This window comes from Delphinus delphis, chromosome 15 (genome assembly GCF_949987515.2).
Source record: "Delphinus delphis chromosome 15, mDelDel1.2, whole genome shotgun sequence".
NCBI classification, from domain to species: domain Eukaryota; kingdom Metazoa; phylum Chordata; class Mammalia; order Artiodactyla; family Delphinidae; genus Delphinus; species Delphinus delphis.
Genome location: NC_082697.1, coordinates 43,113,458 through 43,256,415, shown reverse-complemented (window position 1 = coordinate 43,256,415; position 142,958 = coordinate 43,113,458). Strand labels below are relative to the sequence as shown.

At 47.6% G+C, this 142,958-nt stretch overlaps 3 protein-coding genes and 1 non-coding gene across 6 annotated transcripts in view; 2 read left to right on the top strand and 2 right to left on the bottom strand.

Annotated features, from left to right (window-relative positions):
- PYGB (glycogen phosphorylase B) overlaps positions 1-44,272 on the top strand; it is a 52,728-nt gene extending 8,456 nt beyond the window's left edge. Inside the window, exons 2-20 of the mRNA XM_060031267.1 lie at positions 9,838-9,939; positions 19,446-19,524; positions 21,698-21,801; positions 24,184-24,315; positions 25,962-26,073; positions 26,366-26,448; positions 27,280-27,423; positions 27,945-28,037; positions 28,994-29,140; positions 29,820-29,983; positions 30,678-30,792; positions 31,709-31,810; positions 32,400-32,547; positions 36,024-36,082; positions 37,815-37,956; positions 39,498-39,705; positions 40,254-40,388; positions 41,697-41,763; positions 42,858-44,272. Coding sequence (XP_059887250.1) covers positions 9,838-9,939; positions 19,446-19,524; positions 21,698-21,801; positions 24,184-24,315; positions 25,962-26,073; positions 26,366-26,448; positions 27,280-27,423; positions 27,945-28,037; positions 28,994-29,140; positions 29,820-29,983; positions 30,678-30,792; positions 31,709-31,810; positions 32,400-32,547; positions 36,024-36,082; positions 37,815-37,956; positions 39,498-39,705; positions 40,254-40,388; positions 41,697-41,763; positions 42,858-43,010 — 2,289 coding nt within the window. The 3' untranslated portion in view covers positions 43,011-44,272. The remainder of the gene's footprint in view (positions 1-9,837; positions 9,940-19,445; positions 19,525-21,697; positions 21,802-24,183; positions 24,316-25,961; positions 26,074-26,365; positions 26,449-27,279; positions 27,424-27,944; positions 28,038-28,993; positions 29,141-29,819; positions 29,984-30,677; positions 30,793-31,708; positions 31,811-32,399; positions 32,548-36,023; positions 36,083-37,814; positions 37,957-39,497; positions 39,706-40,253; positions 40,389-41,696; positions 41,764-42,857) is intronic.
- On the bottom strand, positions 23,200-23,272 carry TRNAG-GCC (transfer RNA glycine (anticodon GCC)). Its single transcript has one exon. It is a non-coding gene; the product is annotated as a tRNA-Gly (tRNA).
- An 828-nt stretch (positions 44,273-45,100) lies between the features above and the next one.
- ABHD12 (abhydrolase domain containing 12, lysophospholipase) lies at positions 45,101-115,207 on the bottom strand. 2 transcript variants are annotated; one of them, XM_060031266.1, is made up of 13 exons: positions 114,871-115,207; positions 67,433-67,557; positions 60,870-60,975; positions 58,581-58,700; positions 56,018-56,048; positions 55,536-55,581; positions 53,342-53,471; positions 52,168-52,205; positions 51,752-51,831; positions 50,726-50,808; positions 49,022-49,100; positions 47,927-48,054; positions 45,101-46,972 (listed from the first exon to the last, which is right to left on the bottom strand). In XM_060031266.1, exons 1-13 carry the CDS (start codon positions 115,059-115,061, stop codon positions 46,654-46,656), a joined length of 1,476 nt encoding a protein of 491 aa, XP_059887249.1. In that variant the 5' UTR covers positions 115,062-115,207; the 3' UTR covers positions 45,101-46,653. The 2 variants fall into 2 exon arrangements, with proteins under 2 accessions (XP_059887249.1, XP_059887248.1); XM_060031265.2 differs by having other exon boundaries at positions 46,763-46,953.
- Positions 115,208-119,153: 3,946 nt separating this feature from the next.
- On the top strand, positions 119,154-140,750 carry GINS1 (GINS complex subunit 1). Of its 2 annotated transcripts, none has more exons than XM_060032915.1 (7): positions 119,154-119,331; positions 123,975-124,039; positions 127,584-127,682; positions 128,295-128,385; positions 130,777-130,893; positions 135,553-135,627; positions 138,716-140,750. In XM_060032915.1, exons 1-7 carry the CDS (start codon positions 119,257-119,259, stop codon positions 138,782-138,784), a joined length of 591 nt encoding a protein of 196 aa, XP_059888898.1. In that variant the 5' UTR covers positions 119,154-119,256; the 3' UTR covers positions 138,785-140,750. The 2 variants fall into 2 exon arrangements, with proteins under 2 accessions (XP_059888898.1, XP_059888897.1); XM_060032914.1 differs by lacking the exon at positions 119,154-119,331 and adding an exon at positions 119,374-119,536.
- Positions 140,751-142,958: the final 2,208 nt, after the last annotated feature.

Below are 142,958 nucleotides of genomic sequence, written 5' to 3'. Positions count from 1 at the left end.
CTGTGATGTTACTTGTTGGTGTGGGCTTTGCATGTAATAAATAAACTCAATTTATAAAAAACTTAAGGCTGCTTCTAGGCCATTTAACACTTGTTACAGCCATATTGCAAAGAAGGGACTCTGCAAGAAAGATCAGTGACCGAGTTCAGGCCTGCAGACGGCCCCCCAGAGCTGTGTGGCAAGGTTAAGGGGTCCCTGCTGTTCTCAGGCTCAAGCAGGTGAACATCTGGTTCTCTATTGGCACCCCTGAGCCGGGAGGCCCTGTCCAAGGTTGCACAGATGGCGCCGGGGCGGCTGGAGGGGCTGGAGAGGTAGGAAGGGGCTGGGCCGGGCCTGCGATGGCCTTGGCCATCAAGCGGCAGAGTTTGCGCCTGGCAAGGAGCTGGCCCTTTGAAGGTGGTTTTTTCCCAGAATTGTCACCCTGTTCTTTAGGTTCCACACCCCTCCCTGAAAATCTGGCCAGGTGAGGGGACCAGCATTGCCGAGTCCCAGGTAGGCATGGTGCTATCAGAGACATAAAGTGACCAGGTCGCCCCACCGGCCGCTGGTGGGATGGGGACCCAGTCCGTGTGGTTCAAAATCTGTGCATGTCATTGGCCGGCTTCTCAAGCGCCTTCTTCAGTTTGATGGTTTCACGCTGAACCATCTTAAGGAAACTGGGGAAAACAAAATCAACATACGTGAGGAAACAATAAAAGTTCTCAAGTCACACAGACAAAAACAGCAACAGAAAACAAGGCACAAACCCTGAGTCCAGAGCTCCAGCCAGGCACAGTCTGCAGCAGTGCCTGGCGCAGAGCTGACCGTGGTCGGCCCTTTCTGAGTGGGCAGTGCTGGGGGGACCCTGGATGCCATGCTGCTCCTGCTGCCCTCTTGTTCAGGATGCCGCAGGAGGCTGCCCAGGCAGGTTTACAGAACTAAATACACAGCTGAACCCTGGACACCCATGTTGAACTTGGGAGGAAAATGAAAGAGATCCAGAGGCTTTAAGACTGGGCCCAACATTTTATCCCTCAGCACCCATCTCTTAGAAAAAGAGATAATCAAGCTATTTTCATAGTGCTAGTTAAAAGTTGGAAACTGTAGCAGAAAGATCGAACTACAACTTTTAAAATACATATTTATAGTTAAAGGCAAAATAAAAACATCTTGATCATATCCCTGACCTGCCAACTTTTTTTTTTTTAATATTATTTATTTATTTTTGGCAGTGTTGGGTCTTAGTTGCGGCACTCGGGATCTCTCAGTGTGGCGCGCAGACTTCTCTCTAGTTGTGGTGCGCAGGTTCCAGAGTGCGTGGGTTCAGTAGTTGCCGTGCACGGGCTTAGTTGCCCCATAGCATGTGGGATCTTAGTTCCCTGACCAGGGATCAAACCTGCGTCTCCTGCATTGGAAGGAGGATTCTTTTTTTTTTTTAATAAATTAATTTATTTTTGGCTGCTTTGGGTCTTCGTTGCTGCTCATGGGCTTTCTCTAGTTGCAATGAGCAGGCTTCTCATTGCAGTGGCTTCTCTTGTTGCGGAGCACAGGCTCTAGGTATGCGGGCTTCAGTAGTTGTGGCTCTCAGGCTCTAGAGCGCAGCCTCCGTAGTTGTGGCATACGGGCTTAGTTGCTCCGCGGCATGTGGGATCTTCCTGGACCAGGGCTGGAACCTGTGTTTCCTGCATTGGCAGGTGGATTCTTTTTTTTTAAATTATTTTTAAAGGTTTTTAAAAAAAGTTTATTTATTTATTAATTTATTTATTTTTGGCTGCGTTGGGTCTTCGTTGCTACACACGGGCTTTCTCTAGCTGTGGCAAACGGGGGCTACTCTTCATTGCGATACATGGGCTTCTCATTGCGGTAGCTTCTCTTATTGCAGAGCATGGGCTCTAGGCGTGCGGGCTTCAGTAGTTATGGCATAAGGGCTCAGTAGTTGTGGCTCACAGGCTCTAGAGCGCAGGCTCCGTAGTTGTGGCACACGGGCTTAGTTGCTCTGTGGCATGTGGGGTCTTCCTGGACCAGGGCTCGAACCCTTGTCCCTGCATTGGCAGGTGGATTCCTAACCACTGCGCCACCAGGGAAGTCCTGGAAGGTGGATTCTTAACCTCTGGACCACCAGGGAAGTCCCCTGCCAACTTTTTTTTTTTTTTTAAATATAAATCTGATCCATTCATTCTTTCTTTCATTCTTTCTTTATTCATTTTTGGCTGTGTTGGGTCCTTGTTTCTGCTCGCGGGCTTCCTCTAGTTGCGGCGAGTGGGGGCCACTCCTCATCGCGGTGCACGGGCATCTCACTGTCGCGGCCTCTCTTGTTGTGGAGCACAGGCTGCAGATGCGCAGGCTCAGTAGTTGTGGCTCACGGGCTTTGTTGCTCCATGCCCTGCCAACTTTTTATAAAACCTGTTGGGAGAACCCCATAAATAGGCATGGCCTTCATGTGTGCCTAGAAGAAGGGAATGGCTGCTCAAAACATTCACTCACTCTCTGGGACAGCTGGGTGTTGTCATCTCAGTGTGTTTTCACGTTGATTACTAAGCCCCATCTAGAGGGAGGTGTGGTACCGTGCTTTGGGAACCCCATATAATAATAAATCAGTTCAAGTATAGAGTAAATAGTGTCCAGGACAGTGAAAAGTCAGGAGGAAGCAATGGGCCGTGAGCAGCAGTGACAGCGGTGGTGGAGCAGAGGGCAGCTCTGCAGAATCACTCGTTACACTGCGACGTGTTTGTGATTTAAAGGACACTGGAATTTTTTTTGTACGTAAGCATGTTCTTTCAATTTGTAGATTTAATATATATGTAAAGTTTTCTTAAATTACATGTTGAAAAGTTTTTTTAACATTTTATTCATTTTCTTTCTTCAGGAACACTGATTATGCAGATGTTAAGTATTCTTTGTCTTCCGTATGGGTATTTTTCTCTCCAGTCCTCTTCATGCTTTTCCCCCACTTTGCTCACTTTTCCAGCCAGCTTTTTGTTTTCAGCTGTGCCGCTGTTTTGCATTCAGTGCTGCCTCCATTTCTGTGGTGGTTTTATCTCTTATTTATTTTACTTCTTTCCCGTGCTTGGTTGAGTCCCTTTGTTACCTTATCAGTGTTTCTTGATATCTTAGATGGGTCTGTGTTTATGGATTTCATGTGGCCCTTGGTAAATGTTGGGTGTCCTTTGTCTGTTGTATTTCCTGTCTGTTCTGTTTTTCTTCTCAGGGTGTAGACCCTGAGCTCCATCTCTGAGTGGAGGGGATTCTTCCTGAGCCAGTTGCTTGCAGCTGGATGATGGGGCAGGGCCTGCTGTGTGCAGCATGGAGGGAGCAGCCCCTCCTGGTTCCCAGTTTTGTGGTGTGTGTGTGTGTGTGTGTGTGTGTGTGTGTGTGTGCATGCGCACACAGGTGTGAGCGAGTGTGTGCCGTGGGTGTGAATGCATGTACACATGTGGGTGTAGACATGTGTGCACGCATGTGAGTGTAAAGTGCTTTGTCCCTTCATTGGCCTCAGAAGGCAGAGACCAGCAGTGGACAGTCACCCTCATCCTTCTCCTGCAGCTTGGTGGTGAAGTGTTACAAGGGGCAGTTTCTGGCTGAGTTCTGCCTCCCTCAGTTTCCACCTCTGTTTTCCTAGGGTCAGTGAGTTTTAGGGAGAAGTGGGTAGAGACATTTTTATTCTACCACCTTTATAAGTGGAAGTATTCTATCTTACATACAATATTTATTGAGATAAAATTCAGATACCATACAATTTACCCATTTAAAGTATGCAGTTTATTCAGTGGTTTTGATATATTCAGAGTTTTGTGCAACCATCACCACCGTCAGTTTTATAACATTTTCGTTACCCCAGAAAGAAACCCCACGCTTTTTAGCTGCTACCCACCCTAAACTCCCTGTCCGCCTGTCTTAGGCAACTACTAATCTACTTTTTGTTCCTGTAGATTTACCTATATTCCATATAAATGGAATCATACAATATGTGGTCTTTTGTGACTGGCTTCTTTCATTTAGCAATAATGTTTTCTAGGTTCATTCTCATTGTAGCTTTATCAGTACTTGATTCCTTTTTATGGCCGAATAATATTCCACTGTATGGATCTATCACATTTTATTTATCCATTCATAAGTTGGTGGACATTTGAGTTGTTTTCACCTTTTGACTATTAAATACAAGTCTTTTAGTGGACACAGGATTTCATTTCTTTTGGATATATGTCTAGGAGTGGAATTGCTGGGCCAAATGGTAAACTGTTTATCTTTTGAGGACCTGCCAGACTGGTCTCCAGAGTAGCTGTACCGTCTTACATTCTTATCAGCTAGTTTTCAGATCCTTGCTAACCATTTGTTATTATCTGATGGCTTATTAATCATAGTTGTACTAGTGGATGTGAAGTGGCATCTCATTGTGCTTTTGATTTGCATTTCCCTTATGATTCATGATGTTAGTCATCTTTTCATGTGCTTATTGGCAATTTGTATTTTCTTTGTAGAAATGTCTGTGCAGATCCTTTGCCCAACCTACCACTGGGCTGTCATTTTATTATTGAATTGTATATATATATTCCAGATACAGATCTCTTACCAGCTATGTGATTTGCAAATATTTTCTCCAAGAAGAACAGAGCTGGAGGTATCATGCTGTGACTACAGTCACAAAGCTACAAAGCTACAGTCATCAAAACAGTATGATACTGCAACCTAAATGTCCACTGACTAATGAACAGGTAAAGAAGATGTGGTACATATATACAATGGAATATTACTCAGCCATAAAAAAGAATGAAATAATACCATTTGCAGCAACATGGGTGGACATAGAGATTATCATACTAAGTAAAGTAGGTCAGACAGAGAAAGACAAATATCATACGATATCACTTATATGTGGAATCTAAAAAAAATGATACAAATGAACTTATTTACAAAAAGGAAACAGACTCATAAACATAGAAAACACACTTATGGTTAACAAAGGAGTAAGGGGGGTGGGGGAGGGATAAGTTAGGAGTTTGAGATTAACATATACACACTACTACATATAAAATAGATAACAGAGACCTACTGTATAGCACAGGAAACTCTACTGAATATTCTGTAATAACCTATAAGGGAAAAGAGTCTGAAAAAGAATATATATATGTATAACTGAATCACCCTGAAACTAACACAACATTGTAAATCAAGTATACTCCAATAAAAAAACAAACAAACTAACAAAAACCAGTATGGTACTGGCGCAAAAACAGACACATTGATCAGTGGAACAGAATAGAGAACCTAGAAATAAACACACCCACTTACCGGGCAGTTAATCTAGGACATAGGAGGCAACAATATGCAATGGGGAAAAGACAGGTGGTGCTGGGAAAACTGGGCAGCTACATGTAGAAGAATGAAATTAGATCATTCCCTCACACCATATACAAAAATAAACTCAAAATGGATTAATGACCTAACTGTAAGACCAGATACTATAAAACTCCTAGAAGAAAACATAGGCAGAACACTCTTTGACATAAATTTTAGCAGTTTTTTTTTATCTTAAGGCGAAGGAAACAAAATAAAAAATAAACAAATGGGACCTAATTTAAACTTAAAAGTTTTTTTTGCACAGCAAAGGAAACCATTGACAAAACGAAAGACAAGACCTACTGAATGGGAGAAAATATTTGCAAATGATACGACCAATAAGGGGTTAATATCCAAAATATATAAACAGCTCATACAACTCAATATCAAAAAAAAAAAACTGATTGGAAAATGGGCAGAAGACCTGAATAATCATTTTTCTAAAGAAGACATACAAATGGCCAACAGGCACATGAAAAAATGCTCAAAATCACTAATCATCAGAGAAATGCAAATCAAAACCACAATGAGATGTCACCTCATACCTGTCAGAATGGCTATCATCAAAAAGACCATAAATAACAAATGTTGGCAGGAATATGGAAAAGAGGGAACCCTCCTACACTGGGAACGTAAATTGGTGCAACCACTATGGAAAACAGTATGGAGGTTTGTTAAAAAACTCAAAGTGTTAAAAAACTCAAAGCCTTATGACCCAGCAATTCCACTCCTGGGTATATATTCGAAGAAAATGAAAAAACTAATTTGAAAAGATATTTTCACTGTTTACAATAGCCAAGATATGGAAGCAACCTAAGTGACCATCAAAAGATGAATGGATAAAGAAGATGTGATATGTGTATCACAGTGGCATATTACTCAGCCATAACAAGAAGAATGGATAGACTTGGAGGTATTATATGCTAAGTGAAACAAGTCAGACAGAGAAAGACAGATACTGTATGTTATCACTTATATGTGGAATTTAAAAAATAAAATGAATGAATATAACCAAACAGAAATAGGCTTGAATATACAGAGAACAAACGTGGTTACCAATGGGGAGAGGGAAGAGGGGAGGGGCAAGGTAGGGGTAGGGGATTAAGAGGTACGAACCCCTATGTATAAAATAAATAAGCTACAAGGATATATTGTACAGCACAGGGAAATTTTTTTTTTTTTTTTTTTTTTTTTTGCGGTACGCGGGCCTCTCACTGTTGTGGCCTCTCCTGTTGCGGAACATAGGCTCTGGACGCGCAGGCTCAACGGCCATGGCTCACGGGCCTTAGCCGCTCCGCGGCATGTGGGATCTTCCCAGACCGGAGCACGTGTCCCCTGCATCGGCAGGCGGACTCTCAACCACTGCGCCACCAGGGAAGCCCAGGGAAATATTTTATAATAACTTTAAATGGAGTATAATCTATCAAAATTGTGAATCATTATGTTGTACACCTAAAACTAATATAATATTGTAAATCAACTATACTTCAATTAAAAAACATTTCCCCCTTTTTGTGGGTTGTCTTTTTTACTTTCTTAATTGTATCAAATGTTTTAAATGTTGATGAAGTCCAGTTTATCTGTTTTTTCACTTGTGCTTTTGATGTCATGTCAGAAGAAACCATTGCCTAATCCAGGGTCACAAAGAGTTGCCCCTGTGTTTTCTCCTAAGAGTTTTATCGTTTTGCCCTTACATTTATGTTCTTGATCCATTTTGAATTAATTTTTTGCATATGGTATGAAAGAGGAGTCCAACTTTATTCGTTTGCTTCTGGATATCCAGTTGTCCTAGCACCATTTGTTGAAAAGACTGTTCTTCCCCACAGAATTATCTGGGCACTCCTGTTGGAAATCAGTTGGCCATAAATGTGAGGGTTTATTCTGGACTCTCTGCGCTATTCCATTGCTCTGTGTGTCCTTCTTTATGCCAGTGTAGTCTCACTGACAGTAGTTTTGTAGTAAGGTTTGAGACTTGTGTGAGTCCTCCACTTCTGTTTCCTTTTTCAAGATTGTTTTGACTATTCCAGACCCCTTGCATTTCCATCTGAATGCTAGCATCAGCTTGTCACTCTGCAAGGAAGCCAGCTGGAATGTTGACAGGGATTGTGTTGAATTTGTAGATCATTTTGGGATCATTGCCATCTTCACGGCATTAGGCCTTCCAATCCATTGACATGGGATGTCTCTCCGTGTACATAGGTCCCCTGTCTGTGTGTTTTGCAAGTTGGGAGCCTCTTTCTACCTGGCCCATCCTTTCAGGCTGCTTCTTGGTTCTGAGGAGAGTAGGTTAAGAACAACTACAGTGAAGTGTGAAGTGATGGTGTGAATGCTGCTGGAAAAACCCAAAGGGCAGCACCACTAAAACGGCTGTTGGCTGGCAGATGGTCACCAGGTTTGCTCAGATGTTTCTGGTCAGCTGCTGGTCAGAATTCTAAACAAGGTATAAGAAAGCGCCTTCAGCGTGTCTCTGCCCACATGGTAGGTTCCGAAGCTGCTGGTGCGGGGCTCAGCAGGTCGCCCTCTGCAGGTGTCTCCGTGAAGTGCACAGGCCCCAGCAGCCCTCTCGCCACCTGAGGAGAAGGAATCCAGGCCTTTCTTCTCCCTGCATTCTGCAGCCCATAGGGAAATAGATTTTTTAGATTGCATATTTTGGAAATTTTATAGGAAAGGTAAAACCGTAGCGCAGCCAGCGCTCTCCCCGGATTCACACCTGAGACCGAGACGTGCTCTCTCATCATCGTGCACGTGCACAGCTCACAGACACACACCTTTTCAAGGCCTGGTTTTGCTCTTTTATGTTTTACTTAGAGGCAATATTAGGTTGACAGAGGGTTGCAAATAGAGTGTAGCATGCCCACGTGCCCTTCACGGCTGCCCCCAATGGTAACATCCTGAGTGACCACAGCACAGGTATCAAAACTAAGAAGTTAGCGCTGGCTCAGCACTTCCTGTCAGTGCTTCCTCTGATGGCCTTTCTCTGTCCCGGACCTAATCCAGGGTCCTCAGGGCATTTAGTCGTCCTGTTTCCTTAGTCTTCTATCTGCAGTGGTTGTTGGTCTTTCCTTGTCCTCTGTGATCTTGACAGATCTGATGGATGCTGGTCAGGCAGTTCCACAGATGTCCCTAACTTTGGGTCTGACCAATGCTTCTCACCGTCAGTCTGGGGTTGGGAGTTTTGGAAAGAAGACCGTGGAGGCGAGGTCCCCTTCTCATGACAGCATATCACCCGACCTGTTACTGGGGAAGTTAACCTTGATCATGTGGGGAAGGTATCGTCACAATCCAAAATTGTGAATTTGCAGTTTTCCCTTTCCAGACTATTTGTCGGAAGGGAGTTGCCATGACCAGCCCACCCTCAGCGGGAGGGGGTTGAGTACCACACCACCTCCTGGAGTGAAGGCTATCAGAGAATTGGGGGGCATCTGCTAAAACCACCACGGCGATTAAGATTATTTGTGGGGAGACACTTGGAGGGCTGTGTAGAATATCCAGTCAGTCCCTAGAGCCACGGTGGTCACCTGCGCAGCTGTTCCTGTGCTGTTCTCATGGTGGTTTTCCATTCCTCCCCTTCCTTCTGCGTTTATTAATCAGAATTCTTCTGTAGGGAAGCGTTTTTCCCTTCTCTCATCAAGGCCTTACTCTTTTTTTTTTTTTTTGAGCGTTCTAGTTTTATTTTATTTTATTCTTTTAGCCGTGCTGTGCAGCATGAGGGATCCCAACCAGGGATCGAATCCGTGCCCCCTGCATTGGGAGCGTGGAGCCTTAACCACTGGACCTCCAGGGAAGTCCCAAGGCCTTACCCTTGACAGCTGGAGGCAGCATGGAGCCCTGTATGAGAGCGGGACTCTGCGGGCCAGATCTCAGCTCTGCCACCGCCTCCCGTGGCCCATTGGGTGGTCGTGTGGGCAGGTGGCACCAGGCGCAGGAAGTGTTGAACCCTGTGTGGCCCCCAGCGAGTGTTGGTGGTCGTCACCTCATTTACATGGAGGTTTACCTCTCAGTCCCCCAAAGCCAGCAAACAGTCAGCAGGTGGAAGTAGACGTGTCCATCCGTCTATCCCGTTGTGTTGACCGTGCCGTTTGCACTGAGTACTTAGTGCAGGTATCAGAAGCTGTTCATTCTGCAGGGCTGCTTCACCCCGTGTGAGCGATGCGGTCTCCTCCTCGAGGGCGTGGCTGGGAAGAGGCCCCGCCAAGCTCAGACCTGGCTCTGTCTGTCCTGGGAGTCTGTTCCCCACTACTGCCCCTCCCTGCCTCCCTACCTCAGGCAGTGGTTCGTTTCCATCCCCTTGGGGACTCCAGAAGGGCAGTGAACAGACTACTTTCGAAGGGCCCCCACTACGGGGCTGCCCCTGGAAAGCTGAGGTTGGCCAAGGCTGAAGGGAGTGAGCCCATTTTAGGGATGTGCAGGTAAGTGCAGGGTTGACTGAGCGAAGCCCCTAAGAAGGTCTTCTCGGCACCGGACTCTTCTCGTGTGTGGGGTGGAATGCACAGTCTAAGATGCTACCTTTTGCTTCCTCAGCGCATCTACTATCTTTCCCTGGAATTCTACATGGGCCGCACACTACAGAACACGATGGTGAACCTGGGCCTTCAGAACGCCTGTGACGAAGCCATCTATCAGGTATGGGTCCTTGGGGACAGGATGCTAGGTGGCCTCTCATGGGCACTGAGTCTTAATCCAGGCCCTGCAGAGGTGAGCACTGCCATCTGGGACGGGGGAAATGGCTCGGGCGTCGGGGAGAATGGGTTGGTGGGCGACACTCCTGCTCAAGGGGAGAAAGCACAAGTGGATGGGAGCTAATGCATTGGAGGGCAAGGACTGGGTGCGTCGTGATGCCAAGGCTTGACGCTTCTAGATGTTTGCACTCCGTACCCCAACCCCAGGCGGGTTTACCACATGGCAGAAATGGCTGGTATATCCCATTTCTCTCCATTTTATTGAGCCAGTGACCCACCGCCAGCTCCCCTCCCCCCCCCCCAAGCCACTGGTCCTGCCGTCTAGTTATAAAATTGCCCTTTCTCCCCTACTCAGAGTAAACACTGCCTGTGCCTGAGCTTCGTCTTTGACAGCTGTTCACTCAGAGGCCTCCCCCTTTCACGGTTGATTTGCAGTTTTAGGGCAGAGCTGGAATAGGCCGTGTCTGTTTACTGTGTGTGTACCCCCTCTGTGGACACTGTCTCCCTCCCGCACCGGACGCTCAGTGTAGGATTTCTAGAGTGTGAATGGGCAGCACCCCTGCCCTTTGCACGTATGTGGAAGGGTCCTCACCAGAATCGTTCCTTCCCCCAGCACCTGCCCCTGCCTTTGCTTTTGTTTGGTTTTGGTGTTGGGGTGGGAGGTGCTCTGGGGGCTTTGTTGGAAGCAGGGTGGTGTGAGCCTCCTGTGGCTGTCAGGCCCTGACATCACAGGGGCTCCTGTCTCCCCTCCAGGACTTAGGGGAGCCAAGCATCTGGGACAAGTAGTTTCAGTTGGCACAATAAAAACTTGGAAAAAAAATTGACTCTCCCAAATAGGAACCTTAGGCTCACAGTTATCTAAAAAGATGGAGGTTATCCTCCCAGGTGATTTGTCATTTGAGTTTCATTTACTGACTGTGAATGTTAGAACATGTCTGTAAGGACCACGGAACAGTGGAGTTTACAGTCGTATAAAGCATTTCAGTTTTTGAAACATTTTCTCTGTATATTTCTTACAGGTAGTAAATATTTTAGGGAATGTTTATCCATAAATATGCATTATCTGTTTATAATGTTTTTAAAATATTTAAGCCAATTTTTTTTTTTTTTTTTTTGGCCTCACTGCAGGCTTGTGGGATCTTAGTTCCCCGACCAAGGATTGAACCCTGGCTCTTGGCGAGGAGATCACAGAGTCTTAACCACTGGACCACCAGGGAATTCCCTGTTTATAATTTTCACTACACAAATAAGATGTTAATTATAGAAACTTAGAAAATACAAGGAGGCATATATCTTTCTAAACATTGTACATTTTTTTCCCTAAAAATGGTATTTCACTTGCCATTTAGCTTTTAATTAAGCTTGTGTTTGAAAAGTTTCCATGATGACAGAACCTGAGCATCTTCAGGCACACGTTTGCCTGGCCTTCCTTCCAGGCACAAGGCGGGTGCCAGACGCTGTGGGTGGGACTGTCAGTGATGCAGGGCTGGAGGCCTCCTCCCTCCAGGCTCCCCAGTTACAGTGCAGTGTCAAAAATAAAACATGCTGCCGCTGCATCACCCAGGGCTAGTTCTGGGAGCGGGTTGCACCAAAAACTAGAAATTCAGAAGAAGCCAGTGTCTCCTAATTGAGCTATCAAGGACACGTTTAAAATTTTTTTATTGTAGAAAACTTTATATATGGAAATTGAGTGACTGTTACGATGAACTTCTTCCACATACCATCACCTGGCTTCACCAGTCCGCAAGCCCAAGTCCTGGCCGGTCTTGTTTCCCTTATGCCCCCACCACTCCCAGATTGTTTAAGCCAATGTCAAATATAATATTTCACTTGTAAATATTTCAATGGATATTTTTAAAGATAGGGTCATACCATTATGACCTCTAAAATATTAACAATTCTGTAATATCAGTTTTTCAGGCAGTGTACAAATTTCTCTGATCGCCTTAAAAATTTTTTAAATAGTATGTTCAGAAACTTAGTTGCATCTGTGCAACTATGAGTATAATCTATGAGCGTTTCCTCTTTTTTAATTTGTCTGCCTTGCAGTGTATTTGTTGAAACTGGGTTTGTTCTGTAGAGTGTCCCCAGCTTGTGTTTAACCTGCTGCTTTGTCCAAAGGATGTCTCAGCACTTCTACTCAACACTGTACTGATGGAGCCGGGACATTTAGCCAAGAAAATGAAATAAGAGGTATCCAGATTGGAAAGGAAGAAGGGAGGCTATCTCTACTTATAGATGACATGACCTAGAAAATCCTAAGGATTCTAGTAAAAATGTATTAGTACAAATGAATGGGTTCGGCAGAGTTGCAGGATAAAGATCAATATACAGAAATCAGTTGTATTTTTATATATCTGCAATGAACAATCCTAAAATGAAATTAAGAAAACAATTCCATTTAAAATAGCATCAAAAATAATAAAATACCTAGGAACAAATTTCCAAAAGAGACACAGACTTATGTTCTGAAAACTATAAAACATTGTTGAGAGAAAGAAAACCTAAAAATGGAAAGACATCCCCTGTTAATGGCTTGGAAGACTTAATGTTAAGATTGCAGGGACTTCCCTGGTGGCTCAGTGGTTAAGAATCCACCTGCCAGTGCAGGGGACATGGGTTTGATCCCTGGTGTGGGAAGATCCCACATGCCATGGAGCAACTAAGCTCGCGAGCCACAGCTCCTGAGCCTGTGTGTCACAACTACTGAAGCCCATGTGCCCTAGAACCCAGGCACTGCACCTACTGAGCCCATGCGCCGTAACTACTGAAGCCCACGCACTCTAGGGCCCACGTGCTGCAACTACTGAAGCCCGCGTGCCTAGAGCCCGTGCTCTGCAACAAGAGAAGCCACCGCACCACAACGAAGATTAGCCCCTGCTCACCGCAACTAGAGAAAGCCCACGTGCAGCAACAAAGACCCACGCTGCCAAAGAAATAAAGATTGCGAGACTCCCCAGACTGATCTACAGACTCATTGCCGTCCCCAGTAAAATTCCACTTGGCTTCTTTGCAGAGATTGACAAGCTGATTTTAAAATCCAGATGCAGATGCAGCAGATCAGGATTAATTAAAACATCTTGAGAAAGAAGAACAAAGTTGGAGGACTCACATTTCCAATTTCAAAACTCACTACAAAGCTACAGGTGTGGTCCTGGCATAAGGACAGACAGTTAGAGCAGTGGGATAGAATTGAGAATCAAGAAATAAACCCTCACATTTATAATTGATTTTTTTCCCAATTTAAAAAAATTGAGGTAAAATACACATAATGTAAATTTACCATCTTAATTGTTTTTAAGTGTACAGTTCAGTGGTATTAAGTACATTTATATCATTGTGACACCGTCACTACCGTCCATCTCCAGAACTCTTTCATCTTGTAAAATTGAGACTCTATATCCATTATATACTACCTCCCCACCCTCCCCTTCTCCCAGCCCTTGACCACCACCATTCTACTTTCTGTCTCTGAATTTGATACTCTGGGTACCTCACATAAGTGAAAACATACAATATTTGTCGTTCTGTGACTGGCTTAATATCTCCAGGGCTCATCTGTGTTGTAGCATATGTCAGAAGCTTTTTCAGGCTGGATGAATAATAGTCCACAATGCACAATCCACAATTAATGCACAAAAGGTTTTAATTTTCATGAAGTCCGGTTTTATTTTGTTGCCTGTGCTTTTTTTTTAATAAAAATTTTTTCATTATTATTATTTTTTATTTATTTTTTTTGGCCGCACCGTGCGGCATGTGGGATCTTAGTTCCCCGACTAGGGATTGAACCCACACACCCTGCATTGGAAGCGCGGAGTCTTAACCACTGGACGGCCAGGGAAGTCCCCGTTGCCTGTGGTTTTGGTGTCATATATGGTCAACTGATTTTTTTTTAAAGGAAAAGTGTACCAAAACAATTCAATAGAGAAAGAATAAATAAACGGTGCTAAGATGCTTAGACATCTACTTGCAAATGAATGAAGTTGGATCCCTACCTCACACTACATATAAAATTAACTCAAAGTGGATCAGAGACCTAAGTGTAAGAGCTAAAAATATAAAATTCTTAGAAAAATATATACAAGTACATCTTCATGATTAGGCAATGGATTCTTAGAAATGACACCAAAAGTACAAGCAGCAAAAGAAAAAAATAGGTAAATTGGACAAAGGACATCAAAGGGCATAATGAAGAAAGTTAAACGACAATCTACAGGGCTTCCCTGGTGGCGCAGTGGTTGAGAGTCCACCTGCCAATGCAGGGGACACGGGTTCGTGCCCCGGTCCGGGAAGATCCCACATGCCGCAGAGCGGCTGGGCCCGTGAGCCATGGCTGCTGAGCCTGCGCATCCGGAGCCTGTGCTCCGCAACAGGAGAGGCCACAACAGTGAGAGGCCGGCGTACCGCAAAAAAAAAAAAAAAAAAAAAAGATAATCTACAAAATGGGAGAAAATATTTGTAAATTATATATCTGATAAGGGTCTAGTATCCAGAATGTATTAAGAACTCTTACATCCAAATAACAGAATGACAGACAGAAAAGTTGCTCAGTGTCATTAATCATCAGGGACATGCAAATCAAAACCACAGTGAAATACTACTTCACACCAACTAGAATGGCTGTAATCATAAAGACAGAGAACAAGTGTTGGTGAGGATATGGAGAAACTGGAACCCTCATATGCTGCTATGTTGAGAAGCTAGTGTATTAAATTAAGAATATGCAAATTATGGCCAGCTGAAAGAGGAGGCACAAGCCACCCACGTGGGGTCGGCATCCATGCTCCCACTTTGGGGAAAGACACACCCTGGGATCACTTTGATTGAAGGTGCAGTTGCAATACACCCACATGCAGTAGGTAAAGTCACAAGACTTGTTGCTTACGGAAATGGGGGTTGGGGGGAAGAGCAGTCCTCTGTCACAGGTTGCCAGCAAGCAGGAGATAGAGAGCAGGGCAGTAAGCACTTAGTACTTACAAGGTGGTTTCAGGCCCAATTCTAAGTGGTTATTTTAAAAGGTTATTTTTTACTGGGAAAAGCAAAGTGGGAACGTGGGTTGGCAATCCTCAGCTTGAGTCCTTATCTAAATGTCCAGACTCTGAGTGTGAGCAGGGCTGTCATACTGTCAAATGCCGAGGCAGCAACTCATCGTCACATCTGGTAGGAAAGTAAAATGGTGGAGCCACTTTGGAAAATAGTCTGGCAACTACTCAAAAAGTTAAGCATAGCATTACCACGTAACCCAGCAATTCCACTCCAAGGTTTATATTGAGAAAAATGAAAACATACTTCTAGTAGTAGGGGGAGGGATAAATCAGGAGTTTGGGATGAACATACACACACTACTGTACATAAGATAGATAACCAACCACGACCTACTGTATAGCACAGGGAACTCTACTCAATATTCTGTGATAACCTATATGAGGAAAGAATCTAAAAAAAGAATGAATATATGTATAACTGAATCAGTTTGCTGTATAACTGAAACTAACACAACATTGTAAATCAACTATACACGAATAAATTAAAATTAAAAAAAAAGAGGGCTTCCCTGGTGGCGCAGTGGTTGAGAGTCCGTCTGCTGATGCAGGGGACGCAGATTCGTGCCCCGGTCTGGGAGGATCCCACGTGCCGCGGAGCGGCTGGGCCCGTGAGCCATGGCCGCTGAGCCTGCGTGTCCGGAGCCTGTGCTCTGCAACGGGAGAGGCCACAACAGTGAGAGGCCCGCGTACCGCAAAAAAAAAAAAAAAAAAGAAAGCATACATCTATACAAAAAATTGTACATGAATGTTCATAGCAGCATTATTCATAATAGCCAAAAGGTGAATACAACCAGGTGTCTTTCAATGTGGCATGGCCATACAGCGGACTACTACACTGTGATAAAAGTACTGACACAGGTTACAACATGGATAAACCCGGACAATAGTATTCTAATTGTAAGGAGCCAAATACAAAAGGCCGCATATTGTATGTCTCCATTTACAAGAAATGTCCAGAACAGGCAAATTTATACAAACAAAAAGTAGAAAAGTGAGGGAGGGGGAAATAGGGAGTGACTGCTACTGAGTAGGGGGTTTCTTTCTGGGGGGATGAAGTTCTAAAACTGGATAGTGGTGATAGTTGTACAGCTTTGTGAATATGCTAAAAACCATCAACTTGTTCGCTTTTGTGGTCTGTGGGTTATGACTCAATAAGAAAAAGTCAGGTTGTTAAGAGAGCTCTGTTGTGCTCAGTTTCCGTCTTTGTTTCCGAAGCCCACTTTAGGAAGGTTTTTTTTTTCCCCCCTTTATTATTATTTATTTATTTATTTGGTTGCGCCGGGTCTTAATTGTGGCTGGCAGGCTCCTTAGTTGTGGCATGCAAACTCTTAGTTGTGACATGCAAACCCTTAGTTACAGCATGCATGTGGGGTCTAGTTCCCTGACGAGGGATCTAACCCGGGACCCCTGCATTGGGAGTGCAGACTCTTCACCACTGCGCCACCAGGGAAGTCCCAGGAAGGTTTTAGACTTTGTGTCAATTAGCTGCTTCTGTGCCTCTTCTGAATGCTCTCAAAGTCAAGGCAAAATTTGCCTTCCTAGGCTGAGTTGTGCCTACAACATTCCAGGTAAAAACGTAAAGGAACAAAACATCTTGCCCACATGCACCCTGGGCCTGTCTTCCTTGAGTGTCTGGTCTCTGAGCTAAGAGACGTGTCAGGAGTAAGAGGTTCCAGCGTCAGGTTTGGAAAATGTGGCAGTTAAACATGTTTCTTAATGTTGAGCTGGTAACGTGTTATTAGGTACATCCTATAACCCCCACACACCCAACATATTTTGGTGGAGCACACTCTTTGAAACTGCTGTAGGAGTCAGTATTTTGAAATTTCAAATTGGAAATTTGGAAGTCAGTGTTTCGAAATCTTAATCAGATTGTTGTATGTGTTAATACCACTTGATTTAATAGATACTAAATCATTTCTTTATGACTAATGTTTTTAATTTTCTCACAACGTAGCTTCCACCCTTTGCAGTTTGTGAGATCCTCAAAGTGTGGTCTGGAGACCCCCGGGGTCCCTGAGACCTTTTCAAGGGGTCCTCTGAGTCAGAACTATTTATTCTTATTCACACGAGTCTATGTACGGTAGGCTTTCCAGGGGCTCTCTGTGTGTGATATCTTAACAGATTGAATGCCATTAAAGAGATTTATAAAAATGTAGAACACTGCCACCCTTTTCATTATTTTTTTTGGTTGTTTTTAAAAATGTAGTTATTTTCCATTAAACAGTGTTGTTTGTGTTAATATGTAATGGGTTTGTTGTTGTTTTAAGATGAATTCATATATACTTTAAAAAATTTCTCCATTTTAATTTCTAATTTGATAAATACTGATAGATATAATCTCAATAAACAGTAACTCTTTAGGTCTTCCTGAAATCAAAAAGTTTAGAAGCCACTGATCAAGGTAATTAATGAGGGAATTCCCTGGCGGTCCAGTTAGGACTCTGTGCTTTCATTGTGGAGGGTGAGGGTTCAGTCCCTGTTCGGGGAACTAAGATCCCACAAGCCATGTGGCATGGCCAAAAAAAAAAAAGTAATTAATAAGCAATTTGTCAAGTTTAATACACTAAAGCCAGATTAATGGCTTTATCTCAATTATCCTAATTGAGAGCCTTAAGATCTGCGTTCTTTTATTTATTTGTTTGTTTATTTATTTTTGGCTGCGGTGGGTCTTCGTTGCTGCGTGGGCGTTCTCGTGCTGAGCGGGGGCTACTCTTCATTGCGGTGCGTGGGCTACTCATTGCAGTGGCTTCTCTTGTTGCAGAACATGGGCTCTAGGCGTGCAGCTTCAGTAGTTGTGACACGCAGGCTCAGTAGTTGGGCTCACAGGCTTAGTTGCTCCGTAGCATGTGGGATCTTCCCAGACCAGGGCTCGAACCTGTGTCCCCTGTGTTGGCAGACGGATTCTTAATCACTGCGCCACCAGGGAAGCCCCAAAGTCTGCATTTTTGAATGGTTTTAAATCAGGTGCTTTCTCTCTGCTGTTTAACCTACCATATCTGTTTCACAAGATTGTTTGAATGCAGTTGGAATAGTTAGGAAAAGTGCTTTTAGGTTTTGGCTTTAAAAGATGTCATGTAGGGCCTCCCCAGTGGCGCAGTGGTTGAGAGTCTGCCTGCCGATGCAGGGGACATGGGTTCGTGCCCCGGTCCGGGAGGATCCCACATGCCACAGAGCAGCTGGGCCCGTGAGCCATGGCCGCTGAGCCTGTGCGTCCGGAGCCTGTGCTCCTCAACGGGAGAGGCCACAACAGTGAGACGCCCGCGTACTGCAAAAAAAAAAAAAAAAAAAAAAAAAAGATGTCATGTAAATATCATTAGACCGTGGGAAAGTAGAGAGTTACTAAAAGCATTGGCTTCTTTTTAGGATACGTGTTATAATCTGTCCACTGTAAGTGGGTTAATAACGTGGCAGTCAGTATCTCTGGCTATTAAACCACGTCTCATTTTGACTGTTAATTCTTAAGTCATTCAGCAGCTTTTGAAATACCTGGAAGCTTTCATTTTCATGCATTGATTAAACACCAGATTTATTTAAAAATTGAAGTATACTTGGTTTATAATGTTGTGTTAGTTTCAGGTGTACAGCAAAGTGACTCAGTTTTATTTTTTTTCAATTATTTTCCATTATAGGTTATTACAAGATATTGAATATAGTTTCCCTGTGCTACATAGTAAATCCTTGTTGTTTATTTTATATATGGTAGCGTGCATCTGCTAATCCCATACTCCTAATTTATCCCTCCCCACTTTCCCCTTTGATAACCATAAGTTTGTTTTCTATTTCTGTGAGTCTGTTCCTGTTTTATAAATATGTTCATTTGTACAGTTTTTTAGATTCCATGTATAAGTGATATCATATAATAGTTGTCTTTCTCTGTCTGGCTTACTTCACTTAGTATGATAATCTCTGGGTCCATCCATGTTGCTGCAAATGGCATTATTTCATTCTTTTTTATGGCTGAGTAATATTCCATAGTAGATTATATACCACATCTTCTTCATCTGTTGATGGACATTTAGGTTGCTTCCATGTCTTGACTGTTGTGAATAGTGTTGAAATGAACATTGGAATGCATGTGTCTTTTCCAATTAGAGTTTTTTTCAGATATATGCCCAGGAGTGGGATTGCTGGATCATATGGTGACTCTATATTTAGTTTTTTGAAGAACCTCCAGACTGTTTTCCACAGTGGCTGCACCAATTTACATTCCCACCAACAGTGGAGGAGGGTCCCCTTTCTCCGCATCCTAACACCAGATTTTAATGTTGGATTTGCAAGTCTAAAAGAAGGCAGACTCTAACCTTTGATTGATATAAGCTCATAAGATTTAAATATCTTTCTACCTATCACTGAGGGAAAATATTAAGTAATATTAAAATGTTACCTCTGTTTTTATTCACAGCTGGGGCTAGACTTGGAAGAACTGGAGGAAATAGAAGAGGATGCCGGCCTGGGGAACGGAGGCTTGGGGAGGCTGGCAGGTAACCCCAGGCTCCTGTCCAGGACAGACCTTTCCTGACACGGTGCCTTGGTCAGAGAGCAGCACGTGGCAAGGCCAAGATCAGCCGTGCTCCCAGCACTGGTCCGTGGGGATAGATTGGTCCCTCAGAGTGGATGGGACAGTGTGTCCTCTGGGTCAAAATCTTTGCCACCAGTAGGGGAAAAAAATGCAAATTATATATTCTCTTTCACACAAAGGGCGCTTCATAATTATGGTGACCAGGCTTGCCAGTATTGGGGAACTGGTGCCGGGAAGGGTTTGCAATATACCAACCACCTCCACAGCCAGTAACTGGGAGAAGGACAGAGGGCTAGAAACACACACGCACAATTTATGAATGTAGCCCAGCGTAAAGCAACTGTTCCTGCTTTACTACAGTAAACAGATTGCTCTAAAATAGCAGAGCTGTTTCTCTTGGAGCTACTGATCCTTTGGGCCACCCTATTTGAGAATATACCCAGTTTGAAGTTTGTGGGGGTTTTTTCTGTTTTAATTATTTTCGCCAGCCTTTATGAGGGGGAAGGAGCTGGGTTAAGAACTTGGAAGTGGAAACAGCAGTCACAGTGAGATTTGATGTCACTGTGTCCTTCAAGGCTTTTGGGCACAGTGCTTCTGGAGCAGAGATGATCAAGTTCTGTGCTGCCCTTGTGTGTACGGGGCCCTAAAGTGATACACTTTGCATTACTGCCCCTTTTGAGAGCTGTCATTTTGTAAAGGGAACAAATGCCCTAAAATTTATCTGGGTGAGTTGTGTGTATGTGTTTATGTTTTCAGAATTTAAGTTAAATTCTTCAGAAATTATAAGCGCAGCGTATGTTTCTGTCCAACACAGCAGCACCCGGCTCTAGGTTAACCCTCGGCCAGGCGTGCCCCGCCTCCAGGGGAAAGGCCGTGTGTGCCCCACTGGCGGGTGTGGGCTCTGTGTGGCCTGCGAAGGTGAGGTCACACGCACCACGCTAAGCCGTCGCTTCCCGCTGCAGACGGCGTTACAGCGTCCAGGCCGGCAGGCAGAGGGCAGCCCCTCGGGCTTCGGTCCCCTTCGCCCTGACGGCATTCCGTTCAGCGTGGTCATCTCCCCACTTAGTCCTTGCTCAGTCAGTAAAAACTGAAGTAAAAACCCAAGGTCTAGCGAAGCTCCAGGCCGCCCGCCCTGAGGCCGGCGTGTCAGCTCGTGTGCCGTTCCCGCCCCCACGGGTCCTCAGGCCGCATCAGGCTGCTTCGCGTCCACTCCAGGCACCTTTCCTGCCACGGGGCGGCGCCACCGGCCTTCCCCCTGGACTCATCTGGGCCCCTCTGCTTCCACGGCTCCCCTCGCCGTGCAGACCCGGGACACCCCCAGCCTGCGGTAGCTCGTGTGCGGCGTCCCTCCCGTGAGAATGATTTCCTCAGAGCGAGAGCCCAGGCCTTAGTTTGTGGGTCTTCTTGTTGCTCCTCAGCAGAGGGCCTGACACCCCCAGGTCTGTGCATGTTTGGTAAATTGGCATTGTCTTATGTGCTGGTGTTTCGTCGTTAAAATTTTGTGTTCTTTTTAATCCACAAGTTTAATGAGGCTGCCTTCTGAATCTTTAATCAAATCATGGTGGTTTGCTTTCAAGACGTTTTGATCGGAGCAAGGGCTCCATTTGGCGGCCCCTTCCGGGGGCCCTGGTGGCACTTTGGCACCTGGCTATTTGGTGCTGTGGGTGCTGAAATGTACATTTGCAGGCCCCACTTCTGTGCCCTCTTTACCAGTATGTGGGCAGATGTTTTGTGATGTTGCTTGGATTTCAAGTAGAACGTGTGAGGGTGGGGCCTGCAGCCTGAGTGAGGGTCCCTAGGAGAACGTTGGCAGGAGGGGACAGTGTGTTGAGATGAGCTGAGTTTGGCAGTGTCCTCCGTGGGATTCGTCCCTCTTCCCACACCCCGAGGTAGCCCCCGTGTTGATGTTGTCTTGTTCTGGCCCCGGGCTCTCAGGCCGAAGGGCATCAGAGTGGGGTTCCATTTTCCTTTTCATGAGACCTGAAGGTGACCGGTCACCACTGGGCCACTGCCTGATGCCCTGGGGGCCGGCCCTCCGGCGCCTACTTGACTTGGCGTCTGGGCCTTGGCTCCAGAGGCCTTGGGTCTACTGATCGTCTTCGGTCCCAAGAAGTTCTTTGTGTTTGGACTTTCAGCCTGCTTCCTTGACTCGATGGCCACCTTGGGCCTGGCGGCGTACGGCTATGGAATCCGCTATGAGTTTGGGATTTTCAACCAGAAGATCGTCAATGGCTGGCAGGTGGGTGCGATTTCCTTCCTTTGCTCACTTGCGGCTCTCGTGCGCATGAGAAAATAGCCAGGCACCGTCAGTTCTGTGTTTGGACTTTCTGCTCCTCCTGGAGAGGCTGCGTGCCGGTCCTCGGCAGGGCAGAGGGGGGCAGGTGGGCAGTGCTGGGAGTTCTGGGCACTCCGTGCTTTCCACATCGTCCCCACGGCCGGCAGTGCCCGTCGCCCACATGTGCTCATTGCACACGGCTTCTGTGTGGCGACAGGACGTCTGGTGGGCTGGGGCCAGAGCCCAGCTGGGCCTCACAGCAGACACTGTGGGTTGAGGACGCCACCAGCTGGTGGTGTTTTCTGTCGTCTCTCACAGAGCAAAGGCACCCCCCAGCCCAACCCCACCGCAGAGGAGGATTGGCCTGGAGTCGCTAGGAGAACAGCTATTGCAGGCTTTGCTCCCACCTGCCCTCGCTGACACCAGCGAGGTGGTGGCGTCCTGTGGGGTTAGGGGCTGGACTCTGCAAAGCAGTGTGGCTCTTAGGAAGAATGAGCCTCAATTCTAAAGCGTCAGGCAGAGAAGTAACACGGTCAAGACCCTGCTGGTAAACGGGGAGACTCAAAACGCAGTCCCACCTTCCTTCTCTTAGGTGAGGTGGGCGTTTCCCCTCACTTCGGCATTTCAGAAAGGAAGGCAGCACTCTTCCACTTGGGTGGAGAATAGTTTAAATAATTTGGGGTCTAAAAGTCACAGATAAAGCAGGGCTGGAGTTAGGATCAAAAAGCTGGTAACAGGAAAGTCGTACAGTCTGAACGAAGAAGCTAATGATCGGGGTGATGGAAGTGTCCTCTGTCTTGATGGGGTTTGGGTCACACAGGTGTGTGCAATTGTCGGAACTCACCAATGTTGGCCTTAAGATTTATGCATTTCACTGTGCGTCTGTTAACCTAAAAAATAAACACTGTGATGGACTGTCCTTAATGACATGCCTGCTGAAGTGTTCAGGGGAAGAGTGGACAGATGTCTGGGATGAACTGCTCACTTTGAAATGCATCAGAAAAGTAATGGATGGATGGAAGGAGACGTGGTTATCAAGTATAGCAAGATGGAAGCAGTGACAGAGCCTAGGTGGAGGGTGTGCAGTTCACTGTCAATTCCTTGGCATTTCTATGTGTTTGAAAACGCTCATAATAAAACGTTAGCCAAGGAAATTATGGCCAAAAGGAAAAGGAAACAAAACAGATTTGTAGCCACTGGCTAATTTATAGAAATACTCCCTGTGACCTTGAAAGGAGAAATGCACTTTTCCTCCTGCCACCTTCTGGGTGATTTTAGTCACAGTTCTTTTTGTTCTTTTTTTTTCTTTTTCTTTTTTTTTTTTTATTTTTTGGCCACACCTCGCTGTATATGGGATCTTAGTTCCCCAAGCAGGGATCGAACCTGCAACCCCTGCATTGGCAGTGCGGAGTCTTAACCACTGGACCTCCAGGGAATTTCCTAGTCACAGTTATTTATGTGAGTGTTTCTGTCAGATGTGAGCCAGCCTTTGTACATGTGTGGTCTGTGGCCCATTCTAGCTCTTTCGTAGTCGAGGCGATGTGTGTGTTTGTAAGACAGAGACTCTGAGGCTCCTCCCTGGCTGGTGGGTGTTACGGTCGTAAGGAGGAAGGTTTTGGTGGTGGTTTCTGTCTCTGTCTGTTTGACCACAGACACTTCTTCCTTCTGGTTCCCTGTTCCTGTGCCTCTTGCCATCATGCGTAACAATTTAAAGACAGTCCTAGGTTGATAGGCCGGTGGTAAACTTGCCAACTCCCACGCTTCTGTCAAGGGAGCTGCTCAGTCAGAATGCTTTTAGCGGAGTTTAGCTGTAGCACAAGTAAATGTGGGCAGTGGTCACAAAGCAGCATTGGTGGCCAACGGGGGCCACAGACCAGCCTTCCTATCAGAGAAGGGGCTCCAGAAGGGAGACCCCCTTGCCTCATGCACTTGGGAAGATGCTGCTTCTGCAGACAGCTCATTGAACTGCTCTGTGGAGACAGCCAGGCTCTGATGTTGGAATCTCACTAACGTACAGGAGGTCAGAGGCAGGACCCGTCCTGTGATGAGTATCTGCCTGCACCAGGCAGAACAGTCCTGCGGGGAGTTCTGTGGAGATGGGCACAGTGAAGCAGTAACCTCAGCCACGTCACTGTCCTAAAAGCATGACCCAGATGCCCCTTCTGGGGACTTGACTTGCTTCTGTCTGTGGTTTCCAGACATTGGAAACCTTTGCGCTGTAAATAGGCCGCAGTTTTGTTTCCGTGCCGGGCAGCATCGTCTGGATGGCGTGGTCAGTGCGGGCGGAGGGCAGGGTCTGCCAGTGCCCGGGACCGTCTCCCCCGCCCTCACCTGCCGCCCTTCCAGGTGGAGGAGGCGGATGACTGGCTGCGCTACGGGAACCCCTGGGAGAAGGCGCGGCCGGAGTACATGCTGCCCGTGCACTTCTACGGGCGAGTGGAGCACAGCCCCGAGGGCGTGTGCTGGCTGGACACACAGGTACCAGGGCGCTTCTTGGTGGGTGGTGGGCTGAGCACGGGGACCCTCGGCTCCCCTTGGGGCTTCCCTGTGGGACCCACCTCCGCACGCTCGGTCGGGACTGTCCAGGCACCAACTGTGAAGCCACACTCTGTAGTTTAGCGGGAGCCACGTCAGCTGAGACTGGCGGTGTCTCGTGGTGAGCGGGTCGGCGCAGGGAGGGGCAGGGCACTGACCACCCCCGCCGCGACCCCGTGGGGCAGGCCCTCACCCCTCGCTCCCGGTCCCGCGTGTGGCCCCGGCTCTCAGTGCAGCCCACTGGTTGTTCTGAGCTGTCGGAGCTCTGGGCATGCGGGGCGGCTGGGTGGATGCCCTGCAATGGAGCACGGCACCCCCGGCCCCCAGCTGGGCCCTGGGGGGCCAGGGCAGGAGCACCGAGTGCTTGGCGGAACGTGGTGCCGTACCGGCGGGTGCACACGTGGAGTCCAGCCCAGGCTCAGAGACCGCGGAGGCGGAGGAGAGCTTCTGGGGGTGGGGATGGGTGGTGGTCGCAATATGTAAGAAAGACGCCACCGCAGCAGTGTGGGCAGTAGAGCATAAACAGGGCAAGCCCGTGAGTCACAGGGGTCAAGTGAGTCACGCAGACTCAAGTCTTAACTGGGGCTCATGGAGCCAGGGCAGGCTGGCGGCCTACGATGCCAGAATAAGTTGTATTTAATTTGGAAAAGCAGAGAAGGGGGTCGGTTTTCTAGGTGCGTGTGCTTGTAGAAGATGAACGAAAGGCCTGGAGACCACTCGGCACCCCAGGCGCCGTGCAGTGAGGGCCTGCCCCTGGGGGACTGGCTGTGGAGAGGGAAGGAGCAGGTTGCAGATGCTTTGCAGGGCTTGTCAAGGCCAGGCAGGGTTGGGGAGCAGGGCTGCGGGGAGACGGGAAGGGAAGGGTGATACTGGGGCTTTAACCCGGGGCCCTGCCCCATAGTCCTTTGTGGCCATTGGAGCTGCCTTCAGCTCCTGAGGCCGCACACGAAGCACCCCCGGAAGCAGGCCTGAGTGTGAGAAGCCCGTGGGAGGGTCTGCGGGTGGAAGTGACCCGAGGCTTGTGCCCCAAGAGCAGAGCTGGTGCTTCTGGACAGATGGGGCTTGGGACAGGGGTGGAGGGCAGGTCCGGTGTTTTCTGTCGGGAGGGAGTGTGCAGGCTGCTTTGGTTTTGCTGAAGTTCGAGGTCAAGGCGACAGGAGGAGCCTCACCGCAGACGTGGGAGATGGTCTGAAATAGCAGCTGTCTGTGGGGAGAGGTTAGGTGAGTCCCGAAATCGCCCACGCAGAGTTGAGTGAGAAAAGGGCAGGTGTGGAGGGGGAGACCAAGGACACGGGAGGAGGGGCTACCGAGGAGCCAGGTGACAGTCGACGCCGGTGTCGAAGGTAAAGCTAGAGAGGGCCTGGCGTGTGGTCAGGGCCCACCGGAGGCAGCCTCGGGTGCTCCCGGCTCAGGACATGTGCAAGCTGGGGCTGCAGGTGCCAGGGACACGGGGCAGGTTGGGTGTGTTTGAGGAGGAAGGAGCGAAGCCAGAGGAGGGTGGGCCGGTGGGCCGCTTCCTGCGAGGCCGAGCTGCCCCAGCCCGTGGGGGGAGGTGGCCCAGGCCTGGGGACCGTGTCTTCCCTCGGCAGGTGGTGCTGGCCATGCCGTACGACACCCCGGTGCCGGGCTACAAGAACGACACCGTCAACACCATGAGACTGTGGTCCGCCAAGGCGCCCAATGACTTCAAGCTCCATGACTGTGCGTCCCCTCCTGTCCCCATCCAGTGGCTGATCCCAGACCGACCCCGTCTGTACCCACAGCCCACGAGGCTCCCCACTGCAGGAGGGCTGAGGGCAGTTTCCCTGTGAGCCCTGGACTTCCCAGGGACCCCGCGCCGTCCGGAAAGAGCCAGGGGTCTGGGGCGGGGTGTGGGCCGGTCGGCGTAGCAGCTGTGGGACGCCTTCTGCTCGGAAACGCTGTCCTCAGACCGATCAGGGCACATGAGGGCCTCGGCAGGCACGCGGGTCCTGACTCCGCTCTCTGCCCTCAGTCAACGTGGGCGGCTACATCGAGGCGGTCCTGGACCGGAACCTGGCCGAGAACATCTCCAGAGTCCTGTATCCCAACGACAACGTGAGTAGCTGCTGCGGGTGGTCCTCGTCCGCGCCGTTCCTCCAGTGTAGGAAGCACCCCTGCAGGGCTGGGCTCCAGAAGGGCCCCGTGCTGGTCTCAGGCTTGTCAGGTGAGGCCACGAGAGTGACCTCCTCAGAGTGAGGGCGGACACGGCATCCCTGACGGGGTCCAGGAGCACCTGTGTGCTGTTAGCCCCTCCTTTGCCCTCTGCCCGGGGGAGCTCTTAGGAGGTTCCTGGCCTCACACCTACGCTCCCCATAAGCACACGGCTGCCGAGTGCAGGGCCGCAGAGGCCTCAGACCTCACGTCCAGCCGTTTCTGCTCTTCAGCACCTGGTGCCAGCTCCCCAAGAGTTGGTTGGCGCGTTGGCGCGTGGGGCCAGCAGTCCCTATTCTGCAGGGACGCCTTGAGACGCCACGTGGTCATGGTTTGGAACGCTCTTAGCAGGTGTCCCCACTTGTGAGGCGGGGCCTCAGCCACGTGATCCACTGCCACCAAACGAGCCCCTAGGATTTGCCCATCTTTGTGGGTTGTGTGTTTTTCTTATTTTATCAGGGAAATACATGCACGTAGCAGCAAAGGGCCCTGTGCTGAAAGGCTCATAAGAAAATGCCCTCCCCCAGCACCCCCCAGAGATTCCGAACAGACTCATGCTTCAGGCATGAGGCCTCCTGGAACGTGAGGCACCTGGGAGGTTGCTTTCCTGGCCTCGGCCCCAGCACCGCGGATTGAGGCATTGCACCCCTGGGCCGCACCCCAGCCTGGGCCCTGTCCTGGGTTCGGGGGCCCCAAGGGCCCATGCAGCGGAGGCTGAGCCGGGCATGTCCTCAGTTCTTTGAGGGGAAGGAGCTGCGGTTGAAGCAGGAATACTTCGTGGTGGCCGCCACCCTCCAAGACATCATCCGGCGCTTCAAGTCATCCAAGTTCGGCTGCCGCGACCCCGTAAGGACCTCCTTCGAGACGTTCCCAGACAAGGTGCGTGTGTAGAGGGCTGAGCGCCGTGCCGGAGACGGGCTGTTCCCAGGCTGGGCCTCCTCCTTCCAGCTGCAGTGGGGGCTGGGCAGGAAGCCACCCCCCAACCTGGGCCTCCTTGTGCCCGGGGACCAGGCCGCCTTTCCTCCTTGACCAGGGCTGCCCTGGGCCTCAGGAGGCGTTGAGGCAGCAGGGAACGCTGTGAAAGGCTCCGTCGGGCAAAGCGGCCAGTTTGCAGGCTCAGTTCAGTAATCTGAACACAACCGGCCAGTGTCCGTCAGGCAGGAGCAGCGTTCCAAGGCGGGGAGGGCTCCGGACGCACGCTGTGGGGCTGGCCTGCGGGTCCTCCACCCTGACCTGCTCCCTGCACCTCTGCGGCTTTCCATGCTGGGCCTGGAGCCCGTGCAGTGCCGTCCGCTTCCTGCTGCCAGCCCTATGACCAGGCTCCTCGGGGCGGGCAGCCGAGGACCCCGGTTCCGCACACACAGGCAAGGGACTGAGGGGGTCACCCCGTGTAAACGCAGGTGGCCATCCAGCTGAATGACACCCACCCGGCCTTGGCCATCCCTGAGCTCATGCGGATCCTGGTGGACGTGGAGAAGGTGGACTGGGACAAGGTGAGCACCGGGGGCCCGAGCACAGTGTCCCCAAACACCTGGCACGGGGTGACCTCCCCGCCTCTCCCGACAGCAGGGGTGAGTACTGAGCTGGTCCACAGAGGGAGGCCTCTCTGGTGGCCTCGGGAGGACAGAAGGAAGTTGCCCTGGGAAGACGGGGCTCTGGGGAGAAGGACGTTCCAGGAGCGGGTCCGGGGTTTCTCCCAAGGGCAGGGCACAGTGAGTGGGCGCAGCAGTTTAAGGGCCAGAGAAGGGTGGTGTTCTGGAAGACAAGAAAAGGATTCTGACACTTCTGAGAGCTTCTCACCTATATTTTTTCATCTTAGAATCGTGGCGAAAAACCCAGACGGGTTCGGTTTAAAGAAATACGTCGTTCACACATTTATAGGCTCGTTCTCCCTGCTTCACGTATTTTGGTCCTAGGTTCTTTAGTGGGGTTTTGTTGATCTCATTTACTTAAATCAACATATAAAACCATTTTTACCCCATTTTTTAGCACCAGAGCCCCTTTCTGGTTTGGGGCTGCACTTCTGGGTGGGGCTGGGCAGACCCTGTTCTCCCCTGGCCAGCGGAGGGCAGGGCCAGACACTTGACCAGTTTCCTCTGGACTGTGGGTGTGAAGTCGGTTTGGTGGAAATAAAGCAAAGCTGCCTGGAGCTCTGTCTGGTTTACAGAGGAAAGTTGCAGTGGTTCCCAGGTAGCAGGTAAGGTGCTCATTCCTGCGTGTGCTCTGGGTTAGGATGTGAGGTGCACGTGGGGCGTGTCAGGACAGTGAAGGGCGCAGGGCTCACTGTGGGTTTAGGAAGTTCTGGGCCCCGGAGAGCAGAGACGTGCGGGGCCCTTCCTGGTGGCATCTGAACACCTGCCTCTGACCCTACACGTTCCCCTCACCTTGGCATCTGGCCACGAGCTGCTTTTTTCTGAATAAAACATTGGGGTGTTCTGGAATGTTGTAGGCCTGGGAAATCACAAGGAAGACCTGTGCATACACCAACCACACGGTGCTGCCCGAGGCCTTGGAGCGCTGGCCTGTGTCCATGTTTGAGAAGCTGCTGCCACGGCACCTGGAGATCGTCTACGCCATCAACCAGAGGCACCTGGATGTGAGCACGCCCTTCCTGTGGGGATGCGGGAGGGGAGAGGGCTGCCCTGCTCTGACGGGCCCTCCTCTGCCCTCCACATCAGATTGTCTGGCCCGGGACAGGTGCTTTACTTCTTGAAGGGAATAGCCGTTCGAGAAGAGGACTTTGGGGTCTGGGGCTGTCACTTGGCAGAGCTGTTGCCTGGTCCCCACACTTGGACCCCTGCTGCGTCGGGGGGAGTCTTCTTCTCATTTCTGAGCAGGTTCAGGTGTGAGTGTCTGTTCCTGGAATGCCAGAGGCCTTTGTCCCGCGACATCACTGCAGCATTTGGGTGATTTGGAAACAAATCACCTTTGTCTTTCCTCTGTCACCCACAGAAAGGATAGTGGTACACGCACAGGGGAACTTAGAATTCAGGTGTGATTATAGTTCATTTTTTTAATCTTTTGGTGAAAGAGTAGCCATTCCCACTGGTAGACTGCGGTTATACCCTGCCTGGGCCAGCGGGGACAGCATCCCCATCTCTTCCTGTACGTCACACGGCACCTCCTCAGCTCCTCCGAGCCCACGGGCCGGGCCGCCGCCCCCAGGCCGAGGCAGACCTTCGCCCGGGGCCCAGTCAGGCTGGGCTGCAGCCGCCCTGGGCCTTTCTTGGGGAAAGCAGCCCCCCGCCCTCCTGCTCACTGCTCTGTCTCGGCAGCACGTGGCCGCCCTGTTCCCCGGGGACGTGGACCGCCTGCGGAGGATGTCCGTGATCGAGGAAGGGGACTGCAAGCGCATCAACATGGCCCACCTATGTGTCATCGGGTCCCACGCTGTCAACGGCGTGGCGAGGATCCACTCGGAGATCGTGAAGCAGTCAGTGTGAGTGGGGCCTGCGCTGGCCTGCGCCAGGGCGAGTGAACTGCCCAGAGCGTGGCGGTGGGAGGGTGAGGCTCTGACTCAGTGGACGACGCTGGGGGACCGAGCCCTCTTGTCACCAGGAGCCCTTCCCGTTGTCTGCGTTCTCGGTCTAGCCAGGCAGAGGCTCTCCTTCTGGAGCACGTGCCACTGGCTGTGGGCCTCGGCGCCCTGCCTGGGGACAAGAGTCCTGGGCCCCGCCAGGGTGGAGGTTAGGGTGTGACGGGCTGGGGCTCATCCCCGAGAGGAAGGAGGAATTCTTAGATCAGATTCCCTGCTTCTGCCCCCTCTTTGTGGGATGTGGTCTTGGAATTCCTCCTTTCCATCCTCGCCGCAGACCTGTGGAGCGCCTCGTGTGGGCGCCCGGCAGCCCTGGACGGGTCTGTCCGTGTGGAGGCTTCCAGGTCCTTGGTGCTGGCCTGAGGCTTTGTGTGATGTACTGTTTAATCCCCACTGTCCGTCCACTCTCCACTGTCACAACCACTGGGAGGTGGCCAGGCTCCAGCCACATGCCGGCGTGGAGTTGGGCTCCGTGGGGGATGGAACAGAAAGGCTGGGCTCTGGATCGCCCAGGGGCTCCCTTCAGAGGGCCCTGTGCCTCTCGCTCACCTTGTTTGAAACAGTGCTTGTGACAGTTGCCCGTTGTCTGTGTTTTTAGCTTTAAGGACTTTTACAAGCTGGAGCCAGAGAAGTTCCAGAATAAGACGAATGGCATCACGCCCCGACGGTGGCTGCTGCTGTGTAACCCGGGGCTGGCGGACATCATCGTGGAGGTGAGGCCAGCGCCTCTGAGCCCACCCGGAGCTGTGGGCAGGCAGAGCGAGCGGCAGCTGCCTGGGGCTGTGTGGGCGGTGACCCGCTCCTCAGCGCGTGGACAGCGATGGCTTCTGGACGGGTGCGGGCGGTGGGGACCCACTGTCGCCCTGGGTGTGGGGGGCCGGGCGGTCGGCCAGCAGCCCTGGCGGCCTGTGCAGGAGTTCAGAGGGGAAGCGCTAGGCCCAGCTGCCCCCGAAGAGGTTTGTGAGCCGGGGACGCCGTCGTTGTTGACTTGTTCCCATGCTCACGCGCTCAGCGAGGAAGGAGACAAGTCACGCAGGGGCCAGGCTGCGTGCTGGACATGGGGGTGCAGCGGGGGTGCTGGGGGGCAGGCTGTGTGCCAAGGAGGCTTCTCTGGAAGGGACGGCAGAGCTGAGGTCTGCCTGCCCAGTTACCGGGAGGGCCCGGGAGCAGCGCTGCAGGGACGTGACCACCTGCAGGCTGGCTGGTGCGGCCTCGGTTCAGGGCAAGGCCACGGAGATGGCCCAGGTGTCTGGAGGCCAGTTTTCCTCTCGGTCCTAAATTAGAAACAGGGAGACTGAAGCTGGGGTTTGTTTGGAAACAGCGCTGTGCTGCAGTGTCGGGGGCAGGGTAGGGTGCCCAGGCCGGGCAGGAGCGGCCGGAAGGCCTCCGTCCATCTGCGGTTCTGGCGGGTGTGGGCCTTGGGGGTGGGCGGAGACGGGCCCCCAGGTTTCAGGCCTGTGGGGAGCCGGGGGAGGCGTGTGCATTTGAGGGCACGTTTCAGTGGTCGGGACTTGACCAGCGCCGGATGTGCGGTGTTTCCTGGGAGCGGGTGTCGTGGGAGAGGAGGGGGCCTGGGGCTGAGGGGGGCGGAAGAGGTGCAGAAACCACGTCTCCCTTATGACTCGGCAGAGAATCGGGGAGGGTTTCCTGACGGACTTGAGCCAACTGAAGAAACTGCTGCAGCTGCTCAGTGACGAGGCACTCATCAGGGACGTGGCCCAGGTCAAGCAGGTAGGCCCGGTGGGGGGCCCATCCCCCCGCTCAGCCTTGCAGAGGGGGCCCCGCTGAACCCTGAGCGCACCGCCGCCCCAGGTCCGGAGGAGAGCTCGTCTGGAGGGAAGCAGTGGGAATCGATGCAGGTCTCGCATCTGCACTTGACATGCTGTCCGCACACCTGGGCCTCCCTGTGGCCACCTCACCACCAGGCAGCCTGACCCACTGGGCGGCCTTTGAAGACCGAGACTGACCCTCCACTGTGCCAACAGCCTGGCCTCAGGGCCCCAGAAGTAGTCTTCATTTTGGAGTCTCGCCCCCCACCCCAGGTCTCCTTGTCTCCATTTTCTGCTTTTCTCATCCTTTGCTCCTCTCCCTGGGTTTGCACATCTACTTTCCTGTTTCTCTCCACGCTCTCGTGCGGATCCACTTTCAGGATCACGCTTCCCCCTTCTGCCCACCAGGCTCCGGTGACCACCTGTGTCCCTCTGTGTCTCCCCTGGGGTGGCAGCGTGTCCTGGGCATCCCCTCCCTGCTGCGTCTCGGACACCAGCCCTGGGGGCTCGGCCCTGTGCACATCCCACCATCTTTACCTCTGTTCTCCCAGGAAAACAAGGTGAAGTTCTCTGCCTTCCTGGAGAAGGAGTACGGGGTAAAGGTCAACCCCTCGTCCATGTTCGACGTGCACGTGAAGAGGATCCACGAGTACAAGCGGCAGCTGCTCAACTGCCTGCACGTGGTCACCCTGTACAACCGTGAGTGCTCCGCCCTGCACCCCACGCCCCTTCCACCGGGCCTGTTTCTCACGTGGCCACTGGGGCGGACGTGGCATATTCATTTTGAGTGGCACCTTCTGGTTTTCTGTGTTCAGAGCAGAGCAGCTACAAGGAGTGAGACGTGAGCTCAGAGGTTGGGGAGCTCGAGGCCCAGGGGCTGCACCTCCTCCAGAGGCTGGGTTTTAGGTCTGGTGTAGCATTTCTTTCATACTTAGTTATTATCGTTATTAGACTTCTCTTAAGTTATTTGGAGAGATTATACTTAGCAGGTGAGGCATTTGAAGTATACTCATAGAAGTTGAAATAGTATGTTACATCTATACACCTTAAACTATTTAAGTGGCATTTGATCTTGAAGCACGTGTGAATCAAAGGCCCACCTAAGGGCTTCCCTGGTGGCGCAGTGGTTGAGAGTCCGCCTGCCGGACTCGGGTTCAGGGGACACGGGTTCGCGCCCCGGTCTGGGAGGATCCCACATGCCGTGGAGCAGCTGGGCCCGTGAGCCATGGCCACTGAGCCTGCTCGTCTGGAGCCTGTGCTCCGCAACGGGAGAGGCCACAACAGTGAGAGGCCCGCATACCGGAAAAAAAAAAAAAAAAAGACCCACCTAAAAGTAACTATGAACATTTGCTACTTCTATAAATAAGATAATAAAGCCTCAAGGAAAAATCTGTTTTTTTTTTTTAAAGTTCTTTATTTAATTTATTTATTTTTGGCCGTGTTGGGTCTTCGTTGCTGTGCGCGGGCTTTCTCTAGTTGTGGCGAGCGGGGGCTACTCTTCGTTGTGGTGCGTGGGCTTCTCATTATGGTGGCTTCTCTTGTTGCGGAGCATGGGCTCTAGGTGTACCAGCTTCAGTTAGTTGTGGCACGTGAGCTCAGTAGTTGTGGTGCACGGGCTTAGTTGCTCCGCAGCATGTGGGATCTTCCCGGACCAGGGCTCGAACTGTGTCCCCTGCATTGGCAGGTGGATTCTTAACCACTGCGCCACAAGGGAAGCCCAAAAGGTGGTTCTTAAGATCTTGTAATGTAGTAAAGCAAATACTAATTTTGAAAATAAAGGAACCAAATACTTTCCAAGACGCAGAGCTCCCCTCGAGAACATCAGCTCTCCAGTTGCCAGTGAAGGAGACTCCGTCTTGAGGGATCCGCTCGCTCGTGAGACAGTGAAGTGACAGGACGGATGCTAGTTTGGGTTGAATGGTTCTGACCCGACCCTCAGAAACGGCCCAGGTGAGGGCCCTCCTGTGCGTTTGGCGGAAGGGCGCGCCTTCCGGGCCAGAAACAGCAGTTCACGGAGACTTTGTTTTGTGTTCTTTGCTGTGGTTTTCTTCTGCAGTTGTGATTTTTCTGCATTTTCTTTGTCGTTTCCCGGGCGGCGTCCCCGAATCCCCTGCCTGTGAGCGGCAGGGCCAGTCGCTGGGTGGCCTGCCCTTCCTCCTGTCACCTCTTGTGACCGGTGCCTTCCTGCTGCCCAGGGTGCTGCTTCTGCTCGGCTTGTCAGCGTCCGGGGCGCCTGCGGCCTTCCGATGGGGCCCTCAGGGCACGTGTCACCCGCCCCCGCCCGCTCGTCCACCCGCGTGTGTGCAGCGCACAACGTGGTGCCGCCCTGCCATCCTCGCCTCGACCTGACCTGGTTTCCGCCTGCGATGAGACGCCCAGTCCTCTTACAGGGCCGTCCGGTCGCCCTTCTGCCCAGCTCCTGTGCCCCGAGGTCTTCCATGTCCACAGTAGTCTGTGGCCACTTGCGGGAAGGGTGGTTCCGCTGAAGCGATGTTCTCAGTCTCCCGTTCTTTCCTTGAGCAGCGCCATCTGGAGGGTGGGTCTGGAGTGAGCTGCTCTCTTGTGCTCATTCCACTCGGCTGTGTCTTGGGTGCCGGCTGTTGTGGGTCAATTTTCCTGATGCTTAGGCACTCTGAGGATGGTGGTTGATATCTTATATCATTTCTAGGACGTTTCCTTGAAATACATTAAAACGTGTTTGGCTTTCTTCTCCTGGGGCTCCAGTGACGTGTGTGGTTGGTTTCTTCCACCACCTTCTTTTTGCCTGTTGATAGCTTTCCCTCCTTTTCTGTTCCATGTTGTCTGCTGGTCCCGCTTCCACACTCTGTGTGTCTACTGTGTTTTCTGCATGTCTCCCCGCCCTCCTGGCTTCTGTGATCGGGCTGCACTCTGTGGGGCAGTTCTGCCTTGTCGCCTGTGTTCTGCCTTCTCCCGGGGTCTTGGGTTTCGGCGCTATGGTCTCCCATCTGCGTCGACAGTCCTCACAGGTTGGAGACTCACAGGGAGGCTGCTTCCACTGCCCTTGTCTGTGGCAAAGCTGTGTGTTCGGGTTGGTCACTCGTGTCTGAGGAGCTGGCCGGGGCCTTGTGAGCTCAAGGCAGCCGCAGGCCTCCCCAGCTTGTGATGCCTCTCTGGGGCTCCAAGTCAAGGCTGGCTCAGGAGGCGCCATGGCCCTGTGGGCCTCTGTCCACAAGGATGTCCAGACCCCCTTTCCAAGGTTTCTCTGTAGGAGGGGTGCCGACAGGGTCTGCCCGCCCGGCCCCCTGGGGCTCTTTCCTGCCTCCGCTTCCCCTGCTCACAGCCCCCGGGAGGCTGGGGTTCCTGAGACCCTGAGTTCACAGCCCTGTCTCCCACCCATCCCATGACCCAGGAGGACTTGCTCAATGATCTGGAGTTAGCGTATTTTTCTTCTTTACTAGTTTTAGTAAAAATGTAGTTTGTGGGGTTTTGGCTTTATTTTTTTCCTGTTCTCTTTGTTACTCTGTCCACAATCTGGAAGCGGGAAGATTCAGAACTAAGGGACGGTCATGTTCCTACTAGAACCTGAAGACAGAGGTTACAGATCAGCCGCGACCCTTTAGTGGCTCCTGTAAACCTTGCGGCCGATTCCTGACTCTGGTGAAAGCCGTCTAGGGCAGCCTGTCACTTCTGTAGACACTCCCTGCCCCCACCCCCCAGCTGAAATCTGGAAACCAGTGGCCTGGTGAGGACATCTCATTCTGCTGGGGCTGGAGGTGAGCTGTCTGCTCCTGTACAGAAAAGGTCTGGGGGGCTTCTTAGCCTCTGTCCCAGTGACGGAGGGGGCTTGGGGTCTCACTGACACCTCCCGCAGGCTGACGGTGAATCATCACCATCCCAAGGTCACCCCATTTTTGAGTACCCATCACATGCAAGGGCCTTCAGTCCTGGTGACCAGACCCAGAGAAGCTCCTGTGTTGGGCTGTTCTGGACACAAAGGCACAGCTTTTCCACTGAACTTTCTGGAAGAGTCTGCTCCTGGCTGGCCTTCCAAGCCAACCTGGACCAAGTGTAGAATTCTGTAAGCGGGAGCTCCTGGCAGTGCAGCACCTGTGTCGGGCTGGCCTCTGAAGACGCTGTCACTGAGGCCTGTCCCAGGGCTCAGGCGTGTCTGGCTCCAGGGGCTTCACGTGGCTCTCTTTTTGTTTGTCCTGCAGGAATAAAGAAGGACCCAGCCCAGGCCTTTGTGCCCAGGACCGTCATGATCGGGGGCAAGGTGAGGGGACGTCTTCTTGGTTCCTGCTTGGCGTTGGTCGGGGATGCACAGACCACCGTGCTTTTCAGCAGCGTCTCTGCATCGGGGCTGGATGCTGCGGGTGGCCGGGCGCCAACCTGCACACACAGCCCAGAGGTCCTGGCCCCAGGTGTGCCTCTGGGCCAGCTCAGGCTCCATCAGCTCAGCCACAGGAGGGAGCTGGATGGGGCCCCTGCCTGCCCGGCCCAGGGGAGTGGGGTCCCCAGCCCCAAGGGCCAGTCTCTACTGGGCTCTCATGGGGCAGCGCCATTTCTCTTATAACTGCCGGATTTCCACGCCTCCCCTGCACTGGTGCGCCAAGTAGGCGTGAGTCGCTGGCTGCTTCGTCAGCCAGACGTGCGCCTGCTCTCGGCTCAGCCTGGCCTTATTCGTTTTATTTACATGTGCTTTTGGACGTGGGATCTCAGAGTCCCAGCGTATCGCCGGCAGGCATCAGTGGGTCCCATCACCCGGCTCTGCGCTCTAGGGCCCGCGTCCCCACCCTCTGCCACTTTTCCCAGAAGCCTGGGCACAGCTGCTTCACGGGGGCTGCAGGTGGGCCCAGGACTGTCCTCGCCTCTCACTTGAGCACATATGAAGGTGGAGGCACCTCACAGGCAGGCCCGTCTTGTTCTGTCTCTGCCACCGGCCCCCGGCCCCCCGACTCCTGATGTTTCTAAAGCAGACTCCGGACAGCATGCTGGGGTTCTTTTTCTTTTCTTTTTTTTTTTATCTATTTCATACATATTAGTGTATATATGTCAATCCCAATCTCCCAATTCATTCCACCACCACCCCACCCCAGCATGCTGTTTTGTCAGTATTTCTGTATGCATTTTAGAGATGTGGACTTTCAAAAAGTTAAAAAATGTTAATTTTTAAAAAATTAACATTTTTAAAAAGAAAAAAAGAAGTGTGGAACATCCACAAACCTGTCCCCCAGACTTTTGCTGAACCATTTCATAGTAGATGGATTACAGACATTATAACACTTCAACCCTAAGACCTTAATCAGTTGTCTTCACAGTGATGTTTTCCTGCAAAACCACACAGCGCCACCATCACACCTAAAACACTTGACAAGAATTCCTCCACATCATTAAATATCCAGCCAGGGCCACACGCAGCGGTCTTGTGACAGCTACAAATACCTTGAGCTTGTTTGAATCAGGACCCAGCAAGGTTCTCACATGGTGACGGGCGGCTGTGTCTCTTAAATCTCTTCATCTGTAGGTTTTTCTCCACGTCCCCCTCTTTTTTTCCCCTGCAATTTGTTACAGAAATCGGGTTGTGTGTCTTCCCCAAACCACGTCCCTCTGGTATCTCCCAGTACTTTCCTTGGTTCCCTGCGTTTCCTATAAGTCGGTAGTCAGTTCTCAGAGGTCCTTGTTCCCTCTCTCCATTTTTGAAAAAACCAACTAGAATCAGAAAACCAAGCTTGAGGTTGACAGATTTGTGCACGTGGGTGAGGTGCCGTCATGAGAGGCGCTCGGTTGAGGCCGAGGAAGCGGGTGGGGCGCCGCGCTCTGTGGGTCCGTCTGCCAGGTTGAGGGCAGGACACGCAGGGATGCCGTGGCCTCAGCCCACCCCTCCCCTGCCGTGGGACCCCCCCGCTGGCAGAGCCACTCGGCTGGGCGTGTGCAGCCCGGGCTCCGGCGACCCTGCCGTGCCCCTGAGCACAGGGTGTCTGCTGAGCGCCCCTCCCCCTTTCCAGGCGGCGCCCGGCTACCACATGGCCAAGATGATCATCAAGCTGGTCACGTCCATCGGCGACGTCGTCAACCACGATCCGGTTGTGGGCGACAGGCTCAAAGTGATCTTCCTGGAGAACTACAGAGTGTCCTTGGCCGAGAAAGGTGAGCCTGCCCTACCTGGGCGCAGCCAGTGGTCCTCTATGGTCAGGGCCTGTCTTGCTTTCAGACGGATTAACAGCCCCAACACCAGGCTGCCCAGCCAGAGGGCCCCCCACCCCCTGGCCTGGCTCTAGGGGAGCCCTGCTGCCACCGAGTGTGTGGGTCGTCCTCGGTCTCACACATCCTTGGTCTCTGAACTTCCCACTGCTCCCCCTCCTCACTCCTCTGCCCCGGGGCTCCCTCTTGCTGGCCCTCCCCGTCCCCCAGAGGGTGCTTCTGCTCATCCCCACCTGTCCACTCTGGCCTGGCGTCCTGCACCTGCTCCGGGAGGGTTTAGCCTGGGGCCACTCCACTTTGGGGGTACTGGGTGTGTGTTGCCATCTGGAGAAGGGCCTGTGGCCAGATGTGCCTCGGAGCATAGCTGTCCTGAGCTGGACAGGCCCTTCTAAGCCAGCCACTTCCGGAGACCTGGCAGGAAGTGCTGGGAAACCTGAGCCTGGACTTGTGGCCCGAGTAGCAGCCCCTCTGATCCATGAGACTGTGCGCTGCCCTCCAGGCGTTGAGTGAAGGGCAGGCTCACGCACTCCCTCCTCCTCCGTTGCGGGCGGATCAGGACCATCCCTGTGGTCCCGCCACTGCCATGGACCATGTGTGGCTCGGGGGTTGGGTTGGGGTTAGTGTTTCACTGAGCTTCTAAAGCAACTTACGGCCGCTGCCTGGCACTCCCAGGCCAGTTCCTGCGCTTCCTTAGAACTGACCTTGGGGACAGCCATCCTGGAGTTGGGCCCCACACCCTCGCCCAGCTCTTGGACTGGCTGTGGTAACGTGTCCACCATCCCGTCTGCCCATGTCCCTCTGCCTGAGGGGCCGGGGGTGCCTGTGTCTCTATCCTGGCACCTGGACTTGACCTTGAAGAAGGGGCTGGGCTCTGGTCTTGGCTGACCCCGAGTGCCCTTCAGCTGGGTTAGGGAAGCAGCATTAGCTCTGAGAACGAGCTGAGGACGTGGGAGCAGGGATGCCAAGGCAGGCAGGACAGAGGCTGCGTTCCTGCTGCCACATGGAGAAACTCACGCAGGGAACCCACGCTTGGGAGAAGCTGCAGGGCCATGGATGGGGTTGTGTCTTGGCCACTATGCCAGTCTGTAAACGGCACAGAGTGACTTCGGTGCGTGTGGCCACAAGAAGATTGTCCCCCCGCTGTCCCCAGTCCTTTGGTGCTGTGAGTCGGATTCCTCTTTAAGCCATTTAAGGAGTCTGCGGGGCTGATCGAATAAGACAGCAGTGATGTCAGGATACAAGGGAATGATGACAACACCAGGCTTTGATTTGGCCCTGGTCCGTGGAAGGTTCCAGAACAAAGGTCCTTTGCCACCTGCAGGGCTTCTCAGGCGTTTCCACTGTGGATCCTCTGCCTCAGGGTGCCCTGGGTCAAAAAAGGGAGCCGTACAGGTGGTGTGGTCAGTGCATGGTGTTGCTGTGCTGTTCCCATTGCTCTCGTGTTGAGCGGTTCATGGCTGACGGGTCTTGCTCTCGCCGCCTTGCAGTGATCCCCGCCGCCGACCTGTCACAGCAGATCTCCACCGCGGGCACCGAGGCCTCGGGCACAGGCAACATGAAGTTCATGCTCAATGGGGCCCTCACCATCGGCACCATGGACGGAGCCAACGTGGAGATGGCTGAGGAAGCTGGGGCCGAGAACCTCTTCATCTTTGGCTTGCGGGTGGAGGACGTGGAAGCCCTGGACCGGAAAGGGTGTGTGTCCCTCTCAAGACCTCAGATCTCCTCTACTTGTTTTTCACACCCTTGGATCCTGTGAGGGGTCCCAGCCCGGCCTAATTCTGTGCAACTGAAGTTGCCTAGTTGCCTAAAATCCCTCAGGGGAGTTGTTGAGGCCTCAGGCACCAGCTGCTGAACCCAAACAGTCGGAACCTTGTCAGCCTGTGAGCGCTGGCCCTTTCGGCCCTGTCCCATGTCTGCCACACGCCTCCCTCTCCCCAGACTCCCTAATGGTCGCAGGGTGTCTCTCCAGCTTGGTTTCACATGTCATTTTCTTCTGCAACATCCTGGCACTGGGGGCGGGGGCGGGGCTGCTTGAGCATCCTCTCTCGGAGGACTGCATGTGACCTGTACGTCCTCTAGCAACCACGTGTCTGTAACAGTAAAAGGAGGAGGTGGAATTGATGTGCTCACGGCCCACGTCCACCTCCCAGTGCCTGCGGTTGCCAACCCCACCTGGCTGTCGTGGGCCTGAGGCACAAACGGCCCCAGCGTGTGCCCACGAGGCTGCCATCTCCCCACAGGTACAACGCCCGGGAGTACTACGACTCCCTGCCCGAGCTGCGGCAGGCCGTGGACCAGATCAGCAGCGGCTTCTTCTCCCCCAGGGAGCCCGACTGTTTCAAGGGCGTCGTCGACATGCTGCTGAACCATGACAGGTGAGACAGGCCCCTCGTGCCTCACCGATGGGTCAAAGGGTCCCCTGGCAGGCTGAAAACTGCACGTTGTTTGGGGCCAAGCCTGGGCCTCGGTGAGGCTCACCCTCACCTCAGCCCACGGCCAGAGGCTCGGCTGCACCCAGGGGCCAGGGTTTGTGGGGCTTCTGACGGTGCTCAGCGAGCCTGGGGGCCTGGTGGTGGGATTGCCAGCTGCCGAGCGGAGCCCCAGGCCCCCGGCACCAGCTGACCTCCTTGGACGGGAGTGACAAGCGTCGCCTGGGCGGGTTGGAGGCGACTTCCTCGGGGCAGAGGGAGCCTGGGTTTAATGGGGAGCCCAAGAGTGGTTCAGGTGGAGTGAGCTTGTGAGGCCGTGAGTTACCACATGGTTAGTGTTTTACGACGAGGCCGTTGACACGGGGTTCTGCTCCCCGGGGCACAGCTTTGCACAGCACTTGTTATAGGTCGGCGGTGCTCTCTCCTCTGACGACAGGCCTCTTCTCCACCCAGGTGGTAGAAGCTGAGTCTGTCAAAGGCTGAGAATCGACCTCTATCCCACTTGCAGTTCCTTTGGTTTAGTCTGTCACTTTTTTTTTTTTTTTTTTTTTTGTGGTACACGGGCCTCTCACTGCTGTGGCCTCTTCCGTTAAGGAGCACAGGCTCCGGACGCTCAGGCCCAGCGGGCATGGCTCACGGGCCCAGCCGCTCCGCGGCACGTGGGATCTTCCCGGTCCAGGGCACGAACCCGCGTCCCCTGCATCGGCAGGCGGACTATCAACCACTGCGCCACCAGGGAAGCCCTAGTCTGTCACTTTTTGATGAATGCTGTCAGCTGGCTTCTGTTAGACCCAATCGATCGTAACTCCACACACGCCCGGGGCTGGGAGCTTGGCCCTGCTGAGGTCTGTGATCAAGGAGGGACTTTACAGTTTCATGAATTGTGTTTCTTACTCAATCGTAAACAAAACGTGTTTCTGTGTCCATAAATCCTGCACCACCAGTTCTCAGCCCGTGAGATCTGAGAACAGATGGTGATGGAGCCTGTGGTCACCCTGTGCCCTTCCCCTGGAGGTGAAATTGGCGGGAGGCCTCAGCCTGTGCAGCTCTGACCCACGTGCACGGGTTCTTTAAAGAACACTGGGTTAAAATAAGGTTTTTCTAGAATAGCGTCCCCAGGACAGAAGTGTTGCTCACAGAGTAGTCCCTGTGGCCACCCCTGTCCTGCAGAGCATGAGGACGCAGCCAGCCAGGCCCGTTTCCTGACCTCCCACTCGTCACCCACCCAGCCCAGCTTCCTGTCTCCCATTTCAGGTTCAAGGTGTTTGCGGACTATGAGGCATACGTGGAGTGCCAGGCCCGGGTGGACCAGCTGTACCGGGTAAGGTCCTTGGGCCCTGGCAGCGAAGCAGCAGGGTGTGGCTGTGTCCTGCTGTCTCAGGCCACTCCCAGGAGGTCACAGTTCATCTAGTGGCCCAGAGCAGGTTGGGCTTCCTCATTTCCTGCTCAGGGACTGACTCGGCTGGCCCTCTGCCCAGGCTGCTGTCCACACCAGCGCACCTTCCCCTGCAGCCTCTGGGCAGCTGCCACAGAGCGCAGGTGAGCAGGGCAGGAGTTTCCTTCTGGAGGCTCTGCACACCCTAGCCCGCCATCTGACCGCCCACGTGGGTGTCATCAGGAGAGCCTGAGGTGAGGGATGGGCCTTGTGAGCAGTGAAGACCTTTCTGTGCTTAAAATGAGAAGATGAACGATTCCTTGTAAAAGTGACAGATCTGACAGCAAGTAGAACAAGGACTTGTAGCTCTAAGGAGCCGAGTTTCTAAGGTGGGGCTGCGGGAGCCAGCTCCCCAGTCCGCGGCCCTGTGTCCCTGCCTTGGCGTGGCCCACAGAGAGTGTGCATGTCCAGTGGGGTCTCCTGGGAAGACTCAGCTCCTGAACCTGGGGAGGGAACGGAGGGTGTTCCACCCTGTGCACCCAGCCAAGGATGGCAGCAGGAGGGGACGCTGGCGATGGGGGCGTGACTGTGCAGTTGTTGGGGCAGATGGTTCATTGCCCAGGTCATTCAAGCAGATTCTTGGACACGGCCTAAGGGGTTTGTGTGTCTGAGTTGTTGCCCACGTCTCATCCCTCCCACCCACCCCCCCACCCCCCCCCGAGGAAACAGCCCCTGATGTTCCCTCCTGTGACAGAACAGGAGAGGGCCTAGAAACCGAGTGATCTTCCGGGCTCCGGGAGGAACTTTGCTTTCCTTTCGGGGAGGCCCCTCCTGGTGCTGGCTGCAGTCTGGGGGCGCATACTCCTCTGGTGGGGTGTCTGTGCATTGGGTGTGCCGCACCCCAGCAGGACCTCTGTCTAGTCATCTGGAAACTTTCCTGGTGGGTGGGCCCCCTTCCCAGTGACCTCTTGGTTGGCTGCCCAGTGTCTAAGTGCATCTGGGAACAGCCCGAGGTCACCGAGCACCGCTTCCCTCTGCAGAACCCCAAGGAGTGGACCAAAAAGGTCATCAGGAACATCGCTTGCTCGGGCAAGTTCTCCAGTGACCGGACCATCACGGAGTACGCCCGGGACATCTGGGGCGTGGAGCCCTCTGCCCTGAAGACCCCGCCCCCCAGCCTCCCCAGGGATTAGGCCTCCGCCCTCCCCCTCCGGACCAGAGGCGTTTGTTTTCTTGCTGACTGCCCGTTTCCAAGCACTTTGCCAGCACCCTGCTTTTTTCAGTGCTGTTTCCGGGACGGCCATGGGGATCCGGGTGGTGGCTTTCAGGGGTTGGGTTGGCTTGGGGGAAGATGCTGAGGTGAGATGCTCCCCCGTTTCCTGCAGGCAAGCAGAGCCCACAGCACTGAGCAGGGCAGCTGGCCTGCTGCTCTGCCCACCTGTCCCGTGGAGGTGGGGGAAGGTGGACTTGTCTGCTGGGCTCCCCACAGCCTTGCACACGCCTTGTGTGAGCTCGTTTTTAGTTCTGAGCCTCTGGATTCTGGGGTCCGGCCAGGTAGCCGTGGTAAAGCCTGGGGCCGTGTATGTTTCTGCAGCACCTTGTCCAGTGTGGCCCCAGCTCTGCCTCCTGGCCATGCAGGGAGGGTCCACTGTGCTAGGCCATGTCCTCATAGCTGCTGTGTGGGCACCCAGCCCGGGGTTTCCAGATTGATCAGATAAAGAGGCCCCAGGACAACTGAGAGTGACACTGGGGACAACACCTGTGTCCAGCGTCTAGGGAGCTTTGGCTGGGACAAGGCTGGCTGATGCAGAATTCGTTTGGTTTTGCTTTTTCATAAGATTTTTCACAAGGAAATGAAACTAGCTAAAGCCTTTCCTTGTTTTAGCAACTAAAAATAGCACTTTTGAAGTTTAGTGCCTGGGGAGGCAATGCTGGGATGTTCTCACCTGGCCCTGGGGACCCAGGTGGGGTCCCCACCTCTGCTGGGTGAAGCTGAATACCCAGCCCCGCTGCAGATCTGTGCCCGTCGAGTCCAGGAGGGTGCGTTTCCGGTCTCACGGGAGGCCGGCCTCCCTCCTCCCAGCAGCATGACAACCTGGTCTGGAAAAGGACTGAGTGGGCCCAGAGAGGAGCCCACTTTCCATTCTGCCCAGAGAGCAGGCTGGTGCTGGGGAGGGCGGGTGAGCAGGTGGGAAGGACAGGGCCAGGGAGCAGGCAGGAGCTGTGGGCGGAAGCTTCCGGAGGCTGTCTCCTCAAATGCTGGACCTGGGTGGCACAGGGTCCTGCCCTCATCCCCATCCTGACTGCTCACGTCACCAGAGGCGTGAGGGTCTGTGGTTGCATCCCCAGCGCCCTCTGCTGCCCGTCCCTTAGGCCGAGTGTAACCATCACTGTGCCCCTCACTGTCAGTCACTGCCTCGTGTGAGAAACGGATTAAACCTTCCTGCTTGTGCTCAGTTGATCTGGCCTCTGTGTGTCACTCTTGTGCCCAGGGCAGTCCATGTCCCAGCCGGGCTAAATTATGGTCCATCATTCCAGGACTGAGAACAGAAAGTTCTCTCACCCCCAGCTGCATGTGGGGCTTAGAGCCACGAGTGCCTGAACCGTCAAACCCAGCCACTTGGAAAACTGTCTCCTGGGTGTTGGCATTTTTGGTGTGAATTGTACTGTTTTTTGCACCCATCTTTTGCCACCCACTCCTGGTCCTGGGAAGTGGAACGCCCTGGGGACCAAAACTCCTCCCCCCCCCGACCCCAAATTGTATGGCTGCAGGTTAAATCAAGAACCCAGAGGGATGTGACTCGGGGCTTATTGTTACCCAAAGTACCCAAGAACGCCGTGGACCCCTGCTGGTGGTGGGATGTGCGAGCCGCCCCTTGGTTGGGGGCACCTGAGATGCACATTCCTGGTCTCAGGTCTGGGGCAGCTCCTGGGACACATGCATCTGACGACCACAGTTCACAGCTGTGCACATCTCTTGCTGTTGCTGACCACCGACTGTTGTGACCCATTAAAGGGTCAGTTCTAACCCACAGTGTAAGCTTAGTCGCTCAGACCGAGGTAATAAGCTGAGATGCCACCAGGCAGAGATGTGTAGACCTGATTACTAATTACCTGACAGCTGACAAGGGCGGCAGCTACCAGCCCCACGATCCCTTATGCTTCCTTATCTTCAGACGGTCAGACACCTGTAAAAACACTAACAGCTTGTATTTTTACTTTATAGCCTACCTTATTCCCCCCCCCCCCCAAAAAAAATCTGAGGCAACTTACATAGACAAAATTTTAAGAAAAACAAGATGCAGACTTGAGCCCAGGCAGAGCAGGCCGGGTCTAGACGGCCTCGTTGGTCAAGACGAGCTGGGGATGTGGCTCTGAGCTGCAGGGCCTCCAGGAGCCTCAGTGACTGAGAAAAGCACGAAGGGGCTGCCCTGGCCAGGCGGGCACTTAGTGCTTTAGTTACATGAAGACGGTGTCAGGTGGGGATGGGTGTCCCAGCTCTGACGGAAATCCAAGGAGACATGAAGCTGGGGGACGGGCTGGGGCCCTGCAGGCTGTGCTCACACCTGAATTAGATACCAGGAGTGCAGAGCAAACCCGTCCAGTAGAAGATAACTGACAAACTGACCTCAGGAAGGTCTGTTCCGTTTCAAACCTGGTTTAAGAAAGACATGGGTTTTCCAGATACAAGAATCACGTTGGGCAGCTCTAAGGTGCTTCAGAAAGAGGGTGTGACCTGCTTCTGGGCTTCCAGCCAGGGCATAGCTGCTAACAGGCCACAAGGGGGGCAGGTAAACAAGCCCCTCCCCACCCTGGGGAATCTCTGCGCCGCTGAGACTGGAAAGTGCCAGAGCCTGACGATCTAGGGGAGGAAGGCCTGCCATCAGGAGAGACCCGGGTGGGCTGAAGTCCTCCGACCTGGGACAAACCCTGTGCTGCACAGCTCGAAGCCCCCTTATTAAGCCACACACCCTCTCCTGGGAGAGAGCGCACTTAGCGGGGAGGTGAGAAGTGGACAGCTGGCAGGCGCTGGCTGGGAGCGGCGCACGTGCAGGGGAGGCTGGTTTCGCAAAAAGCCAAACAACAGAAGCGCCACCACCAGTGAGTGAACAGGGCAATGCTCGCGGGCCAGAAGAGTCCCTGGACTCCAGCAGCCTAAACCCCACCACCTGTCCATCGACACGGCAACATTCAACGAGCTTGTTAACTATAAGGCTGGAAAGGTCACCTGCGTAGGCCTGGTTTTTAGAAAAATGCCATCTGCTCCGCCTGGAAAAGCCATCTCCACCTCCCCACCGTGAACGTTCCTTTCCCCAGAGATAACGCCCCTCCGTGCTGGGCCTCAGTGTCTGGAAGGAAGCGGGAAAGAAGGGCCCATGATCCTTGGCCAATACCACCTCCCATATGGTCGGGTCCTGAGAGTGGCCTGGGACTGTGGGTAGGGCCTGGGCTGGAGGCGTCACTGAGAAATCAGACAGACCACCACCACGATTTTATTCTTAAATAAATGCTCCGTCTAAGGCCAGGTTAGGTAGACAGGTGGGTGGAAATCGGATGAAGGCAGACCACGGGCACCTCCCCCGCTGGGAGCAGTGGGGCCGCCCAGGGAGGCAGGGACACCAAGGAAGGCAAGCGGGGTGCACAGGGCAGGAGGGGCTGATGGAACCACTAGAGTCCGTTCTGGGAAGGGACAGAAAGAACCCAAGTTTCCCCACATTCTTGAGGGTGGTGCCAGAAAGCTCAACGTGGTCCCAAGACCCCACGCCTCCTGCCCCAGGCTCCTGGTGCCCAGCTCAGGAAGTGTGGGATCAACTAGCCGATGGCCAGAAAGTTCTGTCACTGTCTTCCCAACAAGACCTCAGGTTGAGTGGCAGCAAGAGGGAGAGAGGGCCACATGCCCGCCCCCCACGCTGTCCACAGAAACCTGTGCTCCCAGCCACCCGGGGCGGGCGCCTCAGGTCTGCCAGGGCCTCCTCTGCCTGGCCCGCTGGCATCCGAGTTCTCTCTCCAGGCACATCTCCAGGGTGCCGGGCTGGCCGGAGGAAGGGGGGCACAAGGGCAGACATCTTCATGCTCCTTCAGGTGGCGAGTAACACTCAGTGCTGGCGCCCTGGTTCCGACTTCCCCAGGAATTCCCTGGACCAGAGGAGGAAACCTGTCGGCCAAACCTCTTGAGACCAAACCTGAGACCCCACCTCCTGTGGTCCTCCTACAGCCCACCTGGGGAGGCCGCAAAGGAGCCTGGAGGACCACACTTCCGCTCAGAAAACCCCGTGAGTTAAACAAGCAGGGCGCCAAAGGCAGTGCCCAAGTTAAGTCCTGACACACAGGATCAAGGATGGGGTCACTAACTGCACCCCGATGTTGGAGCCATTCTCTGGTCTACATTTTATGTAATGTATTCCTTTTATGGGGAAAAACCATAGTCCCAGAGCAAACCCATACTCATTACTGTCCCCTCGCAGCAACCCACATCCGGGAGGCAAGAAACTGCAAAGGAACGCCCCTGGAACCTCAAGGGCAAAGTGTAACCACTCGGCACACACCTCACCGAGGGCCGATTCCAGCACCCCGGGCTCAGCAGAGGCCCCCCAGCCGGGACGTGCAGGCTGCCTGCACCCTCCAGCGGGAGGCAGGGAGTGCCTGGTCCATCCAAACCCTTTGCTTTGCCACCAGTGCACCCCTCATCCTCAGGCTCTGCGCCCAAGCTCGAGATGGGTGCCCGGGGTGGCAGCCCACGTCCTGGCCCAGGATTTCAGCCAGCGCAGTGCAGCCAGGGGCACAGCCTCCCTTCCAGAAGCAGCTGGGGCTTTTGAGGAGCTGGCCCAGACCTGCACCCCCTGTGCCCCACGCACAGGAGCAGCAACCTGACGGGCCTGTGGGAAGGGATGGAGGCCTGACCCAAAGCAGCTGTGGTGTCTGCGCTGCACGACCTGCATCACAGGGAGATCACAGCCCTACTGACGGTGGGGACGGCCCAGGAGGGAGGGGTGACACTCTTGACCCCTCACTGTGACTCGGCCCCGAAATGGCTTTTGCAGCTGCGGCCGCACACGCCTGAGCCATCGCCACGCAGGACGGCATCGCAGGTGAGAGGAGAGCGCCTCACCTCAGGATCCGTGGAAGCTCAGGGCTCTTGTAGATGTACTTGTGCCTGTAGCCAAGGTCCGAGTGGAAGGGGATGAATTGAACCTTGAAGTCTCGGAAGCTGCGTGACGGTGCAGCAATGTTGTAGAGCTGGGGGAGGGAGAGGCGGGTCAGCGCCCAGGGCCTGGGGGTGACCTGCCTACTGGCCTCCCCCTGCAACAGAGAGCAGCCCATGGCCACTGTCTCCAAAGAGCAGCCCAAGGCCCCCATGCACAGCACCCTGCAGCCTGCCTCGCCCACAGCAGGGACCCTCGGGGCCACCACTCAAGACGCTCTCCATCCTCACGCCTGTCTTGCAGACCGCCCTTCCTCAGGGGCCTGCAGCACCACAGAGAGCCACCTGCTACGGGATGCGGTGGTGGCCTGAGTGCCAGGAGCAGCCCCGATGGCTCAGTCCCTGGGGCTGGGTGGGCTGTGTGCCTCAAACTTTGCCGTGTGCCTGGGTCAAGGCCTGCCAACAAGGTGGCTCAGGACCTATGCCACCTCAGCCCCCTCCTCACGTGCCCGAACCAGCTGGAGGGAAGGACCTGGCCCTCACACACCTGCCTCAGGCCTGGTCTGATGTGGCCTGGGCGTCGCGCCCTCTAGCAGGCCAGCGCCATGGCCAGACAGTGCTCTCTCCCACCCTACCCCCACCTACAAATTTAATCAGGCTTCCTGGCAGCAAAGGCAAAGCAAATACAGCAAAAGCAGACACAGAGGCAACGTGGCACCCTCTGTCGTCAGTCCCATCCCAGAGGCAAGAGAACAGGTGAGAGTTCTGTACCAATTCCAGCCACTGGGGGAGCCTCGTCATCAAGGGTGCTTTCCCTCCAGCCAGTAACTGGCAAGCCCTCCTGACTGAGTCCCCTGTACGGGGGACCCAGGAGATTTTCATTTGCTTATTTTCACGTTTCCTTCTGGGGCGGCATCAGCTGTCCAGCCCTGCCCCGACCCTGCTGCCAACCTCCTCTGCCCTCTCCCTCACAAGGGGCCCTGCCAGCAGCAGGACCCTCCACACCCGCCTGGCCTAGCCTGGACCGAACATGAGTTTGCCCGACGCCCGCTGGACACCCACCTTTCTGCCAAGCTGGAAGGGCACGACAGGGTCGTCCTCGGCGTGCAGGATGAGCAGGGAGCAGGAGATATGCTTCACGCTGCAGGGAGGGAGAAAGGTGCTGGACCGGCCCCCAGGAGGAGCTGGGGTCTCCTGGGCTCCCAGCCCTGCCCACAGCAGGGACCTGACTTAGAGAGCGCTTCACCGTGGTGTGGAACGCCTCAAACTGGGCATTTTAATAGAGAACTAGCAGTTGATTTCTTAGATGTTTCCAACAATATCTATTCTAGGTGACAGGTGTCAGTCAAATCTAGAGATCAATTCATTCACCAAATCGGGTCCCTGAATATTTCCTGGAAATTAAAAATTATTTTTTTTGCTAGTAGACTATTCTTAAAAAGTTACAAAACAACATTTACAAACGAAGTAATTTAGGTGGGCCAGGAAACTCACTCAGATGAACTTTACTGGACATCTGTTGGCAAAAGAGCCACCCTCTAATTCATCCTTCGTGTAAATGACATTTAAGGTCACTCCTGAGAGTTTCGAGTAAATGAACATTCTCAACAGGTTCACAGGATCCTGTTCTTCAGCAAACCACCTAACAGAAGGACTGGATGGGCCTGGGGTCTCCTAGGCGCCCCTCATTGAGGTCTCATGGGGAGCTGCTGGACGCAGCAGACACCTGTTGTTGGAGATCCCATGCTGATCTGGGGACTTCACGAGGGCAGCCCCGGGGCAAGCCTGTCACCTGGCAGGACCAGGCCTGGGGGCGCACCGCCCCTCAGAGGCCCAACTCTGGCAGTCTGCAACTGCTGCTAGCGGCTCGCGCTAGTGGCTCGCAAGTTCACCCGCCCACCATGTTCCACTCCCAGGGTGGAGGGCTGCTGGTGTGCGAGTCACGCTTTGACGGGTGACATCTTTTCTGGACTTCCACCCACAAAGCTGCTTCGTAGCTTCTCTGACTCTGGAGGCCCCCCTCACATGCTGTCACCTTACCAAATATTTGGGAACAGACCTGCCCACCAAGCTGGGGCTCCTGACTTCCAGTGGGTGAGGGCCGGCCGGCCCACCAGCACTCACACAGGCTCAGCGGGGGGGCAGCCAAAGGTGGCTTTTCTCATCGTTGTCATTTTTAGAGGGAACCCAGTCTACTCAGATAACTCTTCTTTGAAAAATGTAGATTTTTAAATGTTAACTGCATATTCAGATAAGGATTTTTCCTTTTTCTTGAAGAAATTAAACCCCATGAAATTAAGATATCACAAAGATAATGTCAGCAGAATCTGAACATTGTTCAAAGAAACAGTCCTTAAATAGAACATGTAACTGCTGGTTTACCTCAGAGAAATACTTTTAATATTAAACTTCGTAACATCTTTCCATAACCAAACACAAAACCAGTGGCTGAGGCAAAGTCATTTTTTGAATAACAGTTACTATTACTGCTTTAATACCTGTTTAGGAGTTCTGGTTTTGACATAATTTTCAAATAAAACAGCTTTATGGACCAAAAATATGTTGTCTTCCTACTCTTTAATCTAATCCTACAGTCTTTCCACATTCCTGGTTCTCCTTCTCTAACTGACATTCCCTTTACAGAGATGTGTTGCTTAGAAAAGATCCCTATGTATTCAGAATCCTATCCTACTTGGTTAACGTGACTCAAGACACTTATTCTGGGGGTTCTTGGGGTTTTTCTAAATTCTCTTCCATGGTACTCACTTTTCATCATTTGCAAACTGAATTCCACTGCTTGTGATGGGATCAAGGAAGAACCAGTCAAACCCAGGGAAGTATCGATAGATCTGGAGGCAACATGTAGACAACAAGCAGAGGATCAATTAAAACACCCCCCGCAGGGCTGAGGGTCCAGACAGAGGTGCCGTGTGCCCGGGGGTCACTCCTGCTTCTGAGCAGGCTGACCTGTGGGCCCCCTGGAGCTGGGGGGGGGCGCCCCTGCCCTTCCTGACCCCCGCCCTCAGACTCCCTGCTCAAGAGGCCCCCAGACCAGCTGCAGGGGGGCTGCCCGCAAACAGGGCTCCCACACCTCAGACTAGGAGACCAGGCTTCCCACACACAACAGGCTGCCACCCCCAAGGAATGGGGTCCGTGCGACTCGGGAGAAGAGCAACATCAAAGGAGACCCAACAAAGGACTCTTCTGTCTGCAACGGAGCAGCATGAGGTCAGGTGGGGCCAACATGGCTCCCCTGGACACACGGAAGCAGTGGGAGGAGGAAGAGGAAGCAACAGGGTACAGAGGACCCTCCTCTGGGCCCGGCCTGTAAATGGAGGGTCCAAGGCCTCGAATCCGGCCAGTGATGGCCCAACAGCATGTAATCCCCACCAGGGCTTCCCCGGGGTGCCCACCAGCTCCACTCCTGGGGAGGCAGCCAGGACAGCGCCCTCAGCCTGCACTGAGCCCCATGGGCAAGCAATGCCAGGGGGGCAAACCGTGCCAGGGGGCAAGGCCTCCTATGGGTACAGCCACCCTCAGGCAACCTGGCTGTGACCCCATCCTTCTACCTGGCACGAAGTTATAAACATCCTGAGCGGCTCTGTAGTCAGGCCAGTGACCAGAACTAAATGAGAATTAACTTTTAATAAAGTCTGTATTCATTAGACTATTTAAATAATTTTATGATATTTAAATTTATTTATTATATCTATTTACTTAGTCATTTTTATATTTTATAGCAATTATTTTCATTATAAAAATAAGTCCATTTTTAATAAGATCTGTACTTGCCACTGAGAATGGATGGCTCTTAGCTTCTTCGCGGATGTTAGTAAATGGAGATTCCAATATGAGGGCATCTGGAGGTGTCTCTAGATAAACAAACGGGGAACTGGGAGGTGAGCAAGAAACCCCAGTGAGACACAGTCCTCCACTCCCCATTCACGCACCCTCCACAGGACAGCGGAGCCCGGCCCCTGGTGAGGCCCCGCCAGCCGCTGGCGGATCGGGGGAATGGGGGTGGGCCCTCAAGGGTCTGCTCAGGCCCCCACCTCAGTGCCTTGCTCTCATCTCACTGCACGGCACGTCCACCACCACCCACTTCACGAGAAGCCCCAGGGCCTGGAGCACAGCCGGCTCCCCAACGCTCCACCCGCCCATGGGAGCCGGGCCATCCCCACGACATGTGACCCCACACGAGCCCCTACCTCGCTCACAGAGGCGCCGCACCAGGTTTGTGGCCACTCTGGAAAGAAAAAAAAAGTTCAGCTGAATTATGACAAAAATTGTTTCAGATGAGATCCTCCTAATACTCAAAGGTGACCGAGGAAGCCGGGATCTGCGAAGTGACCAGTGGGGTTTTGGGCGGGGGGAGCACAGATGCCCCAGCCGTCAGCCAGCCCCTCCGACAGGGCACCTCCATGTCCCCGAGGCATGCACCTCACCTGGAGCAGCCCCTTCAGGCCACACAGCGGCGCCCCAGTTCACACCCGGTCTGTATGGGTGCCGCCGGGACACGGAGGAGGACAGTAGGGCCCAGGGCCGCCCCGCCAGCAGGGAGAAGGCTGCAGTCTGCCTGCACAGCTCCTGGGGGCGGCAGCACTGGCAGTCTGCCAGGCCTGGGGGCCTCCTGCCTTCCCGGGACCAACCTGGGCGGGTCCCATGCAGACACCCAGGGCAGGATGGCCTGCTCTCCTGTCCAGGGTTCAGTCCCCCTGCGAGGGCAGGGCAGGAAGCCCTGTCCCGGGCACTGCCCAGCCTGCGGCCCCAACCCGCCTGCAGCCACCGCGTCCAAAGGAAAGGCAGCAGAAAAACAGCAGGTGCTGGTCTTGGGCTCCTTTAGAAACACTGGCCCCTACGCCCGTGGAAGCGATGCAGGCGGCTCACGTGGAACATCGAAGTGCTTCCTGTCTTGGCAGATGGAGGAAGGGAACCACCACTGCTGCCTCCCCAAGTTCTCCGGTGACGACGCCAAGCATGGGCTAAGGGGCCCACTGTTTGCAAAGAGAATCAAGGCCCCGGCTCCTGGGCTTGCTGGGCAGCACATATGTCCTCAGCCAGGCCAAGGGAAGCCCGAGTGCCCTGTCCCGCTCTGCTCGGACCCACCTCCTCAGGGCACAGTCCCGCTGAGGCGCGTCTGCATCCTCCCTGCGGAGGAGACGGCACCTCCACGACTGCTGTTGTGCCTCCCGTCACTTCCTGGGTTGAGGAGCTGAAGTATCTCAAGCCCCTCGTGGTCTCTGTGGTGCTTCATCCCCTGCCCCCATCACAGCACTAATGGTGCTACAGGGTCCAGAGGACACCGGGGCCCCTAGGAGAGCCTGGGCTGGACAGTCGCCTGTGAAGACCTGCTCTTGCAAAGGCCATGCGGGGAATTCTTACCCGGTGCCGAGGGAATGGCCCCAAATATACACAGGGTTGTCTCCACTTCGCGCTTTGATCCAGTCAAAAACATGGAGTGCGTCGTACGTCATGCCCCGCTCCGACGGCGTTCCCACTGAGTCACCCCAACCTGGGGAAGCAGCAGCAAGAGGAGGACGTCACACGCAGCCCAGGGGACCTCGAGGGGCAAGCCCGCCCCCTCCCGCTTCTCAGCAGGAGGCCCAGAACGTCTGGGGCCTCAAGGTCTCGGCCAAGCCAGCTCTTCTTCTCCCACCTCCTCAGCTGTCACAACCTCTGAACCCAAACGGCCATCCACCCGCCCTCATTTGAGTCTCGATGAGCAGATGGGGTGGTCAGACACGCAGACCCCTGCCGGCCCCAACATCTGGGGCTTGGCACCAGGATGAGGCACCGACAGGCTCAGCCAGTGAGAGTCCAGTCCACCCTGGGGCCCCTGAGCCCAGCCCTGACTCCATGGCCCAGCTGTGGCCCAGCTGTGGACAGGCGTGGAGAGGCCCCCAGACAGGCAGATTCCAGGCTCAGGGCAACTCTGACCCAGAAAGGAAGGGGCTTTTAGCATCCTGTTTGCTTAACAGAGGAAAGCCAACTGTCTCGGCCCCTAAACCTTGACCTCCCAAGGGACCTTCCCTCCAGATTCTCAGAAAAGTCAAGTTGTGACTGTCATTTCCAGCAGCTCAGCAGTGAGTCATCATCAAATGATCTGAAAGCACCACAAGGCTCAGAAAGAGCAAGTCCTGCTACACAAGCAAAACCCAGAGGCAGGGGCACCACAGGCCACCTCCCCGGGGCATCCCAGACCCAGATTAGGGAAGGAGCCAATGTCAGGGACAAGGCCAGTGTGAGGGCTTGGGGCACTGGTGGGGGCAGGGACAAAGAGACAGGGAGAGACACAGAGAGACAGAGACAGGGACAAACTCTCGTACGGCTTAGAAAGGCAGAGACTCAATGGGAAATGAAAAGAGGAAGTGATAGATGGGATCTTATTTCTGTTGCAAGAACCAGGAGGCGAACAAGGAAGAGGCCACCCCTCTCACTACCCTGAGGTTCCAGCAGCAGGAGCAGGAGGAAAGGATGGGCCTCATTTCAGAGTTCCTCCAACCCAACACCCTCCTCCTGATGGAACACTCTTCCACAAAAGAACCATCCCTCACCCTATGGTCGGCAGAATAATGGCCCCCAAAGATGTTCATGTCCAACCCCGAAACCTGTGCCTCTGGTACCTTACACGGCAAGGGGAATGAAGGGTGCAGAAGGAAAGAGGCTGCGAATCAGGAGACCCTGGGATGGGAGATTATCCTGATCAGCGTGAGCCCCAAGTAATCACAGCGTCTTTATGATCAGAAGAGAGACAGAAGTCAGAGCCAGAGTGATGCAGACTCAGGCCACAGGCAAGGAGTGAGGGTGGCCTGGAGAAGCTGGAAGAGGCCAGGAACCTGACTCTCCTCTGGAGCTTCCAGCCGTGCCCACACCTTGACTTATCCCAGTGGCTAAAGATTTTGAACTCCTGACCTCCAGAACTTCAAGATAATAAGTCTGTGCTGTTTCGAGACATTTACGTTTGTGGTAACCTGTTGCAGCAGCAAGAGGAAACTCTTCCAAAGTTCACATCCAGGTGATGTCAACCGGCTCCTGAGTCTGCGGATGTGGACCCCACCCCCTTACCCCCAATCAGGGTGAGCTGGACAAGAGGCCTTTAGCCCTTTGACCTCTCCCGCCAAGGACTGTCCAAGGCACACACTTGCCACACAGCTGCTCCCTGACAACACAAAGCATTTTCCTCACGCATCAAACTGTGGGAGGCTAGAAAGAAGAAATACTGAGGGGCGAGAAGATGAGTCTCTCTCTTCCCTGTCTCCATAACATCAACAAAACCAGATGTGCTGAGCATGAAACGTGTCCAGCTATGGGGAAAGTCTGAGTCCAATAAAGAGAAGACAGTACTTTCTACTTATAAAATGTGGCTGACAGAGGGTGTGTGCTGGGGTTCCAGGCACCCTACAGGGGCGGATGCACGCAGGACACACCTCCGAAGACCCTGACCCTCCACCACCTCCACGTGCTCACAATTGCCACAGGTCACGGCAGAGCTGCCAGCCGCACAGGAGCCTCTCAGAGCAACACCTGCATATCCCACACCGACCTGGAGGAAGCGGGGCAAGTACGGAGCCCTCACCTCTGTAGTCAAAGGTAACCACATGGTAGCCAAGGGAACTCAGCACCTGGAAGTGAAAAACAAACACCTGGGCAACATGGCTCTGACTAAACCCACTAAACCCAAGCAATTCCAAGTGACTTTACGTAATTTGCCAATTTCTGGCATATGATCTACAAAGTCCATTCATCCCGATCTTGGAAACTATCCCCAGAGGCAGCAAAATGGGAAGCATTCCATGGGGAGACGTCCATAACAGGCAGTGTTAAAAAGTCAACAATGAGTATTAACTCAAAATTATTAGGGGGACCCCCTTCTGTTCACGCGTCCTGGAAAGAACAGCCAGAAGCAGGAGGCAAGCAACGCTCCATCTGTCACAGACCATGTGGGTCACACCCCATGGGCACTGCTCCATCCAGCTGTCCACCGTGTGGCCCCTTCTGTCTATCATAAGCTAAGGGCACCGCTCTGTCCATCATAAACTGTGTGCCGTCCTCACCTACCTTGTAAAGCTCCACCCGGTGGTCGCCTCCTCTAGATCATCAGGGAAAGGAAACAAGCATGGCTGTTAGTGCATCTTCTCAGAAAGGGGGCCCAGGATCAACACGGTAGCATCTGGGCCCTTAGTGCCTGGTCCCCAAATCTACACGGGAGGGTGATGGACAGGTCACCTCCTCCTCAGGGCACCTACATGGCTCCCAGCTTGCCTCCACAGTATGGTGCCAAACGAGGGACAGTCTGAGCATTTGGGGGATATTTCTTAACTATTACCTCACCTTTGGTTTGAGTAGGCCATACAAGCCTTCAGTGCAAACCCCAGAAGACACAAAGGGCCCCTCAGCTCCCCAGTGTCCAGGACCACCCATGAACACCACGGGGACAGGCCACAGGCACCTCCTGCCCCAGCCTTTTCACCTACAGAGCCACAGCCAACTCTCAGAACTCTCCTCCTCGGCCATTCACGCTCTCCCCTTGTGGTCACTTTGGTTCTTTCCCACCTGCTGCTAACTGAGGTTCTGCTGCTGCGGCCACTCCCTAACGTCCTTCCACACACGTGTGTCCGAGGGGGGATGCTGGGTCGAAGGTGCCATCGTGACCTGACAGCCACTGTGAGCCTCCTGGCCCCTCACCAGCAGGCTCCAGCTTCAGTGGCGCGGCCGCAGGCGCCACTGCTGACACCACCTCACGCCCGCACCTCTCTCCAAGGACTGTCCACCTCCTTCTCCCTTTCTGCCCAGATGCTGGCTGGCTGTTACTGTGCACAGACACCCAAGCGGGGATAGAGCTGCCTCGGGAGAGGGAAACACATCAGCAGGCGGGCTCACCCTCACCAGACTTCTCAGCTCTCTCCCTTCTTTATGAGGAGCATTTGGCCAATTTCCGGGGTGTGTGTTCACGGAGCGAGCGTCCTCAGGGGAGGCGAGAACACAACGAAGGAGAAAGCCAATATAACCCAGAAACAAACATTCAAAGGACTTCGCTTCAAGACCAAAAAGAAATACTGCAGCGTCTTCAGTTATCTTTGCAACCATTTGTCGTGGCTCTTTTCTAAACGTTCCCAATACCCTACCTTGAGCAAGAAGGGGGATTTAGAGCGTGATGGGGCTGGGGGCATCCTGGGGGTCCGAGTCTCAGGGAACCACGGCTGCTGCTGTCCTGCCCGGCCGGGTGGCCGCCAAGATCTGCAGCCTGAGTAGTCCTTGGGGATGGGGGGTGGGGGGTGGCAGCAAACCTTCAAAGTCACAAGATTCCTTCCATCCTGAAGTTACAGATAGACTTTGTCTTCTTTACCATGTGATTGGCACTGCTCACAAAGAACTCCAAACTTCCCTCAGTTATAGAAAGAGGCTACAGGAGCTGTTTGTATTCACTTGCTCTTTGAAAAGCGGAAGAGAAACCCGCTGTAGCTTGTCCCAGACGAAGGGAAAGCAGACTGCCAAGTGCGTGCTGAGTCAGTAGCTCAGCGCTCCGCTCTCCCGGCTCAGAGCGTCCTTGTGGGGCCCACTTCCTGGACATCCTGCTACATCCTCTGTGTAGCCCCTCTGCCCAGACGCCCGCTGTGGCCTGCTTTGTCCTCCTCGCCGGTTCTGCCTGTGAAATGACTGACCCCAGCCCGGCCCCGCGGTGCCCGGCCTCCTGCTGCTTCTTGCTGGCTCTCTCTCACGAGACCCAAGGAACAGGGACCCTCCCAGGGGTTTCAGGCAATGCTTGTTCAGAAAACGCCCCTCTTCCTCTCACCCCACCAGCTCTCCTGCAGACTCTTCTCAACAAGGCTGACCATGTGGGCTCGAAGGAGCCCTCTTTGAACAACGGCTCCAGTCCCCGCTTATCTGAAAGACATCCATTAAACCTACTCTCGAACAGCACCTGGGCGAGGGCTTTATCTGCACAGACGCAGATGCTTCCTTGATGGCCCAGTGGGATGCGCTGGCACTGCCGCTCAGGGCTGCGAGTACCCTGGCCTGAGAGCGTGGCATGGCAGCCCCCGAGGACAAGCTTGTCCCTGCATGCTCAGCTGGGTCTCTTCATGGGACTCCCCCACCTTCAACGTCACCCTCGCCCCCCCCCCCCCGGAAGCATGCCTCCCCCTCCAGCAGGGCACATCTGCCAGCGAGAAAGTGTCCTCAGACCAGACAGCAGATGCTGGGTGAGCAGGGGCGACTTCCTGGGCACACAGTGGCTCTGCAGGGTCTCAACAAACCTCGGCTGAGGGACCACGCCTCCTGCCCACTGAGAAGCCTTGTTCCCTAACCCAGAAAGAAGGACACCCCTCCGGCTGAGGCTCTGGGCCGCTCTGACAGACGCAGCAACCTCCATCCCACCCCAGGCACGAGCTTCAGACCAGGGATTTCTGGACACAGCTGCCCACATCTGCTCAGCCGGTGGCTTCCAAGCAAGCAGGCCCGGTCCACCTTGCACACAGCCCTGCTCTGCTCTGGGCCTGTGGGAACACGACTTCATGCAAGCTTCTCCCAAACCCCAGACAAACCCTGCCTCTTCCTGTGTTCTCAGGACGCCCATGTCCCAGGTGCACCCACGCTCTCACTGCGATGGGCCCCACCTCACCTGGTGCCCGCGTTCCCGTGCAGGTACAGGATGATCGGGTGGCTAGAAGCCAAGGCATCCTCATACCACATCTGGTCCTTCCCTTGGGCATTCTTCCACCAGACAGCGGGGACAGTGTGCCTGGAAGCAGAAGCAGAGGGGAGCGGCAGGTGACGCGCCTGCAGACGGGATGCCCACGGCTCAAGTCACAACTGAGCGGACAGCAGGAGGCCGGGTGGGCTGACTCCAAGCTGTGAGGGCAGCTTCTGGCAGCTGAGGCAGGTCGTTTCCTGACTCGCGGATGGGCCCTCTCTGGACCCCAGAAGCTTGCCCCGGCAGCAGTTACCAGGGGTGGGGTGACAGCCGCTCCTCCTGTATAAAGGGGAAGCTATGTGAGCTCAGACCCCTTCCAGCTGGGTTCCAGCACAGAACGGGCACTGAATGGACACTGAGCAACGCCACGTCCCCTCAAACTCATCCATGTCTTTAAGTACGTGACTTAACTCACGATGCAAGACATATCATGCTGTTATATGTACTAATTCAGCAACACGGGTCTACGGGCTGGACTGGAAGCCCGGCCATCCTTAATGCACCATTTCTAACACAGAGCCTGTCCACAAGCCATCTTGGCACAGACGCACCTCTGCAGGAGACGTCACAGGCCCACGTGAGCAGTCCTTCCATGCCCGGCCAGGCAGGTGGACACTTGTCTATGTGGCCAAACCCTCCTTTAGAGAGGTGCTCTGGTTCATCTTAACTCAGGACACATCAAAGTCACTGTTCATCACTGGGGAGGGTCTGATTTAACACCTTTTTTCTGTAAAACTTATTCAAATTCATTCTTGGGAAGTTTTAAAAACATTACATGGCCGATTTCTTCTTTTCTAAGTGTTAGCATCTCATTTCTAACGTAGTCTCTCTGACCCATTTCAGAGGATTGCATTTTGGGTGGTTCTGACCGCTGCAATTATCACTCTCCCACAATTACAAACCTATGAGAGGGAAAGGTACATTTGGAAGGTGCTGGGAGCTGATATGCCTCCAGTAGCCAGCCTACCCAAACTCGGAGCTCCTGACAAAGGCCCAGGCAAGCTCTCCATCCCTGGGCTCCTCCCCCTGCCTGGCAGAGGGGAGCTGTCCTCCCACCACCACCCGCCTCCAGCTCCTCTGCAGCAGGACATGGCGAGGTGCCAGTGAGGGCAGGTGGTGAATGGAGCTGCTGCCACCCAAAGGCCCGCACTGTGATCAAGACAGTGCAGGGTGCAGACCTGGGCGGGCAGTGGTGCCCACCAGCACACAGCGACTGTCGCTTCCCAGAGACTCATGTGGTCATCACCAACACAACCTTCACAGGTAACTGTCCACAAATACCTGTCCTGTAACACGGCTGTTCTGCTCGAGGAAGAAGCCTGGCTGAGCCCACAACTTCAAAGCACAGACCCTCTTAACCATCAGGAGAGCCACCAATTCCCCCAAACACCTCTGAGCAAAACATGTCAGGCTTCTGACTGAAAATGAAAAGGCACAGCGGCCTGCATGCACACACTGGTCGTAAATGCTCCGTTAAAACAAGCCAGAAATGACCAAAGACAGCCCCAGCCTCAACCACTACGAACCAGAACCTCCCTCTCACTCTCTGGTCTTTACGCAGGAGCCCCTGCCCTCCGCACAGCACAGGGAAGTGATTCAGAGCACTTCACTCAGAAGCTTCTCACGTCCACAGCAGTTCTACTGAGACAAAGGCAGCAATTCAGAGCTGCTTCTGAGAGAAAGAGAAGACGCCACAGGAAAGCCGGTCCGCTCTGGTTCTGTTGTTTGTAAACACCAACTAGACCACAGAAAAAGCATTAAATCATATTCCAAAGAAATGCCAAGAAGTCACAGAACTTAGGCCCAACCTAAATTTATGGCTAAAAAAGTAAACGCTAAGAAAAGAGCAAACGCCACCACTATCAAGAGCTGAGAGTGCTGTGTGTGAAAGAAATGCAGCTGTTTTCAACAACTGGGTGGGCCCTTCTCTGCAAGACAGGTGTGGCTCAAGCCTGCGCTCACGATTCTGTGATATATTCTGTTTCTGGCTTTCTTCTCTCCTGGAAACGAGGCTTTCTGCAAAAACCAATCTGGTTTGAACACCTCAGAACAGAGCTGGTGCTGCCATCCCGTGCCCCATTATTCAAGGAATTTAGCTGAGATCTTTCCTTTGGAAACAGCAGGCAAAAGATAAAAATGGACAAGCAAGAGTTTCAGAGACCGCTCCGCTATCAAGAGGCGGTGCCCGGCCCTGCAGCCCTGAGGCTGCTCACTCACCAGACTCCAAGGGTCACGTCTTCCTCTGGCTGGAGGTAGTAATTACAGGTGTGATTCAAACCTTGATCCTGTGGTTTTTTCAAATCAATGAAATAGGGAACGCGCACTGTGGGGGACAAAGAGATGGAAACCAGGATTAGTGAGGGTGGACGGACACACGTACACAGCAGAGGTGAAGCTCTCAAAAAGTGCCAAGTACTTTCCCAACGCCATACTGCCTGGGGCACAGGGCCCTCCAGCCTCAGGCGGGGCTGGAGGTAGGTGTATCTACAGATCCTTCAGCAAGGACGAGGCCCAAGGAGACCCACTGAAGGCTGTTCAAGGTGTGAGAAGATGCAAGGAGGGAAGGAAAGATCCTTGGGAGACGGGAGGGTCGGCCTGGCCATGAGAGAGGCTGGAGACAAGGAGGCTACGACTGAAGGCTGGAGCCAGGGTGCTGGGGGAGGGACTGTGGGAAAGGCGACAGATGGATGTGTGTTCTGGACCTGGGGCCACGGGCTTGATGACCACCTGAATGTGGGTGCGGGCCAGGTAAGTGGGATTCTGAGGTTCCTAGTGCTGTCATTTAACAGAGAGTGAGGCCGAAGATGAGGAGTGGGTGCCAGAGGTGGAGGAATACACAGAACCCACAAGCCACACAGAGTCGAGGGAAGGCATGGGAACATGACAGCAGCTACTCATTCAGCCCTGAATTTAACAGGTGACCTGTCGACAGGGCAACGGCTGATAAATGCAGTGCACCCAACGATGGGAAGCCCTGGGCCTTCAGACAGAGGCAGCCGATATCGACAGACCTGGAGGAACCTCTGTGAATTACAGGCAGGTGAGAAGAGCAGGGAAGGAGGGTAAGATCACTGTGCTGCGGCTACAAAATCCCATGTCGCCACTGTACAAGCAAGCAACACCAATGCCAATACCAACACCAACACAGTGTGGCTTGGAAAGAAAGACAGAGAGACACACCAGGCTGTGAACATGGGTTTAAAGTGTGTGGGGGGTGGAGGCGAGTGTGCAATTTTCCCCTTGTATACCAGTGCACTTTTATTGCTTGAGATGAACACAATTTTTGAAGTTATATTTAGTTGAAAAATGAAAAACAAAAAACCAAACCCTGAGATGGGATTTACTCACATTATAAAATGGCAATTCCCAGAGTGGGTGGGGACAAAGTACAGTGTAGCCCTGACTTCCAGCCAGTCTTCAACAAGGAAGTCATGCAACTCTGGTTTTCTTTGGTGAAGAGAGTAGTTTCATTGTGTAACTCACACGGCCTCTCGGCACCAGAGCCCTGCATGCCCACTTCACGCCCCAGGGCCTTTGCACCTGCTGCGCCCCCAATACTCTGCGCCCACATACCTACATTCCAGCTCTTACTTCGTCAAATGTCCCCACAGCTCAGTAAATGTTCACTGAAGAAATGAAACAGTCAACTCACGAGGACATAGAGATATGCACATGCTCCTTCCCCCCCAGGAATTCCCTGAGCATTTTAAACCACGGGGAAGACAAATCCTCCCACCAGGGCTGCTTTTGAACCTCCAGCTTCTTAATCCATCTCTTTTCCAAGCAGCAGGCTACATTTTAAAAACTTTAATTATTTTCTCTCAAAAGAAAACCGGCACTCAAAGGAGGTGGCATCCTATTTACTGGTGCACCTTCCCGGTACTCTGACCACCGTCCCTGAAACAGGCTGGTACGACTGTGACCACAGCACTTGCTCAACCATGGGTCACATGTGATGATGCTGGGATTTGCACCCAGGCAGCCCGACTCCATAGCCCACACTCTTGACTAATCGGATAGGAAGTGAGGAAGGTAAACTGGCTCTGATCCTGGTGGGCCCTGAATGTTCTCGAATTGGGTCCCCCCAAAAGATATATTGAAGTCCTAACCCCCAGCACATCAGAAGGTGACCTCATTTGGAAACAGGGTCTTTACAGAGATAATCAAGCTTAAGTAAGGTCATTTGGTGGACCTGATCTAATACGACTGGTGTCCTTATCAAAAGGGAATTTGGATACAGACAGACAGAAGGAAGCCAACATGAAGTCACAGGAGAAGGCAGCCGTGTGATGGAGGCAGGGGCAGCTGTGCAGCTACAAGCCAAGGAACACCAGCCACCACCAGAGGCTGGGAAGAGGCAAGGAAGAGGGAGCCCAGGCCTGCCCACACAGGGATTTCGAAGCTCCAGAGCTGGGAGAGAATACATTTCTGTAGTTTTAAGCCACACCGTCTGTGGTGTCTGTTATGCTGTGGAGTCAGAGTTCACTCTGACAACATTCTCAGGGAGGGCTCCTGACCAGCAGGCCTAGAAAGGTCTCCCCTGGACGCGTCTCTTCCAGATGGAAGTGCCCACTCCTGCCATCCCTGGTGACGGCTCCGTGCTGGGGAAGCCGAGGCTGCAGCGTCAGGTGGCGGTTCATCATCTGACCACTGAGGGGAAATGACTTTGTCAGTAAAACTCTGAATATGTCCAACAAGTGCTGATTCAATCAACTCTGCTCCTGAGGCCAGAGTGCCCGTGCTAAAGGGAAGGTGGGCACCATCGAGGGCTGAGGGCACTGCTGTCAGGCCTCACGGGCTCTCTCCCAGAAAAGGCAGCCATGCAGCTTACACGCTGCCCCAGAGTTCCGAGAAGGCCCCTGCCAGTGAAAAGCATCTTCCGAAGATTAGCAGTTAATCTTAAAAGCTTCCAAGCCCGAGAAATCTAGAACCAAGAAACTCAATTCTGCTCTAGGACAGCTTGGCTCCCACCAAGTCCATCCTCCAGTTCACTTTCATTTCTGTTTTAGAAACCGTGGAAAAGGATGCAGTTAATGCACCAAGTGCAGCAGGTGCTGCCTGTGTGCCTCCCCTCCAGCTAGCGAGAGGTGCCTGGTCAGTCCCGGGGGCTGAGACAGCCCCAGAGGAACCACCTGGCCACTACTGGTAAAAGCAAGCAGAACTTCTGCAAGACAAAGGAACGGAGTCAAGGGGTGCAGGGCCCCAGGCTGGCCTGAGGAGGGTCCAGGATCTGCCTGGACCAGAACACGGCTCACTCCTGCTGGCCTTCGTGTGGCCACAGCCCTTGGCCCGTGACTCTGGGATGCAGGCTGGAGCCCACCCTCCTGGCCCCTGCTTCCACCGCAGGGCTGAAGCAAGGAGAGAGCACCCAGCCCGCCAGCAGTCCCCTGAGGTGGCAGGGGCAGGAGTCGGGAGCTCCTCATCGCTATCAATTACAAGCTCCGCCTCACACAGAAGTTGAGTGCACAGCCCAGGGACCCAGCACACAGGCCCATGCAGCTGTCAGGACCAGGCCTCTGGTTTCTCCTGCTTCCCCAGCTGTGTATCATCCACCCTCTGACCTCGCTGTCATTTATCAGCAACCACAAACATCATCGGGAGCGATTTAGAAAGGACCCTCAAGAGATGGTGCTCGGTAAGCAGTGAGTAAACACATGAATGAACAGAAAACTGAGTCTGCCATCCTTTCCTCAGCCAATCTAGAAGATACTGGTGGGGTGAGAGGCCAGAACTCCTGGGCTGCAGAGAACACGTCTGACTGCCTGAGAACTTTGAACATCGGGGCTATGCCCCATCCCAGGCACTGAGTAAAGACCACCCTGATATACGGGAAGAGGTGGGGCACCAACAAGGGAAGGGCCGGGAAGGCCCTCTGGGTTTTCTCAAACGCCAGTTCCCCGAAGGGCTCTGGGCTTCCACAAGAAGAAAGGGATAAGGAAAGAAAGCTATCAGGGATCACAGGGACTGCTAAGGGGAAGGAAAAAGAGGAGGCTGAAGGACTGCCATCCCGTGGAAGCTGTAGTGGACAGGCTGGCCTTCTGCTTGAACAACAAATGAGCAATTCATATATTAACCCTAATCTCCAAAAAAGGCCCAAGGCAGTGTGCAGACAAGAGCAGTTTTATACCAGCCTCTGAACTGAAACATTCCTTCCCACCAGGAGATGGTTCTAAATCCCAGGGCAAAGACTGTGACAAGGCGCTGCTATCAACACAACATCGCTGGGCTGGGGGCGGGGGTACCGACTTTTGAATGTGAGTATCAAAAAGCACATATATTTATGCTTACACGTACAGACACACACAAAAAGACCAGCAGGAAATCATAGATGCTATCCTTCATCTAATGCTTATTTATCTGAGTTATACATTTAGTTTCAGATAGAGTTGCTATGAACTTAAGACTATCTTAATCGTGTTTTGGGGCCCAAAAGATTGTTACACTTCCTGCAATATCCAAATGGAAATCCACAGCTCACAATTCACATCTTGAGGAGACAAGAAGGAAGGTGCCCCCCGAACATGCAGGTCCTCCAGAAGCGTGAGATGAAACTGCCAAGTCACACCGCAAGACAGCCTGGAGATCCCCGTCTCCTCCACGGGGAGGGGCACACACAACCATCCCACTTCCACACAGCAGGCATATGGAAACAAGGAGTTGGGGACGGGTGTCTCTCTGGGGGGTGCAGGGCAGCCCCACGGCCCAGCCTGGCCCTCCTCTTCTGTGCCATGGAGCCCAACCCAGAGAACCCAGGAACATCCTGCCATTTCATTAGGAAATCAACAGTGCAAAATTTGTGGGCTGTGTCTAAAGTTACCCCAATGATTGACCTAAAGAAAATCAACTCTATTCAAATATTTGCTGGGACCCCGCGGTGTGGCAGCCCAGAGGGCAGCAGGCCACCTGCTGCCAAGACACCTGCCCAAGGGGCCTGGAGTTGTCCGGAGGCCTGCCTTGTGGGAAAGCTGTGCAGGGCTGACTCTAAGGTCTGCTATTGGGAAATCTGCAGCCTGTGGCTTCGTGTTTGCGTGTAACTCAAACTCTCTTCTGTGCTAGACTGACTGTGGACATTTAAGGGACATTACAGTCAGAAAAAAACAAAACTTTCTTGATTTTAATAGGTTGTGAGTTCCTTCTAAGTTTGTGCTTCTCACAAGCGGTGAAAACTCAGGGATGATAAATTCCTGGAAGTTTAGCCACGTTTATGTTAGAAAAATCAAATGCTTCTTAGTGTACCTACATGTGTTTTACACTTACTTTATGACACCCAAATACAAAACGCATTTTAGGTTTATGAAGTATTAAATATCCACCTCACTAGTTCTGTTCCTCCTCCTCCTGCGCCTCTTTAGAGCAGACATTCCCTTTCAGCAGCGAGATCCACTTTTCTGTGATCAAGTCTACTGCAGACTTAACACCCCAAACTCATGTGCCCCAATGCACACGGGCCTCTGCAGAGTCTGCAGCACTGGTGTTACTCCAGACGAGGGGCCACCCACCCCCTGCCTTGCAACACCTCCTGTCTGTCCTCTCCTCCCACCTCCTCTTCACCAGCTCCCCTGCTGCCTCCATAGCACCAGCCCAGCTTCCCAAGCCTCCAGCTCCGACACACACAAGTTCAAACCCACTCCTTGCAAACCAGCACAGCCAAGAGCGTGCAGAGCCTGCCTCACCTGCCCTGAGTGCTCCCCACACCTGACTGCAAGGCCATCTCTCATGAGGCACCTGATGTGTGCCAAGCACCACGTTCTATCCGCCGACCTCGAAGGCCCGCAGGCGCAGTCCCTTCCCGCCTGGCCTCATCTTAAAGGTGTAAAAGGATGCTCCATAAAAGGATTATTCCTGGCAACCGTATACCTTCCACTTCATAAACCTGATACTTCTACCCTTTTTCCTCCCACTTGCCCAAAAGTAAACATATAGCATGAAAAAAAAAAAAACTTTGGAACACACCAGGTCCAAGTTAACTGAAGGAGACTATAACACCTCGAAAGCCAGCATATAATTCCACAGAAACCAAAGTATGTCAGGTTTTTTGTTTTGTTTTTTATTTTAACATCTTTATTGGGGTATAATTGCTTTACAATGGTGTGTTAGTTTCTGCTTTATAACAAAGTGAATCAGTTATACATATACACATGTTCCTATATCTCTTCCCTCTTGCGTCTCCCACCCTCCCTATCCCACCCCTCCAGGCGGTCACAAAGCACCAAGCTGATCTCCCTGTGCTATGCGGCTGCTTCCCACTAGCTATCTACCTTACTTACGTTTGGTAGTGTATATATGTCCATGCCTCTCTCTCGCTTTGTCACAGTTCACCCTTCCCCCTCCCCATATCCTCAAGTTGTCAGGGTTTTTTAAGGGGGAAAAAAAAAAGATTTTTTTTTTTTAATTTAAAGAAAAAAGGCCTAATTATTTTTAAGGCACTATTTTCAGTGGTCACCTTTTCCAAGGACAGTTAACCTCCTAGACTGCACAAAGGACAGAGCATCCCCAACATGACAGCTTCAGAAGACTCTCCATGTTATCAACATTTCTACCCACCTCAGCTGAAGAAAGACCCCCCCACCATGCAGTAGTCACCTGTGCACACAAATGCCAACCCTGAAGAGCAATGCCCTCGTTACAAACATCTTTTAACTGGGAGGGGGCAAAGGGAACCTTCTGGACAATAAAAAGGCTCTATTTCCTGATCTCAGTAGTGAATATATAAATACATAAATCACCATGAAAATGAACTCCTACTAAAATGAAAGGAAACATGGACACACAGCACTTACCGAAATTCAAGAAAATCAGTTTGGCCTGTATCCCAGGACACAGTTTGATGAGAAATGGAATGGCCACGTACAACCCCACGACACAGAGGAGTATCTTCCTCAGTCGGAAGCACAGGCCCTTTCGCCTGAAAGAGAAAAGCAGTGAGCAGGTCAAAGGCAGGAGTGAGTCTGCTGTGGTTTACTAACAGCATCACTGACCACGATCCACACCTATTGTTTCCAACAAGAGTATCACCAATGATAAGAGGAGCCTCCCACCCGCTTTTGCCTTTTAATTTGCGCTTAGAACTCTACCAGAAGGGTAAAATTTGTTTCCCCGAAAGCCAAAGAAACAGTCCTGCTGATTTCCTTTGTATGCCCTGGAATCAGAACCCAGCACAGCCATCAGATCCTCAGAAAGTGCCCAACTTCATGTCAGACAGTAGCTGCAACTTCACCTCAGGAGAGTGGCTGCCTCTGAGCCTCTGACTGCCCTCCTGCAAGCAAGCGTGGGCTACCCATCAGAGGAAGCACGTATGCGACAGAACCTGCCACACCAGGTCCCGGGAGGCAGCTGGCCGGAAGGCTCTGGCCATCACTGCATGTTCTCATATTTCTGCCCGCATACCCTCCAGAGGCCCCTTTTCCGGGCACCTCGGGCCAGGTCATCACCCCAGGTCTCAAGACTCTTCTAATCCACAACCAGCTCCAAGACTTCCTCATCCTGTTCCTGATCCCCTGTTAAAAAATGTCCCTAGCCCAGAGAGTCTCAAACTTCTTGGACTAAGGGCCTCTCTACAACTGAAAAATTGAGGGCCCAAAAGAGCTTCTGTTCATATGATTTGTGTGTATTACTCTTTGTTTTATGAGAAATTAAAGAAAAATTTTAAATATCTATTAAGTCATCTAATAACAATAAACAACAATAAATATAATTAACATGTTATAAAAAATGATTATATTTTCCAAAACGAAAAATTTTAGTGAGGAGATTTTTACAAATTTCTTTAAGTCAGACAGCTTAACAGAAGACAGATGGGTTCTCGTATCTGCTTCTGCATTCAATCTGCTGCAATCCCACACGTCACGCAGCATCTGGAAAGCTCCCGAAACCCCATGAGAGAATGAAAGTGAAAATGGCAAACAGCATCTCAGTGTTACCAAGAAATCTCTCTGACCTCACGGACATGCTGAAGGGTTCTGGGGACCCCATGAGACCCAAGCACACATGGAAACTGCTGCTTATCTGAGCATATCAAGTCTCAACCTCAATGGGTTTAGTTACTTATTTCTGGACTATTTCGAAAAAAAGTAAGGTGGTTTAAAAAAATATACCTTGAACTGCTGACACATGCAACAATACAACAGAAGGATCTAAATGCATTAGGCTAGGGGCTTCCTTGGTGGCACAGTGGTTTAGAATCCTCCTGCCAATGCAGGAGACACGGGTTCGAGCACTGGTCGGGGAAGATCTCACGTGCCACAGAGCAATTAAGCCCATGCACCACAACTACTGAGCCTGCGCTCTAGAGCCCATGTGCCACAACTACTGAAGCCCGCGCACCTAGCCTGTGCTCCGCAACAAGAGAAGCCACCGCAATGAGAAGCCCACGCGCCGCAACTAGAGAAAGCCCGCGTACAGCAATGAAGAGCAAATGCAGCCAAAAATAAATAAATAAATTTATAAAAATAAATAAAATTTTTTAAAAAAAGCATTAGGCTAAGTTAAATAAGACAGACACAAAAGACTACATACTGTATAATCCCATTTGTCTGAAATTCCAGAAAAAGCAAAACTACAGAGACAGAAATGCAGAACAGTGACCTCAGAGGCTGGGAGTAGAGGAAAGAGATTGCAAGGGGCACGAGGCAACTTTTGCAGTGATAGAAATGTTCTTTATCTGGACTGTGGTTGTGGACACATGAATGTATATGTTGGTAAATTTTATCGCATGTAAATAATACTTCAACAAAGCTGATGTAAATAATACCTCAATAAAGCTGATGACAAATATGCATATCTGACGATGTAATCCTTTCACTCATTCACCTGGCTCAGCCACCAGTCGTTACTGAGCACTGGGCACTCCTGGGGCAGTGGACAATAAGGGCAGCAGAGGATGCTATCTGCGTCTCTGCTGTGCTCTCAGCTCAGCGGGGCGGACAAAGGGCTGTGAGAGAGGCATCTGGTGCAGGGTGACCTGACCTAGTGTGGGCTTCCAGGGAAAGGGCCACTGGTGGAAACATTAAGTCAGGAATACAGGAGTTAACTAGATGATGCAGGAGAAGTTTAAAAGGGCATCTTAAATTCCATGTACAGTCTACCCATTCACTGAGGAAAGGCATATGATGTAGTGGTTAAGGTGCCGGCTCTGAAGTCAAATGATCTGGTCCAGCATCCAATCTACCACTTACTAGCTGTCATATTCCTCTTGAACAAAAAATATATATATAAATAGAAATGAAAAAAATGTATCTACCTGTAGCAATAAGGATCTTCTACATTAAAATCATTTTCTTCCAGATTGAGTTATTATAATTATTATCATACACATTAATCAAAATGACAAATATGTTATATTTTCGGTAAATTATTATTAAGCATGAAAAGTAAACTTTTTTTTTTTTTTTTTTTTTTAGCGGTACGCGGGCCTCTCACTGCTGTGGCCTCTCCCGTTGCGGAGCACAGGCTCCGGACACGCAGGCTCAGCGGCCCAACCGCTCCGCGGCACGCGGGATCCTCCCGGACCGGGGCACGAACCCGCGTCCCCTGCATTATCAGGCAGACCCTCAACCACTGCGCCACCAGGGAAGCCCCGAAAAGTAAACTTTTATTGAAAATACATCTTTAAATGAGATGGATTCCACTACTTTCCCAAATGCATCATGTCTCTCTCTATATATTACTTATTGATAGAAAAAAGTGGGGGGGTTAGCATTAATTCTATTTCTGTTTTTGGTTTTTAAACATATAAGTATTGAGAACTTGTTCACATCAGTAAAAGGGAGTGGAAGTTTACTAGTATCACCACTTCTTCAGGGTTACATGCTCAAAATCACACAGTAAAAAAACTCAAATAAGCCCTTTTTCATTTTTGTTGACAGCTAAGAATTTGACACCACCTGACTTGTAAAATTTTGATGCAGTCATTAGACATTCACTTTCTCAGCTTTTACCAAGAACTGAGCCCTCTTGCCTTGACCTTGACCTGCCTTTAGCAAGAATCCTGCTAAGCCATCCCCCACCTTGATATCTGATCAAGTCCCTCATCCCCCCACCTTTGATGTCTAAACCCTTGACCTGCCTTTAGCAAGAGTCCCTCCACCCTTGATATCTCCTCAGTAATTTTTCATCCCCTGATCCCCTAACTCTACTTTCTGTCTGGAAATCCCAAGCCGTCTCCTCAGAAGGCATCCCAGAGAGGGCTGTACGCGTGCCCGACCTTTCTACCGGCTCCTTCTGTCCACCCTGCCAGGCCTTTTCCTTCCCACCCCAGCCCCACCTCCCTACAGCCACTAGAGCTTTAGGCCCCTGCCTACATGGGGGGCTGTTAAGGGACTCAGGGACTCCACACAGCCTCTACCTGAGGATGAAAAGGAAAAATGACATATTGGAAATAGGTCAGGTGTTTTACCCACGCAGCTGGGCTGTGGAAACACCCAGACTGCTGCTTGGTATTCTCAAAAAGTCCCTCACCTGAAATTCAGTCCATTGCCTCCACAGGATTACATATCATGGGAAATGAAAATCTTAAAAGTCAAATATAGTAAAAAAGCATTAGTCCTCATCTTGAGCAGGTACCTTAAATTGTTCCATTTCCCCAAAACTAAATTCAGATAAAAAGATAAATAAAGCAGGGCAAAGACGAGAACCAACTCTTACGTTACATAAGCTGCTGAGTTTTGTGTGACTGTGATTATGCTGACTGGTGGCTCAGCTGTCAGGACGAGTGCAGTAAGATCTCTCTTTGTATCTGACTGTTTACATATGTATGGACATATGTTTGTGTATGTATGTACATATGTAAGCTACAGCTGACCCTTGAACAGCGAAGGGGTTAGGGGTGCCAACCCTCCATGCAATTGAAAATCTGAGTATAACTTAAAGTTGGCCCTCCAGTTTTGCAGTTCTGCTTCTGTGGATTCCACCAACCATGGATCATGTGGTACGTCTTTGGTGGTAAAAAATCTGTTTATAAGTGGACCTGCCTGCATAGTTCAAACCCGTGTTGTTCAAGGGTCCACTGTATTTGTGATGTTTTCCTAGCCCTGGATGGTATTACCAAATTAATTTATAAAACCCCCTTAAGGAGCTCTCTTCCAATTGGCTTAAAGAGAAATAAGTGACAAGTTAAATATTCCTAAAACTCCCAGAAGTATAAGAACCCAAATATTTTTCAAGCTCATGTATAAATAAAACCAGTTTAGTGGTGTCAGTTTAATAAAAGCAGTTGTCCTCTTGAAACAGGAGGGAATGGGGCAGGGCACAACCTTTAAAAGAGTGACACAGCCAAAGAACAAGACAAAAACTGGTTAGAACCAACTAGATCCAAGATGGTGGAAGATTCGACTTCCAGTAGACCTCGAGCCTCATTATATGCTAATTGTAATGCATTCGCTAAATGACGTACCCACCAGTGCCATGACAGTTCTGAGGCCAACCAAAAAAGGCCAAAAGCGAGCGGTGGCCCAATTCCTAGAAATCCCTGCCCCTTCCCCCGAAATAGCTGGAATAATCCTGCTCATTAGCCTATGAAATTTACCCAGCCCATAAAAACTAACCACACCATATTTTGGGGACTCTCACCTTCTGAGATGGTCCACACTCTGTGGAGTGTGTTTCTCTCTAAATAAATCCACTTCTACCTATCACTGTGTCTCTCAGTCGACAAGACATAAAGAACCTGAGCTTCATGAGTCCTGAGACCAGCTGTGTGACCTCAATTAAAAGACAGTGGGGGGGCTTCCCTGGTGGTGCAGTGGTTGAGAGTCCGCCTGCCGATGCAGGGGACACGGGTTCGTGCCCCGGTCCGGGAAGATCCCACGTGCCGCGGAGCGGCTGGGCCCATGAGCCATGGCCGCTGAGCCTGCGCGTCCGGAGCCTGTGCTCCGCAACAGGAGAGGCCGCAGCGGTGAGAGGCCCGCGTACCGCAAAAAAAAAAAAAAAAAAAAAAAGACAGTGGGTTTTGACTAGGTTCAACTCCCGGCATGTGGGTTCAAGTCCCACCTGAAGTGCATGGTTTCACTCTGAGTTATCAGCGTTAAGTATAATATGAGCACACATTATTTGACTAATAAACCCAGGTAGAATAACAACCTAATATAATCTACTAGATTATTAAGATTATAAAAATTACAAACTCAACCTAAGAATAAAAGTACAAGTAGATATGCAGTAAAATTGCTTGAAATCCATTATTTCATGTATATCAAGTGCAGCAATAAAACAAAACCCACGTATTTAACTAAGGTTTTTATTCTGTGATTTTTTTTGAAACTTGCCTAACACACGTGTTATAAAAATAATAAACAGGGAAATAACTTGATGATGGCTAGCTTACAGCATTCATGAAACAATCCCAGTATAACTGTTAAGAACCAGTGTATCGGACTTCCCTGGTGGCGAAGTGGTTAAGAATCTGCCTGCCAGTGCAGGGGACATGGGTTCAATCCCTGGTCCAGGAAGATCCCACATGCCGCGGACCAACTAAGCCTGTGGGCCACAACTACTAAGCCTGTGCTCTAGAGCCCGCAAGCAACAACTACTGAAGCCCGCGCGCCTAGAGCCCGTGCTCCACAGCAAGAGAAGCCATCGCAATGAGAAGCTCGTGCACCACAACGAAGAGTAGTCCCCACTCGCTGCAACCAGAGAAAGCCCACGAGCAAAAACGAAGACCCAACGTGGCAATCAATCAATCAGTCAATAAATAAATAAATATAAAAGAACCAGTGTATCAGGCTGACGTGATATAAAAGTTTTATGAATGGATTTTTCAACAATAGCTGAAACCAAGCAGGACTCTGTGGGACCCTCCTGGGCACAAAAGCCCTTCTGCAACCCCTGTTTCTAGGAGATAGGCTTCACTCAGCTTCCTTGACCTTCCCTGATTTCCAAAAGGCAGATTCAAACAGTTGCTAATTGGGGAAGGGAGGCAATGAGAAACAAGGGAGGGGCAGTCAAGAACAACAGTGCACACTTGGGGCAGGGTCCTGGTTCCTCCTCAAGGGATATACAAAACAATATCTTTGAGTGTCTTCTGCAGGAACTAAGGTCCCCATCCAGGCGGAGGATGGTAATTTCAGGCTGAGCACAAGATTCCCGTAGCACCATCGTAATACCTCACCACCAACCAATCAGAAGAAAGTTACACACCCTGCAGCCCTCACCCCAAATTTTGCCTATAAAAACTTTTCCACCAAAGCCATCAGGGGTCTTTGAGCATGAGCCACCGGTTCTCCTTGCTTGGCCCTGCAATAAACCTTTCTCTGCTCCAAACTCTGATGTGCTGGTTTATTTGGCCTCACTGTGCATTGGGCACACTAACTTCGGTAACAAACATTTATCTTTTTCCCCCTACCTGATCCCTCCAGAATTCAGAGACTCTGACTATTCTTATTTTCATGGCAATGTAGTTACTTGCATAACTTCAGCAAGAATCCGTCTTCCTTGTGCAGAACACAATTGGAAACACTGATTATATAACCAAGGCTTTGACTGGAATGGCATATTTTAAAATGGTTCATAGAATTGTATACGACCAGACAGCTTTAAGGAACTAAGGCTGACTTTATGGAACCAATGTTTACAAACACCTCTTAGAAAAATAGGCCTGGTACCTAATTTACATAGCTCCCAGCCTTACTTACAGGTCACTTCCTGGCAGGCCCCAAAACTGTAGGATATTTTAAGGACTTCAGGAAGATAGGAATTCATCCAAATCTGTAGGTACTGCAGTTCTTGACTTGGCTTCCTAGCTTCGAAAGACTTTTAAAAGTCTGAGATTCTTATAAAATGTTCCAGCAAAGCAAACTTTTAAGAGGCCTGTGTGGTCAACTGGCATGCTTGCTGCACTTATGTAAATGATTAGGCCAAATCTTTTTTTTTTAATAAAGAAAAATAATCTTACTTTGAGTATCTCTGATCAAAGAAGGACACGACTGTGGAGAGAAATTTTATGTTTCAACAGAAAACTGTAATACACCCTTGTGGGTTATTCAGATTTCTAGTCCTGTTCATTATCTTTGAGGTTTTATTATCTATCTGTAAACTGGTCTAGATCCTGCCCTCTTGTACATTTTATCAGTCTTCACCAAATTCTCAATTCTTTGGGTTTCCTTCAATGCCTGGTTACAACCCTCCAAGTTAACATTTCTAATTTTCTTCACACCCTCTGACTGCCCAGTTCCTCAATGGGACTCCAGGCTGTTGTGCAGTTTCCCCTTCCCTGAGGATCAGAAAAGTCCTTCCAGATGAAGCTGGTCAACTTGATGTAAACCTTTTCGAGGCTTCACCACAGCAGATCACGTGTGGGATGCCATTACCAAAGACATTCAAACTGCAAACCAGGAAATCCATCTTATTGCCATCCTCCCTCCACAACCTAAAAATGCCTCAAACTCAACGTTTAAATATCTTCTCAACTGACTGCCCTCTGGACTCAGAAAATGGGTTTAGAATCTGCTCCAACCATTAATCTTTGTTTTTCTTTTTGTTTGCTTGTTCTAACCCAAGGTCTTCTTTCCTACTGCAGATTGCCTACTTCTCACCTTCTCAGCTGAGTCTTCTCTCTGCAGCAATCAACCAGCTCCTTGCTTGTGAAACTTCTTGGGAAGTTTCAACTGGGGGAATGTGGGGACTGACAACCCAAAAGAAATGGTCAAAATTACTTCAAAATGAAAACATCTGATTTCTAATAGATGCAGAAAGAAATCTCATTGGAAATTCCCTCCTCTGCCTAAGGCAGAGCTCTAGAAGAGTAGCTGCCACAAACTGCCCTTGGGGAGGTCTCCAGTCAGGGAGGTGACTGACCTTGGGCACAGGACATCCAAAAACACTATATCAACAAGCCTCAGTCCTGCCCCTCCCCTTTAGGAAACTGGCAATATAAACCCTTTCCCTCTGGCTGTTTGGGTAGCTGCTCTCCTTACAGAGCACTCCCACATGCGTAATAAACTTTTTTCCTGTTAATCTGTCTACTGTCAATTACTTCAGATGTAAATTTATGCTGGAAAAGTTTTTCTCTCAGCAGCACAATCATCGGGTCTGGCCATCTTTCTCCAACAGATGAAGTCCTTCCAGCAGGGACCCCGTCTTTCACCTTTGTCTCTGTGGTAGCTAAGTCAATGCCACGCCTACAGTTTGTGCTCAGTGAATGTTTGATCAAAGAATTACTGCCCCATGATCATTAATGCAGAAAATTATCAGAACCACCACCAATTTCTCTGGGCTCCAACTACACTTGAGTCCCACAGTTTTTTTCTATTTCATAGTTTGTGTCTTCAACCAAGCATCTACACTGAAAGTTACTCTGGTTGACAGTCACTTGGTTGTGTATTAGAATCTTTGGAGAAATTTACAAAATATCAATGCCTGGAACTTGCTTCAGAAATTCTAGTTTTGGAAATTCCCTGGTGGTCCACTGCAGGAGGCATGGGTTTGCTCCCTGGTCAGGAAACTAAGGTCCTGAATGCCGTGCAGCGTGGCCAAAAAAAGAAAAAGAAAAAATAATAATAAAACTAAAGAAAGAAAAAAAAGAAATTCTAGTTTTATTGGTCTGAAGTATGACTTGAGGAGACCACAGCTGCCTGCCTACCCAGCAGCCCCTGAGCACCTCAGCACTTGCTGAGACAGGAAGGGGGCAGGGCATAACCTTTAAAAGAATGACAGCCATCAAGGACACAACATAAACTGGTTAGAACCAACCAGCTCCAAGATGGTGGACGAGTTGACTTCCACTAGACCTTGAGCCTCAGTATAGGCTCACTGTAATACAACATGCTAAATAACACATCCACAGGCGCCATGACAGTTCCAAGGCCAACCATAAAGGTCACAAAGTGGACAGTGGCCCAATTCCTGGAAATTCCCATCCTTTCCCCAAAATAGTTGTAATACTCCTCCCACTCATTAGCCTATGAAATTACCCACCCCTATAAAAACTGACAACCCCGTACCCTGGTGCCTCTCACCTTCTGAGATGGCTTACACTCTGTCTATGGAGTGTGTATCTCCCTGAATAAACTTCCTTTTTTAAAAAATTAATTAATTTATTTATTTTTGGCTACATTGGATCTTCGTTGCTGCGCACGGATTTTTCTCTAGTTGCGGCGAGCAGGGGCTACTCTTTTTTGCGGTACATAGGCTTCTCATTGCGGTGGCTTCTCTTGTTGCGGAGCACAGGCTCTAGGTGCACGGGCTTCAGTAGTTGTGGCATGTGGGCTCAGTAGTTGTGGCCTGTGGGCTCTAGAGTGCAGGCTTAGTAGTTATGGCACACGGGCTTAGTTGCTCCGCGGCACGTGGGATCTTCCCAGACCAGGGCTCAAACCCATGTCCCCTGCATTGGCAGGCAGATTCTTAACCACTGCGCCACCAGGGAAGTCCCCGAATAAACTTTCTTATTACTTTACTATGGCTCACTCTTGAATTCTTTCCTGCGCAAAGCCAAGAACCCACACTCAGTGGCCATCCCCCGTCCCAGGAACTCACCTGAGACCTGGGACATGACCATCCTCTCTGGCCCCACTTTCTTTCCTGCGACACTGCCACTTACTTCACCTTCACGGCCTTTCCCTCTGTCCCTGCCGAGCCAGACTCAATGCCCATGATCATTAAGGTGCCACCACCCGCACTTCAGAGTTTTGTATGGCATCTCCCTTCCCCTGGGGTTGGAACAGGCCAGTAAGGGTGCTGAGCACGCCTGAATCCTTCCTGAGAGTCTCTGCAGAAACCTAGGAGGGGGCTTCCCTAGTAGCGCAGTGGTTGAGAGTCCACCTGCCGATGCGGGGGACACGGGTTCGTGCCCCGGTCCGGGAAGATCCCACCTGCCGCGGAGTGGCTGGGCCCGTGAGCCATGGCCGCTGAGCTTGCGCGTCCGGAGCCTGTGCTCCGCAACAGGAGAGGCCACAACAGTGAGAGGTCCGCGTACCGCAAAAAAAAAAAAAAAAACCAAAAAAAAACAAACTAGGAGGGACAGAGAACTGGGGACAAAGGAAGCCACCCTGAAGTGGCCAAAGGAGCCCTTCAGTCTCTCAGGACAAGACCTGAAGGTTCTAATTTTAAGACTTAAACCACTTTCATAAGCAAACAAACAAAAAGGAGTTTTTGGCCTCGACAGATCAAATAAGCTCAATGAAGCAGGAAACTATCTGGCAGTAAGCAAAAAACCAATAACCAGAATTTGGCCCTAAGGACTGCTCCTACCTGCAGTGCCAGTTCACCACTGTGGGAGGTGGAAGCCAGACACAGGGGTGCATGCTGTCCCAGAAGCAGGATGGGAGGCAGGAACGGCAGTGAAGGAGACACCTACTGGCTCCCACAGTGGGAGGACTCTCCTGCAACTGACCTCAGCTCTGGTGCCAAAACAGGTCCTTCCACAGAAGTTCATTCACACTTATGGCTGACTTCTTGGCATCAACTGCCAGGCCTCATGCCTTCTGGGCTAAAATGTTGTATGTAAGTCCCAGGTTCCAGATGAGAAACTGAGGCTCGTGTATGAGCACACGGTCCATGTGGAACTGAACGCAGGCCATCTTTCCTGATGTCCAAGACAAAGACGTTCTTGGGTCAGACCATTCACAGAGACACACAGGATCCCAAGCGACCTGGGGAACATGACGACACCAAACCAAATCCAGCAAGCCAAACTACTGAGTCCGCAAAATCCTATGCAAGACAGGACTGTACTGTCAGAAAAAATTAATAAAGGTTACACTAGAAGAAAAATGAACTTGTCTGGTCTGCTCAGCTCTTGGCCATCCATCCCATCTTCTCAGAACGACAGTCTTCACACCCCCTCCAGCAGTTCAGACCAAGAAACTGGCCCCATCGCTTCTCTGTCTGCTCGCTTATCTGACCTGGGCTTTCCCTTTCCTACCTCTCTTTTTCTTCTCCTTCCGTGCCTTCTAAAGAGATACTCAAACATAATTAAACTGCTTTGAACAATGGCAGCATTATTTCTTTGTAAGAGGTTTGAGCTGTCAAAGTCTCTCTTTGGAACAGGAAATGGGAAAAATAACAGTACCATCATTCCCAAAGGCCCCCACCTTATATAAACACTACCATGTCCTCCGCGGGGCTAGAGCTGGAAATTCTGTATTATATGGAACCAGCAGGTGTTAAGAAGTGAACCCTGTCGGATACTCTGTCAATCCGCAGCTGGAAAACAGTTCATGCAGGACATCAAGACTAACAGGGGTTCACTCTCATTCTCTGCTAACAAAGGAAAGATTTGTTACAACAAAGATTTTAAACAACAAAGTCCTGTCCCCGTTTTAAGGTCAAGACAGAAAATAAGAATGAGGCTGCACTCATCATGTTTAATGAGAAAGGCTGTGTCTCTGAGCTCAGCCTAAGAAAACTTCCTGTGGATGGAGCTGTCATTAAAAAAAAAAATTTTTTTTAACCATTTCCTGCCAAAAGAGCAAAACCCCTTCTTTGAGCAAACTGAGAAGGTATATATTTTTAAAGATCTTTCATTGCATGCCACCAAATGAAAGTTGTCATTTATACTTTAAGGAGGCTGTCTTCTTTTTCCCCACTTTGAGCTGTGAAACACTGATGGGTAGATAAAGAGAGGCCTTTCTTGGGACTTCCCTGGTGGTGCAGTGGTTAATACTCTGCACTCCCAAAGCAGGGAGGTGGGTTCAATCCCTGGTCAGAGAACTAGATCCCACATGCACGCCGCAACCAAGAGTTCGCATGCCACAAACATGGAGCTGGCGAGCCGCAACTAAGGAGCCCGCCTGCTGCAACTAAGACCCAGTGCAACCAAATAAATAAAATTACATTTAAAAAAGAGAGAGAGAGAGATCTTTCTTGAAAGAACAGAAGCCAAATCTAGGAACCAAGGAAGCCCAAAAGATGTTCTTTACTGAGGAAAACTTCAGTGAATGAGCTTGTTTATATCAATGTAGTTCCTGCACTATGGAGATGAAAAACAAAAGTATACCTTAGTGTGTTCCAGTCAAACAGCACCTGCCAAACTGAACAGGAGAAATGATACCTAAGGCCAGGCCCCCACAGTAACTCCTGCTGGTCTGCCTGCTCCCAGCACCTGACGCTGTGGAGGCTTCATTTCCCACAGGCCCTCTGCAGGGCAGCTGGCACAAGCCCTCAGACTTCCTTAGGCAATAAATGCTCAGTGCTTGCAAGATTCTCTATGCAACTAAGCCTATCAGCTTCCAAACAGCCATTTCCCATGCGCTGCTCTGACACCCAATGGTTTAAAACTGTTGGGAACTGGCCACCCTCTCTTTCCTGGACATGTGACCTCAGCCAGCATACCCACTGCTGCTGTGGACGTGTCCACCTCTCTAGCACCAGGACTGGAGCCCTTCAGGGACCAACCTGGGGACCGACTCCACCTCCACAAGCCCCGGTGAGCAACCCTCAGATGCGCCCAGACAGGCAGAAGGGCTGCAGTTCTGGGAAAATGTGTGAGGAGGCAGGTGCAGAAATGGCACCTGCTTCCCCTCCGATTTCCAAATTGATAGTGATTTGCTTTTCACCTTACTGTTCCCGAGTTAGATGTTTCAATAACCTGCCTGATTCCTCTACCAGGGGAAGGAACAGAGTGCTGGGTGAAGACTCAGAGCAAGGCCCCCATCCAGTAAAACAGCCCCTCAGGCAGCTGGGGCCCTTGCGGTGTTTCCCTCCAGCGGGAGCACCTGTAAAGTGCGAGGCACCGTGCTCCCAAACCTGGGCTCTACATAGCAGTGGAGACAGAGATGGCCTGTCACTCCTCACAGCCCGACTCTCTGAGCCTCGGTTCCCTCGCTCTAATGGAATCTACCTGACAGGTCCGTTGTGCAGAGTAAACGAACAAGGACATGAAATGCTCAGCATGGTCATGGTCTCGGTCTCGCACATGGAGAAGGAACACTGAGCTGAACTGAAAGAGCTTCTGTCCTGGGCTGGCTTTGTCCAGCTCTGCTTGGCTGAACCACCCAGCTGAGCTCTAATTTCCTGCTCTGGTATCCTAAATTACAATTACTCTTTAACCACGTTATTGCTTAAAAGCAGTAGTTTCGTGCTTCAGAAATGACGCCAGTAACGTGGCATGCAGCATCAGAAGGGAAGCTAAGTGGGAAGTGGGTGCAGGGCTGTGGTGGGGCTGCCAGCCTCCTCCGGGGTGGACCCCACCCGGCTCTGGCAGCTCACAGGCAGACCCACCTCACTTCTGTGGCCCTCGGTCCCCAGGACACTTGCGTTTTCTAGCAGAGTCACAGGACCTTCCTGTTCAGCTTGAGTGGTGTTCTGCCCTAGGCCCCCAGGACATGCCCTAAGGCAGCGAAGAGGGGAGCACAGTGCTCTGTGCTGTGGGCCCAGTGCTACTCAACTGTCATCTGCTAAAAATAGCCGAGCCCATCAGCTCTTGCACAGAATACATGGCAGTCGCCAGGGCCGCTCACCGTCCTCTCTGGCTCTGTGCCTTCCTGGGCCCAGGGCAGGATGGCACACCCCCCTTCCCCTTTAGAGTTAGGGGCGGCCAAGTGACTTGCTTTGGCTAAGGAAATGTGAGCAGAGAGACCATGTCCCTTCCGCTTCAGGAGCAGCAACGGCCCACAAGGTGGAGGGAGGGTGTGTGGAGCTGGAGGCCCTGCTGGCCTGGATCCTCAGTGACCACAACAAGCAGAGGCCACACCAGACACACAGTGGGGTAAGAAATACACCAGTGACCCAGGGGTTCTGCTGCATGACCTGGTCTGCCCTGACCAACACTCAGGTCAGATCAACAACGTGCAGGCCTCAAAGGACTGAGCTCCAGGTACAGCGCTGTATACCCAGCTATCTTCAGTGTCTCCATGTGGAGTCCCACAGGCAAATCAAAACTACCATGTCCAAAACCAAATGCTTGATCTTCCACCCTCTCCCCCTCTGCTTCCATCTGCTTCCCCTCCAGTTCTCCATCTCAGCAAATACCTGTGCCCGTGGAAGACCCCCAGCAGTCATTCCCGATACCCCTTCTTGCCCCACCTCCACTTCCAATGCACACCAAGACTCCAAAACATTTCAAACCCATACACCTCTAGTCACCTCGTCTCTGCCTCTCTGCTCCAGGCCAGCCACATATCTTGCCTAGACCAGCAGCCCTAAACTTTCTTGATTACACATTCAATCAGTAACATTTTTGGAACATGCCCTCAATAAATACATTCGTTTTAAATTAAACACATGTATAACTGGGTGGTTAATATCTGAATATGAATATAATTAGAAGTCCCAATATTTCCTTCCCAGACCTTAATGACTGTGTCTCACCCACCTCCTGGGTGAACCCATCCCATTTTGGAGATCAATACCTTGGTCTTCTGAAGAGACTTCTTAAATGGAACCCCCAACCCCCACCTTCCTGCTATACAGCCAGAGAGACCCTTTTCAAAGGCAAACTTGGTCATATCACTGTCTCACTTAAACCTTTACATGCAAGAACATCTGAAACAGGTCCCAGGGAGACTGCCCACCTCTGACCATCGAGCTATCAGTTACCTGCACGGGCCTAATGCTTCCCCACCTCTGAGACCAGTTCATGTCCCCAGCCCTGTGCTTCCTCCAGGTTTCAGCATCAAGGCTGCTTGCTCCAAAGTCTCCCTGGCTGTTCAATCTAATTGTGCTCTCCTCTTACAATTACTTATATATTAAGGATATTGTCCCTCTGTCTGACATTTTATATATTTCTAAAATATTTCCCTCTGTCATTTGTCTTTTTATTTGGTAAAATTTGTAATTATAAGAGAATATTAAATTTTTTTCTGTTCTTATTGTATTAGTCTTTTTCTTTATGCCTTCTTCCTCTAAGGGTATACATTCTTCTCTGACCTTGACACTGGATAAGTATTCTTAAAAAAAAAAGCGAAAAGATAACCTATGGAATGGGAGAAAATGTTTGCAAATGATGCGACAGACAAGGGCTTAATCTCCAAAATATACAAACAGCTCATACAACTCAACAACAAAAAAACAAACAACCCAATCGAAAATGGGCAGAAGAACTTAAAAGATATTTCTCCAAAGAAGACATACAGATGGCCAGTAGGCACATGAAAAGATGCTCGACATCACTATGAGACAAATGCAAATCAAAACTACAATGAGGTAGCACCTCACACTGGTCACAATAACCATCATTAAAACATCTACAAATAACAAATGCTGGAGAGGGTGCGGAGAAAAGGGAACCCTCCTCCCACCTGTTGGTGGGAATGTAAGTTGGTACAGCCACTATGGAAAACCGTATGGAGGTTCCTAAGAAAAATAAAAATAGAATTACCATATGATCCAGCAATCCCACTCCTGGGAACATACCTGGACAAATCTATAATTCAAAAAGATACATGCAGGACTCCCCTGGTGGCACAGTGGTTAAGAATCCGCCTGCCAATGCGGGGGACACGGGTTCAAGCCCTGGTCTGGGAAGATCCCACATACTGTGGAGCAACTAAGCCCACGTGCCACAACTACTGAGCCTGTGCTCTAGAGCCCGCGAGCCACAACTATTGAGCCCACATGCCACAACTACTGAAGCCCGTATACCTAGAGCCCGTGCTCCACAGCAAGAGAAGCCACCACAATGAGAAGCCCACGCACCACAACGAAGAGTAGCCCCTGCTCACCGCAACTAGAGAAAGCCCGCGTGCAGCAACGAAGACCCAAGGCAGCCAAAAATAAAATAAATTTATTTTTTTAAAAAAAGATACATGCACACCTGTGTTCATAGCAGCACTATTCACAATAGCCAAAACATGGAAACAACCTAAATGTCCATTGACAGATGAATGGGTAAAGATGTGGTACATATATACAATGGACTGCTACTCAGCCACAAAAAAGAATGAAATAATGCCATTTGCAGCAACATGGATGAAACTAGAGATTATCATACTAAGTGAAGTCAGAAAGAGAAAGACAAATACCATATGATATCACTTATATGTGGAATCTAAAATAGGACACAAATGTACCTATCTAAAAAACGGAAACAGACTCATAGACATAGAGAACAGACTTGTGGTTGCCAACGGTGGTGGGGGAGGGAGAGGGATGGACTGGGAGGCTGGGGTTAGTAGATGCAAACTATCACATTTAGAATGGATCAACAACGAAGTCCTAATATATAGCACAGGGAACTATATTCAATATCCTGTGATAAAACCATGATAGAAAAGATTATAAAAAAAAGAATGTATATATGTGTAAAATTGAGTCACTTTGCTGTACAGCAGAGACTGGCACAACACTGTAAATCAACTATATTTCAATTTAAAAAAATCAAAAAAATTTTCTTATTTTTCTTTTACAGCTTTACATTTTACATTTAATCCTGGAATATATTTTGGAATATGGTGGGAAGAAGGGTTGAGTTTATATATTCCTAAATAGTTACCCAAAAGGTTTTCTGCATCTACAATGCTGCCTTGAAGAGACATTAAAATTTCATATACAAGGCTAAAGATGGTAGATTTAACTGTTCTTTCTCAAAACCCCACAAAAATGACAGTGATTTTTTTTTTAAGCATAAAACCCTAGGGGCAAAGAATGAGAGGAGAGACACCCAAACTTTAGAAGCTGGAAAGCTTCCAAATTTAGTTGACACCCCCAGGAGAGTCCTAATCCAGCATGCAAAGAGATAAGGCACGTGACAGGTGGCTCCAGTGCCTGTGGAAGGGGCTCAGGCTGGGACCCAAATCAGGAGGACAATGTGAAAAATCCCTCCAGATCCTACTTCACTGATGGGGCCACTACCCCACCCCACCAAAAGACTGAAGGTTTATTCTCTACAAAAGGTAAACAGAAGGTTTCTGGACTACAGAGGGCCAGATACTCTAAAAAACAGAAGAAATACATGAAAGTTTAGAATGCAGAGAATCCCAGTCTTCTTCCTCAGTTTCCAGAGAGGTGGTGAGTTCAGGAGCAAAAAATACAGGGCAGCCTTCACACTCTGACTACCCTTCTGCTGACCTCCCAGTCCCTGGTCCCTGGCTTCCTGTTTGCAACCGTGGGAGACGTGTGTTGCTCAGAACTACTCATGACCTTGCGTCCTGCCTTCCCTAAAGGAAAACTGAGGCAGACTGATCCCAGGCAGAATTGCATTAAATCTATTTGGGAAAGAAACACCCACCATCTTTTCAATATAATGGATTCTCATCTAAAAACAAATGTATCTCTCCACTTAAACAAGTATTATTTTATGTTCTCAGTAAAGCTGAATAATTTTCTTCATAGAGATGCTATGTATTTCTTATATATTTATTCTTAGATATTATACAGTTCTTGTCTTTAATGTGAAATAGAGCTTATCCTGTTACATTTTTCTAGCTGGCTAGTTACTGGTATATAAGGAAGCTATTAATTGCTGTATATTTATTTTGCATTTGAAAATCTAACTGAGCTCCAATAGTTCTGAGAATTTTTTGGTTGATTTTTATTGGAGTTTTCCAGTTAAAAATTCATTATCTGCAAGCAAGCAATGAAACTTTTTGCTCCTCTTTATAGGTTTATCTTTTAACATTTTCTTAACTTCCCATAATATCTAGAGTATTCAGAATAATATTTTACAGTAGCAGTGAGTACAGATGAAAAGTCTTGCTTCTTCAATTGAATTTCCATTCATCTAACAAATATTTATCAGGCATCTACTATGTGCCAGGCAGTAAATAAAATGTTTGACATTTTACTTTTTATTACAATGTTGGTTGATGAGATAGATGTCTTTGATCAATATTTAATGTTAAGTGTAATAAATAGTAGACTTGTCAGTGAAACAGTAGAATATGAAGGTACAAAAGGCAGCTTTAGAAAAAACAAACGTAAGCATCTGCATTTCCATCCACTTGAGAATCTCTAAGCCTGGGGTTTCTTGTGCCGCGAATGGAGTAGAAAAGCCTCCTGCTGCACCACAGCAGGTAACAGGGTGACCAAATGCCCCAGGACCATGCCATCCTGCCCTCTGGGTCAAGGCCATTCTGAGACTCTACTGAAGTAGCTCTTGAATTCATTCTCCTTCCATTTTCATTTGACCAAAACAAAGACTCACAATGAGACAATACTGTGAGAATTTATCTTCAGTGCAAAGGGCTACAGAGCTACAGTATTTTGTGACATTTTCTGTTATTGAAACACGTAGCACATGTAGAAACACATATTAAACAATGAAGTTCCATCTTCACCTATGTTTTGGCAAAGAATAAGAATACTGACAGGGGGGACTTCCCCGGTGGCACAGTGGTTAAGAACCGGCCTGCCAATGCAGGGGACATGGGTTCAATCCCTGGTCCGGGAAGATCCCACAATACCTCAGAGCAACTAAGCCCACGCACCACAACTACTGAGCCCGCATGTCACAACTACTGAAGCCTGCGCGCCTACAGCCCATGCTCCGCAACAAGAGCTCGCGCACCTCATCAGAGCAGTCCCCGCTTGGTGCAACTAGAGAAAGCCCGCACGCGGCAACAAAGACCCAACGCAGCCGAAGATAAAAATAAATAAATTTATATGTATAAAAAAATACTGACAGGGAATTCCCTGGTGGTCCAGTGGTTAGGGCTCCTTGCTTCCACTGCGGGGGACACGGGTTTGATCCCTGGTCCAGGAAGTAAGACCCATCAAGCTGTGCAGTGGCAAAAAAAAGAATACTGACTATACCAAAACAGTAAGTATGAGCAAACACCCTGCCCACTGCCAGAGGGCCCTGCTCTCTGACCAAGCAATTCCATCCACTCTTAAGGACTGACCACAAAGGAGGAGAGCATCCTAGCATGTCAGGAAGGCTCTGCACAGATGTCCTCTCTGTAACACAGTCTGTGAGAGGAAAATGGAATATGCTCGCAATATGCAACAGGGATTACTTTTTCATAGCTTTATGCCCTCTCTGATAACAGATAAATGTAGAAAACTTGCAAACTGCATAAAAGCATTGAAAAGAGAATAAAAATAACCCCAAATCATATGATCCTATAGGAGCCTCTGTTAATATACTAGCATAGTATATTCTTATAAACTTGATGCCATATAAAGTTAGGATTTGTGGTGGAGATGGCTAGCAGATCTCCAGAAGTCTGTACTCACCCTTCCCTAGGGCAGAGGTGATGATGGGAAATGTCTACATTTCCAGTCAGACTACATTTCCAGCCCACCTGGGGAGCAGGCGAAGCTGAGTGAGCAGGCTCACCAGAGCAATGTGATTCTGGCAGTGTGCGTGTAGTTGTCGGTACTAATTTGGTAAAGTAGCTGGTATCAATGCTGACATGAGCTTATATTCTACATGCTTATTTTTGTTTTTCGTTTACCAATAATTCTGTTAAAGGTCACATGTTTACATATTTCAAAAAGTAAAATATAGTCTCACTGACAACTCGCCTCCATGCATTCGGATAACCACTTTTATTACATACTTATTTATCCTCCCAGCGTTTCCTTATGCAAATACATGTACATGTTCTCATCCTTCTCTTTCTCATACAAAAGGGGGACACTACACACTGTAAGCTGTTTCACACCTTGATTTTTCTCTATCAACAATATACCCGGGCAGTCCCTCCCTGTCAATTCACACCTATGTTGCAGCCCCACAATATTTCACTGGGTTGATACATCCTAGGGCATTAAACCAGTCTCCTACCACTGGACACTGAGGCTGTTTCCAGCAGTCAGTGCACCACGAATCATCTGTACAAGTGCAATTTTGTATGTGCAAGTGCACACTGGATAGTCCCAGAATGGAAACTGTTGGATCAAAGAGTAAATGCATCTGTGATTAAGAGATTACTCTCAAATTCCTGCTTCCCTCAAAGCCTCACTAGCAAAATGGTTGTCTAAGATGCATGTGTGCCAATCTGATAGGTGAGAAATGGCATCTTGGTGTAGTTTTGATCTGATTTCTCTAATTATGAATAAGTATGGTTGAGCACCCTTTCACATACTGAAGGGATATGGTATTTCTTTTTCTATTAATTATGCATGCCCTTTGCATATTTTCCATTGGGTTTTGATCTTTTTCTTTTCAATTCCCAGAAGCTCTTTATCTATTAAAGCAATTAGCCCCTTATCTAAATGAGTTGCAAATATTTTGTTCTTTTTTCATTAGTGATATCACGCAGACGTTCTTTGTATTCATGTTTCTGGAATTTCCGTCCTGTCTCAATGGCTTGTTACTCGGAGTTGCTGCCATCCTGCAGAACCTGAACACGGCAGCATGGTCCAGTCTCTACTCACACTCCCCTCCACAGGGCTCCTGGCACTCCTGTATGTTGTTTGTTCAGAAACAGCTCGTGTGGAACCCGAGAGAACCAGGTTGGCATTTTTACTTGGAATTTTGTTAAATGAATAATCAAACTTCGGGAGATTAGGCAGTTTATGATGCGAGCTTTCCAACTCAAGAACAAATAGGTCCTTACGTTTGTTCAAGTCTACTTCTGTGTCCTCCGAGAATGTCTGAAGTTTTCCTCTTACAGATTTTGTGTACTTCTTTCCAAGGCATTATTCCTTATAGGCATTTTTTGTTATTGACTTTATTTGGTCTTCTCTTCCATTATATCTCACAACCAATTTTTGTTGCTCTGCCTCCAGTGGCTGTGTGACCCTAGGCAAGCTACCTGTCTGTGCCTTGATTTCCTCATCTGTGAAATGGGGACTACAGTACCTTGTGAGGTAGTTGTAAACATTTAAAAGTTAATACAGGGGGGCTTCCCTAGTGGTGCGGTGGTTGAGAGTCCGCCTGCCGATGCAGGGGACGCGGGTTCGTGCCCTGGTCCAGGAGGATCCCACATGCCGCGGAGCGGCTGGGCCCGTGGGCCATAGCCGCTGAGCCTGCGCGTCCGGAGCCTGTGCTCCACAACAGTGAGAGGCCTGCGTACCGCAAAAAAAAAAAAAGTTAATACAGGGAATTCCCTGGTGGTCCAGTGGTTAGGACTAGTGCTTTCACTGTGGTGGCCCAGGTTTAATCCCTGGTCAGGGAATTAAGATCCTGAAAACCGCATGGTACAGCCAAAAAGAATAATAAAATATAAAAAATAATTTTTATTTTTTAAAAATTTATTTTAAAAATTTGTTTATTTATTTTTGCCTGCGTTGGGTCTTCATTGATGCACATGGGCTTTTTCTAGTTGCGGCGAGTGGGGGCTGCTCTTCATTGCGGTGTACGGGCTTCTCGTTGTGGAGCACAGGCTCTAGGCATGCGGCCTTCAGTAGTTGTGGCATGCGGGCTCAGTAGTTGTGGCTCACGGGCTCTAGAGCGCACGTTCAGTAGTTGTGGCGCACAGGCTTAGTTGCTCCATGGCATGTGGGAGCTTCCCAGACCGTGTCCCCTGCATTGGCAGGTGGATCCTTAACCACTGCGCCACCAGGGAAGCCCCAAAATAAATTTTAAATAGGTAAAAATAAAAGTTAAAACATGTAAAGTGCTTAAGAAAATGGTATCTGGTAAAAAGCACTCAATGTTATTTTTATTAACTCTTTCTGTGACTATCTTTATTGATTCTTTCCTTTTCTTTCTCTTCATTTCTTTTTGATTGTTCTGTCTCTACCACTCTCCTTCACTTTCCTTACCCCCATCTTCAGCAAACACCAACTTGCTTGATGCTATTTTTGAAAGACAGTGGGGCATCCAGGATACAAGACTACTGCTTTAAAAGTTCAGCAAACACAGCCTTCTTGCTCTTGAGGGACTGCAGACCAAGACCTTGAGTGTAGCCTTGGCTCTTAACAAAGGCCTCCTCAGCAACACAGACATTTAAACACAGTGAACGTGCTTAATGCTACTGAACTATACACTTAAAGGTTAAAGTGGTCAATTTTGCTTTGTATATTTTACCACAATAAATTTTTTAAAAGGCTGTCTCATTTGGGAAATTATTATAACTCCCTTTTCACTCAAGAAGCATTGTTTGCCTAGCACTAGAATTGTCAGTAAGAGACAATACAAGTCTCTAAGCAAAGTAGTAAGCACCCTACCAACTAGAAACTACTTACTCTCCAGTGCTATTTTCATAGCAAAAAAGTATCTGAGAAAGTTCTGAAACCTGTAGCAATACAAAGCAAAAAAATGACTTAACAATACAGGTAATTTAATTATCTCCAAAACAAAAGTATAAAAACAAGGAAAACAAATTCACATGCAAAACAGGTGTCTCTTGCGAACTTCTTTTAAATTAACAGAGAAAGTAGATGGGGTAAGTGGACAGGGAAACAGAAACATTATACCACTCACTTTATACTTGTATAATACTGATAAACCTTGTTGAGATATTACTACAACTCCATAAAGCAGGTAAAATAGGTAACACTCCCATTTTAGAGATATGAAAACTAAGCTCACAGTTATTAATTCACTTGCTCAAGGTAAGGCCTAAGCTGAGGATGAGCTTGTGTCCTGGGCCTCTCAGTCTGGCCCACCCTTTCCATTCCACCAAATCCTCATTGGGAATGAATTAAACATTGCTAGAAATCCCAAAAGTAACTTGACCCTCAGCTCACATGGGTTTCTCCTTGGTGTTTCAGCTCACCTGACAATGCCCATAATTTCAGAGGCTGGTGGCAATAAAACCAAAAGAAGTTCTACACTGAGCAGGTGGTGACAACAACGTGGACAAGAATGAAAGCTGGGGGAAAACTTTTTTCAAAATGCTCATGTAAAAGCTCAATAATATTTATTTTGTTTTCTAAACACATTTATTGAGGTATAATTGACATAAACTGCACATATTTAGTGTATAATGTGATAAGTTTTAACCTATTAAACACTTGTGAAACCATCACCACATTCAAGATAATGAACATACCTATCACCCCAGAAGTTTCCTCTTGCCCCTTTTTATTCCTCCCTCCTGCCCCTCTCTGGTCCCCATTCCCCACCCCCAAGCAACCACAGACTTTCTATCACTACAGGTTAGTTTGAATTTGCTTGTTTTACCTAAATGAAATGGATTCTTTCACTCAGCACAATTATTTTGAGATTCATTTGTTCACTTACTCCTGTCTGTATCAATAGTTCACTCCTTTAAAAAAACTTTTTTAGAGCAGTTTTAGCTTTACAGCAGTACTGAACAGAAGGTGCATACAACACCTCCCCACTGCCAACTTCACCCACTTTTTTTTTTTTTTGGCCACACCATGTAGCATGCGGGATCTTAGTTCCCCGACAAAGGATCGAACCCATGCCCCTTGCATTGGGAGCATGGAGTCTTAACCACTGGGCCACCAGGGAAGTCCCGTCACCCACTATTACATCCCCCACCAGTGATAAATTTATTACAACTGATGAACCTCCACTGGCACATCGTCACCCAGAGTCCATAGCTTCCTTTAGGATTCACTCACAGTATACATTCTAAGAGTATGGACAAATGTATAATGATACGTATCCACCACTGTAGTACCATGCAGAGTAGTTTCATTGCCCAATATATCCTCTATGTCCCAAGTTCATTCCTTTTGATTGCTGAGTAATATTCCATTGTAGGGATATATATATATATAATTTGTTTTTACATTCACTTGTTGGACATTTGGGTTGTTTCCAGTACTTGCTTGTTATACATTAAACCTGCTATAAACATTGTTTTTCTGTTTTCTATTTTTCTGATTTGTTTGGTATTTATCATATGCTTCTTTCTGGTTTGGGTTTAATTTGCTCTTTTTTTCTAGTATCTTAAAACAAGCTAAAGTCATTGACTACAGACCTTTCTTCTTTTCTACTGTAAGTATTTATGTTATAAACTCCCCAAGGATGCTTTAGGGGCATACATGTTTATTTTCATTCAGTTCCAACTATTGTCTAATTTCCCCTTTGATTTCTTCCTTGACTGGTGGCTTATTCAAAAGTGTGTTATTCAGTACTCAAATGTTTGGGGATTTTTCCAGACATCTTTCTATTATTGATTTCTAATTTAAATCTTTGTGGTCAGAAAACAGACTTTGCATGACATAAATTCTCTTAAATTACTGAGACTTGTTTTATGGCCTAGAATGTGGTCTATCTGGTAAATGTTCCATGTGTACTTGAAGAGAATGTGTACCTGCTATTGTTGGGGGAACTGTCAACCAAGTTAAACTGGTGAACAATGTTGGTCAAGTGTACTATATCCTTACTGATTTTCTGCTTCCTGCTTCTATCAGTTATTGAAATCTCTGATTATAATTGTGGATGTGTCTATTTTCCTTGCAGTTCTATTTCTGCTTCATGTATTCTGAAGCCCTGTCAATTATGTATTTAAATGTTTAGGACTGTTATGTCCCCTTGATTATTTTATCCCTTTGTCATTATGAAATGATCTTCTTTATCTCTGGTAATATTCTTTGCTCTTAAGTCTACTTCATCTGATATTAATATAGACACCCCAGCTACCTTCTAACTAGTGTTACCATGGTATGTATATATTTTCATTCATATAATTTTAACCTTTTTGTTTTATATTTAAAATGCCTTTCTTTGGTAGGCATCACATAGTTGGATATTGCTTTTTTTAACCAATCTGAATCATCTCTGCCTTATAATTGGGTGTTTGGCCCATCTTGCTTTTTGTTTTCTATTTGTTCCATGTATCTTTGTTCCCCTTTTCCTCTTTTTCTGCCTTCCTTTGAATTAACCAAGCATTTTTTTATGATTTCATTTTATTTCCTTTGTTGGGTTCCTATTAACTCTTAGTTTTGTTACTTTAGTGACTGCCTTAAGGTTTACAGTATCCATCATTATCATATTGACATCCAAGTGAGATTATACCATTTCACATATAACATAAAGATCTTATAATAGTTTACTTCCATTTCTTCTCTCCTGGGCTATATCCATTTGTTGTCATGAATTTTACTTTATAGATGTTATAAACTTCACAAAGCATTGTTACTACTTTTATATAAGCAATTTTAATATAAAGATATTTAAATAATAAAAAATATAGCTTACATATTTTCTCACATAATCATTTCCAGTGTTCTTCATTCATTTGTGTAGATTCAGGTTTTCATCTGGTATAATTTTTCTTCTGCCTAAAGGACATCCTTAAACGTTTCTTAGAGTGTGGGTCTGCTGGTGATTAATTCTTTCAGCTTTCATGTGTCTGAAAACTTCTTTGTTTTTGGAAGATGTGTTCACCTGGTAAAGAATTCTAGGTGAAGTGTGGCCAAGATGGTGGAGCAGGAGAACCCTGAGCTCACCTTTTCCCACAGGCACACCAAAATCACAACTATTTACAGAATACCTGTCTATGAGAAGAACATAAAGACTAGCAGAAAAGACTTTCCAGAATTAACTGTATGAAGAAGGAACCACAATGAGACAGGTAGGAGAGGCAGACCCACACCCCAAGTAGGCAACACACTGACAGAAGGATAATCACAATTGCACATGTTTTCCCCAAGGAGTGAGGGGTCTGAGCCCCACATCAGGCACCCCAGTCCAGGGGTCCTGCACCGGGAAGATCAGCCCCCAGAACATCTCACTTTGAAGGCTAGTGGGGCTTCTATAAAGGAGAGCTAGAGAGCTACAGGAAACAGAGAGTGTGCTGTTAAAGGGTGCACACAAAATCTCACATGCTCCAAGTCCCAGCAGAGAGACAGTAATTTGAAAGTAGCCTGGGTCACACCAACTTACTAATCTTGGAGAGCATCCTGAAGAGGCAGGAGGCAACTGGGACTCCCCTTGGGGACACAGATACTGGTAGCAGCCATTTTGGGGAGCTCATTCTACCACAAGAACAGTGGCACTGGCAAGCACCATTCTGGAGTCTTCTCTCTAGCCTATCAGGGTCAGGGGCTTATCCGCCCACCAGCAGGCTGGCAACAACCCCAGGACACCGCAGGGCATGCAGCTAGATGTACCAGGACTCGGCCCCAACAACCAATGGGCCAACAGCCACTGCACGAGGCAGGACCTGGCAGTCAACCTGGCCCGGGTCCAGGCCCACCTCTCAGCATGCCCACAGTAGTAGACCCTGCCACAAAAGAAGGGCCCATGCAGCCAACATAGGGGGCACCCCTAGAGCATATAGCTCTGGTGGCCAGAGGGGAGTAGACTGCTAAGCCACACAGGACATCTCCTACATAGGGCCACTTTTCCAAGACCAGGAGACGTAACCAACCAACCTACCAAATACAGGGAAATAAACACAGAGAATTAGACAAAATGAAACAACAAAGGAATCTGTTTCAAATAAAGGAACAAGACAAAACCCTAGAAGAAGAACTGAGCAAGACGGATATAAGCAAACTACCTAACAAAGAGTTCAAGGTAATATTCATAAAGATACTTAAAGAACTTGGGGGAAGAATGGATGAACGCAGTGAGAATTTCAACAAGTTAGAAACTATAAAGAAGAATCAAACAGAGCTGACGAACATAATAACTGAAATAAAACTACACTTGAAGGAATGAACAGTGAATGAGAACAAATCAGCAAACTGGAAGACAGAGTAGTGGAACCATCCAGCCTTAACAGAAAAAAGAATTTTTAAAAATGAGCATAGTTTAATAAGAGACATCTAGGACCACATCAAGCATACTAACATTCACATTATAGGTGTCCCAAAAGGAGAAGAGAGAAAGAGGCAGAGAACTTATTCAAACAAATAATAGCTGAAAACTTCCCTAACCTGGAAAAGGAAACAGACATCCAAGTCCAGGATGCACTAAGTCCCAAACAAGGTGAATCCAAAGAGATCTACACCAAGACAAATTATAATTAAAGTGGCAAAATTAAAGATAAAGAATCTTAAAAGTAGCAAAAAAAAAAGGGCAATTAGTTATGTGCAGGGGAACTCCCTAAGACTATCAGCTGACTTTTCAGCAGAAACTTCACAGGCCAGAAGGAAGTGGCATGATATATTCAAAGTAATGAAAGGAAAAAACTCTATATAGTAAGTCCCCTACATACAAACGAGTTCCATTGCAAGAGTCCATTCATTAAGTCCAATTTGTTCGTAAGTCCAACAAAGTTAGCCTAGGTACCCAAACACAATTGGCTATATAGTACTGTACTGCAATAGGTTTATAATAATTTTCACACAAATAATACATAAAAAACAAACACAAAAAATAAAGAAAACACTTTTAATCTTACAGTACAGTACCTAGAAAAGTCCAGCTACATCATCACTGCTTTTATACTTCCTTCCAGATATCCTGGGCTTGAAATAAAGACACTGTACTACTGTACTCTATACACTACTGTAAAGTACACAAAAGGACAACCACTTGTAGAGGATGCATGCACGTGACAATGTATGCCAGACACATGAACTAACTTACATGACTGGACATGTGAGCACATGTTTCCATTTTTGAAAGTTCACAACTTCAAGGTTCATATATAGGGGACTTACTGTAACCAAAAATACTCTACCCAACAGGGCTATCATTCATATTTGAAGAAGAAAGAAAATGTTCTACATATAAACAATAACTAAAAGAATTCAGCACCACTGCATTGGCATTATGAGAAATGTTAAAGGGACTTCTCTAAGCAGGATTTAAAAAAAAAAAAAAGGAAAAAACCACACAACTAGAAATATGAAAATTATGAAAGGAAAAAATCTCATTGGTAAAGGCAAACATACAGTAAATGTAGTGCATCAACCACTTATAAAGCTAGTAGGAAGGGTAAAAGACAAAAGTGGTAAAATCATCTATATCCACGATAAGTAGTTAAGGTATACACAAAACAAAAAGATGTAAAACATGATGTCAAAAAAATTAAACATGGTGGGAGAATAAAAATGCAGGGTTGTTAGACTGAATTTCAACTTAAAAGATCATCAACTTAAAATAACACAAGTTATTACTAACATATATTACATATGTGTGTCTGTAATTGTTATATATGAACATCATGGTAACCACAAACCAAAATCTTACAACTCTCTCTCACACACACACACACATAGAGAAAGCAACCCAAATATAACACTAAAGATATCCTCAAATCACAAAAGAGCAAAAGAAGAAGGAACAAATGAGAACTATAAAAACAATCAGAAAACATTTAACAAAATGGAAATAAGTAGGGACTTCCCTGGTGGTACAGTGGTTAAGAATCCGCCTGCCAATGCAAGGGACACGGGTTCGAGCCTGGTCCAGGAAGATCCCACATGCCGTGGAGCAACTAAGCCCATGCACCCCAACTACTGAGCCTGTGCTCTAGAGCCCGCGAGCCACAACTACTGAGCCTGCATGCCATGACTACTGAAGCCCGTGTGCCTAGAGCCCATGCTCCACGACAAGAGAAGCCACCACAATGAGAAGTCCACACCAACGCAACAAAGAGTAGCCCCTGCTTGCCACCACTAGAGAAAGCCTGTGCACAGCAATGAGGACCCATTGCAACCAAAAATAAATAAATAAATTTATTTTAAAAAATGGCAATAAGTACATACCTATCAATAATTACTTTAAAAGTAAATGGACTAAATGCTCTAATCAAAAGGCACAGAACAGCTTAACAGACTAAAAAAAACGCGACCCATCTATATGCTGACTACTATGCTGAAGAGACTCATTTCAGATCTAAAAACACAGAGACTGAAAGTGAGGTAATGGAAAACGGTATTCCACGCAAATGGAAACAAAAAGAGAGCAGGGGCAGCAATACGTATTATCAGACAAAATAGATTTCTGAACAGACTGTAACAAGAGACAAAGGACATTAAATAATGATCAAGGGATCAATCCAACAGGAAGATATAACAAATGTAAACACATATGCACCCAACATAGGAGCAACTAAATACATATAGCAAATATTAACAAACATGAAGGGAAAAACTGACAGTAACACAATAATAGTAGGGGACTTTAACACCCCACTTACATCAATGGACAGATCATCCAGAGAGGAAATCAATAAGGAAACACTGGCCTTAAGTGACACACTAGACCAGATGAACTTAAAAGATATATCAAGTCTCAATAAAGTTAAGATGGAAAGCATAGCAAGCATCCTTTCCAACCACAGTGGTATGAGAGTAGAAATCTACTACATGGAAAAAACTGCAAAAAACACAAACACACATGTGGAGGCTAAACAATATGCTTCTCAACAAACAATGGGTCACTGAAGAAATCAAAGAGGAAATTAAAAAATACCTGAAGACAAATGAAAATGGAAATACAATGATCCAAAACCTATGGGACACAGCAAGAGCAATTCTAAGAAAGAAGTTTATAGTAATACAAGCCTACCTCAGGAAACAAGAAAAATCTAAGGAACTAGAAATAGAAGAACAAACAAAACTCATAGTTAGTAGAAGGAAAGAAAAATAAAGATCTGAGCAGAAATAAATGGAGACTTAAAACAACAGCAGAAAAGATCAATGAAACTAAGAGCTAGTACTTTGTAAAGATAAACAAAATTGACAAACCTTTAGCCAGACTCATCAATAAAAAAAAGAGTGGGACCAAATCAATAAAATCAGAAATGAAAGAGAAGTTATAAATGACACCACAGAAATACAAAGGATCGTAAAAGATTACTACAATTAAACACCAATAAAATGGACAACCCAGAATAAATGGATAAATTCCTAAAAACGTACAATCTCCTAAAACTGAATCAGAAAAAAACAGAAGATATGAACAGAATGATTACCAGTCATGAAACTGAATCAGCAAAATAAACAAAAACAAAACAAAACAAACTCCCAACAAAGTCCAGGATCAGATGGATTTATAGATGAATTCTACCAAACATTTAAAGAAGAATTGATACCTATCTTTCTCCAACTACTGCAAAAAAGGAAGAGTCAGGAGTGCTTCCAAAGTCATTCTACAAGGCCAGCATCACCTTGGTACCAAAACCAGATGAGGATACCACAAAATAAGGAAAACAGAGGCCAATATCCCTGATGAACACTGATGTAAAAATCTTCAATAAAATATTAGCAAAATGAATTCAACAATACATCAAAAAGATCATACACCATAATCAAGTGGGATTTATCCCATGGATGCAGGGTGTTTCAATATCCAGAAATCAATGTGATACACCACACAACAAATTGAAAAATGAAAATCATATGATCATCTTAATAGATGCAGAAAAAGCTTTTGACAAAATCCAATACCCATTTATGATAAAAACTTTCACCCAAGTTGGTATACGGGAAACATACCTCAACATAACAAAGGCCATCTATGGTAAGCCTATGCCAACATCATACAAAAAGGTGACAAGCAGAAAGCATTTCCCCTAAGATCAGGAACAAGACAAGGATGCCCACTCACCATTTTTATTCAAGATAGTATTGGAAGTCCTAGACACAGCAATCAGACAAGAAAAATGAAAAGAATCCAAGTTGGAAAGGAAGCAGTAAAACTGTCACTGTTTGCATATGACATGACATTATATATAAAAAATCCTAAAGACACCACCAAAAAACCTATCAGAACTCACCAATGAATTCAGTAAAGCTGCAGGATGCAAAATAATACAAATCTGTTGCATTTCTGTACACTAACAATGAACTGTCAGAAAGAGAAATTAAGAAAACAACCCCATTTACAATTGCATCAAAAAGAATAAAATATCCAGGAGTAAATCTAACCAAGGAGGGAAAAGAGCTGTACCCAGAAAACTATAATACACTGATGAAAGAAACTAAGAAGAAACAAATGGAAAGATATACCATGTTCATGGATTAGAAGAATCCCAAGACAATCCACAGATTCAATGCAATCCCTACCAAATTCCAACGGAATTTTTCACAGAACTACAACAAATAATGCCCAAATTTGTATGGAAACACAAAAGAGTCCAAAATAGCCAAAATAATTTTAAGAAAGAACAAAGCTGGAGGTGTCATGCTCCATTATTTCCAACTATACTACAAAGCTATAGTAATCAAAACAGTATGACAACACTGTAAATCAACTATACTTCAATTTAAAAAAAAAACAACAGTGGGACTTCCCTCGTGGTCCAGTGGGTAAGATTCCACAGTCCCAATGCAAGGTGCCTCAGTTCAATCCCTAGTCGGGGAAAAAGATCCCACATGCATGCCACAACTAAGAAGCCCACATGCCGCAACTAAAGATCCCGCATGCTGCAAGTAAACATGCTACAAGATCTCGCGTGCCGCAACTAAGACACAGTGCAGCCTAAACAAACAAACAAACAAAAACAAAAAAACAGTATGATACTGGCACAAAAACAGACACATGGATCAACAGAACAGAACAGCGAGCCCAGAAATAAACCCACACTTATATGGTCAATTAATCTATGACAAAGGAGGCAAGAATATATGATGGGAAAAAGAAAGCCTCTTCAATAAACGGTGTTGGGAAAACTGGAGAGCTACATGCAAAAGAAGCGAACTGGACTACTTTCTCACACTATATACAAAAATAAATTCAAAATGGATTAATGACTTAAATGTAAGACCTGAAACCATAAACTCCTAGAAGAAAACATAGGCAGTATGCTCTCTGACATCAAATAGATATAGATATATAGATATCTCCTCAGGCAAGGGAAACAAAAGGAAAAATAAACGAATAGGACTACATCCAACTAAAAAGCTTTTGCACAGTGAAGGAAACTATCAGCAAAACAAAAAGGCACCCTACTGAATGAGAGAAGATATTTGCAAACAGTGTATTTGATAAGGGGTTAATAGCCAATATGTATAAGAACTCATACAACTAAACATTAAAAAACAAACAGCCAATTAAAAAATGGGTCAGAGGACCCACACAGACGTTTTTCCAAAGAAGATACACAGATGGCCAACAGACACATGAAAAGATGCTAGCATCACTAATCATCAAGTAAATGCAAATGAAAACCATGAGATATCACCTCACACCTGTCAGAATGATTATCATCAAAAAAGACAACAAATAACAGATGAATGGATAATGATGTGATACACACACACACACACACACACACACACACACACACACGACCATTATTCAGCCATTTAAAAAAAAAGAAATCTGGGAACTTCGCTGGTGGCACAGTGGTTAAGAATCTGCCCACCAATGCAGGGGATATGGGTTTGAGCCCTGGTCCAGGAAGATCCCACATGCTGCGGAGCAACTAAGCCCAAGCACCACAACTACTGAAGCCCGTGTGCCTAGAGCCCATGCTCCGCAACAAAGAGTAGCCCCTGTTTGCTGCAACTAGAAAAAGCCTGTGTGCAGCAACAAAGACCCAACACAGCCAAAAATAAACTTATTTTTTAAAAAAATGAAATCTGTCTTTTGCGACAACATGGAGGGACCTGAAGGTATTATGCTGAGATAAGTCAGACAGAGAAAGACAAATATCATATGATTTGTCTTGTATGTGGAATCTAAAGAACAGAACAAACAAAACAGAAACAGACTGATAGAGAACAAATTGGTGGCTACCAGAGGGGAGGCATGTAGGGGGATAAGTGAAATAGGTTAGGGAGATTAAGAAGTAGAAACTTCCAGTAAAATAAGTAAGTCACAGGGATGAAACGTACAGCACAGGGAATATAATCAATAATACTATAACTCTGTAGGGTGAGAGATGGTAGCGACTTATCATGGTGATCATTTTGTAATGTATAAAAATACTGAATCACTATGTTGTACACCTGAAACTAATATAGTAAGTCAATTATACTTCATTTATAAGGAAAGAAAGAAGGCAGGGAGGAAGGAGAAAAAAGAAAAGAGGAAAGAAAAAAGAAAAGAGAAGAGAAAAGAGAAGAGAAAAGAGAGAATAAATTCTAGGTAGACAGAGGTTTTTTGGTTTTCTTTTTTTTTTCAGTGTTTTAAATATGCTGTTCCATGGCCTTCTTTTTTTTTATCACAAGAAATCTGCTGTCACCTGCACATTTGCTTTTCTGTACATGTCTTTCTTCCTCTGGCTGCTTTTAAGATTTTTCTCTTCATCACTGGTTTTGAGTAATTTGATTATTATGTGCCTTGGTATAGTTTTCTTCCTGGTTTTTTTTTCTGTTTTTTTTTTTTTTTTTTTTTTTTTTTTTTGCGGTACGCGGGCCTCTCACTGTTGTGGCCTCTCCCGTTGTGGAGCACAGGCTCTGGACGCGCAGGCTCAGTGGCCATGGCTCACGGGCCCAGCCGCTCCGCAGCATGTGGGATCTTCCCAGACCGGGGCACGAACCCGTGTCCCCTACATCGGCAGGCGGACTCTCAACCACTGCGCCACCAGGGAAGCCCCTTTTTCCTGTTTTTTGTGTGGGTGATTCACTGAGTTGAGTTTACAGTTTCCATCAAGCTTGGAAAGTTTCTGGCCATTATTCTTTCACCTATTTTTTCTTTCTCTCCTGCTTCTGTGGGAACTCTAATTACCCATATATTAAGTTGCCTGAAGTTGTTCCACAGTTCAGTGCTACGTCTGAAAATTTTTTGATTCTTTTTTATATGTTTCATGTTGGATAACTGAATCTTTCCTTCTACAACATCTAATCTGCCATTAATGCCCCTCAGTGTATCTTTCACTTAACACACTTGTAGTTTGTCATCTTTAGAAACTTGATTTGGGTAATTTTCATATCTTCCATGACCCTACTTAACTTTTTAAACACATGGAATATAGTTGTAATAACTGTTCTAATGTCCTTTGCTGACTGTACCATCTGTGTCAGTTCTGGATTGGTTTTCATTGATTGTTTATTCTCATTACAAGTTACATTTTCCTGTCTCCTTGCACTGTGCTCCCCAACTGTAATTCATACATTTAGATACTAACCCCAGGTGCTAAGAATGTGACTGTATTTGGAGATAGAGTCTTTAAGAGGTTAAATTAAGTTAAAATTCGGTCTTTAGTGGGGACTTCCCTGGTGGTCAAGTGGGTAAGATTCTGTGTTCCCAATGCAGGGGACCTGGGTTTGATCCCTGTTCAGGAAACTAGATCCTGCATGCATACCACAACTATTAAAGAGTTCGCATGCTGCAACTAAGAGTCTGCGTGCTGCAACTAAGACCCAGCGCAGCCTAAATAAATGTATGTTAAAAAGAAAAATTGGTCATTATGGTAGGCTGTAATCCAATAAGACTGGTGTCCTTATAAGAAGAAACCTGGACAGACATGCAGAGGAAAGACCATGTAAGACACAGGGAGAACATGGACATCTACAAGCCAAGGAGAGAGGCCCCAGAAGAAACCAATGCTGCCAACACACTGATCTCAGACTTCTAGCGTCCAGAATTGTGAAAAAATAAATTTCTCTCATTTCAGCCACCCAGTATGTAGTACTTTGTTACGGCTGCCCAAGCAAACTAATACATCTGGTAATATTTGATTAGATATGAGACATTGTGAATTTTACTTTGTTGGGTGCTGGATATTTTTATGTTCCTATAAATACTGAATCTTGTTTCAGGATGCAGTGAATTGGAAACAGTTTGATTCTTCTGGGTTTTGTTTTTATGATTTGTTAGGTGGGTCCAGAGCAGTACTCTGTCTAGGGCTAATTATTTCCCATTACTGAAGCATGACATTCCTGAGTGTTCTACCCAATGTTCAGTGAATTATGGTCTTGTTAGAGGGAACTGGAACTGTTTCATCTAAACCTTTCGGGAAGTTCTCTCCCCAGCCTCAGATAGTTTCCTCACACATGTGTGCTGAGCAGCACTATGTTGAATACTCAAGGTGCAGAGATCTCCAGATTCTCCTCTGCAGATCTCCAGAGTTCTCTCTGTACCCATGTCTCTCCCTGGTCCTCTGTCCTATAAAGTGTAGGCATGTTGGTGTCCCCAGACTCTCAGCACCTTATCCACAGCTCAGGAAGTCCACCAGGCTCCACATCAATTTCCTTGTCCCTGTGATACAGCGGGGAAACTCTCACGGTAGTAAGCTGGAGTTGCTGTAGGGCTCACTTTGTTTGTCACCTCTCCAGAGACTACTGTCTCTCGTTGCCAGTGGCCAGTGTTTGGAAACCTTGTTTCATGCATTTTGTCTGGATTTTGTTGTTGTTTTAGTTATTTCAGGGTAAATTCAGTCCCTGTTACTCTATCTTCAGTGGCCAGAAGTGGAAGAACTGTATTCCTATTAAAAAGTATCTATATTTAGTTTTCACCAATTACTCTATTACTGTAACCATCAAAATTATTAAGGAAGAGTTTTTCGCTTTATTCCATTATATTAATAGATATATTTCAAAATACATCTTATGTTATATATTCCATCATATATATATGTGTACATACATATATATATATATATATATATTCTATTATCTCATTATATTCTCTCAGAAGGAACAAAAGAGTAAATCCAAAATTCACTCCCCAAGACTAATAGGTGGACTTCTACCTAGTTTATAGGTGGAAACCTTAAGAACAATCTTCAAACTCTTATTCAAACACAGTATTGGGAGTAATTTCACTGAACAGAATTAAAAGCTTTAAGGCCTTAATAAAATACACAAGTGCAATCCCATAAATGTCTTTGTTCCCAGAGAAGAAAACAAAAAGTCATGAGGATGCTGGCAGAGTTTAACAGCTGGGTGACCTACTGTGAAAAGGCCTTGTTCTCCTGACAGTGACGAGGATGTTTTATCACTATAGTATAGCTTGTTTTCAAGTGCTTCATACACAATTGTTTTACCTCCTGTTAAAAAACAAAATTCATCTGAGCAAACCTTAAAGATCTTATTGGCTTTATTCAACAATTCATCAATCGGGCAGCATCTCATGTAGCAAACAGAAAGGAACTCCAAGGAGCTGTACAAAATGAAAGACTTTCACAGGGAGAAGAGAGTGGGAACAAGGAAGTTTTATGAGACAACAGAAGCGAGTTATTTATTCCACGGTCACTTTCCTTTAGGAGACAACAGGGGTCTATCAGGCAGATAACCACATTAGTGCTGACCAGGTGATTCCTGATTGACTGGTTGAAGAACCCATTTCTAGGAGAGCCGAGTCTCTAATGAAGTTAAGTCTCCGTTTGGTGACGTGGGCTTATTTAGCATAAGCAACTCCATTTTGGGTCTGTTATCTTCTTCTTAAAGCTATCTTGCTTTATTTATTTAATTTGTTTTTGGCTGCGTTGGATCTTCATTGCTGCACATGGCCTTTCTCTAGTTGCGGCAAGTGGGGGCTACTCTTCGTTGCAGTGCACAGGCTTCTCATTGCAGTGGCTTCTCTTGTTGTGGAGCATGGGCTCTAGGCGCACAGGCTCAGTAATTGTGGCATGTGGGCTCAGTAGTTGTGGCTTGTGAGCTCTAGAGCGCAGGTTCAGTAGTTGTGGCTCACGGGCTTAGTTGCTCCACGGCATGTGGGATCTTCCCAGACCAGGGCTCAAACCCGTGTCTCTTGCATTGGCAGGCAGATTGTTAACCACTGCGCCACCAGGGAAGCCCTGTTTTTCTTTATAGCACTTTACCACCTCTTGAAATTTACTGTGTATTTACATGTACCTTTTTTGCTTTCCTTCTGCTTCACGAGGAGAATGTGAGCTCCACAAGGGTTGGGACCTGTCTGACTCTGTAACATTTTATCCACAGCCTCCAGCACACACTACGTCTTCAACAAGTATTTGTTAGATGAATAAAAGAATAAACATGCAAGCAATCTTCTCAATATATGTCACACTGTTAACAGTAATTATCCAGGGGATAATTCCACTTTCTCAATTATATTCTATGTTTTAAATCTGTATTAAGAAATCTTTTTTTACTTTTGTAATCAGGAAAAAAAACAAAATGAGAAGGGAACAGAGGGAAGAAGACAGGATCTCTCAAGGGCTGCCTTTCACCATGGCAGTTGCCATCCCTTGCGGTGGCCTCATACCTGAAGATCCCTGCCTTGGTCCCTGCAGAATCTCCCTTGTGCTTTCTGTTGAGGCTCTGGGGCTATACTGGCAGGCTCCCAGCTGGCCTCCACTGGTGTAACAGTCCCTTCCTTCTGGAACCCAAAGCCAAGTATCCGATGTCCTAGAATGGCAGTCTTATTTTCCTTCCCGTAGGTTCTGCCATGACATGCCTTGTCAAGGTGTGCCGTGTTCCTAAACTGTGAACATTTCTTTTCTTTTATCTACAGAAAGCTTGGTATGCCAGGGATGCATTGACAGGATGAGTTATATCCTGTCACTGAAGTGGGAGCCTAAAAGATGAGATACTGTGAAGATAAAACAGCACAAAAAATGTCAGAGCAACAAAGGATGAATGTGAGATCAGACTAATCATCTCCAGCCACACTTGCATTTTGTCTCTTCTATAGACATAATAAAAATGCTTGAAGAAACTAACACACCACTGCAAAGCAATTATACTCCAATAAAAATGTTAAAAAAAAGATACTGCCATCTTTCTTCTTTCCCAGTGCCTAGCTTGATATCAAACAAACAATAGAAGCAAGTTAACTGTTTGTTGAATACAATAATCTATGAGCACCCAACACTGACACGGTCACTTTCAGGTAGGAACCACATGATGTTCCAGGACTAGGAATGGCACAAGTCAAACATGAAACAGTAAAGAGTCTGTGTTGTACACATTATTAGGAGAAAGAAACAGTTGAAAGTTAAAAGGCATATATCTCTTTTAGGACTCTGAACTATGGCATCCAAACGATCTGCTTCAACACTGAACATTCTTACCTTCCCACTACGAATAGTTCAGTCAATATATCTGAACCTTGGGACTTCCCTGGTGGCACAGTGGTAAAGAATGCGCCTGCCAATGCAGGGGACATGGGTTCAAGCCCTGGTTCTGGAAGATACCACATGCCGTGGAGCAACTAAGCCCGTGCGCCACAGCTACTGACCCTGCGCTCTAGAGCCCGCGAGCCACAACTACTGAGCCCGCATGCCACAACTACTGAAGCCAACGCACCTAGAGCCCGTGCTCCGCCAGAAGAGAAGCCACCATAATGAGAAGCCCACGCACTGCAATGAAGAGTAGTCCCTGCTTGCCGCAACTAGAGCAAGTCCAAGCGCAGCAACAAAGACCCAACACAGCCAAAAATAAATAAATAAATTTATTAAAAAATATATATGTATATATATCTCTAAACCTTGTGTGGAGATCTGAAAGTGTGATAAGAACTGAAAATAACTGCAACTTTCTTTTCTTTACCCTAATGCTCAGGACAACTTTCAAGCTTTAAGGACAAACCCTAAATTGCAGCATTCCTGAGATATGCTTGTATTCCTTCATTGACACTCCTTCTCTGCCTTCATCTTTGCAAAATGAAATTCCTTCTGAAACTCCTCACACTGACACTCATCTACCCCCTTCTCTTTTTACCTTCTCAGGGCATTTCCATACCTGGTAAACAGATTACACATGATTAAGACAACTAAAGCCCATAAGTATCATCTCAAGACAAATTCTATTTAGAAACTTCTATTTGTGTATTAGCAAAACCTGAGAGGTAAGAATTCTGCCTACGTCCCACATACTCACTCTGTGTTGCCCTCCGTTCATGTTGATCTCTTCCCCACCTCCACCTCAAACCCAGCTTAACACCCCCGTCACTGGGCCATATGCAGGGCCCTCCGGGGGGCAGCTGCCCTCAGGCCCCCCAGGACCAGGCAGTACTCGGCTGTGCAGAACACACATGGCTTCTCAGACACATAGCAAGTCACAGCTGAAACGACTTCCCATGAGAACCACTTCTGTCATCCATTTTTGCAACACCGCATGTCAAAAAGAAGAGTTTCGGGCTTCCCTGGTGGCGCAGTGGTTGAGAATCTGCCTGCTAATGCAGGGGACACGGGTTCGAGCCCTGGTCTGGGAGGATCCCACATGCCGCAGAGCAACTAGGTCCGTGAGCCACAACTACTGAGCCTGCGCATCTGGAGCCTGTGCTCCACAACGAGAGGCCGCGATAGCGAGAGGCCCACGCACCGCGATGAAGAGTGGCCCCCACTTGCCACAACTAGAGATAGCCCTCGCACAGAAATGAAGACCCAACGCAGCAAAAATAAATAAATTAATTAATAAACTCCTATCCCCAAAATCTTCTTTTTTTTTTTTTGCGGTACGCGGGCCTCTCACTGTTGTGGCCTCTCCCGTTGAGGAGCACAGGCTCCAGACGTGCAGGCTCAGCGACCATGGCTCACGGGCCCAGCCGCTCCACGGCATGTTGGATCTTCCTGGACCGGGGCACAAACCCGTGTCCCCTGCATCGGCAGGCAGACTCTCAACCACTGCGCCACCAGGGAAGCCCCCCAACATCTTCTTAAAAAGAAAAAAAAAAGAAGAGTCTCTGCCAAGGAGCTTGACTGTCCGTGTTAATGAGACTTTAGCAAATAATGGTAGGAAACATCTGATTAGGTTAAGGATAGAGAGGTAAGACCAGGTCCAGGTTGAGAACTGAAAGGGAAATACCTGTAGTACCTCCTCTCCCCTTGGCACAGGGCTTTGCTCTTATTCCACAGAGAAAACAGAAGCACCCAGTAGAGAACCTCCAGTGCTCCCCACACACATCTAACCACCTCCCTGCAGCTTCACAGCACCCTTGGCCTACCTCCCTGTCTGAGGACCGCTGACTTGGCCTTGGGGTACTGGGTCCCAAAGACACCACGCCACCAGCACTCGGCATCACCAGTCTTTCCCCTCCTGGACTATCCTCAGGAGCACACCAAGGCACTCTACAGCACTGGTCAGAAACTTCCTCCTACTCCAGTTACCCACCCCCTCATTTCTGTTGCCTTTTCTGGCAAAACTCCTTGGAAAAGCTATCTGCATTTCTTCTCCCTACTTCTCCCTTGAGCCACTCCATCAGGCTCTTGCCTCCACCACTCAAATTAACCACACTAACAACCACTGATCCTTATGTCTCCAAATCCAATGGCAGATCACACTCTCCTCTGCAACAGGCTTTCTTCCAATAGCTCCCTTGACCCCTTCCTCCCAGCTCTCCTCTCAGCTGCCTCCCTCCAGGTCTCCTTGGTTTGAGGCTCCCCTTCTCCAGCCCCTACCTGTCCAGGGCCCAGGGTCCAGCCCTGGGATCCTGTCGTGACTCTGAACACTACCTGCAGGCTAACGTCAGATGTTGGCCCCAGCTCTCCCCTGAACTCCAACTCCTACCTATTCCACTTGCATGTTTCATAGGCACCTCCATATGCCCCAAACCAAACTCATTTCCCACAACTGCCCCATCTCAGCACATGGCAGCTCCACTCTTCCACTGCTCAGAAGAGAACTGGTGAATCCTGTGACTCTCCTCGCTCTTTCTTACTAATCCATCAGCAAATCCTGTTGACACCTCCTTGGAAACAGATCCAGAATGCAACATTTCTCACCTCCACAGCTACCCCAGGCCCAAGTCCCCATCATCTGTTGCCTGGATGACTTCTAGCGGGTCCCCCTGCTCCTGCTGCCCTTCCAGTCTGTCTTCATCCCAGCGATCAGAGTGACATGTCAATGACATACATCATACCCAGGCACTCCTCCACTCTAAAGCAGCCAGTGGCTTCCATTCAAATGTCCCCTTATGAGAAAGGCCTCCTGTATACATGCCTCAGCTGCTCCTTACTGGCCCTACTTTCCTCCTCAAGCCCTGAGCACCTGACACAGCACATACTTGTTCGCTTGTCACCTGCCTCTGCCACCAGAAGGTAAAGTCCACAAGACATGACCCACATCCACTGCTGCAGCCTCAGCACTTAGAAGAGTTACTGTACATACATCAAACTTTGCTAAATGAACAGGTGAAAAAAAAGTGTTGAATAACCAAAAAGTATTGCTTAAAAACGTTCTATTACCAACAGATGTGTTAACTGATCATGATGACAACTACATGCATGACAACTGGCTGAGAAGACATACTGTAATAGTTTGGGGGCAAGGACTTCCCCGGTGGTCCAGTGGGTAAGACTCCGTGCTCCCAATGCAGGGGGCCCAGGTTCCATCCCTGGTGGAGGAACTAGATCCCACGTGCATGCCACAAATAAGAGTTCGCATGCCATAACTAAGAAGCCTGCATGCCACAACTAAAGGTCCTGTGTGCCACAATGAAGATTCAGCACAGCCAAAATAAATAAATAATAAGTTAATTAATTAACTAAAAAAATTGGGGGGCAGAAAGGGAGGGAGGGTACATTCTTCTTGACCTAAGTTAACAGAGCTTTCTCAATACTCCAACAAATAACACTAGCAATAATATTGGGGATGACCAAGATGCCACTGACTGAGTGCTCACTGTGTGCCTGGCTCTTTCATACACTGGACCCTCACCCCAATCCTATAAGGAAGATATTTTTATCCCCACATTATAGAGGAAGAAACAAACTCATAGTTAAGCAACTCACCCCAAGCCACAAACCTGAAAACACTCACTTGAGACTCAGTTTCCATTCAAGCTTTCCCCTAAAATATCAAACAATACTAAGATGGGCACCAAGCCTAAACAACGGGTCCTTCTACTAACTGGACACCTCAGGCTGGGTTTCCTGGCATCACACTTCCCTGTGTCAGCAGCCCGTGTCCTCACTGACACTCCAGACCCTGGCCCTCAGTTCAGGAAGAGACAAATGACCTACCCACTCTCCATGTGGACACCCAAGTTCTGTGGCATCACGTCCGGGTGAAAAGCATTGACTTAATCTGTCAGTTTTCAAGATAACATTGCAGTTAAAGTTTTCCCGTAGACTGCATTTTGGAAGGAAAAGTGCTCTAGTGGGAGAAGGAGGAGGATCATGAGTCTGGAAAGGCATCCTGTCTCCACTGCTGTCAGCAGAACCCTGAGAAAATGACCCATCTTCTAAGCCTCTTTCCAAGGTTACCTCTGTGATACGTATCTTCTGGAGATTTTAATCTCCTGCATTTGAGCAGTGTATGCTCAACATTACTGTAGAAGACAGACACTCCCTTGAGAAGGGAGAGTATATGCTGGCTGAAAGGAACTGGGAAACAAGCAGAGATACAGGACACTAATCTCACCAAAAAGGTGTGAAGTCCCAGGGTCCCGGGTCCAGGGCTGGAATGGGTCCCTGATAAGATAAACTACAACTGGGAAGAGAGGGACCAAGTTGGGGGCCCCATTTGAGGCACCATAACAAAGCCTGCCCCCCTGCTTGTCATGGTCCAGGCACAGACTCTACTCTGGGGAGTGGGAGGAGAAGGGGGATGGAGAAAAGCAGACTTTAAGGACAAAAGCTAGCTCCGAGACAGACATTCACCTTGGTCACCCGCCTTTCTAGGTTATGGTGAAGCCAACAGCAGCCCTGCATGAAGTTCCTTCTTTTGGATGAAGAAGGAACCAAGGGTGATGCCTGAGTTCTTCTGTATTTACAAACAAAGGTCATCAGCTGTGAAATCTCCCAGGGGGTCCACTGATCTCCGTTATCTGGCAGATCGGGCCTGTGAATTGACAGTCAAAGGATAGTCTAGTTGACTGAAACAGAGACCTATACATCTCATTACTGCCTCCTTAGGCCCAATTTAGACCACTTATGCCTTTATTGCATATTGCCAAGAACTCCAAGATTACAGAAAAGAAAATGAAAGGCCCACAGAATCCCTCACTTGCCTCCTTGTACCAGACATACGCAAAGCAAAAATAGTATCCAGTCCCTCCTCTTATGGAGTACACAGTTGACATGTAAGTCAGATAAACATTTACCTTCAAAAATAACCCTTTAGGGCTTCCCTGGTGGCGCAGTGGTTGAGAGTCCGCCTGCCGATGCAGGGGACATGGGTTCGTGCCCCGGTCCGGGAAGATCCCATATGCCGCGGAGCAGCTGGGCCCGTGAGCCATGGCCGCTGAGCCTGCGCGTCTGGAGCCTGTGCTCCGCAACGGGAGAGGCCACAACAGAGCCCACGTACCGCAAAAAAAAATAATAATAATAATAACCCTTTAGTCCAACAATTAAAACAAACCAAAAGGGAACTATACTCAGTATGTTGTAATAACCTATAAGGGAAAAGAATCTGAAAAAGAACATATATATATATATATATATTATATATATGAATCACTTTGCTGTGCAACTGAAACACAACATTGTAAATCAACTACACTTCAATTAAAACACACACAGACTTCCCTGGTGGTCCAGGGGTTAAGAATCCGCCTTCCAATGCAGGGGACACGGGTTCGATCCCTGGTCAGGGAACTAAGATCCCACATGCCCTGGGGCAATTAAGCCCGTACACCACAACTACTGAGCCCACAAGCCGCAACTGGAGAGAAGCCCACGTGCCCCATCTAAGACCCAAGGCAGCCAAATAAATAAAATTAAAAACACACACACAAACTGGTTTTGGTTTTGTTTTCCCTCCAAGGTTGTTGTCTTCATCTGAATTAGTTGCCAGCAACATTTAAAAAGTTAGAGATCACAGATGCAGGCTTACACCCAGCTACTCTTCAGGAAAGACTGGAAGATCTGGCGGTCCTGGAACCACATTCCTGCTGGGGAGCAACAGGAGAGACTGCAGTAGCTGCTGCCCCCTTCAGATAGAACACGTTCTCTCCATCCTGGCCTCCCAGAATAATAAACAAAAAAAGGTTTACTTTGGGAAAAAATATTTTTTTATTTAGGAAAAAATCCACTTTACTCTGTGTGTGTGTGTGTGTGTGTGTGTGTGTGTGTGTACTAGAGCAAGAAAAAAGGGGAAAAAAGTATAAGTATATAAAATAGGAAACAAGACTAGGGAACAGCCCCAGGTACAGAGGAAAAAGCTAGATATAAAAGATGATTTACTATAAACATATAAATAACCAAAACCGAACCCAGAAAGAGAGCGCAAATCTAAGAAACTATAATAGTTATCAAAGTGCTATATTCTAAAAAAAGGCACCACACTTAGGTAGTTTTACAGGTGAATTCTACCAAAATTTAAAGAAAGAGATCATTTCAAAAGTGTTTAAACTGGCTAAAGAAGAGAAAGAGAAAACTTTTAATAAAGCTATAGAAAACACTAAAACAACTTGGTAAAGACGGCATTGAACAAGAAAATTACAGACTAGTCTCACAAATAATGGTGTAAAATATTAATAAATAGAATCTGTCTACACCATAAGAGTTATCATTGGGTTTCCCTGGTGGCGCAGCGGTTGGGAGTCCGCCTGCCGATGCAGGGGACGCGGGTTCATGCCCCGGTCCAGGAAGATCCCACATGCCGCGGAGCGGCTGGGCCCGTGAGCCATGGCCGCTGAGCCTGCGCGTCCAGAGCCTGTGCTCTACAGGGGGAGAGGCCACAACAGTGAGAGGCCTGCGTGCCACAAAAAAAAAAAAAAGAGTTATCATTGATGACTCAATAATGATGATTCAATAAGATAAAATGATGATTCAATATTATAAAATCTATTACTACAACTCAGCATACTAACAGGTCAAGAGATAAAATTTATATGATAATTTCACAGATGCTAAAACAGCATTTGATAAAATTCAACAACCATTTTTGACTTAAAAAATGACAAAACAGCAACACACCCCTTACTAAAATAACTAATGTGGCACAAACACTAAAAGAACTCTCTTTAAAGTCAGGATACCCAGTATCATCCCTATTATTCAACCTCGTTCTGGAAATACAATGTAACCAAAAAAGAGAAAGAAACAAAAGACATAAGAAAGTAGAAAACGAGACAAAATTCTTATTATTTGCAGCTGACATGATAGTATACCTGGAAAATTCAAGAAACAACTGCAAAAACTACTTGAAACTAAGATTATGTAAGTTGCTAGTTACAGAAGTAATAAATACAACCAGTTACAATATGTAATATAAGAAAATATTCTATTTTCAATAACAACAGAAAGATAAAATAACTAGGAATAAACTTAAGAAATGTACAGGATTTTAAAACTGACTTAAAAAGACATTTCTGAGACAGGGAAATGTATGTGTAGACTGGATATTAGATAATATTAAATTAATTACAGATTATAAATTGTTAATTTTGACACAATACGATAATAGCTTTGGGGTTAGATATATTTCAAAAAGTCCCTATTTGTTCATGATATACTGCGAAATATTTATGGATGAAATCATTTGCTTTAAAATAGCCTAGTCCCCCACCATACTAAAAATGGAGGGGAGGAGGAAGAGATGATTCAAGATTGGCAAAACATGGAAAACTGTTGACTATTCATTATATTATACTGTCTCCTCTACTTTTGTATATTTGAACACGTGCACAATAGAACGTTAAAAGAAATCTGCAGGAGGACCCAAACAAAGGCGGATCATTAAAGACGTAAATAATCCCAAAGATGTATAATGAGCTTAGAAAAACACACAAAAATTGCCACCTAACCATTAAGAAATGCAAATTAAAGTTACAAATCAGATGTCATTTTCATCAATCAAGTAGAAAAAGATCAAAATATCTGGTAATGTTCACTATTGGGGGGCAGGCAACTGACACTACTGGAGGGCGTGTCAGTACAACTTCTTGGGAGTGCACTTTGGCCTTTGCTTTCAAAGTCATAAACACACATCCCTTGGCTCAGCAATTCCAATTCTAGGTATCTATTCTAGATATTCATTCACCAAGTATTTTCTCCCACCTACTATGTGCGAGGCCCTGGAGACAGACGCTGAGAGAAAAATTGTCCCTGCTCTCAGAGGGCTTCCGTTCTCGTGAAGGAGACTACCCACAAAGCAAGTCAAGTGTGCAGGCAATCACACCGTCAGCTAAGGCAGCGGTCCCCAACCTTTCTGGCACCAGGCACCAGTTTCATGGAAGACAGTTTTTCCACGGAAAGGAGGGGGATGGTTTCAGGCAGTAATGTGAGTGATGGGCGGGGATGGTTCAGGTGGTAATGCGAGTAATGGGGAGTGATGGGGAGCGGAAGATGAAGCTTCGCCTGGCCTCCCGCTGCTCTGCTCACCTGCTGTGTGGCCTGGGGACCACAGGGGACCCCTGAGCTAAGGGATAAGTGCGATGAAGAAACAAGTAAACAGAATAGGGGGGTTGGGGGCGGCAGGAAGGCTATTTTGGATGTGCTGGTCTGGGAAGGCCTCTCTGAAGAGGTGACAGTAAAGCAGAGACCTGGTTGAAGGAGAAGACGCAGCAGGAGAACATCCAGGAGAGCATTTCAGGCAATAGGGAAGGAAGCCATGGGCTGACACACAAATTTGGCCTTCCCGCCCTCTGCTTTTCTTTTTATTCCCGTAACAGCCTTTTGTTTATCCAAAGGATATGGCACCACTTGAATGTCTCTCTTTGTCTCCAACTCAAAAATAAAAATAATCAGATCCTTTTAATACAGTACATCTTTCAAGGAAGGTGCCAGGCCAGCACTGTTTCCCCAAACATTGTGCATCACAACTTGATTTCTTCAGAGGAAGAGTTCCCAACCTATCTAAGTGCTATGTCAAGCTTGTTACTAAAAGTGCATTAAAGCCAGTTGTGAGTTTTTAATGCAGATAAACCTTTCCACAGAACAGCTTAGTTTCACAAAAGATACTCACCAGTTGCTAGATAATTTTACACAAAAACAAAAATATTGTCAGTCCCTGAACTTCTGGCAGGACTGGGAACCACTGACTTAGAGAGGTATATAGTTTAATTTCATGATCTTTCAGGCAATGCAGTTGATGTTTTTAGGGGCTATTTGGATAAATATTTTACACGGAAGTGGCCAGTGTCAATTAAGGGCATTCCAGTTGACCCCGAAATCAGTGACTCTGCTACAACACCTGAGAACATTACATACTAACTTCTTCAAACACCACTGAAACATCAAGACTTCAAAACTGCCATGAGTGATACGTTCTACAAACAGCCAGACTATGGGGAGAGACTTGCCCGCGTGAAATATGCCCCTATCCCAACTGTGAGATTAATTTAACATAAACGCATTCATCTCCCCAAAGGGAGACCGAAAATAACCAGGTGACTTCCGGACGGGACGGAGATTCCCAAGGAGACGACTCCTGCGGACACATTCCACGTACCACCAGCCAGCTGCTCGCGAACGCCGGGCTTCCCCCCACCCCCTCGACAGCCGAGGATGCGGTGCACCCCATGTCCCTGCACACGGCCGACCCCTCAACCGTCCCCGAGGGACCGGCAGCTTCGAGCAGAGGGTGCCGCGGAGACTCAGGCACCGGTGAGCTGCCCACCCGGCGAGAGGGACGATGGGTCGGAGTCGGACGCAGAGCAGATCGGAGCGGAGTCAGCGCTCCCGGGCGTCCAGGAGCTCGCCACCCTCGTCGAGAGGCGCTCACCTGCCGGTCACTGGAGGGCCCCCCCAGGCCCGCCCGAGAAGGAAGGGGGCGCGGGGGCCAGAGGGGGACCACGGGGGAGGCACCCGGGGACGCCCGGAGAGGGTCGGGGGGCACGCGGGGTGGAGGGCAAGTAGCTCCGGAGGGTTGTGGGTCCCGGGCCGCCTCCGCCGCTCCTCACCTGCCCAGCGCCCGCTTCATGCCTGCGTCGGCGGCGCAGCGCGGCTCGGCCGGCCCGGGGCCCGCCAGGTACAGGTTCTGCTTCAGGCGGCAGTCGGCGTCCAGCGCCGCGGCGGCCGAGCCGGCGGAGGACGAGCCCGAGGCGGCGTGGCGCTCATGCTCCAGGGCGACTGACTCGGTCCGCTTCCTCATCCCGTGGCCAGCACCGCCGGCCTCACCCTCGCCCCGGGCCTCGCCACCCGCCGCCGCTCAGGGGAGCAGCCGCTCAGGTGAGCCACCACCGCCGCCGCCGCTTGGAGCCCGCCGCCCTGACGTCCCTGCCGGCCGGGGTCGGGGCGGGGCCGGCGGCCTCCCTGCGCTGATTGGCCAGCGCTGAGTGGCTGTAGGCGGGTACGCCGGCCGGGGCCCCCTACCCGGCGCCCGGCGCGCCCAACATCCCCAGCGGCGATCGCAGCCATCTTGGACACGGGCAAACGAAGCCGCAAGGCGCGTCACCGTTCGGGCGCGGCTGACTGGCGGAGTAGCGCTGGGCAGGGGTCGGGCTAGGTCAGACACGAGGCCGCCTGGTGCCCACTGCAGCGGCCTGAAGGGTACTCCGCGCATATCCCCGGCTCTCTGACTCCCCCCAACAGTGGAAACCCCCGAAAAGGTTTTATAAGAATTTACACAACAAAAAGAAAAAGGTGACATGACAATTCTGTCCTAATAATGATTTATAACTATTTTCCCACAAGGACTTTTCTTTAAAAAATATGTGATCTGGTAGTTTTGTTTTTTAATTTGAAACAGAAATGTATAGATATTTCTTTTTTTTTTTCTTTTGGGCCGAACGTTTGAAAACTGAGCTGCTTAAAATTTTTACTTTTTTAAAAAAACAGTATTTTAGATTTTTATAAAGCAGAACTAGCTGTTGGGGGAAGAATCCATTTCACAAATTCCCACTTGTGAAACACAAATTAAGTACTAATTCAACCCATCCTAAAAACAGAAAGGAAAGAGCAGTTTCACCTATTCAGTTTTATAGCTTTGGCTTTCTTTAATATGGCATTATTTTATTTTTTTTACAAATGATGTACAACCAAGAGATTCGCTTATTTATTCCGAAGTAACTTGTAATTTCAACATTTGTGCCAGTGAAAACTATTGGCAACTGATAACTTAAGATCAATTAGAAACGTCTTTAGAAATTCAATAGCTCCTTATATTAGCTTTGTAATGATACTTAGAAATTGCAAAAGAATTTCACTGACCATATTACTAAATATCACAACCAGCATTCATATTTGTCCAAATATACTTTTGGTGAATTCTTTAAAGTAATGTAGAAGCACATACTGGAGACTGGGAATCCAGAAAATAAAGTGTAAAACATTTTTTTACTCTATCACTCACTAAATCCTTTCCAATCAATAGAAAAACAAAAAAGCTAGGAAGGGAGGACTGGAAAGAAGAGAGTAAGGGGTACTGAGTCTTTCTTGCTGGTATTAGGCCTTGCTCCAGTCCTCAACTCTTGGTCCACACTCACTCTATAAGTAATCTTATCCAGGCTCTAATCTTATCCAGGTCACCCTACAATGGGGACACCTACATTTGTATCTCCAGTCCACACCTCTTCCTTGAACTCCAGGCTCCTCTATCCAGTGGTCTACTCATCCACTCTGACATCCAACAGGCACCTAAAATCATGTTCAAAGCTGAGCTCTCAGCTCTTCTCCCACCCCAGCTCCATCCATAACCTTCCCCACCTCCAGAATGCTCCCAGCTCCATCCATAACCTTCCCCACCTCCAGAATGCTCCCAGCTCCATCCATAGCCTTCCCCACCTCCAGAATGCTAAGTCCATCCTTACAGTTCCTCAGGCCAAAGCCTTTGAGTCATCCTTGATTCCTCCCTTCTCATGACACAGCAGGTCTATCACCAAGCCTGGTCAGCTCTCCTTTCAAAATCTATCCAGGATCAACCACTTCTCACCACCTCCACCATGGGCCAAAGTGCCATAATCCCTCACTTGGATTCTTATAATAGCCTAAATGGTCTCCTGCCTCACTTCTGTCTACTTAATCCAGTGGCCACAAAGGTCTTTTTAAAAACTCTAGATCCAGTTCTGTCACTTATTTGCTCAAAACACTTCAATGGCTCCCCACCTCGTGGAAAATAAAACCGAAAGCTTATGAAATGGGCCAACGGGCCTACTTGACTTGGCCTCAGCCACTGCTCAGCCCTCACTCTGTTCTCAGCCACCAGCCTCTCTCTAGCTCACCCTGCTCCAGTATCACTGCCTCCTTGCTGAGGCAGGGGCCCCAGGGTGTTGGTGGCATGTACATGAGTCATCATATCCACATGGCTAACTCCCTTCCACTTTAGGTCTGTGCCTTCTCTGAACACTAACTCGAAACCTTCAGGCCCTCTCACTGTCACAGTTCACCTTCCCTGACTTACACTCTTTTTTTTTTTAAATTTTTATTGGAGTATAGTTGCTTTACACCATTGTGTTAGTTTCTGCTGTACAGCAAAATGAATCAGTTAGAGGTATACATATATCCACTCTTTTTTAGATTTCCTTCCCATTTAGGTCACCACAGATCATTGAGCAGAGTTCCCCATGCTAAACAACAGGTTCTCATTAGTTATCTATTTTATACATATATGCCCTGACTATTTTATACATATATGCCCTGACTTATACTCTTCTTAGCACTTTTCACCAATATATTTGTCATCAGTATATCTGTATCTGCGTATTGCTGTTTCCCACACTAGAACTTAGACTCTGACGGCAGGGACTTTGCTGCTTTATCTTCAGTGTCTAGAACAATGCTGAATATGCACTTCATAAATATCTGCTGAAGGAATAATGAATCATCACAAACCCCCAGAAGTGGGTACTACTGCCCCCACTGTATAGGTAAGGAAGTGAGTCTCAGGCCTGAGGTCTGAAATTGAAAAGGTTTATGGCAAAGGAAGGTTGTGGATACTGGTGTTCCTTGGATTACACTATAGAATTGTGTATTTGATAAAAACGCTTAGCTAAATTATCCATTACTGTAGAGCTGGGAAGGAAAGGTCACTCAACGTAAGGATAAGATTCAGAGGCTTTGTAGACCATTCCCAGGCTCATTTCTCAGACCACACATCTACTGTATCTATACTTGCAAAAGAGGAACAAAGTTTCTAGGGTTAGATAGAATGGATCCAAGTAACGTTGTTTGTTTATTTTATTTATTTATTGGCCGCTTGGCATGTGGGATCTTAGTTCCTGACCAGAGATGGAACCAGCGCCCCCTGCAGTGGAAGCGTGGATTCTTAACCACTGGACTTCCAGAGAAGTCCAAAGTAACACTGTTTTAAAAAAAAAAAAAATAGCCACGGGAATTCCCTGGTGGTCCAGTGGTTAGGACTCTGCGCACTTCCACTGCAGGGGGCATGGGTTTGAGAACTAAGACCCCGCATGTCACATCGCGGGGCAAAAAAAAACAAAAAACAAAAAACAAAAGCCAAATAAAACGAATTGTTTCCGTAGCAGTAATTCCCACCTTTGATTCTATATGGTTATGAAAATTTCCGTCATCATCTCGGCGGGAATATGGCTATGTGTATTCATGTTAATCAAGGGCAATCCCCAACCACCACCTTGTGAGTTATTGTACACGTTTTTAAATGACTGCTTTAATATCAAATGTAGTACGGTGGAGTTGAAGGCTTAAATACAGGGTCTGTCACTTTACGAACTGTGTGATCTTGGGCAAGTTCTCTAACTTCTGTTTTCTAATCAGTACCAAGAGTCTTAATAACCACTTTAAGGATAATCGTGAGAATTAGGTGAAGTATGTCACAGTCCCTAGCACACAAGAGATGCCCAATAAAAGTTGTTTTCCCTTTACCATCACACAAACAAACCCACACTGGAAAACCGAACAGACGCAACGCTGGGTGCTAACATCACTGCACACCTTTGCCGGGTCTGCCTTCTAGACCGCATCGTGCGCGTCCCCGTTAACCTAAACGAGAATGAATGAATCCAACGGAAAAGGGGACGTACGTCCATCCCGAGCTGTGCTGCGCGGGAGCTGTCCTGCGGCTCAGCCTGAGCTCAGACCAAGGTCTGGACAGGAGGGCTGGGCTGAAGCCACACCAAGGTTCGTAACCGCCCAGGTGTGGGGCTTCCTGTGGCACTGCGGCTGCAGAGCGGAGGCAAATGTCCCCTGGCCGCCGCCGTAGCCTGGAGGCCGGCAGTGCGCTCCTATTGGTTGCGCGTTTGGGCGCCAAAGCGGGGCGGAGGCGGGGTCGGCCCAGCGCGTCGCGGACCTGTAGGAGCTGAAACCGTAGGGCCTGGTTAGGCGGCCGTTTGACTGAGAGCCGGTTGTCTGTAAGGGCCGGCGCGACCACCATGTTCTGCGAGAGGGCCATGGAGCTGGTCCGCGAGCTGCACCGCGCGGCCGAGGGAAGGCTGCCGGCCTTCAACGTGAGGGCGGCGGGCGGGCGGGCGCCTCCCAGGGGTGGCTTTTCTGGGGACTGCGCAGCCGGGACGGGACGGCGGGTGTGCCCGTGGTTCTTCGCGGTGGATGTGGCCGGGTTGGTTTCTGCGGCTTCCCGCGCGCGGTCTGGACGGTCGGCGCCTCGCCCCGGTGACGCGCCGGAGAGGCCCGGAGACGGGTGCTGGAGCGCAGGTGTGAGTTGCACTGGGGAGGTGTGGACCGGGGTAGCGGGGCGTTAGGGCCGCGCCTGGGAGGATGCGGTGAGCGCAGCCCCGCCGGGGAGCCGGCGGTGCGGACACCCTCTCCCCGCCGGCGAAGGGCGACCGGCGCTGGGTGCGCGGGCCGCACGGGGGCTCCGGGGCCGGGAGGTTTGCTGTTCACTCACAAGGCATTTCAGGGCAGCGATGGGGTAGCTCTTCGTGTTTTGAAGATAACTGTGGCGGCACTTTGGGGAATGGATCGAAGAGAAGAAAGAGTGGCTCTGGGTGGTTACAGTAGACCACACGAAAGCTGTGTATGGTCCGAACTGCCCGGTCAGCGGGTGCTGAAAGCCGTGTCCTGAGACAGCAGGACTTGTAGCTACGGCTGGAGATGGGATGGATAGTGGGAGAGGAGAGGGGTCGGCATCTCCGGAGGCTTCTTTCTCTGGTAGCGGAATAAACATCGGAGGTCAGCAGGAAGAGTGTTTGGGGAAGGTGAGTTTTGTTTTGAACATTAAAGAGCAGTTAGTTTGACACTTAGGTCATTTAACGGATGGGGAAACTGAGCCGCGGAAATTATGGATCCAGTTAAGCAACTTGCCTGAACTTGCAGCATATTGGAGCCAGAGCCTCAATCTGAATACAGGTTTCCTAGAGTCCAGTCTGTTGTTCTTGCAACTTCAGACAGTTACTTCATCTAAAAAGTTAGGAGACCACAGTGGGAGGTTCAGTAGAGACGCTGGAATGCAGAGGGGTGGAGGCTGTCAAATGTGGTCCCTCTGGGGTCGGAAGACTAGGTCCTTTGGGGGTCGTGGTACATGGGAGGAAACCAGCCCAAGGGCTCAGAGACTGCCCACGGTGCTGGCTATTCAGACCCTTAGTCCAGCTCTCTTTTTCACTCACATTTTAGGATAAGTGTTGGTTTCGCACTTCGGGGTGGGGGGCTCAGGGGCGGACTTAGAAGTTGTGGAATCACTCGCTTTTCTGGGTCTTAGTTGGCGGAGGTGCACCTTTTCTTGCAGTCGTGCCTGCCTTCGAGGCCGGCCACTGGCACAGCTGAGCTGAGACCAAGAATTGATCTGATTGACCCCACACACTCTTGACCACACAGACTTTCAAGAATTATTCCTTCCAGGCAGATGATGGCTGGTTTAGAGCAGGGACTCTGCCTTGTTCGTTCCATAATCCCTCATGGTTAGGTGCTGTGTTCAGCCGATTGGAATGATTATGCACTTTCTACATGCAGAACTGGTAATCGTTTAAGTGAGTTTTTAGGAAAATTATTTTAGGTATCTTTAAAAAGTTATTTCACACTTGTCTTTTGTATACCTGCTGATCTACTAATTGTGCAAGAGTTTCAACTATTCCTTAAAACAATATTTGTAATAAATGGAATATTTAACTGAATTCTAATAAATCAGACTTTTCTATGATCTCTTTTAACCAGCTGATGAAAGAAAAGGTAGAAATCATGCTTTCATTTTTTCATCAAGAATCATTTCTTATATTCAAGCAGGGTTAAGTAAAGTGTAATTCTGTAATTATACCAGTAGTGCCAAAGCACTTTTGCTAATGCATATATTTTGGCTCTAAAAGTAGATGGGTTACTTATCTTTGTTTTGTTTTGGGTGGGTTTTTTTTGGTTGTTGTTATAGCATTAGTGGTTTTTTTCTCCTTTTTAAAAAGTTTTCAATTGAAGTATAGTTGGATTACAATGTTTCAGGTGTAGAGGTTGCTTGTTGACAGACTTATTGTGTGACATTTATGAATTTTATAATTCTAATGTTTTTATCCTTCCAAGGGAAAATTTTGTGTGCGTGTGTGTTTTATATCTTTATTGGATTGCAATTGCTTTACAATGTTGTGTTAGTTTCTGCTGTACAACAAAGTGAATCAGCTATATGTTTACATATATCTCCATATCCCCTCCCTCTTGAGCCTCCCTCCCACCCTCCCCATCCCACCCCTCTAGGTCATCACAAAGCACCGAGCTGATCTCCCTCTGCTATACCGCAGCTTCCCACTAGCTATCTATTTTATACATGGTAGTGTATATATGTCAGTGCTTCTCTCTCAATTCGTCTCACCTTCCCCTTCCCCCTCTGTGTCCACAAGTCTGTTCTCTATGTATGCATCTCTATTCCTGCCCTGCCACTAGGTTCATCAGTACCATTTTTCTAGATTCCATATATATGCGTTAAAATATGGTATTTGTTTTTCTCTTTCTGACTTACTTCACTCTGTATGACAGACTCTAGGTCTGTCCACATCCTTACAAATGACTCAATTTCGTTCCTTTTTATGGCTGACTAATATTCCATTGTATTTATGTACCACATCTTCTTTATCCATTCATCAGTTGATGGACATTTAGGTTGCTTCCATGTCCTGGCTGTTGTAAATAGTGCTGCAGTGAACATTGGGGTGCATGCATCTTTTTGAATTATGGTTTTCTCTGTGTATATGCCCAGTAGTCGGATTGCTGGGTCATATGGTAGTTCTATTTTTAGTTTTTTAAGGAACCTCCATACTGTTCTCCATAGTGGCTGAATCGATTTACATTCCCCTCAACAGTGCAGGAGGGTTCCCTTTTCTCCACACCCTCTCCAGCATTGATTGTAGTTTTTTGATGATGGCCATTCTGACTGGTGTGAGGTGATACCTCATTGTGGTTTTGATTTGCTTGTCTCTAATGATTTGCCTAATGATTTCTCTAATGATTTGCTCAAGTAGAAAAATTCCTTTGACCTTTCTATTTTCTATTCTAGCAGTGGGATTTTTTTTGGTAGTAACCTTTTAAGATCATTTTCCAATAAATAATAAATTATTTATGTACTTTTGTCATGCATTATTGCTTCTGTAGGGCTATTGATTTTTTTTGTCATTAGTTTCATCGAGGTATAATTTATATACAACAAAATACACATTTTAATAGACATTTGAATTTTGACAAATGTATACAATCCTTATAACCAGCAACCCAATCAAGATTTCTGTCACCCCAAGGATTCCCTTTTCTCTTTTGTAGCTACTAGCTACCTCCCATCTGCAGCCTTAGGCAACCATGGATTTTCTTTCTGTGCTACAGATTATATTTGTCTTTTTAAATGTATTTCTGGAGTCAACATGCTCGGAGTTGCAAACTTTTCTGGACGGGGCCAGTTGGAAGCATACAGTGTGTACTCCTTTCTGTCTGACTTCTTTTCTCAGTACAGTATATTCAAGATTATCCTTAATCAGTATGTTAATTGTGTATTTTGTGTTAGTAATTCATTTCTTTTTATTTTTTTAAATTATGGTAAAATATACATAACTTAAAATTTGCCATTTTTAAGTATACACTTCAGTGGCATCAATTATATTCACATTGTTGTGCAACCATCACTCTTATTTCCAAAACTTTTCATAACGCCAAACAAACTCTATAACCTTTAAGCAGTAACTCCCCACTCCTCTTTCCCCTCAGCTCCTGGTAACCTCTAATCTACTTTGTCTCTGTGAATTTGCCTGTTTCAGATAAGTGGAATCATACAATATTTGTCCTTCTGTGTCTGGCTTATTTCACTAAGCGTAATGTTTTCAAGGTTCATCCATGTTGTTGCATGTATCAGTACTTCATTTCTTTTTTTGGCTGAATAATATTACATTGAATGGGTATACAGTATTTGGTTTATCTGTTCATCAGTTGGACATTTGGGTTGTTTCCACTTTTTGGCTGTTATGAATAATGCTGCTCTGAACATTTGTGTACAAGTTTCTGTATGAACATAGGTTTTCAGTTCTCTTGAGTATATACCTGGGAGTGGAATTGCTGGTTAATATGGTAATTCTGTGTTTAACTTTTTGTGGACTCATCAGACTGTTTTCTACAGGGCTGTACCATTTTACATTCTTACCTGCATTGTACAAGGGTTCCAATTTCTCCCCATCCTCTCCAACACTTGTTATCATGGCCATCCTAGTAGGTGTGGAAGGACTATTGTGTTTTTTGTTTTTTTTTTTTGGCTGTGTTAGGTCTTCGTTGCTGTGCGTGGGCTTTCTCTAGTTGCGACGAGCAGGGGCTACCCTTTGTTGTGGTGCACGAACTTCTCATTGCAGTGGCTTCTCTTGTTGCAGAGCACAGGCTCTAGGCGCGAGGGCTTCAGTAGTTGTGGCACATGGGCTCAGTAGTTGTGGCTCGCGGGCTCTAGAGTGCAGGCTCAGTAGTTGTGGCGCATGGGCTTAGTTGCTCTGCGGCATGTGGGATCTTCCTGGACCAGGGCTTGAACCTGTGTCCCCTGCATTGGCAGGCGGATTCTTAACCACTGTGCCACCAGGGAAGTCCTGTACTATTGGTTTTTGATAACATACATAAATCAAAGATAAACATAGATAAAATATTGCTACAAACTTGGTGGGGGAATTAATGAGCGTAATTTTATATGTTCTAGGAGGATGGACTCAGGCAAGTTCTGGAGGAGATGAAAGCTTTATATGAACAAAACCAATCTGATGTGTAAGTTGATAAGATTGATATTTTAAAACAATTTAAGAAATATGATATTGAAATCAGATAATCTTAACATTAGTTTTAATTTTTTTAATTTTTCATTATTTTTAAATTAATTAATTTATTTATTTTTGGCTGCGTTGGGTCTTCATTGCTGTACGCGGGCTTTCTCTAGTTGCGGCGAGCGGGGGCTACTCTTCGTTGTGGTGCATGGGCTTCTCATTGAGGTTGCTTATCTTGTTGCAGAGCACAGGCTCTAGGCGCGCAGGCTTCAATAGTTGTGGCTTGCGGGCTCTAGAGTGCAGGCTCAGTAGTTGTGGCGCACAGGCTTAGTTGCTCTGCGGCATGTGGGATCTTCCTGGACCAGGGCTTGAACCCATGTCCCCTGCATTGGCAGGTGGATTCTTAACCACTGCGCCACCAGGGAAGTCCCAACATTAGATTTTAGATATGATTTGCTTTTTCTAATTCTCTGTGAGCCTGATCATACCCTAACTATACAGAACTAGAGGGATTTGTGTTAATCACTGCTATGTCCATGGGGATTCAAACAGTGCTTGGCATATGGTAGATGTTCAATAAATATTTGTTGTTTGACTGATATGACTTGAAATGAATCGGGGTGGACCTAAAAGAGATGAGACAGGAGTAAGTAACAACCTTAAGTGAAATGTATTGTTTCCACTGCTTGTTTTCATCAGAAGAAGACTTAGTGGGTTAAAAGGAGAACAGGCAGTTTGTAAACTTAGCAGGAGCAGCAGTGACTTACAGTATCTTGAATGGAGTTCACTGAGAACTAGTGCTACAGAAGGCTTGGTAGGTGAGAGGGTTCTTGAGTTACAGACTATTTAGAGCCAAGCATGGTAGTTGGCCCAGTGGAGAATTTGGGCTGAATGACCAACTTCACAGGGTCCTGTGATTTGGTGAAGAGTAAGACACAGAGTACTAACTGCTGGATCAAAGGCGAGGTCTTCAGATCTCAACCTGTCTGCAACATGAGGTTTCATGTTTGGCCTTGTTAGGGAGTGTTTTCATCAGTTAGTTGGACATAGAAATCAGTACTATGCTGTTAAGATTTGTGGAGTACACAGAACAGTAGGCACGTTTTGCAGTTACTGTATTTAAGGATAGATACAGATGGAACAAGGAACTGAACTGCAACAGGTCTGCAGTAAATGTAAGGGAAATGTAAAGTCCTGAACTCAGGTTCCCAAACTGTTCATTTGTTCATTCAGCAGATATGTACTAAACAATTATGAGCTGATAAATGGCTCTGGTATTTCAATTGTGAACAACATAATCAAGATTTTTGCCCCCATGACCCTCACAGTGTAAGGCAGAAGGCAGATACTAAATACAGATACACCAAGTTGGAATACATGCTATGAAGGAAAACAACAGCACTAGGAGAGAGAATAATGAATTGAAAATATTAGTAGATTGAGGAATCAGGGAAGTTCTCTCCAAGGAAGAGACATTTCAGCTGGGGCCTGAAGGAGAAGCAGGTTTTAGCGAGGCAGTAATTGGGGCAGAGAGCATTCTAGGTGGAGGAAACAGCATATGCAAAGACCCTGAGTCATGAAAGAGGATGGGATGTTCAGGGAACTGATCATTAAAGAAAGCCAGTGTGGCTGAAACTTAGTGAGCAGGCAAAGGGTGACACCCGGTGAGATTTTTAAGCATGTGGGGCAGGTGGAGGCATGTTTGTGTTTTAAAAGACCACCCTGGCTGCTGCTGTGGTTAGTAAATGGAGGGGCTGAGAGGACAGGGAGGCATGCTGGTCATGCAGGTGGCAGGAGAGGTACGCCAGACTAGGGAGAAAGTGAACAGTTTATAGACATATTTAGGAGGTGGCCTAACAGGCCTTGGTCCAGTAAGAGGATGATTTTCCTGTATTCATACCATCTGGAAATTCATGATCCAAAATTCTGTGCCCTATCCTCGTAGTTTGGTTCTCGGGGGTCAGTCACTATTACCAGTTTCTGGTTAAAATTATTTGTCAGAAGAACTCTGTTCCTATTTAATTACTCATGTGTAAATGTGAGTTTTTTAAGGAAGTTCTTATGTACCTAATAAAGTACTCTGATGTTAGGTTGGCTGTATTTTATTTGTGCTATTTCTTTATAATCCAGAGCACATTGTAAACAGTGTGGAGAATAGGGAATTCCCTGGTGGTCCAGTGGTTGGGACTCTGCGTTTCCACTGCAGGGGGCACGGGTTCGATTCCCGGTTGGGGAACTCAGATCCTGCAAGCCTCTTGGTGTGGCCAAAAACAAAAAACAACAACAAAAAAATGTTGAGAATATATCTAACGTTTGTAGAGTGGCAGAAGTGTATAGAACAATCTGGAAGACATGGTAAAATGGGACATATATTTTACCTCTATTTTCAGGGCCTGGAGCAGGCACGTATATTTTGTATTTGTTTCCTTTTAAAACTCCAGAGTAGATTCTAATTAATTCTGTATACCTGGCTTTGTTTTGTTTTGTTTCCAGTTTTTTCTTTTTATTATGGTAAAATACACATCACATAAAATTTGCTATCTTAACTTTTTTTTTTTGGCCACACTGGGGGGCATGTGGGATCCTAGTTCCCTGCCCCCTGCCCTGCAGTGGAAGTGTGGAGTCCCAATTACTGGACCACCAGAGAAGTCCCCCATCTTAACCATTTTAAAGCGTACAGTTCAGTGTATTCAGTACATTCATAATGTCATATAGCCATCACCATCATCTCCAGAACTCTTCATCTTGTAAAACTGAAACACTATACCCATTAAACAATTGTACATTTGGTTTTATTTTATTTTATTTATTTATTTATTGGCTGTGCCACAAGGCTTGTGGGATCTTAGTTCCCTGACTAGGGATTGAACCCGTGCCCTCAGCAGTGAAAGTGCAGAGTCCTAACCACTGGAGCACCAGGGAATTCCCAAACATCTGGTTTTAAAGTGCAATACTCGTCTAATAACCAAGGAGATATATATTTTATAGGGTAAAACCAAAATTTTCTCCCTTTCTGTGTGAAGGACCCTAAAGTACAGAACATGCACATAGTTGAAGATCAATAAATATTTGTTGGATGAGTGGAGGACCACCTGACTCCAGAATTCTTAGCTCACATTATTAGAATGAGGATTTGGAAGTACCACAAAAAGAGGACTCCATAGGATCAGAACATGATGTGAGGCCATAATCTTATGCACCGTGATATTCGATCTGTCTCTTATCCCACCATGAAAAAGGATTCCAAAAAGTGAGGAAACACAATATTTGTCTTTTGGAGACAATGGAGATTAATCAGTGTGCAAAATGCAAAGTGCCACATGGCTAAACAAAACACTGGGAGTGTGATCCTAGGCAAATTAGTTAGCTTTTGGCTTTTTTAATCTTTTAACATGTTAGCAAAAGCTCTGATGAGACAGGTACTATTTGGGTAGGTTAACTGCTAACATAAATGGATAAAAACAAGCATGGAGTCACTTGTTAGTTGGCTTGGAAAATTCGACATATACTGAAATAGACATTCTTTTCCTCCTTAAATGTTTTACCAGGAATGAAGCGAAGTCAGGTGGACGAAGTGATTTGATACCAACCATCAAGTTTCGACACTGTTCTTTGTTAAGAAATCAGCGCTGCACTGTAGCATACCTGTGAGCTTCTCTGTGTTTGCTGGGGTGGCAGGGAGCAGTGGAGGGTTCCCATGTGGTTTCCTAATTAACCATCTTATATGGATAACAGGAATTCTTAGATTTGTCTCTCTTTTATGAGCGTTCTAAATTCTTCTCTTTTTTCTATTTAAACTTTTTTTATAATGAAAAATTGCAGTATTCATAAAATTAGGGAATAATATTACAAACCCCCATGGAGCCATCAGGTAGGCTTAACAATTCTTAACATTTTGCCATAATTGCTTCATCTTGTTTTATTTGTCTATGCTAAAACATTGTAGAACATCGGGCATTTTACCGCTGAATACCTTAGTATGCATCTCTAAGAAATAAGGACCTTATGGACCTTTTCTTACATGACCACTATGATTCTCATACCTAGAGGAATGAACCCGACTTCACAGCATCCATCCATACTGTATTCCTATTCTCCCTGTTGTCCCAAAGATGTCCTCTTACAATGGTTTGTTTGCCTCAGGAACCAAATAAAAGTCCACATGTTAAATTTTGGTGGTTGAGTCTGGAGTCTCTTTTGATGAAAACAACTTCTGATATCCCTCTGTTATGCCATCTAATACCTTATTAATGTCCTAGGTATGACCGATTGCTTCGGATTAGAGCACTCAGGTGGGAATGTGGCAGTGTCTTGCCAAGTGCTTTACGATTTCACATGTCTGCTGAAGAAGTAAGTCAGCATTGTTGTTCAAGTTTGTGAATTTGGAAAATAGCTGAGGTTATGGCAGTGTTCTGAAATAGTATTTATAGTGTTTCAAAAATCTTTTTTTGTTTTAACATTTGTTTTTGAGTAATTTTTGGTCTCTAGTATATACTGTGATGAGAATGATAGGAGTAATTCTAAATGCTATATGGAAAACTACTATTACTTAACAAAATAAAGGGTCCCATTATGTTACTTGTTAGTGATCCATCAGTAGGATGAAAAACCTGGCATTATTATTGGGAGATTTTCCATAAAATATGTGGGTATACATAATTTGCTTATCAATGTGAATACTTGAATTCTTGATTTATCCAGTCATTAAGGGACAATATTTAAGGACACAGGATTGGAGCCAAGCAAACCTGTGTACAAACCTTGGCTCTGCCACTGTCAGATCTTGGGCAAGTGACTCGACCTCTCCCTGTGCTTAAATTCCCTCATTTACAAAGTGAGGGTCATACTGCCTACAGTGTTGCAGTGACTTCGGACACTACCTAAAGTTAGACCAAACTTCATAGGTTAAGACTGCTCTCACTTCAGATACCAGCCGTAAAGTTTGAGGTTCCCAAGGCCACCCTCCCTTCTGACCAACTGGCTACAAATTCAGAGGTTCCCACCATCCCCTCAGGTTTGGGGCTTTTATCCTCTTGATATTAGTCCAACTTGGAGAGAGGAGAGGGGAGCTGGAAGTAGAGCTCAGTCACCTGTGATTCAATCAACCATGATTTGATCAATCGATCAAGCCTATGTAATGATACCCCAGAGCTGTGTGAGCTTCCCTGGTTGACAGTACTTTGTGTGTGTTGTTACATATCAGTGTGCCAGGAGGGTGGTGTGTCCTGATTCCTCAGGGAGAGGATACTCGAAGCTTCACATTTGGGACTCCCAGACCTCATCCTGGGTGTCTCTTCCTTTGGCTGGTTCTGATTTGTATCTGCAATAAAACTGTAATTGTCAGTGTAGTGCTTTCCTGGGTTCTGTCAGTCATTCTGGCAGATTATTGAACCTGAGGGAGGGGTGTGTGTATGTATGCGCACACACACACTTTACTAATGCAGGTTATGTGTATAGTCTTTTAGAAGTTATCTTGTTTTACCTTTCACAAAGAGATTTACAGTACTGGAATAGATTTTTGTGAATAATGTAAGAGCCTAGTTGCATTTTGAATATGGATATTGAGATGGCATCATTTATTGAAAAGGTCCTCTTTTCCCCTTGCTCTGTGCACAGTGCCACTTGTCATAAATTGAATGTCAATATATCTGTGGATTTTGGATGGGGGACTTTCTCTTCTTTCTTAGTCTATTTGTCCTTGTACCAATTTCATATTGTTTAAATTATTGGAATTTTATAATAAGTCTTGAGTAAGTGTTCCCATCTTGTTCTTCTTTTTCAATGTCTTCACTGCTTTTGGCCTTCTGCATTTCCTTGCAAATTTTAGACTCAATTTATCAAGTTCCATTTTTTAAAAAATTGGGGTTTTGATTGAGATTGAATTGGATCTATGGATCAGTTGATGTTATTACAATACTGAATCACCCAATCCTTGAAAGTGGTATATCCTTCCACATATTTTGGTTTTCTTTAACTTCTCTCAACAATTAAAAAAAAAAACCAGATTTACTGAGATATAATTTACATCCCCTAAAGTTTATCCTTTTAAAGTGTACAATTCAGTGTATTTAGGATATTCACAGAGTTGTGCATCCGTCACCACCATCTTATCCAGAACATATTCTGTCCCCTCTTCCCAGGCCCTAGAGGCCACTACTCTGCTTTCTTCATGGATTGGCCTAGTATGGACTTTTCATATGAGTGGAATTGTACAATATGTGGCCTTTTGTGTTTTTCACTCAGCATGTTTTCAAGGTTCATGCATGTGGTAACACATATAAGAGCTCCACTCTGATTTACGACTGAATAATCCCATTGTAGGGATGTACACATCTTATCCATTCATCAGTTGATGGACATTTGGGTGTTTTTCTCAACAGCATTTTATAGCTTTCAGAAAACCTGTCAATACAGAGTTTGAAGTTTGAAGAGATCATAATTCTGAAATGGTGTATTTTTCATGGTTTGGTTTCTGGTGGAAAGTTCCTTAGGTCTGTGATTAAGTATGCTGGGATGTAAGTTCTGTGAGAACAGAGATGTTTGTTCACTTTGTTAAATGATCCTAAGTACCTAGACCAGTGCCTGGTTCATAACAGGCAGTCACTAATATTTGTGGTTTGAATGAATGGTCATAGTAATGATCCATGTGGGGATGTGTGCTGTTTTTGAAAGGATTAGTATATAATTTCTGCAAGTTTGTTTTCTTACAGCTTTGTCAAATGGCCATCTTTATGTTTGTAGATGGAATGGTTCAATCGTTACAAAAAGTCCCTTGCTACCTACATGAGGTCGTTGGGAGGACATGAAGGTTTGGACATCACACAGGATATGAAACCTCCAAAAAACCTATACATAGAAGTAAGTATACCTTTTTAAAATGGATTTTTCTTTAATGCATAGACTGTGATGACTTTTGTTTAAGGGGTGATGTGGCACACATATATACAATGGAATATTACTCAGCCATAAAAAGAAATGAGATTGAGTTACTCGTAGAGAGGTAGATGGACCTAGAGTCTGTCATACAGAGTGAAGTAAGTCAGAAAGAGAAAATGAAATACCATATGCTATCACATATATATGGAATCTAAAAAAAAGGTTCTGAAGAACTTAGGGGCAGGACAGGAATAAAGATGCAGACGTAGAGGATGGACTTGAGGACACAGGAGGGGGAAGGGTAAGCTGGGACGAAGTGAGAGAGTGGCATGGACATATATACACTACCAAATGTAAAATCGATAGCTAGTGGGAAGCAGCCACATAGCACAGGGAGATCAGCTCGGTGCTTTGTGTCCACCTAGAGGGGTGGGATAGGGAGAGTGCGAGGGAGACGCAAGAGGGAGGGGATATGGGGATATATGTATATGTATAGCTGATTCACTTTGTTATAAAGCAGAAACAAACACACCATTGTAAAGCAATTATACTCCAATAAAGATGAAAAAAAAAAAAAGAGGGCTTCCCTGGTGGCACAGTGGTTGAGAGTCCGCCTGCCGATGCAGGGAACGCGGGGTCGTGCCCCGGTCCGGGAAGATCCCACATGCCGCGGAGCGGCTGAGTCCGTGAGCCTTGGCCGCTGAGCCTGCACGTCCGGAGCCTGTGTTCCGCAACGGGAGAGGCCACAACAGTGAGAGGCCCGCGTACCGCAAAAAAAAGAAAAGAAAAGAAAAGAAAAGGGGTATATGAATATATATTAGTTTATACAGGCATACCTTGGAGATATCATGGGTTTGGTTTAAGACCCACAATAAAGTGCATATTCAATAAAATGAGTCATGAAATGTTTTGGTTTCCCAGTACATATAAAAGTTATGTTTGCACTATAGTGTAGTCTGTTGAATATGCATTAGCATTATAATGCTAACCATCATCTGACAATGCAGGGTTGCCACAAACCTTCAATTTGTAAAAAGGGCAATATCTGAGAAGCACAATAAAGCAAAGCACAAAAAAGAAAGGAAACAAACTCAAACCAAAAATTTTACCTGTAGGTGGTGGCAGGAATAGGATGGAACAGCTAAAATTTTCTGACTGTACCTGTTTTAAAATTTTAACTTTGGAACCATGTAAATATTTTACATATTGTTAAAACAAAATGAAATCAAAGTGGAAAACCAACTTATACATTTTGAAAACAAAATGAAACAAATGAACCTGTGTTTTCATGTTGGTAGATTAGTCAAACAGTGGTTGTTTAAATTACTTTAAAACACATAGATTGATTGTATTTCCCTAGTAGGTACATACGAAGGATGAAAAGAATTACAAAGAAATCTTAACCTGTTTTTAGTAATCATATTATTCGTAATAATGTTATTAGTAATAATATTCCTAAGAATAATGTAATATTCTTTAATAAACAGTTTATATATTGAAGAATAGAGCAAAAAAGTAATAGCATGGACTCATGTTGAATCATCTCTTCTAAAGAAGCATTTCTTAGCTCTGTCCACTGAAAAGGCCTAGAAACAAGGACCAACCCAGTAGCCATGAGCATCCACATTCTTGAGTCTACATGCCATTTCCTGTGAAAGGAAACCAGGACTCCTGGGGGGAAAATGGCCGATTCCAGGGCTCAAATAGATTAAAGATGTACAAGCGGAGCATGGAAAGAAAGAAAGTATCAAGGACTAGAAGGGGAGTGCTGAAAAGACTTGGGAGCTGATTCGAAGGAGCTCTCATTAGCCAAAGAAAGGACAGTTTGAGCATCAAAATGATAAACTGCAGTGAATTGCATCACATCAATCAAATCAATGACACCTAACAACAACAGTTTTAAAACTGAAACCTCTTTGGGTCTCCTTGGAGAATATGAAGGATGCAACTCATTTTGGAAAATGGTAAATGAAAGAATGGAGTCAAGCATCCATCTTCCGTTACTGCACAAATTCTATCTCAGGGTAGCCAAATTGTTTACGAGGGAAATCTCTTCTGTATAGAAGAATTCCAGCTAATAAATGCAGAAGGAATAAAAAAACTACATTAATGCCATTTTGTAGCCCTAATGCGTGGAGGCAAGTAGCTGCTAAAGCATTAGGTGAAAAGCTTGAGAGACCTTAGTAGTGGATGGGTATGGATAGCACCTAGGCCCATTGATCAATCTTAACATCCAAAAAGGGACACCAGGATTTCCCTGGTGGCGCAATGGTTAAGAATCCGCCTGCCAGTGCAGGCGACACAGGTTTGATCCCTGATGCAGGAAGATCCCACATGCTGTAGAGCAACTAAGTCTGTGCAGCTAAGCCTGTGCACCACAGCTACTGAGCCTGCACTCTAGAGCCCACACGCCACAACTACTGAGACCACATGCTGCAACTACTGAAGCCTGTGTGCTCTAGGGCCTGTGTGCCACAACTACTGAGCCCATGTGCTTCAACTACTGAAGCCCGCACTCCTAGAGCCTGTGCTCTGCAACAGGAGAAGCCAACCGCAATGAGAAGCCCATGCACTGCAACTAAGAGTAGCCCCCGCTCGCTGCAACTAGAGAAAGCCCGTGCGCAGCAATGAAGACCCAACACAGCCAAAAAAAAAACACAAAAAACCCAAAAAACAAAAAGGGACACCAGACATTTTGTGCTTCACAACATCATAACACCATTTGCCAGAAAACTAAACCTGATCTGATCCAGCCCCTACACCTAACTTCCAGTTTATAGGAAATTCAGGGATGGGGGAACAGGTTAAATGACCCCACAGGAGTCCACAACAGAATCTATTTTTGGGAAACTACCAAACTGCCCAGTTTCTTTAACAAGTAAGTTGCCAAGGGAAAGGGGAAGGGGGAGAACCCTGTAGATTAAAGGAGACTTGGAGACATATCAGAAATGTGTACTGTGTAGCTCTCGTTTGACTCTCATTTGAGCATGGCAACTTAAAAAAAATTAATGCGACAAAATGGGGAAATTTGGATTCTAACTGGGTATTTCATAATATTAAAAATTTATTAATAAGGTGTGATAATGGTATTGGGATTTTTTTTAAACAATCTTATTTTATAGAAATAAGCACTAAAATAATTATAGATTAAATGAAATGATGTCTAGGATTTGCTTCAAAATAACCCAGAAGTGGGCGAGGGAACAAGATTGGCCACATGTTGATAGTAGTTGAAGCCAGTTGGTGGGACATTGAGTTTATTAGCCTTTTTACTTTTCAATGTGTTTGAGATTTTCCACAATAAAAGTCTATTTAAAGAAGCAAAATGCTGGTGGTGGGGGGGATTTTTCTTGTATTTCTCAAACCAACTTAAAATACTTTTGGGAGTCATGGTAGGATTGCAGAGGAATCACAGGACATGAAATTATCCAGGAAAAGTAGGAATCAGAGACTTGCCATTGGAGTTGGCTTTGCTAACACCAGTGCTAGTACTCTGGAGAATAAACTGAGGTCTGAACTCTCATAGGAGATGAAAATGCCCTCCCGCCTTTCCTGTGGCAGCACTTGAAGCTGAGCCAGGTCTGAGATTTCTGGGGCTACCTTTGAATGTTCCTTCTTTGCAATTGCAGAAGTGGTTATCAGGCTCCTTACCCCTCCCACCTTCCAACTAAGAGCCTCTCCTGATTCATGTAGCATGAGTCTATATCTTTTCTTTCCTAGTGTGCCTCTAAGTAATACTGGGAAAGAGTCTGAATCAATCAGTCAAAGGAGATTGGCAGAATCTGTAAAACAAATCTTATAGACTTATGTCCTGTTCTCAGATATTGATACTTTATGGGAGGAATCTGTAAGAGGCAGGTTGGGGTAGATCTAAAATGTTCTCTTTTCTTTGTAGATATGGGGTTTTTTTTTTGTTTTCTTTTTAATTTTATTTTTGTCTGTGTCAGGTCTTAGTTGTGGCACGTGGGATCTTCGTTGAGGCATGAGGGATCTTTCGTTGTGGTGTGCGGGCTTCTCTGTAGTTGTGGCGTGCGGGTTTTCTCTTCTCTGGTTGTGGTGCATGGGCTCTAGTGTATGTGGGCTCTGTAGTTGTGGTGCAGGGATCCAGGGCCTGTGGGCTCTGTAGTTTGCGGCTCGCGGGCTCTAGTTGAGGTGCGCAAGCTCAGTAGTTGTGGTGCGTGGGCTTAGTTACATGGGCTTAGTTGCTCTGTGGCATGTGGGATCTTAGTTCCCTGACCAGGGATTGAACCTGTGTCCCATGCATTGTAAGGCGGATTCTTTATCACTGGACCACCAGGGAAGTCCCTGTAGATGTGTTTTCAACTGCTTGATTTTTCATAATTTGCAGAGGGAAAACAATCCAGTGACATTGTCTCTTTTTGGCAGCTCCTTAGGTTTCCTTGCTGTCAGTGCTGACATACACATATTTTCGGAGATTTGCCATTTTTCTTCCTCCCCGTCAAAACAGGACCATTGGAACCACTAGAATACCACAGGAAGGAGTACTAGGCCTAAGTACACAGAGAAGAAATAAAGAGAAAGCCTAATACTTTTAATATGGGTATATATAAATCCCCATCTGCTTTATGGTTTCTACATATTAAAAAGTAATTTGGATAAAACATCAGTTTTTCTTTTCAGGTGCGGTGTCTAAAAGACTATGGAGAATTTGAAGTTGATGATGGTACTTCAGTCCTATTAAAAAAAAATAGCCAGGTATTTATTGTCTTAAGATACTTTAAATTTTGTAAGAGTGTTGAATGATGAAAATGTTGGAATCAGTAGCAAGGTAAGTATCACCTTGTGATGATCATTTGTATCGTAGGAATAATGTTTATTATAAAATACTCTTTTGTCCTTTTTCTAAATGTAAAGGCGGGAAGCAAACGTTGCATATAGTAAGAAAGGGTTAATTACAGTTGACCCTTGAACAATGCACAGGGATTAGGGGTGCCTACAGACTCCCCTCTCCCCACACAGTTGGAAATCTGAGTACTTCTCTCTGCCTCAAAAACAAAGGGTTTGATAAATGACTCACCCAAAGGCTGGAAGCTAAAACAGTTTGAATAGAATTAGGACCCAAGCCCTAGTTCTTTTGATCCCACCTGTTGTGATCTCTAATTGAACACGAGCTTTTCCCCATACTTAGTCAATTTAAAGATCTGTAAAATGAAAATACAGGTTTTATATATGTGTATGTGTGTGTGTGTGTGTGTGTGTGTGTGTATATATATATATATATATATGCATATTTGAGTGGAGTCATGCAGTTCAAACCCATGCTCAAGCATTAGCTATAATTTACTAGGGTATTACTTGAATTTAATACTAAGCATTTCCCTGGGAAGTTGCCACAGTGGGTCTTACTCTAGTTAAGGGGCTACTATGTTGTTGCATTTAGCTCCTTTCTTCAAATTATTATTTATTAAAAAGGTGCTAAGCACTAGTTTTCAGCCTATACTTCTTCACCTTGTAAATCTTAGTTCTTTAGCTAACAAATAGTGATATGTATCAAAAAATTTCTAAGTATTTAATATATAAACATAATAGAATTTAATAGGGAAAGACTGAAATTGTGAAATTGTAACTCACTAAATTTTTCCTTACGAAGAATCTCAATTTATTGTTTCCTTAGAAATCTTCAAGTTCACATTAGATGAATTCACAGTAGCTAAATTTATTTTATCCTATCTCTATTTTCTGTAGTCATATTAGCATAGGAGGAAAGGTGAACTAGTAAAAACCACTCTTTCCTTTGTTGCCTGCCATCTTGTTATGAGACGGTCGGTATTTAATGACCCTAGTCACTTTTGTTGACTTCTGTTTGTTCTGTTGAGCCAAAGAATCGTTCTGGTTATGTGGTTCTTAGCTCATTTCCCTAAGGGAGGGTGAGTTGGTCTCTTATTTTACTAGTACCCTTGGAGTTTTAAATAGTTTCCTGAAACAAAAGTTGAAATTATTAAAGACAGATTTTCAGGGTACCCTAAAATCTTTGGTTGTTAAGGCAAAAGTTTCCCTTCCAAGGATACTAATGAATAGAAAATAGATGGTGAAGCTCTGGGTTCACAAGAACAAAGCTAGCCTCATAAAGCAAGATGTGAGAAAATGCACTTCACCCCAAACAGTGTCCCATGGTTGAATTTCTTTCTCGAGCTTTGTGGCCAGTCTTCCCACCAGGTGTACTAAGACTCCTCAGCAGGGAGGGCCTGGGTGGGGCCAGGGCGGCCGAAACCCAGTCCCTCCTCCATCTGCTGCTGTTAGACGATTGCTGTTTACTGTGTGGCGCATTCAGAAGCCTTCCTCTTAATGAGACTTTGTCTCTCAGTATCACCCTATAAAAATGGGGAAACTTAAAAGCAAAATCTACTCTAACTGATATTAAGGGGCTTCTAAGATGTCTGAGCACATCTGAAACCAGTTTTCTATAAAATCTATAGTGTAGATCACCCACATAATATACAATATTAATAGGGAAACATTTTCCTACTGTACATTCCTTTATTATTGAGTCTATGGCAAGCATGCTGGTTGTCCAGAAATCAGAACTCCCTCTTTTTAGTAGATATTGGAATAATTGTTAAATGAGCAACTCTATAGTTTTTTCTCTCTCTCTTTATTTTTTTTTACATTTTATATTCTTAAGGCTTTTTAAAAATTCGGTTAAATTAGACAACAGTCCTTGGCCCATGGGTCTTCAGGACTGGTTTGGAGGAGTTTCTTTGGTCATGGGTCTCACCTGAGGCCTTTCCGCTTCCTTGAATACTTTGCATACTCTCTCCTTCAGTTACTTTCTAGGGTTACCTACACTGCACTTTCTAATGTACTGTTTCTTGTTTTTACCCAAGTATCTCTGTCTCGTCTTTGAGATTTCTTTGGTCACTTGTGAGCTTGGAAAGTCTTCCTGCCTCACCTCCAGCACCTCCCCGCTCCAGAGTTTACTAAATGTTCACTTTTGTTTTAAGCCCTGGTGTTTTGAGAGGGAATCAGACAAGGAGACTCCTTTCCACCTCAGAACGAGAGCAGTGTCCTCTCAGGAGACGTTGAGGATGAGCCTTAGCCAGGCACTGGCATCCTCACACACAGCGTGTGACCAGCACCCATGTCATAGGTTACAATGACTTTTAATCCTTGGAAAATATGGGAGAAGAGTTGCAGTTAGTAGAAGAATGACTGTTCAGACTCAGATCCTAGAAAAGGTTTAATGGAGAAGACACTCCTTCCGTTTGCCTTCCTAATGAGCTGTTGCTGTACCACTGGTGATCCAGTGCCCCAAATCTCACCTACCTGGGTTTTCTGTGCATAAATTTTTTTTTTCGCGTTACGCGGGCCTCTCATTGTTCTGGCCTCTCCCGTTGCGGAGCACAGGCTCCGGATGTGCAGGCTCAGCGGCCATGGCTCATGGGCCCAGCCGCTGCGCGGCACGTGGGATCCCCCCGGACCGGGGCACGAATCCGCGCCCCCCGCATCGGCAGGCGGACTCCCAACCACTGCGCCACCAGGGAAGCCCCTATGCATAAATTTTAAAATGCAAACATTAAGGAAAATACCTACTAGAATTCAAAACTCTTTAGTTAAATTTAACTTAAGCAAAACGTGAATTTGTTTATAAAATTCAGATTTCAGTACAGCTCTAGGTGACATCCATTTCAGTTGATTAAAATAGCAAAAATACTTAAGTTTAGCTTTTAACCACTTAGCTGGTGGAGTTTGAAATATATATATAATGCGTTGCTGCTTTTTAATGATGCATCGTGTAATTTAACATTCTTTTCATTCCTTTTTCTTCCTCCCCCTCTTCCCTCAGCACTTTCTACCTCGGTGGAAGTGTGAGCAGCTGATTAGACAGGGCATCCTGGAGCACGTGCTGTCGTGACCTCTCGCCAGATGGCTGCCAAGGCTTCCCCCGTTCGAGGCTGGACTCAACCAAGGACACTTCTCCATCTCCCTCTCCACCTCCCCCAGGCCCACCACTTTTTGGTTTTAAAATTTAGACTTACTTTAACCAGGAATGCTTGGCCAAGGAGTATGGTTTGTTTTTCTTTTTCTTTTCTTTCATTTGAACCTTAGTTTCTCTTTTATTTAATTTCCAAATATAATTCTATAACCTTTTATGGTAAACATATTTTTGAATCTATGTTGTATGCTTGCCTTTTGAAGCATCAGTTCTCAATAGAGAGTTTGAATTCTTGCCATACAGAGACTCCACATATCCAATCTGCTGTCCACAGTTCTAGAGGGAAGTCCAGGATCAAGACTCTAGCAGATTCTGTGCCTAAAGAGAGTGCTTCCTAGTTCATACACCGCCATCTTCTCATTCTGTGCTCACAAGGTGGAAGTGGTTTATTTTTCTATTGTACAGGATTCTCCCCTTTGTGTGGTACGTTGTATCTGTAATCACAACATTCCTACAATTCCCAAAATACTATATACAGTTCCCAAAATACTATAGTGTGTTTTTGTTTAATGAAAGTAAATTATCAATATTACATTTTAATCTCTTTTAAACAATGAGGAAGTTTCACCTGGCTGTATAGGGAGATAGGAGGTCCTTGTGCATCTTGTGTTGCTGGAAGTGTGCATTGTGCAAGCCAGGGAGCTGAATTTCTGCAATTCCTGTTTCTAAATCACATGGGCAGGTGGAGCTGATGGCCTATAAAATTTTCAGCGTATTTAATGTTCAATAACATGTTAACTTATCACCTGGCTGTTAAGGAAGAAAGGAAGGACACAATGGATTTTGCCCATTTCCAGCAGTGGTGGCTGATCTAGGTCATGCGTGTCTGCGAGCTTGTGGGGTGAGCACCAGGATCTCCCCTTTGGAAAGGGAAATTGAAATTGGGGCTAGGAAAGGAACTTTGTGCAGTTTCCCCCCAACAGTCACAGTGACCAGAAAGTCACATGAAGAGCTGGTCAGCTAAGTGGAGCGCAGTTTCTGTTGCCTGATAAACTGAAAATGGTAGATCGGAGAGGCACAGAGTGGTCTTGCCTGGTGGTCAGTGGCCTTTCCGCACCAGCCCCTCCATGACCAGTGACTAGAGCCAGTCAACATAAATCAATAAAACCTACAAAATTTTAACTTTTCAACTAGTATACATTCACTTCAAATAAGGAATATACTTATTATTTTATTCTGGGAATTAAACAGAAAAGTACAACATATATCAATAATTTACGTATAGGAATGATGCTGGGCTGTAATCTCAGGCATTCAAATTTAAAATCCAGATAAACACAGTACCTGACACTCTCTGTGCAGTTTATTTCTTAAACAGGCGAATGTTTCTGGCCAAAGTTATACTCAAGAAATCAAGCTATAGAGAGGCTCTACCTAGGATGTGGATCTGCATATTTTCACAACACACGTACTTAGGTCAGTAGGCAGCCCTTGACAGACTGTTTGTTTTTGTTTATGTATTTTTATGGCCGCGCCACTCGGCTTGCGGGATCTTACTTTCCCGACCAGGGACTGAACCCATGCCCTCAGCAGTGAAAGCACAGAGTCCAAACCACTGTACTGCCAGGGAATTCCCTCATTTTTAGAAATAAGTCCTCCCATCGGTTCGTAGCCACATCAGATTTTCATCTGAATCTCTGGCAATAAACAATATGGAATATTTCCCTAGTGAATGGGATGGATGACAGTTTTAACTGTCCATCAGTGGTCACTTCCTTCCCTTGCATTTTGCTCTTCCAAGCGTGTGGAACCATGTTCAGGTGATCCCAGAGTCCGTGTGAATCAGCCGTGAGGACAGACAGCAATGAAGGCCATTGCCCTGTTGCCAACCCAGCATCATTCCTGTATGTAAATTATTGATATATGTTGTACTTTTCTGTTTAATTCCCAGAATAAAATAATAAGTATATTCCTTATTTGAAGTGAATGTATGCTTGTTGAAAAGTTAAAATTTTGTAGGTTTTATTGATTTATGTTGACTGGCTCTAGAATTGTGGCTAGAATTTTTAAATATATGTTTTTTTTCTTATTATAGCGGTAATATATGCACAGTTAAAAAGGTAAAAAAAAAATACAGTGTAAAAAATGAATACCACCATCCAGCGTGTCCACCGTTAACTGGTTACGGATATAAGTGCAATCCCATTTCTTTTTAGTGCTTGCCCAATTACTTTCTAGTTTTTGTTTCTAATATGAATGGAATCTTCTTTTCTATTATATTTTCTAATTGGTTTTGGCTGATACATATAAAAAAGCTGTAAATGGGCTTCCCTGGTGGCGCAGTGGTTGAGAGTCCGCCTGCTGATGCAGGGGACACGGGTTCGAGCCCTGGTCTGGGAGGATCCCACATGCCACGGAGCGACTGGGCCCGTGAGCCACAGCTGCTGAGCCTGCGCGTCTGGAGCCTGTGCTCCACAACAAGAGAGGCCACGATAGTGAGAGGCCCGTGCACCGCGATGAAGAGTGGCCTCCGCTTGCCGCAACTAGAGAAAGCCCTCGCACATAAACGAAGACCCAACACAGCCAAAAATAAATAAATAAATTAAAAAAAAAATTCAAAAAAAAAAAAGCTGTAAATTTCGATGATTTGGCCACATTCCTATATAAACTCATTTCTTTTTCACATTGATATTGTTGTCTAGAACTGTCAGGAAAATGTTGACTACTGCTGGTAATAGCTAACAACTTATCTTTTTCCTGACTTGACTGGAATGCCACAGTCTTCTTAATCTCTCTATCCCATACTTCTCCAGGAAAACTACCAAAACTTGTGGCCAGTGCAACTTGAAACCTCAAAATAAATTTAATACCATAATAAAACAAAACAGTGGTAGTTAACAAACATGATTTTTCCAAGTACACTTGGGGAACTTAAGTGATGATCATATATGATTTCTCACTTAACTCCTTAAAGTTTATGAATTATATATATAGAATTTTATTGTTGAACTATCTTGCATTCCATTTTTAACATTCTTCTTGGCTGTGATGTGTTAACCAGTGAACTGCAGGATTTGATTTGGTGTTATTTTATTGTGGAATTTTGCAACTGTGAGTGATGCTGGTTTATAGTGTTTGGGAAGAGGGAAACGTGTGTGTCTTCACATATGTGTCTATACTTCGTCAGTGTTTTCAATAATCTGTTCCTATGAAACAGCCATCTGAACACAGTGGCTTTAAATGACACCATTTTATTAGTTCTCCCAGTTCTGTGGGTTGAGTGGGCTCAGCTGGGAGGTTCTGGAGATCTTGCTTTGTGTCCCTGATACAGTTGCATTCAGGTGGTGGCTTGGCCAGGATGGCTTGGCCTCTGGTCTCCATGTGGGCCTCTCCCGTGGTTCTCTCCAGCAAGCTGGCTGGGCTTCTCACCTGGCAGCTTAGGACACCTGCAGTGTTAAGAGGGTGGATGTGGGTGCTGCTAGTTTTCTTTCTTTCTTTTTTTTTTTAAATTTTTTACATTGTTTTAAAAAAAAATTTTTTTTTTGGCTGTGTTGGATCTTCGTTGCTGCGTGCGGGCTTTCTCTAGTTGCGGCGAGCAGAGGCTACCCTTTGTTGCAGTGTGCTGGCTTCTCATTGCGGTGGCTTCTCTTGTTGTGGAGCACGGGCTCTAGGCATGCGGGCTTCAGTAGTTGTGGCACGTGGGCTCAGTAGTTGTGGCTTGCGGGCTCTAGAGCGCAGGCTCAGTAGTTGTGGCACACAGGCTTATTTGCTCCAAGGCATGTGGGATCTTCCCGGACCAGGGCTCAAACCTGTGTCCTCTGCTTTGGCAGGCAGATTCTTAACCACTGTGCCACGAGGGAAGTCCCGCTGCTAGTTTTCTGAAGGGCTAGTCCTAGTACTGAACTAGTACCATTTCTGCCAAATCCAGTCAATTAATACAGTCATAGGCACCCAGATTCAGTGAAGAGGCCACGTGAACCACATGAAGGCAGAATGAGAGGCCCACAGTCAGATGGGGTGTCAGTGTTCTGGTGTCTCTTTTTAGTGGTGCTTATTACTTTATCTATTTCTAATAGAAATGTACCTTTTAAAATAGCATTAATACCTATAGAACCATCTCAGTATGAGTCTTCTTTGGAGAGAGATGTTGATC

Coding starts and splice junctions, on each gene's coding strand:
- ABHD12 (XM_060031266.1), bottom strand. CDS start 115,061: ATGAGGAAGCGGACCGAGTCAGTCGCCCTGGAGCATGAGCGCCACGCC. Junction 56,049..58,580: donor CACGGGAACGCGGGCACCAG/GTGAGGTGGGGC, acceptor CTGATGATCTAG/AGGAGGCGACCACCGGGTGG. Junction 51,832..52,167: donor GCGGCGCCTCTGTGAGCGAG/GTAGGGGCTCGT, acceptor TTGTTTATCTAG/AGACACCTCCAGATGCCCTC.
- GINS1 (XM_060032914.1), top strand. CDS start 119,432: ATGTGGCCGGGTTGGTTTCTGCGGCTTCCCGCGCGCGGTCTGGACGGT. Junction 130,894..135,552: donor CAAAAAACCTATACATAGAA/GTAAGTATACCT, acceptor TTTTCTTTTCAG/GTGCGGTGTCTAAAAGACTA. Junction 135,628..138,715: donor TATTAAAAAAAAATAGCCAG/GTATTTATTGTC, acceptor CTCTTCCCTCAG/CACTTTCTACCTCGGTGGAA.